Source organism: Ahaetulla prasina, chromosome 1, assembly GCF_028640845.1.
Source record: "Ahaetulla prasina isolate Xishuangbanna chromosome 1, ASM2864084v1, whole genome shotgun sequence".
NCBI classification, from domain to species: Eukaryota; Metazoa; Chordata; class Lepidosauria; order Squamata; family Colubridae; genus Ahaetulla; species Ahaetulla prasina.
The window spans coordinates 73,516,358-73,633,944 of record NC_080539.1 but is presented as its reverse complement, the minus strand read 5'-3'; the positions used below and the strand labels follow the sequence as shown (position 1 = coordinate 73,633,944).

Genomic DNA, 117,587 nt, shown 5'->3' with positions numbered 1-117,587 from the left:
GCCCCAAAGGATAGGGTGCGCAACTTAGGGGTCCTCCTGGATGAGCGGCTGTCGTTTGAAGATCATCTGACGGCCGTCTCCAGGGGGGCCTTCCACCAGGTTCGCCTGGTTCGGCAGTTGCGCCCCTTCCTTGATCGGGATGCCTTGTGCACAGTCACTCATGCACTCGTTACCTCTCGCTTGGATTATTGTAATGCTCTCTACATGGGGCTCCCCTTGAGGTGCACTCGAAGGCTTCAGCTAGTCCAGAATGCAGCTGCGCGGGTGATAGAGGGAGTGTCGCGTACCTCCCATGTAACACCTCTCCTGCGCAGACTGCACTGGCTTCCTGTGGCTTTTCGGGTGCACTTTAAGGTTTTGGTTATGACCTTTAAAGCGCTCCATGGCTTAGGGCCTGGGTACTTACGGGACCGCCTACTGTTACCATATGCCTCCCACCGACCCGTACGCTCTCACAGAGAGGGACTTCTCAGGGTGCCGTCCGCCAAGCAATGTCGGCTGGCGCCCCCCGGGGGAAGGTCCTTCTCTGTGGGGGCTCCCACACTCTGGAACGAGCTTCCCCCGGGTTTACGCCAAATACCTGACCTTCGGACCTTTCGCCGCGAACTGAAGACACATCTTTTTATTCGCGCGGGGCTGGGTTAATTTTATGGATTTTATAGTTATTATTAATTTTAAACGGGGTTTTAGTTTTTTATAGATTTTTAAATTTTTAGGCAAATTATAATAAGTTTTTTAATTTTATATTTTATATATAGTGTCTTGTTTGTTTTTATTTGCCTGTACACCGCCCTGAGTCCTTCGGGAGAAGGGCGGTATAAAAATTTAATAAATGAAATAAATGAAAAAGGAGAAAAGCAGCGCGTCACCAAAAGGAGAGACCCGACAGTCTTTTAATCCGGTGTAAAATTGGAGGCTTGGGTGGAATTTTAAATCAAAGGAATGCATTGATCAAACCAATATGCAATTCGGGAAAAAAAATCCTGCTGGGCGTATTGCACGAACTGGACACATCAATCCACGCGCCTTGGTTGCACTGAAGTAAATTCCGCGCAAATCCCGAGTTAAAAGCTCGGAGGGTTAACCGCGCCTGCCGTCTAGACAGGGGAAAAAGGGAGCGCGCTCCATTTCTAAGGGTGGGTGGGAAATGAGCGGACTGCTAGGCGGCGCAAGAAGAAATCTCAGGAATACGAAATGCAAAACCCAAATCCGAGCCAAAGTCTTTCCAGGGTTTGAAAACCTGGGCAAGGCGGATTTTCTGGCTTCTGCAGAAGCGGGAACCAGGAGTCTGCCGGGGAAGGATCCGCCGAGTATCTTCCGGGTTTTCTCCAGTTTCAAAGAAACCCTCTTTCTCCCCCCCCCCGGCGCGCTTCTTCCAATCCGCAGGGCTCGAGTCGCCAGCCTGGGGGCTGATCGCCGCCTTGCTGCTCTCTTCCGGCTGCCCCACCTGCTCTCCTCTGGCAGCAACCAAGGCCCGACTCCTCCGGCCCAGAGACTGCGGGCTCTGCCTCCCTTCCCCGGCGCTTCCTCTTCTTCCTCCTCCTCTTGCTTTTACCGCACCCGCAGCTACCGCTGCAGCCCTTGACGCAGCTTGCCCCTCGCGCGGAGCGGATCCCGCCTGTCTTGCCTCCTCCTCCTTGTGTCCCGGGGAAGGAAGGATCCAGTTTGCTATGGCGCTGTGCCGGTTTCTATGGCTACCCTCGGATACTGGAGCCGCCGCCGCCGCCTCTTGCCAAGACAAACCACTCGGCGGCGCCTGCAGCCACCACTTTTCACCCTAAATCCCTCCGCGGGCTGATCCCTGCAGGAGCCATAAGTATCCCTCTCCTGTACCTCTTCCTTCTCCCGGTCTGGAGAGAAAAACAGAAGTATCCAGGTGGGCCTCGATGGGAGAATTGCAATTATCTTGAAAAGGAATAGCCGGACTAGGGGACACCCCCGAGGGGGTATCTTAATTTTTGGATAAACTTCTTTCTTGTGGATGCTTCTGGGTGGAAATTCCTGGGGAGAACACCAGACCCCCAAAGAGTGAAGCTCATACCCTGGGAGTCCGCAGGTTACTCGACAGATGCTCAGAGGTATTGGGTTTTTTCCCCCCTTTATACAGATTCTGTATAAAGTCAGCACCCACCCACCCACCCACCCACCCTCTTACAGAATGAAGTATTTTGGGGGATATTAAAAACAAATAGAAATAGAATAGAATAGAATAGAATAGAATAGAATAGAATAGAATAGAATAGAATTCTTTATTGGCCAAGTGTGATTGGACACACAAGGAGTTTGTCTTTGGTGCATACGTTCTTGGAGTACATAAAAGAAAAGGCAGGATAGAATATTTCCCCTAAAGGAGAAATGGGAAAAACATGTTAAGGGCGGCAGAAACCAGCCCAGTCTCCCCGCCCCAAGCAGAAACTGAAGAGGCCAGCTTTTAGGAATGCAGATTTGGTAATCCATTCAGAAAGACTGGGTCAGACAAACTTCAGATAAGCAACAAGCCAAAGGTTGACAAGATTAGCTCAGAAAAACACCTAGGATTTGCATTTCCCCTTTTGTCTATAGAGCCAACTATGACCCCAAAGGAATCCAGGAGGTATAAAACCCACCCACTCTCGGACTCCGTCCCAGAACTGCACACTGTGTGTGTCTTGGTTCTGTTCACCAATAAACAGAATCTTTCTTTCCTATTACTCTACATTTTATTCCCAGCTTGGAACTGGACCTGATTTTTTCTTCCAACAATTCAGCCCTTCCACCTTAGAAGGAAGAGATAGGCTTCCTTTTCCATTTACAAAATCAGAGACCATCCTCCGGAATGTGAATCGTAAGGTCAGCTTCTTAGTTGACGGAGAACCATATAGGAATTAGGATAGTGTTTTTCAAACTCGGTAACTTTAAAGTAGGTGGACTTCAGCTCCCAGAATTCCCCAGCTATCAATGGTACTCATCAAGAAAATTGAATTGCATGTTGTTATGTTACTACAAACTGAATGTGACTCAGCCATATAACATGATGCCCAGAGTTGCATTATCACAGAGATGGAAGGCATATAAATTCAATAAATAATGGCTGCGATATAAATAATGCAAATGTATTTTATCTTGCATTATCAGAAATAGGTCTTTTTTCTGCATTAATCATTCTTTACTTTCAGTACAGGGTCCAATTTTGAGTACCACAAATATGGATTGAGACCAATTTAGATACATTTGGAGAGAAGCAACAGGGATGATCGAGAGTCTAGAAACTATGTCCTATAAAAAGAGATTAAGGGAACTGGAAATGTTTAGTCTTGGGGAAAGAATTTTAAGAAACTATTAATCAGTAGTCTTTAAGCAAGGTTGTTAATAAAATTAGGCAACAACTGATTTTGATAATCATTGGTTTTGTTCTTGCTAATTTGCTCATACTAGTGCAATCATGTCTGATATATACATATGCATTTTTTTAGCCCAATCCTTGGTCCCAGATTTTGCTACCTGATACAGCTTTAAGGCACAAGAGCCTGGCGCTCTGTTTATATGCTATATAGGGGTGTTTCAATGGGGAAAGAGATGGTTGGATGCTGATGGGCTTAAATAATGGCCCTTCCCTCAGTACTCATTGTTGCCATTGACTGTGCTATCACAGATCATTTAGCAGGCCACAATTGCCTGGGGTCATGACAGCGTGTGAAGCTTAATGTTCATACTGCACATAGGAAAAACCATTTCATGACTTAGCATGATATCTAAACCAGTGTGATATCAGCAAAACGCTTGGCCACTTTCTTGGTTATCTGAGCCAAGACATACAGCCTTCATACAGGGACCTGTTAAGGACTTCAGTATGATTGTTGTATTATTAGCTTATCCTTTTACTGTCTTATGCAAAGTACTCCCTTGACATTCACACAAACCATGCACACAGGGCTGAAAAAGGCATGGTGGCAGGCCACACCAGTGCAACCACTCATGCAAAAGGTAGCACCATCTTTTTTTATTATTATTTTATTTTGTCACAACAGTATACACAAACATCGTCATAAATAAAAAAACAACACATCATGAAAGAAATATATATATATATATATATAAGTAAAAGTATGCAACAGCTATGTTAATTTGATATAATGAAGGGAACAATAGGACAGGAACGGTAGGCACTTTTGTGCTCTTATGCACGCCCCTTATAGTCCTCTTAGGAATGGGGTGAGGTCAATAGTAGACAGTTTTTGGTTGAAGATTTGGGATTTTGAGTAGAGACTATGGAGTCAGGTAATGAGTTCCAAGCATTAACAACTCTGTTGCAGAAGTCATATTTTCTGCAATCAAGTTTGAAGCGGTTGACATTAAACTTGAATCTATTTTTTGCTCTTGTAATATTGCGAAGTAGTCATTTACAGGAAGGATATTGCAATAGATGATTTTGTGTGTTAAACACAGATCATGTCGAAGTCGACGGAGTTGTTAAGTTTTCTAATCCCAGGATTTCAAGCCTGGTGGTATAAGGTATTTTGTTGTTTTCGGAGGAGCGAAGAACTCTTCTAGTAAAATATTTCTGGATGCGTTCTATTGTATTTATGTCAGAGATGTGGTATGGGCTCCAGACTGATGTAAAAAAATAGTACAATAATTAAAACTTACAATGAAAAATAGCTTTACCTAATAAAAAATTAATTTTATAAATTACTTGGCAGAGTTCAAAAATACAAAAACATTTAAAAAGTATGGTCAACATTAAAGTAGTAACAGAAGGGAAAAGAAGCGGCAGCAAAATCATAGATCACTGTTGCACCACAAACTACTACATTATTAAAAGGTATGGGAGAATAAAACTTCTTAGCCTGGCATCCAAAAGACAATGTTGGTACCAGGTGGATCTTGCTGGAGAAGACTTTACAACGGGGGATTCTGTCTAAGCCTGTGCATCAAAACAGTATTTGGAATAAGAAAAATAGACAGTAGTCAAAACTATGGTTCAAAAAAAAAATTAAAGGAAAACAATCTAGGATAAAACTTTTATCACCCCAACCTCCAGTTCATCCGTTTAATTTTTCACTGAGTTACATCATAGCTCCATCATCTCAGTATTTCATGCACTGTCTGGTATTGGCTCTTTGGGATTTTAGAGGCAGAACTGTTTTTTTCTGGTGGAGATGCTGATATTGTTTCTGAACAAAACCTGGACCCTGTAACTGAACAGATGTTGAGAAGGGGTGTAAATCTCAATGGGAATTACTTTTGGGGAATAATCAAATGGAACTCAGCTGAGCTATGCCATCTACAGTGAGTGTATTGATCCATCAGGGATAAAAGGCTTCAGAATTTGGCTAAGTACAGTTTCACACACTACTTTTTCCATTCCCGAGTGCTAATAGTGATTCATTATCACAATCTTCTACTCACCTTGCTGCAGTGAGAAGCAAAGAGTTATTACTCGGCCCTAAAAATCCTCTTGACACTTATTCTCCGTGAAAAGGGAAATGGACACCTTCCCTATTCAAGGTGAAAAGCTGTTCTGCCACTTTTCCCTTTGAAAAATCTGCAAGGACAGGGAGGCAGCAGCTTTTGCAAATGGGGACATGGGCTGCCTACGGGCTCTGCAGAGCTGCCACATTTTAAAGGATAGGATTAGCTTTATCATCGCCATTTCAGAAATGCTGCTGATGAATCAGAAATGACTGGGATTAGCTCCCCAACACTGCTGATGCCCCAGGATCACGGGCAAGCTGGAACGGTTTTCAAGTTAAGTCCTCTTGTGGAATTGCTTTGAGCTGCTGTCACCGCTGTCACCATATCGTAATACTCTATTCTTTCTTCTACTCTCATGAGCCCAGCTTTTGAATTTACATAGCTGCAACTTATTTGCTTATGACCTAGAAAGCCAGGGAGAGAACAGTTCTGGCACATAACATCAGAGGTAGGACTGGCTTATCTGAGAACTCCTTCCCCTCTTTTCCCCCCTTAGAGGACTTAAGGAATACAATTATACAAGGGTGGGCTTCAAAAATTTTAGCAAGGGGTTCTCTGCCCGGTTGGGTGGGTGTGGCCATGGTGGGCGTGGCCTAGTCGGCCTCCTGCACCATGATGGGGGGGTGTTTTTGCCCTCCCTGGACTCCGGAGGCTTTCATCGAGCCTCTGGGGTGGCAAAAATGGCCTCCCCAGGGTCCGCAGGCCTTCTGGAAGCTGGAAACAGGCCCCTTTCCAGCCTTCCTGAGCCTCTGCGCATGCCCTGCACTTACTTGTATCCAAAACAGGCCACATGGGAACTCTTGGGAGCCGTGGGGTGGGGTAGGTGGGATGGGCAGGGCGGTGCCAGCCAGAGGTGGGATTTGGGGGTTCTCCGAACTGCACAGAATCTTAGCTAGAGGTTCTCCTGAACCCTTGCGAACCCCCAGCAGCCCACCCCTGCAATTATATGTGGGCTAATAGGCAAGATAGTGGAAAATCAATTATTAGTTTCCCACAGCAGCAGGATTCCCTTCTCATAGCGATTCCGCTCATCTTGGGAAAACTATGTATACAATCGATTTATTACCCAGTCCCATTTACAATATCTTTGGTGAGAAACAGATCGGTGCCTAAGGATATATTGGAACATGAATTAAAGATCCTTTCCTCTGGCAGAACATTTGGAAAAACCTAGGAGGTTATCCTGCAACCTTAACCTGGGACACATATATTAGCCTTCATTTATAGGAACTTACATTTATTTTAGTTCTCACATTTATATAGCTGCCTATCTCACAAACGCGACTGACTGCAGTGCAATAAAAATCCACTGGCAGTGGCCATCTGTTCAGTAAAATAGTCTGTTCCCTGCAAAGTTTAGTGTCTGAGCTGATCTGGCCATGACTTCTTCGTTCATCCTCATCCTAGAAAGTAGCAGCTGGCATTAAAATAAAACTGGGAGGCACAGTTTTCATAAAGGAGCTTTGCTTACTTCAGCAATCAAACGGTGCAGTGGTTGCTTGACTGAAGCTTTATCTGATTAATTAAGTTCCAGGAATGCAAAGGAAAGGAGAATTAATTCCTGCTGTTGCTTTCTTCTTGCTCAGTGGATTATTGCAGGCTAGAGAATCATGGAGTCAAAGGAAAAAAAATGGCAAACTGAAAATAAAAAACATACTCAGCTGTCAGTTAAGGAAGAAAAAAAACCCATTTGTTTTAGATAAATATTAGATTAAATTAGGAGGAGCAGGATAATCAACTATAGTATTTCCACACAGGATTAAAGTGCAAAAGCACTTTGAATGACTATAAATAAGAAGACTTCAAGAATTTCATGCTAAAAGTGGGGAAAAAACCCCACAAGAGCTGGTTGCTCAGTTTTTCAAAATGAAGATTGACTCAATAGTTGATGCCTATTCCATGCAAATAAGCAAAGATGTTAAAGTAATAGAGTTTTAAGTTCAAAGGTTTACAAGGTTGGTGATTAACAATCAAATGTCTGTTATTTTGGAGAAAGATGAGTGACAAAATATTAAATGCAAGAGAAAATATACTGATAACACACATACTCATTACACACACAAATCCAAGACAAGATGCTTAGATTATTTTGGATTGAAGGTAGCACCAGTCTGAGTTTACTCAAGAAGTAATGGCAGCAATTTTGATGGTGGGGTATTGTGAGGATTTCCCCCCCCCCCAAGTATTGGACATACCATAGCATAGCAAATTATACACAATGCTTTGTTGTAGCACACCTCTTCCCCAACTGCTACTCTTACTCTAGGTTAAGTCCACCCTCCTAGCCTTGTAGACATATTAATATGTTTTTAATGCCCAGTTCTTAAAGCAAATAAAAGCTCAAAAACTGTAAAGTGGCATACGACTTCACAGTCTCCCACTGAAAATTCTTGCATTTGTTGGGATTAAGGGCTGCTTCAGTACGATTGCATTTTTTTTCCTGGTTGCTGCTGAGCTCCACCCTTAGGCAGGGTGGCTTTTGAGCACACCAGCTCAGCTGCAGGAAGTTATCACACCAAGATAAGCTGCTCTCCATAACTTGTGGCCCTGGTAGTTGACTGATACTGTTAGCCATCATGCCCACCTGTAATAGTTGTAAATTCTCAGAGGTTGCTGCCACTCCCTTTTCAGCTTGCAATTTTATCTTTTTTTTCCCTATACACCCACACATGTGTAGGCCAAGGGCCTGGGTGGGGTGAAGCTGCCTGTGAACATCCTGGCTCAATTAGCCAGACACCTGGAAGGCCTGTGGGGATGCTTGTGAATAAACTTTGTGAGTGGTTGAATGGAGGAAGGAACCCAACTCTTATCAAGTTTTGGGGACTGTAAAATTTATGGCCCTTTGAGAGAAAGCATGAGGGAGGTGGGAATGGGAAGTGTTTCTGCTGGGCTGCAGGTGCTTTTTCTAAGTGCAGAGAGCAAACTCAGCTCCATTCCCTCACAGATACCTTTTAAGTCAGGGGGGTCAAACTGGCGGCCCGCTGGCCAGATGTGTCATGCGCAGGCCACACCCTCCCTGGCTCCGCAAAGACAAAAAAAATCGCAATAGGTTGCAATACATCACATGATGCAACTGAGTTTGACAGCTGTGCTCTAGGTCAGGGGTCTCCGACCTTGGCAACTTTAAGACTTGTGGACTTCAACTCCCAGAATTCCTCAGCTAGCTTTGCTGGCTGAGGAACTCTGCGAGTTGAAGTCCACAAGTCTTAAAGTTGCCAAGGTCGGAGACCCTTGCTCTAGGTCATGAACTGGAAATGACTGAATAGCAAGAATAGTCAAAGCAACTTCTATTTCATTTATTGTGCATCCCACTGCAACTGGACAATTCTTGGCAGCTTACACATTTCCCTAGCGATAGATTAACAGTGTATAGGTTAACATATTCTTGCTTTCTCCATTTAAAAGACAACCCTGAAAGCCCTAGGAGAAGCCAACTCAGCTTTCTTTTGGAGCAGGGGTTACTAATTGGATCTGTTCAGTGATGTGGATTTCAGTGTGAAATTTGAAATTATTTCAAACTTTTCACCTTGTTTGTAACATACTCAATGTTTTTGCCTTCTACATTGTCTTCCATTTCCAAAAATAGGTAAATATCTCTTTCCGTATCAGAATTATGTTAAAATATTTTTGGGTACTCTCACTTTGTATGACTGTGAATTACTGTATTTTTTGAAGTATAAGACACCCCCTAAAAGGGGGTGAAAATTTGGGTGCATCTTATACACCAAATGTAGCACCGCCCACCCACTGGCCCCCACCCTATGGCATCTGCCTCCCAGCAATTTACCTCCTTGCAGCAAGCAGCAACAGCCCATTTCAGCTTCAGCACAGCCTAATCAGCACAAGTTGATTGTGGTTGGATTGGCCTCCTGACTCTCAGATGTTTCAGGCTGCAGGGATTGCCATTGCCTTTTGCTGTGCAGGCCTCTGTTGCTTGCTGCAAGGAGGTTAAATTGCTGGGAGCAGATTTCTTTTTCCTGTTTTCCTCACCAAAAAAAGGTAGGTGCATCTTATAGAAGCAGAGCGTCTTATACTCCAAAAAATATGGTAGTTGAGATACTTTGCTATTGACAAAATAAAAATTGGGAACCTCTTCCCCAGCCTTCTTTACACCTTGTGCTCAGCTGTTTGTACTTAGTAAAAACAAATATTTGTTTAAAAACTGGTTTGCTATCCTAAAATAAATCACCTTATTTATTATTGGTGGATAGAACAATATTGGGAAAGGGACTCTAGGGGTTTGGTCAGGGCCATTCTTTGGTCAGGGCGTTCTTTATTATTTACTGAAAGAAATCTACATAAAATATATATTTTATTTTTTCCCGATTCTGACTATCTAAGGTAGGGGTGTCGAATTGGATTTCTTTGAGGGCCGTATCAGCGTTGTTGTTCTCCTCTGCAGGCTGGCCGAAGGGGGAGAGACAGGATGGATGACTCTTGTAGCATCCTGCTGGCCAAAATGGGGCACAGTGGGGGGGGGTGTGCGGTCCCCCCCCATGGCCCATTTTTGACCTGGGCGGCCTCCCGCACTTTGCTGGCCAAAATGGGGTTCAGCGTAGGCCCCCCATGCCCCATTTTGGCTGCCAGAGGCACTGTACAATAGACCTTTGCTATTTCCAGGCCAGCCCCACAGGCCAGATTTAAGCAACCTGTCGTCCGAATTGGCCCACGGGCCTTGAGTTTGACACCCCTGATCTAAGGGCTAGTAAACATTTTTGGCTGTTTAAAAAGTTTATCCATTTACTCTTTAGTAGGGAGAGAACAAAAGCAAGGAACTTATTGCTGATGAAATAGAAACTAAAGATGACTCTGTAATTAGAAACATAAATTGTTTCCATCTCCTCTCCTTTCTTCCATCCTCTGGCTACAGACCACTGTTCAAATTGCAATCTCAGAAGTTCCATAGTGGTCAGCATGTTTCCTAGAGAAATACAACAGTTAACAGCATGTTCCTTTTTTAGGATATTAAATGTTGGTTGACAATTGAAAATGGGCCTCTGGTGACTCAACAGGCTAATGCAGCCTGTTATTAACAGCAACTGCTTGCAATATTGCAGGTTCAAGTCCCACCAGGCCCAAGGTTAACTCAGCCTTCCATCCTTTATAAGGTAGGTAAAATGAGGACCCAGATTGTTGGGGGGCAATAAGTTGACTTTGTATATAATATACAAATGAATGAAGACTATTGCCTGACATAGTGTAAGCCGCCCCGAGTCTTCGGAGAAGGGCAGGATATAAATGCAAATTAAAAAGAAAATCTTAACAGAATTTGTAAATTTGCTTGTAATCTATTGTATTTCTACAAGTGGGTGTCCTAACTAATTCAGATATTTAATCTTATGAATTAGATCTGATCAGCAAGTTTATGATGTAATAAAGTTGGCTAGTCTTAAATATCAACAAATTCTTGTCTCTTTGGAAAAGAAATGTAACTATACATTACTTGCCTTTGGTGTAACAAAGTATATTTTTCAAGTCAAACTACAGGTATAGGTAATCCTCAGCAACTGGGACTGGAAATTTTGTTGCTAAGCAAGGTGGTCATTAAGGGAGGCATACTAATTTTATGACCCATTTTGCCACAATGATTAAACAGACCACTGAAGATAGGCATTAATCATTAATTGTTGTTGGGAGAACAAGAGGATGGTTTATTGAATGTTTGCCACCTTGAGTTATTTGTAAAAATAATAAAGGCAGGCTACAAATAAATATACCCTATGTTTTTGGATTAGAAGACACACTTTTTTGTCTCTCAAAAGGGGGTGAAAATGTGTCTTATAGACTGAATATTGCTGAAGCCCCACTGTTTTTTTGCCTCCACACACCCTGTTTTCGGGCCTTTTCAAGGTCTGTTTTTGAGGCGTATTTTGCCCCGTTTTTCCAGGAAAAACAGGCCCAAAAAGCCTCAAAAACGGCCCAAAAATATGGCCTGAAAATGGCCTGAAAAAAGCTCTGAAAACAGGCCAAAAATAGGGTGTGTAGAAGCCAAACTTTTTTTTGCTGTTTTCCTCTTCTAAATTTAGGTGCGTCTTATAGTCGGAAAAATATGGTAAATAAATTAAATGAATCAGGCTTCTCCCATTGACTTTTCTTGTCAGAAGCCGGATTAGAAGATTCCAAACCTTGGGACACTGCAACCATTGTAAACACTTACTGCTTGCCAAGTGCCCAAATTTTGATCATGTGACCATGGAGACTGCAGTGGTCAGCAGTATAAGGACCAGACTTTTCTCAATGCTGGTGTAACTTTGAACAGTTGCTAAACGAAGGGTTACAAATCGAGGACTACTTGGGATAAAGGTAGAAATGCAAGGCTGATGCTAAGTAGTCCCTCATCCAGCATTACAGATTCTATACACTTTATCGTATTTGTGATCACTGCTATAGGCTTGCAACTCTCCGCAATGCAATCATGCAAACTATTAGCTATCGGTGGGAAAATACAGGCCATAACTGAGATGATATTTCATCTTGCATTTGTGATATTATTCTGGAGCTCTACTTTCCCTTTAATCACTTGAAGTAGCGTGATTTTGTAACACAGATGGCTACCTTGCCACTATTTGTAAATAAGTTACAAAGCGCCAACACCAATATAGATCCTTGCAAAGGGAGGGAATCCATTTAAGCTTAAAAGGCAGAATCACCCCTTCCACCCTTGGTTGGTACCATGTCCATCCAATCCAGATACTGTATGGTCTTATGAGCTGCAGTAATTCTTCCAAAAGTTTGGAAAAACAAAAATGAAAGCAAATAGCAGAATGAAGTGATAGGAACTATATAACATAACATAACATCAGAGTTGGAAGGGACCTTGGAGGCCTTCTAGTCCAACCCCCTGCCCAGGCAGGAAACCCTGCACCATCTCAGTCAGATGGTTATCCAACATTTTCTTAAAAATTTCCAGTGTTGGAACATGTATGTATGTTGCATGTATTATTTTAAAAAGCAGATGTCAAAAGTCAGTGTCATTTTTCCAATGCTTTTGATTAAATAGTAGACAAGGAATGCATGTTGCCTTCAGAGAAATACCCAACAGGGAAATTGTGAAAATATACACACTGTATATTAGGGAGACATCTAAAAGCATAAATAATTGCTGACAATCAGCTAAAGCTTAAACTTGCTTTGAAATGATATAACATAATGGAGACTTAACAGGGTGAGCTAAAACCTGTTATAAATACAGATGCATGATTTTAATCAATTACTCAACTAAGAATGTTTCACTATTCTAAATGAGCCCTTCATTAAATGTTAAGAGTATCATACACTAAGAAATTATTAGGCTAACCAAAGAATACCAGTCTTGACATACACGACTTTGTAGGCAAGATGCAGTTAATTGTCGGTTTCAGAAAATGACTGTGGGCACTTAGTGATGTACCTGATCTCAATTTATGATGAAGGTCCAATGGAAGAAACTGCTGAGAACCAATATCCATTTAATTTAATTCTTCCCTTGACAAAGAAGATACACATAGTCTAAAAAGACAAAAGCAAGCACAAAGAATATACGGAGGAAAAGAGTGACTTATGCAATCCCAGTTAAATATAGAGGGCCCATTAGGAAGGTTCTATCCAATCCACTTTGGCCAAAGTTGGACAGAGGCAGCTCTTCTGAAATGTCTTTGGAGTCTTCTTCCAAAAGCAAATCTGCGATAAGCCAATTACTTCTGCTGTTATTTTGTCCATTTATTGTGGTAACAGCAGCCAATGAAAAACAGGGTGAGCACACCAGTCTGTAAGGCTAGGTCTATGCAGCAACTGCTTTGTTTGTTATATTCATTACAGCAGAAGAAATGGCTGGAATGTCTCTGGCAACTCTCTGAAAGGGAGGAATGTTGGGTCTTTCCAATGTGTCCAGAATGCCTACAAGTGAGAAAATCAACATTCAATAGTAAATACTAGGCTGTATTGTACCAACACTCATCATAGTTAATTTCCTATTACCTTACTTTTTTTGGTTTCAGTCTAACCTCTAAGTGCACACAGGCAGTTGGCTTACAATTGCAATTGGGAGCACAATTGCTATCAACTAAACTACACAGTTGTCACCTAGCAATGACAATTCCAGCAGTCCTGCTTGCCATCGTTAACCAAGTGGTAACAACTTCTGATTTCCTGCTGGTTACCACATTGACTTTGCTTGTGGGAGGCCAGGAGGGAACAAGGGAAACCATGGTAACAGCTTGCTGAGATGTCATAATTGCGAACATTACGAAGATGGGATTTATTCCTTTTCACAATATCAGCAGTGCAAGAAACTGAAAGCTTAGATACAAAGCAAGGCAAAGCTGGTTCCTTTCCAATCAAGTTTTGTGCTAATACAGGTAGCCCTCAACTTACGACCATAATTGAATCCAAACTTTATGTTGCTAAGTGAGACAATTGAGTTTTGCCCCATCTCACAACCTTTCTTGCCACATTTGTTAAGTGAATCATTGCAGTTGTTTAGTAATATTGTTAAATTAATATGGCTTCCCCATTGACTTTGCTTGTCAGAAGATTGCAAAAGGTGATTACATGACCAGGGACACTGCAACCGTCATAAATACGAGTCAGTTGCCAGGCACCTGAATTTCGATAAACTGACCATGGGGATGTTGCAATGGTCATTAAATGTTAAAAGCGGTCATAAGTCACTTTTTCCAATGCCATTGTAACTTTGAATGGTCAGTAAATGAATTGTAAGAGTCTAGGATCTGAACTGCTTCTTCTTAAGTCAAAATCTGCTTCACTTGAATGAATGTATACATACTCTGAAACTAAGGGCTGCACTGTCAGAGGACTGTTAGAAGAGTCCAATTAGGCCACAACTTCTACAGACAGTGAACAGTTCTTCCAAACCCAAACACTTTAATTTCTTTTCTTACCTTCCACGACCTTATGATAAGCAAAGTGCAGGTAAAGAAGGAAGAGCATGTGCAGGGTAGCAAGTGCTCCACACAAGATGAGTCGCTGGGTATGTCCCACTGTGCGTGATACCAACACAGCAACCTAGGAAAAAGAGAAATCAGATCTCATGTTCACAATCTGAACAGCACGGGGACAACAAAAATATCAATTTCAATGATTCATTTATGTATATTTCCTATTTCTGAACCACACAGCTCCCAATTTTTCTTCAAAAGAAAGCTATTTTAGATTCCAAATACTTTATCTAATTTTATACAGCTTCTTAGCCTTACAAATATCCCTTTAGAGATATGGTGACCAGAACTAAACACAGCATTCTAAACTTTACAGAGGGTCCTTTTTATGGCTGCTTATTCACCTTTGGTTCTCACTTGTAGTTCCAAGTAGCTGTAGTAACATGGGCAGGAGCCACAATGGCCTTTGGGCCAAATCAGGTAAGGTTAGCCAATAGGTCTTGGACTCTCAGAGAGCTAGAGGATTTATCAGTCCCAGCCTGTAAAACCTGGCCTTCACAGACTGAGTGCTGGAAACTGATCAATGGTCCAATAGTAAAAAAATGCAGGCCACCAAAAAATTGTGGGCGACCAAGAACACAAAACATTTAGATATGTTTCATCATATCTAAGCATCTACCACAGCAGGAGAGATCTCCACACCACTTTATTAAGGTCATTTCTGCCAAAAGAGTGGAACTTTCCCCATGCAATAACTATTCCACTTAAAACTCTTATCATAGCCATTTTTTGATGTGCAGTTAGTCATCATCTACAGCTCATGTGCAAATCATTTCAATCCAATCCTGATTTGTTGAACCCCGTACTGATAAGGAAGTTTCAAAGCAACACGTGGAAATGATCATTGGCAGGGTGATCCTTGGGCCAGTGGTCTTTCGTCTCAGTACCCAGGGCAGCAGGAGAGGTTCTGGCAACATCTAGGGGACTGGGCATCCCTCTCTAGGATAGCACTGCCCAACTTCGCACGAGGCAGGGGCCCAGAAAACATTGGCTGCCCCAGAACACTTCTATGCCTTGCGCAGAGCCTCCCAATGACTCCTATTACTCACCATTCGTAGTGTGGAGAGACCACCAATTCCCAGCCAGAAAATGTAAAAAAGGGAGTGAAGATGGATATTGTAGGTGACAAATAGGGTGATACAGTGCCCAAAAAGTCCATAGCCCTAAAATGAAGGAAGAAAGCATAGCTAATAAGAGCATGAAGGCAGGGAAAAGTCTCAGACAAAAGTAACACCACTATGTACATTCTGTTCCTCCTCCTGATACAGTGAAAAAACCAGTAACTGATTATCAGTGATCTGCAGATCACTAAAATAATGTTTGGCTATTACAGCCAACTCAGTATTATCCATGCAGACTAATGAAAATAAATTGTTTAGAAATTGATCAAAATTATTGAACTTTTAACATCATTTGCCTCCATTGTCCGATTTACAGTAATGAAAGTTTGTGAACCCATGAGAACCAATTTTAATTCTGCAACACCGTGATCAAAGCATTAACAAATACATTTGCTTAAACAAACAATATCCCAAACAATCTACTACATAATATCTTTATTGAACACACTGTGCCAATATTGACTGCCTTGTTTGGAAAAAATATACGAATAAACTCTCTAAAGGGGATAAGTTGAGTCAGATGTTCCAATCAATGATATGACAATCAAATGTATGTAGGAAAGATCTCCCCTGTAAAAAGCATACACATATGGGTTGCCACCACTGGAATGAACTCTTCACAGCACGGACATAATAAAATTACATGCCCATATTGAAACAGAACCCAGTGGACTTCATAACAAAGACTGTTGTTGCTCATGAGAAGGGCTACAGAGCCACTGCTAAAATGTATCTCAATCAATCCAAGGACAGGAGGTAATTTAAAAATGGAATTACAGTACCACCATTTAACTATTTGCAGAAATGGTCCAAAAGTCTAGGAATTCACAAAGAATTCCAAGGTAATGGCAAAAGATGTGCAGGTTATTCTTGCATTGTCTTGTAGCAGTGTTCATGACTGCACCAGAGGAACAAGACTGAGCAGATACCAAGGATAAAACCACTGATCTCAGACAACATACTGCTGCCTGTTTCAAGCTTGTCAAAGACCACCTGGATGATCCAGCAAGCAATTAGAAAAATGTCCTATTGACAGATGAGACAAAAATGAATCTATTGACATTAACAAGAAAACTGTATTAATAGAAAAACAAAACATTCCACAAAAAAAAGACAGTATTATGGTTTGAGGCTCTCTTTAAGGTTTCAGAACTTAGATGAATCTCATAATCATTGTGAGAATGATGGATTAGATTGTATCTGCCAATTCAGTGTTTCTTTTTGTGAGTTGAAGTTTGAAACAAATGTAATGTAAATACAGAGAGAACACTATAGCAGAATTTCTGGGGGAAAAAGCTGCTATTTTCTAATGCCTGAATCTAACAAGAACAGTGAATATTATAAATTCCATGTCACAATACCTTGCTTTGGTTTGGTTAAGCTCAAATCACTTTGTAAATCACAGTATTGCAGGATTATGAATCATTCTAGGGACTCACAAACTTTCTTTCAATTCCAAGTAATATTAATTTATTTTACATGATTATAGACTGTCCTAATAAAAAGACTTGGGCAGGATACAAAAAAGTGGTTATAAAAGCAATAAGAAACCAGTCCAAGATGGATACCATGAACATTCAATTTGTGCTGTAGGCTCTGGGAATATAAAGACTGCGCTATTGGCTCTAGGATTAACAAAAAAAAATTCATCTATACTTGATGTGGATATAAAAATATCAGTTTACTTAAAATGGAAGTATACAGCGGTACCATTAAAGATACCATTATCTTTAGTTCAACATTTGCTAGATATGGTGGACTGTCTTAACTATGTTGCTTTGAGATGACTCTAGATTGGGAAAACTTGATCTAGACTCCAATAGACCAGTCCTTGGTAGAAAACTGACTTTTACTTACCAGGAGTGACAACATTTGGACCATGGTGATCTGAGCATTGCATAGGTATGCCAAGAAATATATGAAGGAGGAAACACCTATCCAGTAACCAAAGCAGGTGCCAATTGCTGTGCCCATCAATGTACCTTCCCTCTGCAGAAAGAGCAAGTGAATATCAGAAAGCCATTCTGGGAAAAACGCAAATGGGCCTATCAAGTAATACTTCCCATAAATATTCCATTTAGTGAAGTCTGCAGGAAGCATTAATTGTATTCCAAACAAATCTTTCTCCATCAATAATGTATATGTGACTGCAACATCAAGGAAGTTCAAAAGATACATAGAACTGATCACTTATCAGACAGGAAAGCAATTTCCCTCTACTTACAATGATAGTATCTGATGTCTTCATTCCATGCAACAAAATAGCCACCAGCGTAAAGACTAGCATGAGAGGACCATAAAGCTCACCAGCTATCTTCTGGAAAATAATATATGGTAGCCATTTATCAACATTCAAAGAAAGTTATTATGTCAGCTGGTTAAAATATATTCAAAATCTCATTCATATTTTCTTAAACATTTGCAAAACTAACAGAACTATTAGGGAAGAATTATAATAATATTTTTATAAACTGCAAGTTATACTATGTAATTGTTTGGGAAATGATTATGATAGTGTTCAAATGACTTGATATAATATGAAAACCCATGTTATATAGTTCTAGATGAAATCAATTTCATAGTTTGAGTTTATTGAACTTGAAATTCAATTTCTACGATTAATTATGATGCCCTAAGCATTTGTCTGTCGGGACAATTACGTTTGAATGGTCTGACAAGTTTGGCTGCCCACTGACCTGAAGGGCTATTCACTAAATATAAACTAAGAGATGTGACAATATAGTATTGAATGAAGCAATGTAAGCACTGCTCCACTACATTTTGAATATGGCTATATTTAGCATTCATTGTTTATTCTCTTCTATTTGAGCAGTTTATCAACTAGAAAACAGACCCTGATGAAACATAAGATAGATACCACTCTATCACACTAGCTTTATAGCTGAAAAAAATGAAGTAATATAATGATGATTTTTATTTTTATGATCACCCATCTCATCCAAGTGACTTTGGGCAGCTCACATTAGCAATAAGCTCACCTGGGGGAAATTGATCATCTTGACAGGTATCATGGATTCCAGCAATCTAAATTAAAACAGAGTGTACAGATCAATAGCTAGAAAGAAAGCACCTGATTACTTAGACAGCCATCTCATTTAAACATCTGTTGGTTCTCTTAGCAAATAAAGTAGGTTATGAAAAAAATGCCTGAACTGAAACAACAGAAGCAGAATTATCTCTCCATACATAATCTTTACATAGCCATGCTCATATCAACACTAAGCCTTAGGATGAAGCAAGGAAAAGAAGAGAAAGGTATAACTATTGCATAAAGTTGCATTTCTTGTTGTTTTCCTGTGATCTAGACAATGGTCACAGAAGCTATGGGACTCAGAAATGAAGTTTCTTTTAATTGTTAGTAAAGAAGGGACAGATTAACAGAACTTTGAATCAACATTTACTGGATAAAAGTACTAAATCAAATACATATGATAAAATATTCTATAGTTTTGCATGTCATTCTTTCATCTTCTGCTTTTTAAAAATTCTCTTTGAAAAAGGAAAACAGAGCTAAGAATATCTTCAATACCACTTGTGAAAAAAAAGGCTTGAAAAAGACTTCCAATAGAAAACAAAAGCAAAACCATTTCTAAGCCTGAACAATATTTATGGAATCGAATGGCCTTTTTTTCATTAGCAGAAAACAATATCATGGTGGATAACTGATTTCAATCACAATGATAGCGCTGTAATTAACAAATTAAACTATTAATTGAACTTTTAATAAGCAGCACCTCTATGAATGGCACTGATAGATAAGGCAGCTCTTATTCTTACAGGCTTGCTTACCTGTTCCGAACTTGGTTTGGCTCAACGTCAAAATAGGGCCTGAGGATATCAATATTAGCATAGAGATTGAAGGCTTTTGAGGCTTGTCTCTTCCCAGCCTGCCACATCTTAAAAAACAGAAAATATTAATTAAAAACTCTCTCCTTTCTCGTTCTGAAGAATTAGAGAACTTAAAAAACAAACAAACTGCAGATCAAGGGCATTTCTAGGGTACCACATCAAAGCAGAATTACTTAGTATAGGATTATAATGTACAGAAAAATACTATAGGTCTAGACATTTTCCTCCCTTAATTCCATGAACAAGATTTAGTTTATTTCGGAGATGATAAGTAAAACCAATTTTTCATAAATAAGTAGTAAGTATTCACTATGCAATTTTGTTAATACACTATGCTAAACCATGTTTTGATTAAACATAATTAATCAAACAATTGCCTGAATTGAATGGTTAAGTCAAATGATGCCCTAACTTATAAATCACAATGATATCATTTGTACAGTATCACAAATATGGTATGAGTCTTATTAAATTCCCGAGACTTTGGGTGGTAAAGATGTCCCATATATCTTTTCTGTAAACCACATATTGCTGATCTAAAAAAGACAGGCATACATTTAAGATCAATACTGTATTATGAAAGAAGGATCAGAACATTGTTCCCTTGAGGAATAGAATCAGAAGCATATTGGATACAGGAGTCTACCAAGCTCAAACGTCAAAATAGGGCCTGAGGATATCAATATTAGCATAGAGATTGAAGGCTTTTGAGGCTTGTCTCTTCCCAGCCTGCCACATCTTAAAAAACAGAAAATATTAATTAAAAACTCTCTCCTTTCTCGTTCTGAAGAATTAGAGAACTTAAAAAACAAACAAACTGCAGATCAAGGGCATTTCTAGGGTACCACATCAAAGCAGAATTACTTAGTATAGGATTATAATGTACAGAAAAATACTATAGGTCTAGACATTTTCCTCCCTTAATTCCATGAACAAGATTTAGTTTATTTCGGAGATGATAAGTAAAACCAATTTTTCATAAATAAGTAGTAAGTATTCACTATGCAATTTTGTTAATACACTATGCTAAACCATGTTTTGATTAAACATAATTAATCAAACAATTGCCTGAATTGAATGGTTAAGTCAAATGATGCCCTAACTTATAAATCACAATGATATCATTTGTACAGTATCACAAATATGGTATGAGTCTTATTAAATTCCCGAGACTTTGGGTGGTAAAGATGTCCCATATATCTTTTCTGTAAACCACATATTGCTGATCTAAAAAAGACAGGCATACATTTAAGATCAATACTGTATTATGAAAGAAGGATCAGAACATTGTTCCCTTGAGGAATAGAATCAGAAGCATATTGGATACAGGAGTCTACCAAGCTCAAACGTCATCAAATCGGAGGAACACTAGTAAACCAATAAGAGCTCCATTTACCTGATCAGCTACCTGCCGACTCAACTGCCCCTTGAAACCTTTCATTCCTAGGAACTCTCCATCTTCTTCATCTGCAGCAGCTGCTTCTGCATCTACTTCCTCCTCTTCCTTCATGCGTTGGTGCATTTCTCCCATGTCTTCAAAACTAGAGCCAGAGGTATCATCCATGTTTTCCATATCAATTACAGCAGAGCCTCCACCCTGTGTAATGCAAAAATAAAGCAGCAGCTCAAGACAGGTACACAATCCTCCTCTCTTAACAAGAACTATGTATTATCATTTCCCCCCTCCCCGCAAAAAACAAAACCCTCAAAGAAGGTTACAAGCATGTCCACCAGGAAAAGGCACAGACTGTTACAAACATTAGAATAAGAATTACTCTCAATTTGGAATTTCATATTAATTTATGCAGCTAATGAAGACTACTCAAAGAGCAGGAAAACCCCTATTTGTCACTATTTGCTACATTCTTCCAAATATACAGAGTAAACTTAATATCAGGAAATAATTAGAGATTATTATTGGAATTTTTAAAGAAAAGCTCTATGTATAGGTTCAAGAGTAAGTATTGGTAAAAATGCTGTTTCCAACATCACTAAGTAACCTTTGAAACTATTTCAATATAAAAATGTAACAGCCTGAAGAAAAGTTCAAGGTAAGAGACAACATTGTAACCCAGCTCATGAAACCCCTGAATCAGACCACAAAGTAGCTTACAAGTGGTCTGGCTTAGAAACTGCAGGCGGTGTGAAACACAGCTGTGAGGCCACTGCCCGCTGGAGATAGGATCCTAGCAATCATATCATTCCTATAATATCATTGTTGTAGCGTTTTCTTAGGTCAGGTCTGGTCTGTTTCTGAGCTTAACTCAAAGTAGTATGCTTATTTTTAAGTCTCTATGATTGCCTGGGCAGTAGATATTGAAGAAATTCCGAGTTGTATCTACCTAAAAGGGAATACAGATAAACTGTTATCTGGATAGACTCTGCCAGGACCTAGCAAAAAACCTTTTACAGATATTCCACACATTTGGGATCTTTTGCCTGAGTTCCACTTTTGATACTTTTTAAAAGATTAAACAAACTCTATTTCTGTTTTCTTAGGCCTTGGAACCTTCATTTTTTTGTATGTTAAAAATATCCTAACTGCTTCTTTCTCAGCTGGGCCCGGTAAGCCCAGCAAATAAGGCTCTGCTGTCCTGCAATGTTTGCCTTTATATATTTAGTCTTTTCCTGTTTTTATGTTTGATTAAACTGAAATCATGCAAAGAAATATGTCCTGCGAATGAAATGTAAAATTACACAACAGAAAAATAGAGCTGTTACTGAAAAGAAAAAATAACAAAAGAGGTAGTTGATAGAGTTATCATCTCGACTGCATAAATCCAGACAATTACCAAAGGCCATTAAGGAGATAGAGAACATGTTAACTTTTTGCTATAGTTTCCTCAGCCCAAAACTAAATGTTGAACATGTATCTTTAGACATTGTATTTACCTTAAACTGAAAGAAAACAGCTAAACTGGTTTAGGGATAAATTGCTCCATTTGCAAAATCAACAGTAAAATGACAAATGCTACTACTTGGAATACTGCATCCAATTTTGGTTGCCACAATGTAAAAAAGATGTTGAAACCCTTGAAAGAGTGCAGAGAAGAGTAACAAAGATTATTAGGGGACTGGAGGATAAAACACATAAAGGAGTTACTGGAACTGGATATGTCTAATCTTATGAAAAGAAGGACTAGGGATAACGTGATAGCAATATCTCAGGGTTTTTGTTTTTTTTTTGTTTACATTTATACCCCGCCCTTCTCCGAAGACTCAGGGCGGCTTACAGTGTATAAGGCAATAGTCTCATTCTATTTGTATATTTTTACAAAGTCAACTTATTGCCCCCCCAACAATCTGGAGTTCTGGTCACCATAATACAAAGATGCTGAGACCCCAGAAAGAATGCAGAGAAGAGCAACAAAGATGATTAGGGGGCTGGAGGCTAAAACATGAAGAACGGTTGCAGGAACTCGGTATGTCTAGTTTAATGAAAAGAAAGGGAGACATGATAGCAGTGTTCCAATATCTCAGGGGTTCCCACAAAGAAGAGGGAGTCAAATGATTCTCCAAAGCACCTGAAGGTAGAACAAGAAGCAATGGGTGGAAACTGATCAAGGAGAGAAGCAACTTAGAACAAGGAGAATTTTCCTGACAATTAAAACAATTAATCTGTGAACCAACTTGCCTCCAGTTGTTGTAAATGCTCCAACACTGGAAGTTTTAAGAGATTAGATAACCATTTGTCTGAAGTGGGTGTAGGGCTTCCTGCCTAAGAAGGGTGTTGGACTAGAAGATCTCCAAGGTCCCTTCCAACTCTGTTATTCTATTTTATACTATTGTTCTACTCAGAAATTTATTTGTATCTTCCCTTTTAAATACATGTAGTGCTTTTCTTTTGATAATACGGTACAATGGCAGTATACTATGTGTATATATTTTGATCTAGTGCAGTTATGGCAAACTTTTTAGGCACCGAGAGCCCAAACTGCACGTGCGCATGCCCAAACTGAAAGGTGAGCGTACGCACATGAATGTGTGGACATGTGTGGACATGCACATATGCATCCACAGTCACGCGTGGACATGTGCGGACATGCGCAGCAAAGACCTGAAGATCAGCTGGCCGGCGGGAGGCAGGGTATCCCAACACCGACAGCGCAGCAAGAGATAAGATCTTTTTCTTTCATGAGCTTCTGTTTCATCGTTTGCAGGGAAACAGAAGCTCACGAAAGAAACGCCAAGGAGAGTTGACCTGGGGTGATGGCATACGTGCCAGCAGATAGGACTCTGCGTGCCACCTCTGGCATGCGTGCCATAGGTTCATCATCACGGATCTAGTGGTTAAAGCACAATATTAGAAACCAAGAGTTTCCTGTTTTAGTTTTGCCTTAGGCATTAAAGCTGGCTGGGAGACTTTGGGCCAGTCACTCTCTCTCAGCCCAACTCACCCATTAGGTTTGTTGTTGTAGGGAAAACAGGAGGAGGAAAGAGTATCAGGTATGTTCACTACCTTGAATTATTTATAAAAAGTAACATGATGGCTGGATAAAAAAAATCTTTTAAAAAAGTGCTCAAATTTTGATTACATGACTGCAAGGGTGCTACAATGACTGCAACTTTAACGACCAGTTCTAACTACCACGCTTTTAGTGCTGTCATAACTTTGAGTGATTGTTGAATGAATGTTTATAAAGCAAGGACCATATTTTTTTTTTTTACATTTATACCCCGCCCTTCTCCGAAGACTCAGGGCGGCTTACAGTGTATAAGGCAATAGTCTCATTCTATTTGTATATTTTTACAAAATCAACTTATTGCCCCCCCAACAATCTGGAGTTCTGGTCACCATAATACAAAGATGCTGAGACCCCAGAAAGAATGCGGAGAAGAGCAACAAAGATGATTAGGGGGCTGAATGCTAAAACGTGAAGAACGATAGCAGGAACTCGGTATGTCTAGTTTAATGAAAAGAAAGGGAGACATGATAGCAATGTTCCGATATCTCAGGGGTTGCCACAAAGAAGAGGGAGTCAAATGATTCTCCAAAGCACCTGAAGGTAGAACAAGAAGCAATGGGTGGAAACTGATCAAGGAGAGAAGCAACTTAGAACAAGGAGAATTTTCCTGACAATTAAAACAATTAATCTGTGAACCAACTTGCCTCCAGTTGTTGTAAATGCTCCAACACTGGAAGTTTTAAGAGATTAGATAACCATTTGTCTGAAGTGGATGTAGGGCTTCCTGCCTAAGAAGGGTGTTGGACTAGAAGATCTCCAAGGTCCCTTCCAACTCTGTTATTCTATTTTATACTATTGTTCTACTCAGAAATTTATTTGTATCTTCCCTTTTAAATACATGTAGTGCTTTTCTTTTGATAATACGGTACAATGGCAGTATACTATGTGTATATATTTTGATCTAGTGCAGTTATGGCAAACTTTTTAGGCACTGAGAGCCCAAACTGCACGTGCGCATGCCCAAACTGAAAGGTGAGCGTACGCACATGAATGTGTGGACATGTGTGGACATGCACATATGCATCCACAGTCACGCGTGGACATGTGCGGACATGCGCAGCAAAGACCTGAAGACCAGCTGGCCGGCGGGAGGCAGGGTATCCCAACACCGACAGCGCAGCAAGAGATAAGATCTTTTTCTTTCATGAGCTTCTGTTTCATCGTTTGCAGGGAAACAGAAGCTCACGAAAGAAACGCCAAGGAGAGTTGACCTGGGGTGATGGCATACGTGCCAGCAGATAGGACTCTGCGTGCCACCTCTGGCATGCGTGCCATAGGTTCATCATCACGGATCTAGTGGTTAAAGCACAATATTAGAAACCAAGAGTTTCCTGTTTTAGTTTTGCCTTAGGCATTAAAGCTGGCTGGGAGACTTTGGGCCACTCACTCTCTCTCAGCCCAACTCACCCATTAGGTTTGTTGTTGTAGGGAAAACAGAAGGAGGAAAGAGTATCAGGTATGTTCACTACCTTGAATTATTTATAAAAAGTAACATGATGGCTGGATAAAAAAAATCTTTTAAAAAAGTGCTCAAATTTTGATTACATGACTGCAAGGGTGCTACAATGACTGCAACTTTAACGACCAGTTCTAACTACCATGCTTTTAGTGCTGTCATAACTTTGAGTGATTGTTGAATGAATGTTTATAAAGCAAGGACCATATTTTTTTTTTTTACATTTATACCCCGCCCTTCTCCGAAGACTCAGGGCGGCTTACAGTGTATAAGGCATTGTATTGTATTGTATCATGAACTGCCCTGTCTTAAAGATACTGCTCTACTCTCCATGTCTCTATCACAACATTGAGGCAAGTTACTACACTGTTAGCAAAGAATGCTGGGCAGGACACTTTACTACTAAATTAAAATAGAACACAGAATAAACATTAATATTTATTGCTTTGGGGAACTATAATTAAAGCTGCTGCTTTATATAGTCTGATGGACAATCTGTTAAATAAACATCTAGTGATAGTTACCCACTGAATATTAAATGCTTTTTATAACAACGCACATGATAGGGAGCAGTTGAATACTGTAAATAAGCAATTTATTCAAAATCCAGGAAAAGAGAAAGAAATAATCAAAGATTTAAGGGGCAAGGTAAGAAAAAAACAACAATCAAAATTTAGTTTACATCAATGCCATTTACTGTTTTACCACTTCATACTTTTTTATCCTTGTAAACTTTTTTCTTTTATCCATATCCCCCTGTGTGCTCTTCTCATTTTTTTCAAAATTATGGAGGACCTCAAAAGAACTTTTGTCAGTATGGGTTATATGTATCAATATTTACTCATTAAAAAATAAAGCTGATCCATTTGTACAACGGTTGGGTATTGAATCATATACAAATTACAATATTAAACTCATTTATTTTTTTCATGATAAAAACTTTTTTAACAAACAAAAAATTAAAACAAGAGTGATCTTGTTTTAATTATTTGCAAATATCTTCAAGATCTGCAAATAATTTTAATTTTGCAGATCGCTCAGAGGGTCCTGGAGTCACACTTTAAGAAACACTGCTCTAATGCATTCAACATTATGGATAAACATTTGAACCTTGTGTAACTGTGAGTATAGCAAAGGCAACAGAAATGGACGACAGAACTGTTTTCAGAGCTTGGCTGGATTGGCAGAAAGGCCGACAACAAGCTGGTTATTTATTTATTTATTTATTTATTATTTAAATTTATATACCGCCCTATCTCCCAAAAGGACTCAGGGCGGTTTACAGGCATATAAAACATCAGTATACAAAATTAAAATAATCTTTAAAAAACTTATTCCAGTGCCCTATCATTTAAAATAGAAATATAAATATTAAAATCAGTTTAAAACCCCTATAAAATTTAAAATCTAAGCCAGTCCTGCACAGATGAATAAATGTGTCTTGAGCTTGAGAAGAGGTTGGGCTCTTCCCTGTGAAAACTGCCAAATGTTCAGTAAGTTTGGCAAACAAACAGCCTGCAAAGAACAACAATGGAATGCAGATAGCCATCTTTTATTAATTTAATAACCAATCCAAGCACAAGCTTAAGCTTAATGTTGTGAATATCTTTTCAGCTGCATAGCTATCCAAGTCTACCTGGAAATGAGGAACTAACTTACGCAAGGTGCTTGCAAAAAAAAAAAAAGCTACGGAGCAACTTGGCAGATCGGATATCTGTGTCTGGAATCCAACCTCTTCCTCACACGTTCTGGCTTTGGGACCTTTCCCTTGTATTTATTTTGCTGTGACACCATTCACATTTTTTTGCTCATTTGTACAACACACAAGGACTCTCTTTATGGACTGCCTGAGTTCGAAAGGACATGCCAGGAGTGTCAACCGCTTCTCCTCTGTCCCACAGAGGCATTTCCAGCCTTGTTGGTGTTTTCAATTTATTTTTATTTTAAATTTCTTTATCTGCCCATCTCCCTAGAAGAAGGGCTCTGGGTGGTGTACGACATAGTACAGGTAGTCCTCGACTTACAGCAGTTCATTTAATGACAGTTCAAAGTTATGGCAGTGAAAAAAGTAACTTACAACCAATTTTTCAGTTACGACCTTCTCAGCAATTCCCTCATGGTCAAAATTCGGGTGCTTGGCAACTGACTCGCATTTACAACGGTTGCAGCGTCCTGGGGGGGGCGGTGTCATGTGAACCCCTTTGGCGGACCACCCGGCAAACAAAATCAATGGGGGAAGCCAGATTCACTTAACAACCGCGTCGCTAACTTAGCAACTGCGGCGATTCACTCAGCAACTGGGGCAATAAAGGTCGCAAAACGGGGCAAAAGCGACGTAAGAAACGTTTCACTTAACGTCATAAACCCTGAGCTCGACTGTGGTCGTATGTCGAGGACTACCTGTGTAGGCGATCTCAAAGCCAGGCCAGGAACGGGGCGACGGCGGCTGCGGGGAAGGGAACCCAATCCGAATGGAGGGGATGGATCCCAAGAAACGGGAAAGGCGGGACCCCCATTCCCTTTACCTGCATGTTGTCTTCGAAGGCTCCCCACTCCGCAGTCGCCGTCGCCGTCGCCGTCGCGCTCCTCGCTCCTCCGGCGGCCGCGGCTGCCCCAGGGCCGGACATTTCCCCAGCAGCGGCTGCGGAGGCACCGACGCCCCCGGCCGCGCTCTCGCTAACGGAAGAGCCGGGGGGGGGGCGGGCGGAGATCCGACCGAAGCCAAGCGGAAAAAGCCCGGATGGAGCAAAGCCAAAGCAACCCGCGCTCGGGGGGTTAAGGAGCCGCACGGGGGGACGTGGAGACTCAGGCGTTCTCGCGAGATTTCTCAGGAGCCGGTCAGACTACGGTGCCATCTTGGTTGTTCCAGACGAAACAGGCGCTTCACGCGAAGGGACGGACGACGACGGGACAAACAGAAAAGCGGGGAAAAACACCCAGACGTCTTCTACGCGCGCTCAAAACGTCCTCTTGACACGTGACTCTAAAGCACGCTGCCACGCTTAAAAAAAACAACGTTCATTTTAGACAGCGCCACACACAACATGGCGGCACACCGCCACCCACTTCCGTTCGGTGGGAACAGCCGCTCGACCGGAATTCGAATGTCACGTGAGAAGAGGGGACGCTCTCCTGCTCGATGGTAAAACTTTGGCGCTTGCGCACCGGGCTTGGCTGGACCGTACAACGCGTTTGCGTGAAGGATGGCAGCGCCCGGGAGCGTGGAAGAGATGCGGACCCGCGTGGTTCTGGGCGAATTCGGTGTTCGCAATGTAAGCGGAAGAAAGCAGCGGGACAGGTGGAGGGAGAGTGTTGTCTGGCCACGAAGCGGGTCTTGACAATGATTTGAGTGGCTGTTTCCTGGACAGAAGCCTGACTTATATGAAAGAAATATAAATTTAATGCAGCCGAATGAATGAATGAAGCGCTCCTTCGAACACTGTCCTGATACAGAGGAAGGGAAATTTAACTGCGATTTGAGTTTCTCCATGTAAAAGCAGGTTGCTGCTTGAATATGCACAGGTGTATGTATGAACTCCACCAGTTGTCCGGATAATTCTGTAAAGCGATTTTTTTTTTGGTAATTATCCTGGTTTTGAATTTGGAAACTATTGAATTAAGTCGTTGCAGGTAGTCCTCGAATTACAACAGTTCGTTTAGTGACCATTTGAAGTTACAAGAGCGCTGTAAAAAGTGACCTGTGATCGTTTTTTACACTTAGGACCGTTGCGGCATCCCCCTGGTCACGTAATCAAAATTTGAATGCTTGGCAACTGACTTGTATTTATGATAGTTGCAGTGTCCCAGGTTACATGATGACCTTTCGTGGCCCTCCGACGAGCCAGGTTAATGGAGAAGCCAGATTCACTTAACAACCATGTTACTAACTTAATAACTGTAGTGATTACACTTAAACTGTGGCAAGAAATATCATAAAATAGAACAAAATTCAGTTAACAACTTTTAACAATAAATTATGGGCTCAATTGTGGTCATATGTCAAGGACTACCTGTAGTTTATTGAACACATACCCATATAGAGAACACAGGTTGGCAGCTGTTCAGGATTTCAGCTCTATTCAGAGATTGAACCTGGCATAAGCTGCATTTTCTATCTAAGAGTTACCAAGTGTTTCCTCTCCAGGTCCACACAACAGATTTTCCTGGGAATTATTCAGGATACAATGATGCTTGGGATAAGCAAAGATTTGAAAAGGTGAGAAAGAAGTGATTCTTTCTGTTAAGCAGTTTAAAGTCAAAAGTTGCCTATTTTCTTGGAACGGTCGTGTTTCTAACTTTACTTGATAACAACAAATCAGTGCAAAACACTATTTTTGAATCTTACTAGCTTGTGTGTAGTTTGGTTTAAGCTATAGTATATTTTCAAACGTAGATATTGCTTGTATGGTGGAGAAGTTAGTTCATTTTCTTGTTTATGAAAGATGTGCACAAACCATTTTCTGTGCTCATCTGACTGGAAAAATTAGGAAGAATGTGAATTGAATAAATGAACATTTATAGAATATTGTAAAATACCGGAATATTCAGCATTGATAATGACAGACATTTAATTGTATGGTAAGACTTCTTCCTCAACCAAAGTTTTTAACCAAAAGAGGATGCCTATAGATGCCTATTTTCAAACTTTGTTTCCACAGAATTTCAGAATAGATATGATCCATATGGATGAAAGTACTTTGGAATTTGACATGGTGGGGATTGATGCAGCCATTGCTAATGCTTTCCGACGGATCTTGCTTGCTGAGGTATTAATTTTTTCCCCCACAGAAATAAAAAATGCCAGCATAGTCATATTGGTATTTTAATGCATAGGCGTATCCTTAAAAATATCAGAACAGAAGGATTGTCAAAGACATTGTTGTGAAAGACAAATTGTAATACAAAGTCTTCAGAACAGTTTTTTAAATGAGGCAGTTTTATTAGACAGTAAACATTGTAGAAGTTTAAAATACTTTTGTGTTGTAGAGAAAGAGCAAGTATTATTATAGATAAGGTCATTGAAATTTAGAAAGTTGTTGTCCAAAATGGCAAGCTCACTGCTATCTCTCTCTCTCGCTCATCTATCTCCCACCTTTATTATTTATTTAAATAATTCAAGGTGGCAAACATACTTAATACACCTCCCTCCTCCTATTTTCCCCACAATAACAACCATGTGAGGTGAGTTGGGCTGAGAGAGAGTGATTGGCCCAAAGTAATCCAGCTGGCTTTCATGCTTAAGGCAGGACTAGAACTCACAGTCTCCTGATTTCTAACCTAGTACCTTAACCATTAGGCCAAACTGGTAATATTATATTACATGTGCATAGTAGGTATAAGCATGTGGAGCAAGTATCTCTGAGATCTCATTTGTTAAAAAATTACTTCCTGTTCCTCTTATTGGAGCTTAAAGAAACTTTTCAGAAATAAAGATGTAACTACAGGATAGTGAATAAGTAATACAACAACATTGGGGAGTCTACAAAACCTTTTTTTAAAAATTTCCATCTTAAGACTTGATGTTTAGACCAGTATGTTAGACCACTAGAATTCAGAAATTCATAAGATACTGAGAACCAGTGCTTTGATTAATTGTTGCCTAGGTGCCAACCATGGCTGTGGAGAAGGTCTTTGTATACAACAACACCTCCATTGTACAGGATGAAATCCTAGCTCACCGTTTAGGACTGATTCCTATTTGTGCAGATCCTCGTCTCTTTGAGTACAAGAGTGAAGGTAAGATGACTTCCGGTTTTGGCTCCGCTTCGTGCAGAAGCAGCTATGATTTAGCTGCTAACTCCCTAGTCTGTAAAGCTGTCAGGACATCATAAATCTGGGTCCGACAGCTTGGAATTCTTTCCTTCGGGCAAAGAAGGAAAGATGAGCAATTAGGTTGAGGTTGAGATGCCCTAATAAGCTTTTAAAGCTTGCGGGAAGTTCTCCTTCTATAACCTGATAAGCTCCTGGCTGGGTGAGGCATTTGCCTTTATGGCAAACAAACGAAGCGGCCAATTTCCACGGCAGGAATTGATTTATGATGGATTGTAACGTGGACGGAGCAGAAACTGGAGTTCTAGCACTTGTTTGTAAGAAGACTGTAAGCCCCTGAGGATTTATTTGCTGCGAAGATAGGAGAGAAGAAAGCAAATGGCGGTTTTGTGGAATGTGTGTTCTGAAAACGAAAGTAGAAATGCTTACTAACGGCTAGTGTTGAAATAGAAGAAAGAAGATACATAGAAGCATACTGACTAAACGGAAGACATGAGAATTTTATGATTTATATCTTTTCTTTTTCTTTGGGATTATAGTGATTTAGAAGAAAAGTTTTTTGAATATTTTTTTTCTAAATATTTTTTCTTTTCTCTTGGTCTGTTATTAAGTTATATATTTTTTTAAAAAAATGGCTTTTAAGCAAATAGTGCCAAAAGTGTGTCGAAATAGAAGATATATAGGAAGATACTGACTAAATGGAAGAAATAAAAATCTTATGATTTATATTTTTTCTTCTTCTTTGGGATTATAGTGATTTAGAAGATAAGTTTTTTGAAACTTTCTTTTCTAATTTTTTTTTTCTTTCTTTTTCTTGGACTATTATTAAGCTATCCTTTTTTTTAAAATGGCTTTTAAGCAAATAGTGCCAAAAGTCATTAAAAACTTTGAAATTTCTTCAGCTCAGATTCAAAAATTAAAAGAAGAAATCAAAAAGGAAGTAAGAAATTCTTTACAGGAGTTTTTGGAGAGTCACTTTTTAGAAATAGATCAAAAATTTGATGAAATAGAGAAAGAGATGTTGGATTTCAAGGAAGTGGTGGAAGAGCAGAAGAGGGAAATGAAAATGGTAAAGGATGCAATTGCGCAAATATTAAGCTCTTGTATTCAGATGCAGGATGATCTTGCAGAATTTAATAAAGCTAATTTAGAGTTGCAAAGGAAAATAGAAGAAATTCAAAAAAATCAAAACAATTGGAACTTAGATAATAAGATGGAAGATATAAAGGCAAAGGTAGATAGGGCAGATGAAGAAAGAGTAATATTACAATATAGATTAATGGAATATGCTATAAGGGTGAGGGGGTTGAAACAAAATAGGAAGGAAAATTTAAAGGAGATTTTTACGCAAGCCTTTGCTCAGATAAAGGGTGTGGAGCCAGAAGATTTTGAGACTAATATTGAAAGAATTTATCGTGTTAATTCTTGGTGGGCAAGACAAAATAGAGTACCTAGGGATGTGGTTATTTATTTTACAACTAAAAAGGTTAGGTATGAAATTTTGCAAGCCTTTTATAAAAATAAATTTCAGATATAAAAAGATATAAAAGATATAAAAATGATGAAGGAAATTCCTCCTAAAATGTTAAGAAACAGAAGAGAATTTGCTTTTTTGGTGGATGAGTTTAAGAAATATCAGATATATTTTAGATGGGAAGTCCCAATGGGTTTGTCAGTGAATTTTAGAGGTAGAAAGTATTTTCTTAATTCAGTTATGAAAGTGAGACATTTTTATATTAATGTTTTAAAGAGTGGGAATCCTTTGTTGTTAGATGCTAAGTTAACTGGTTTGGAAATGATGGAAAATAGAATGGGAGAGGGGAGGAATGTTTAAGATGTGAATAGGATGATTATGGTTAATTTTTGGAATTGATTTGTTTAAATTATAGGATTTTTGTTATTTGCTATTTGTATGGTATAAATCTATGGGATGATATTACTCAATTGTGAAGGATGGAAAGTGAAATTTATGAATTTAGATAATGTGGATGTAATGATTTTAAATGTTTACTGTTATATTGTGGATGTAGTCTAAATGATTATTTGCTTGATATTTGATTGATGGAGTAGTATTGGAAGACTGAATATTAAATCTTATGACAATTGAAGAAATATATAAGTGATGAAAATTTGAATTTGAGAAGCTGGATTGTAATTTAAGAAATGGACTTATGAAATTTGAAGGAATATACAAGTGGGCGGGAAAAAAAATTGAACTTTAGAAGATGGACTAATTTTTAAAATGGACTGTAAGAAGAATGGACATTAAATGTTATGGCAATTGAAGAAATATATAAGTGATAAAAATTTGAGTTCGAGAAGATGGACTGTAATTTGAGAAATGGACTTATGAAATTTGAAGAAATATACAAGTGGAAAAAAAATTGAATTTGAGAAGATGGATTAATTTTAAAAATGGACTGTAAGAAGAAGTAATATGTGAAGTTGGTATTGTTTCTTTACTTTTTTTTTATTATTATTATTCTTTCCTATCTTTTTATTTTTATTGTGAGGGGATCTATAGTTTTAAATTTTTTTTAAGGTGGGAGGTTAAGTATATTTTGTATACTTTAGCTTGTGATTGTTGGTTATAATACCCGGTATTTGCTCTGGGAAGTCTGGGGGGTGGGGGAAGGGGGAGGAGGGGAAGGGAAATGAATCAACAAGTGATACATGGACTGATTATTAATGTACAGTAATTTTTGAAGATATGAAATTAAAAAATTTAAAATGATATTGGGGATGCTCGACTGCCATTTCAGGAAGAAAAGGAGAGAGGAGTAGAAGGAGGGAAGAAAGTAGGTAGGAAAGTGTAGAGAAGGAGGAGGGAATAAGAGGTTAGATAGGGTGGAAGAAGGGAGGAGTGGAGAAGGAGGAGAGGAAGTAGTAAAGTGAAGGGGATGAAGGATGGGAAAGTAGTAGAGGGTAGAGAGGGAGGTTGTGTAGTAAGGAAGTGGCAGTCGGGCAGGCCTGAATCAGTAATAAATAAAAATTAATGACTAATGGATAATAGTTTGTACATAAATATGATGTTGAAAAATGGAAATAAAAAATTATTTAAAAAAAAAAAGAGTGAAGGTAAGATAATGTTGGAAGTGTTTGTCAGGGGCTGAAGCTGGCTATTACTGAGTAGAACTTAAAACAATGTGTGTGCATCTTGCTTTACTTTGTTCTTCCTTGCTTTTTTCAGAAGATGAATGTGATGAAATTAACACACTGCAGTTTCGGTTGAAAATAAAATGCAGCAAGAATCTTCAGGCGGCTAGAGAATCATCTGATCCTAATGAGCTCTATATCAACCATAAAGGTAAAAGTCTTGCTTTCAAGTCATCAGTGACTATTATTGTTTCTAATGCAAATATTCTTTTGACATGATCTCATATTCAAGCCTTCTCAGTCTACCAAATTTTTCTCCTTCTTTAAATTGGAATAAAGAACTCAGGGCTTGCAAAATTGATTTTGTGTGTGTGCGTGCCTTCCCCTATCTTCACTTTGAATATAATTGCTAATTATTCCCTTTTGATTAAGAAGATGCCCTGCTGGATTGGAGCAGCACATAAGGCCTTGCAAATAATTGAATAATGCCATAGTTTTCTGTGTAGTTGTAAGTAGAACTCTTTTTAAAAATAGTTTTCTTATAGTTTACAGCAAACACATGGAGTGGGTACCACTAGGATCTCAGGCTGACAACATGAATGCAAATTTCCGACCTGTCCACGATGATATCCTCATTGCACAGTTGCGTCCTGGCCAAGAGATCGATGTACTTATGCACTGTGTAAAAGGCATTGGTGAGACAGCTAAAGTTCTGATATAAATTTGGCAATTTCATTTTTTTTGGGGGGGATGGGGGGAATACTCATTTTGTACATGTGGCTGATATTTTCTCAATAGATCTAGATCTCAGTGATGGGGTCCCTTTTAGAGAGGGTAAGGCATGGTTGATTCACAGCTTTTTTTTTTTTAATTTACATTTATATCCCGCCCTTCTCCGAAGACTCAGGGCGGCTTACAGTGTATAAGGCAATAGTCTCATTCTATTTGTATATTTACAAAGTCAACTTATTGCCCCCCCAACAATCTGGGTCCTCATTTTACCTGCCTTATAAAGGATGGAAGGCTGAGTCATTCATGAGCTTGAATTACTCTGGCTTGTTTAATAAGTCGGTGTTTTTTTGTTTTGTTTATGGGATAGCATAACTGCTCCACAGTACTTTGTAATTCTTGTCTTTGTATTGTAAAGAGTGTGTTTGAGTTTTGGGTTAGATAAAGTCAATAATGTGAAATATAGCATCCCTGTTGCTATTTGTATTATTGTATTAACGCTTGTGTGCTTCAGTGAATCTGTTTCAGTTGACAATTCATTTTTGTGAAGCAGCAGTTGGTAGTAGTAGTAGTAGGGCTGAGGCAAGGGCTGAGGTGACCAGGGTACTGATAAGCTAATTGGCAATGAATTAGTGGGAAGACTCATGTGGAATGCTGGCTATCTACAGACGAATAGTTTGAGAATCTCTGCCGTGTGTTCTCTGCCTATTCTCAGCTTCTTTGGGATATCAGCATTACTGTCAAATGTTATGAAAGATTAATGGCCTATTTAGAAGAGTGCAACTGATTTTTATTATTTAGAGGGTTGGACAGATGTGCAGAACAAATCCTGTTTGCAGCCGCTTTCTCTCTGTGCCTCCAGTTCATCCCACTGATGCCTGATTGCATTCATTTGCTTTTTAACAGTCACTCTTTTTCTTTAGGCAAAGACCATGCCAAATTTTCTCCAGTTGCCACAGCCAGTTACCGTTTGTTGCCAGAAATCACTTTATTGCAGCCTGTTGAAGGGGAAGCAGCTGAGCGGCTGAAAAAGTGTTTTTCTTCTGGAGTTATTGAGATTGAGGAAATCAGAGGTAATTTCATTCCTTAAATCAGGGGTTGGCAACCTTAAACCCTCAAAGAGCCACAAAGATCCTAACTGGAAGCCCCTGTTTAATTCTGGAGTCAACTGGAAGTCCAGTTCCCACATCATAGTCTCCTCCTAGCGTCCTTTTTCCTCTGCTGACCAGAAGTCGGTTCCCACACCATAGAGTTGTCTCCTAGCACGGCATCTTTTTTCCTCTACCTATCCTAATTGAAAGCCCTATCAATTGTGGAGCCGACCAGCAACAAAGAGTCACAGCAGAGGGATGAAAGGACCACATGCGTCTCCAGAGCCCCTGTCTTAAATGGTACAAAATCACAAATCATGTTTTATTGACTAATTTCTCCCCTTCTCCCCCCACCCCACACACAATGACAGAACTTTATATACTTTATATACAAACAGATATACTTCTGTTTGATGAAGTGTATGTTTGCCTTCCTTATGGCCTAATTTTTGATCTTCCAATCAACTCAATGGGTATTACAAAAAATGGCAACATAGCCACAACAAAAATGGATCTTTGGTTGGATACCTTCCTGCATTTTGTTGTTCTATTTGCTATGCGGAGACTAAGGCTATTTTTGACTATTGAAAAATCGAGTGAATGCTTGATGTTGGGTTCTGAAAAGTGAAGACTGATTACAAACCTTAAGACAGGGATTTCAACTTCCGCTTGGCGCCACCTTTCTCGCTGGGTGCTAATTTATGGCACTCCGCACTGGATATGGTAAAAGCCGGTGAAAACAGCAACGAACAGCTGTTCCCGGCTTCAATTTCCCTCTCTGGTTGAAAGAGAGAGAAAGAGCAGGGGGGAGAGTGGTAGATTCCCCTAGGGGCTTTGTTTTTGTTATGCAAAGTCCCGAAAGGTCGAATCCCATTGAATCCTCCTTTAATCTCCAGTATTCAGCGCGCTCCTGCAAAAGCAGGAAAAGAGGAAGGTGTCCACTTCTGCTAACAATTGATTTCTTTTTGTGGATTTCTATAAGCAGGCGGAAGAAGCATGAGTGAACAATTATTGGTTTGCAAGTATTTTTGATTTCCTGACTTCCACCTTCTTTAAAAAGAGAATTTCCCCCCCCCTTCCTTTAACTGTTTAAAATGGCGTTTGAGAGCAACTGAAAGTAGAGCGTTAAAGGAAAGGGAAAGGAAAGGAGCCTTGCTGCGAAATCGAAACTGAATGGAGATTTTATCTTATTGTGTTGGACTGTGTATTGTTGGATTATATTACGTTGTTTAAGTATTTCATAAGGGGATTTTCAGCAAGAACTTTGCCATGAAGGTTCTTTCAGAAGAATGGATTCGTGACTTTATACAGGATTACACAGAAAGAATGTATTTAATTATTCAAAAATACGAATTGATAAAAAATAGGGACGTTTTGGATGAGCGCTTGGATGAAATTAACCAGTGTAATCAGGACTTGGAAAATGGAATGGAGGAGATACAAACAAAAGTGGATAAATATGAAGATATGATCGTGAATAAACAAGTTGATGTAAAGAAGTTTCCTTTAAATAGTTTGGATGAAATGCCTGAATTTGTGCTACTGGAGGCTGTCTCCCGAACCGAAAAAACTCACAGGGTTAATGCTTTCCAAGAGTTCTCTTTTTGGACTGATGGAATATACGGCAGTAATTTGTGGATTCTTGGACATAAAGAACTACTAGGAAATATTGTGACTGACTTTTCAAAAGGAGTAATGAAGGAAAGACAGAGATTAATGCATCAAAAAAAATGGCAAGAGACAAAAGTATTATCCTTGAAACAAGGTTGTTTTGAAATCTTAACAGACAAAAGTATTAGTGTCCCTGAAAGACAATATGTGAGGAAGATCTGGAAGAAATGGGTTGATTATATGTTTTATATCTATCATAAATGACTAGGTATTTGGATTTATACTGGATTTTGACGAGGAAGGACTAAAGTTGAATAGATATTGTAATTTTCTGTATTGAAATTTTATAATGTGTTGTACTGAATTTTAAATAGAATATTCTTGAAAGATCTTATGTAAGAAAGACCTGGGGGAAAAATTATATGGTTATAGAAGCTATAAGGGAGATATTCTCTGAATTGGATTGGATTTTTATGCTTTAGCTGGTTTTAAATACTTTAGGATTAATTTGTTCTATTGATTTATATATTTTATTACTGTTAATTGTTAATTTTTTTTTTTGAAGGATTTTGGTTATGTTAGGAGGAAGTCAGAGTTAGAGAGGGAAAATTGGTATAATAGTTTTGGGGAAAAATTTTCTTAGCGTATGTTTGTTTTATTTTTAACTATACCTTGTACTTGTTCCGGGAAGTCAGGGGGAAGGGGGGAGGGGATTAGTGAAGGGAGGAGGGTTGGGGGGAAAGGGGGGGGTTTGTAAAACTTTTTGAATAAAAAAAAAACAAAAAAAATCCAGGGATCCTCAAACTCCGGCCCGCAGGCCAGATACGACCCACTGAAGCCATTTATCCAGCCTGCGCAGAACCACCAGGCTGCCCCACCCACATTGCCCCGCTTACCCCCCCAGCCCCCACCTGCCTTTTGGAGGCCGTGGAGGCCAAAAACAGGATGTGTGGAGGCCTCAGGAGGCCAAAAACAGAACCTTTTTTCAACAGCAGAATGCTACTGGAGGCCGGGGAGGCCAAAAATGGGATGCATAGAGGCCTCGGGAGGCCTAAAACGGGCCTGTTTTTTGGCAATAGAGAGGTACTGGAAGCCAAAAATGGGACGCGCAGAGGCCTCAGAAGGCCAAAATGGGGCCCATCTTTGGCCTCCACAGCACCAGAGATAGGGAGGGACACACACACAAACAGCAGTCCCTCATACACATCCCAAGGCAGCTTCACTAAATTGCTTTCCACCCCCAGAAGCATAACAAAGTGTAATTTGTGTGTATTGTTGGGACTGCTAAATTGGCCATGCTCACCCAGTCGCATGATCACCTAAAGCCACACCCACCCAGCCAGTCCGGCCCCCCAACAGTCTGAGGGACCATGAATTGGCCTCCTATTTAAAAAGTTTGAGGACCCCTGCCTTATGAGAAAAGCTCAATTAAATTCATTGAGGGGTATTTGGAAAAGTCTACATAGAATCAGACTGCCGGGTTTGGCGGGAGGGGTTGTCCAGGTTTAACCAGGAATTTAGATGGGCAAGATGTTATTTCGAATTGTTTTGTAGTTGGGTTGAAGCAGAGATGAACCAACATAATCTAACAGTATGTAGAGAAGGTTCATTGACGATATATTAATATTTTTTAAAATTTAGGTATTGGTTCATTTTTCTTTTCCCCTAGGAAAGAAAGTAGCAAGAGTAGCTAATGCTCGATTGGACACATTCAGTAGAGAAATTTTTCGTCATGACGACTTAAAAAACCTTGTACGTTTGGCTCGGGTGCGAGATCATTACATCTGTGAGTAATCTAAGTGTTCTTTTGTTATTGATCTTTATGGATTGTAAAATGGATACACAGTTTTCCTTGGATCAGGAGCGATATTCCTTTTCCTGGAGGCAATAACTAGCAGGAGGTTTTTGACATCCTGCTAGTTTGAGTGAATGTTTCACCATAGTTTTTTTTTGAGGGGTGAAGGATTGGAGTCCTAGTCCTCTGAAAATCAAAGGGGTCTCATTTCCAGTATTTTTTTTTAACGCTTTACTTATCAAATTTGATGGGTATGATTTAGGACCATTTTGAAGGCTGAAATAATAGAATAGAAATAATAGAGTTGCGGGTGTGGCTCAGCCTTATTAATTTTTAGATTTTAAAAAAAATTGTACCACCGAAAGCCAGCCTTTTAATAGGACTGTGTTGGAGGATACCTGCACTTATGGGTTGTCTAATATTGTTGCGTAGTAGCTAACCACTAGCTTGGAAATGTCAAATGACAAAGCACCTTGTGTAATTTCCTTGCTTTTTATTCTACAGTTCTGTTTTATTTTATAGTCTTAGTTTTTGCATCAAAATGGTATAGAACTAAATAATATCAGTAGTCATTTTAATGGAATTATATAATTCTGTCTTTAGATCATTTTGAGCCAGTCCTTCATTCAGTGCTTAGAAATCTGAAAACATTTATGCAAGTGAGGTCTTAATGCTCATTTTGGGAACATGATATATTTGAAAAGCACAAAAAGTAGATTATTCTCTTGGTTCTGTTGAAGGTCATAACTTATATTCATGTATCAGTGAATTGTGATGTATTGAACAAACCAGAGTTGTCATAGTTTATTAAAAATAATCTGATTTATATACTTATCTCCAAGGCTGCTTGCTCCAAAGTGAAGTTGCCCTATAAGATACGGGAAATAAGCCTTTCTTGAGGTCCCATCACCAAAGTAACCTCTGTGGCTGGGAATTTCTGGGAGTTGAAAAACACAAGTTTTACACATGTCCAGATTAAGAAACACTAAACTACAGAAAACAGATTGTATTTTAGGTCATATTTATGCAGAAATATTGCAAAGGGTTCACAGACTTTTAAGCACAGCTGTATTTTGGTGCCTAGTAATGAATCCTACTGTTCAACAGTAAGTTATCTGCTACTTAACAGTTTAATATGGTATCTTGTGTTTATGCTTGCAAACTGAGACCCCTTTTCCCCCTTCAGTCTCTGTAGAATCCACAGGCATCTTGCCTCCAGATGTGCTGGTAAGTGAAGCAATCAAAGTACTAATGGGAAAATGCCAACGCTTCTTAGAGGAGCTAAAAGCCATCCAGAAGAAATAAATTTGGGAAGACAAGAGACTCTTGTGGGGAAATACCGCTATCAAAATCCTTCCTGATTTGAAGAGGAACAAGATTGCATCAGTCTGTAAGATAATGACCCTTCTGAGATGTCAAAGAACAGTGGTTGCTGAACCATTACTATTGTCATTTACACAACATGGACACAACTGAAATTCAGGATAACAAAGTGCCCTGTGTACTATTTGTGGTCCGGCAATGGTGGATGCCATTCTTTGATAAGGCTTTGCAATCATGTGTACACGGAGACTCCTAGAGTGAACTGTACAATTTCCTGTGTTAGCCTTAGTTTCCATTACAATAGTGGGGTAGAAATCTTACCTGTGTAAGCTGTGTTTGCTGATCTGGTACTATATACTACGACAGTGTTTCACGATTTAGCACCTATCTACTTGATGTATATAGTTCCTATAGTCAACAAAAAAAATCCCCAAGTCAGTTGATCTGTGCCTGAGCTGTAGTTTTCTGCTTCAATGTCCATGAAAATACTTGATTCTTTCAAGAATTTAAATCCTGTTAACTGTCGTTATTTACATTTATGTATATTTGTACATTGTACATTATGTACATTTATGTATATCGGTATTATATGCTGGTCTAAAATATTTATTCCTAATGTTCTCTCACTACATTTACCGTGTTTTCCCGAAAATAAGACCCTTATATTTTTTGAACCCTGAAATACGCGCTTGGCCTTATTGCCATGCACTCAAAAGCTCGATTGGGCTTATTATCAGGGGATGTCTTATTTTGGGGGACACGGTATTTTAAAAGATTATTTTTAGTTACTGGGACACATGTCTCAGTAACTAAAGTAGGGAAAGACCTCCTTGAATATTCCTCCCACCCTTAAGTATGGATTCCAATTGTTTTCAAAGTTAAGGAAGTACATTTCAACTATTTTCTGACAAAACCCGAATATCCTTCCAGTTTAATCCATTATTCATTGATAGAAAAATTCTAATTGAAACAGGAGAGAAAATGCCTATTGATAAAATAGTTGAAATAGAAAATTAAGCTGCAAGAAATCATCTCAACAGGAATATTGTTGTGTATAAGTCTTTGAAGTATGTGAGCCAAATATATAACCTTTGGTGGCACATAAAATTATGAAGAGTAGAAGGCCCAGAACATGAATTGCTCTGGTTCCTTATGCTACTTTGTCATCAAAAATGTTATTTTTAATTTATTAAACAATCCTATTAGCCTCAAAAACTAGCGTTGCCCAACTTTGATAAGAATGTCTAATTTTTAGCCCAAACATAAAATAATGTATTTGAGTATATTCAATAAAGCAAGACAAAGCATTCACACAAAAGCTTGAAGCATTTTAAAGCATCTGCATTTGTACCCTATGCTTATTTACTGTATGTGTAAAGATTGCTAAAGGTTTCTGTGAAAATACATGTGCATGCACAACCAGGTACATCTTTTGCAGTAGTTGACCGGGCCTTCCAAAGGATGCAGCTGATTTAATGTGTTGAACAGGAGTACTTCAGTCAGGGCAGCGTGTTTGTATTAAGTAAGGGCCTCTGGTGGCTCTGGAAGGGCCTCTGGTGGCTCAACAGACTAATGCAGTCTGTTATTAACAGTAGCTGCTTGCAATTACTGCAGATTCCAGTCCCACCAGGCCCAAGGTTGACTCAGCCTTCCATCCTTTATAAGGTAGGTAAAATGAGGACCCAGATTGTTGGGGGCAATAAATTGACTTTGTATATAATATACAAATGGATGAAGACTATTGCTTGACATAGTGTAAGCCGCCCTGAGTCTTCAGAGAAGGGCGGGATATAAATGCAAATAAATAAATAAATAAAAAAGTATGCAATTCTCATAATTGCAGTGTTTGACCCAGCCGTGGTGATGATGTTCAAAAAAGGTCTGAAAAGAGTTAATGCAAAGGAAGAGCAATGTTTGTATAAAATGAAGAGACTTTTATTGACATTGATTTGGAGACATCTTCAGATACACCATCTCTACAAAAAAAAAATCCTTAATTGTTTTAAATGCTTCTATTACGGGCACAGTAAATTAAAATGTAATTAAGACACAATAAATACAGTTAGGCTAGATTCCAAAGCTATTTAACAGGGGAATTTGGTTTACATAAATGTTACACTGAGATCAGGATTATAAGCAAGTCAGAGTGGAGTCTGGCTACTAGTGAGGATCCAAATATCAATCTTAAGACCTGTTTTCTTTCATGTAACCAGATGTGTACACTACTAAGCCGCTTAATTGAAAAACACCACTCCTGTAGTCAAGCTATTACAGCAGCCACTAAAGAAAGTCCTTCTATTTGATACTAATTCTTCAGACTGAAAATTAAAATCTGGCAAATTTATGCCCACATTCTATCGCTCTCTCGGATAAACAAAAACACTTAAGACCTGGTCTAGAGGCATTTTGTAGCATCAAACACTGAACAAAATTATCCAGAACTGTACTGCATTCTACATTCAGGGGGAGCGTTTCAGCATAAGTTATTTTAGACCAGTATAAAATAGTTCTGAATTCTTTGTGTTTAGAAAATTCTTACTTTTGATAGCTGAAGACTGATTGCAGCTATAATACCTATTGCAACAATGTTTCTAGGTCAAAGAAGAGGATGTTTAATCTGAGGCTTCCTGAGGCTTGGTTGAATTAAAAAAAATATTTTCACTCCCAGTTTCTCAATGGTGCTTGGTTTGGTGGAACATATGGCCAAGTACTGCTTCTCAAAAGTAATAAAAGTAGTACAACTTTTGAGTTAGCGTAACTTAGTGATTCATCAGCGCCCAATATGCACATTGCATTTATTCATCCAAGGTATCTTTTTCCAGCAGGGAAGCAGGAGTCTCCTATTAGTGTCATGTTGAGGCAGCAACAATACAGGTGTCCTGAAGGAGAAGTAGCAGAGAGAATGAGAGACTGCAGAACCTTCTCCCTTCCCCGGTCAAGTACTGTATGCATGTATGAAGGGTTGTTTGTAAAGAACTGACCAAATGACAGTTGGACTGGAATGCCTGAGCAACCGCCATCCAACAGCTGCAAGTGAAGCTAGAAAATCCTCCCCTCCCCCCCAAAAAGGAGAATGAGGCCAGTGAGAATTGTATCAGGGCTCAGGAAAGGAGTAAACAAAGGAAATATGGCTACTGTGAAACAACACAGAGTATAAAGGAGGAAAAAGTGGGATTGTCTTCAGCTTATGGCTCAAAAAGGGCAATGAGGATTTCCTCTTCATTGTTCTCAAAAACGTCTGTTCCTAGGGGTGCTTTCACCTTCTTGAAAAGAGATGGAAGGTTTCTGATGTGGACTTCTTTCCTGAATTGTTCTCCTAGGGGCTTCTGTAAGGAAACAAAAATTAATAGGCAAATGATGCATAGAAATATTCCAAAAAGAATTGCCTAGGCTAAAATTGTAGAATTTCCTCCCCCCTCACTCCATGGTGTTATGACTTGTTCCTGGGTGGTTCAGTATGGGCTGAATTTAACAGGGATCAACTTCAAGTCAGTCAAAGCCAGAAACAAAGTATCAAATGCTATATATTCTGTAGCAGTTAAGCAGGGAGTAGGTAATGCCATAGATGGCCTGGGAAAGATAAGTTCTGGAGAATATTTTGAATCATACAGAATAGTAAAGGCTACATGGTTAGATCTCCACAAGTACCCAATATTTCTACCATCACAGTTTAGGATTTGTCTAACATGAGTCACAACTAATGGGCTGAACAGGTAAGCGCTGACATTGGTTAAAGTCCCACAGAGGGGAAGAAAAAAACCTGCTTATCAGAAATCAAATGAGATTTGTCTGTTGCTTGATATCATGTCTTACCCCTATGCATCCGGCAATTAGGCGTTTGAAATGGTCCTTCCGCCGTTTGTCTGCCACCTTCTGAAGCGTTACGTTGAGTAGTTTGGAATCAAACTGCTCCAGGGAATCTTTCTGGATTTCTGGGACTTGTTCCATCACTGTTTTCAACTCAGCATAGCGTGGACGCTTTAAATAACAAAGAGAAGAATCAGAAGGGACCTTTGCCAGAAAAGAAATGGCTATTTCCAAAGAGGGAATTAACCACTAATGATAAGTTCAGAACTTTGCATCCCACCAAAATGAGCCTTGGATTTGGAGTGGCACTAAACCGCAAAAATAGCGGCGGATATGGGAATGGGTTTTCTCCCCCATGCCTTACCAAAGCTTCGTAGATCTGGAAAGCCAAGTGGACAAGTGCTGCCATACAGCCGTCATGTTGTCCGTGAACTTGTAACCCTTTCAGTACGCTTGTGAAAAACCAGGTCACTGCTTCAGGGATCATCATATTCTTTGTAAGCACCTATGGCAGAGAGATTGCAGTGAAGCAAGATGGGGAGAAGGGGCTGTTTTCCAAAATTCTGATATTCACCCCTATTTTATTTAATGCAATACCCTTTTATCACATTCACCACTTTGTATCCTTCTAAACTCAGTATCGAGGTACCTGTTTGAGCAATGGCCAGCAGAGTTGCGTGGTGGTTCTTTGACAGGATAAGGTATCCTTCCAGGAAAGGGATGTGAAGGCTGTAATTAGCAGAGCAGTACAGACATTCTTGGGGAAAAATAAAAAGAAAGTTAGACCAATTACCGACTTACAGGATTTTTCTGTCTTATGGGTCAAGGCACTCTTCGTTATGGGGCAGAATTAAATGGTACGTAAGAACTCTAGATGTTTCATGAAGCACAGAAATATATTTCTTTGTCAGATTAATCAAGTAGAAAAAGATGAATCACCCTATTTCCGCACAGAACTAGCATTGGCCACAATATTTCCATATTCTTGTAAAAAGACATTATTCATGATGTAAGTTTTTCACAAAAGCAATAGCTTTTATGCGTGTACTTGCTTGTTTAAAAAGCAGATTTGTACTGAATATTCTGTGTGTAATTTCTAAATTTACGGACATTTTCCCCTCCTACAAGGCCCCCAATCTAGGGCTGCTGGAATATAACTGGTAATGTAATGAGGTTACAGGAGAAAGAGTGCTTTTTCTTTTCTTCAAAAACAGAAGAAAGGCCTTGCTGAATCAGGAAGAGAGTCTACAGATAGTCCTCAAATTATACTCATTAATTCAGGAACTTCAAAGTTATGATGGCACTGACAAAAAAGGATTTATGACCGATCCTCAAAGTTCTAGCCATTGCATTGCCTGCAGTCATGTGGGCCTACCTGCATTCAGGACTGCCATGCCATCACCACCAGTTTATTTTCATTATCTTCTTTGTTTAGGAAGAGGCTGGATTCCCAGGCAAGCAGCCAGTGGTTGACAGCTATGGGTAGGGTGGCTAAAATTCTGTGGGTGGGTGCTAGGGAACATGGGGCTTGAACAGAGGTGGGTTTCAGCAGGTTCTGACCGGTTCTGGAGAACGGGTAGCAGAAATTTTGAGTAGTTCGGAGAACAGGTAGTAAAAATTCTGACTGGCTCCGCCCTCATCTATTCTCTGTCTCCTGAGTCCCAGCTGATCGGGAGAAAATGAGGATCTTGCAGTATCCATCCCCTGGATTGGGGAGGGAATGGAGATTTTACAGTATCCTTCCCCTACCATGCCCACCAAGCCACACTCACAGAACCGGTAATAAAAAAATTTGAAACCCACCACTGGGCTTGAGGCTGGCAGCTGCTGAAGAGTAGCGTGGGCCAAGACTATTGAAGGCCACTGCCAAGGAGTGCTGCTAGCAAGCCCCATGATCCCTAGCTCCCACAGCAATCCCTTGACCTGTAGCTCTCATCCATTAGTCTGCTTGCTTGAGACTCCTGACTGTTCTTTCAATGGAGTCATGTGAAATCCTCACTTAATGGATTCCATGATCGTGGGGTTATGATGGCAACTGGGACTGCTGTGATTTCCACTGCTAAGGGATATAATCATACAATATGACAGTTTATGACTGTATTTATATTTATTATCTATCTATCTTTTATCATCATCTATTTTGAACAAAGATCTTCAGAACTGCTCATCTCCTGAATTTATTCTAAAAAAAAAAGGGGGGGGGAAAATAAAAGAACGGATTCCCTCAAATAATGAGTAGCAGGAAGAAGTTATTATCAGACTTTATATTTTCAAGAGTTAAAGTGAATCCTTCAATGCTCACAAATAATATAAAGACAATATTGAACCAGAGTTTCCTTACCTCTTGTTTCATTAAGCATTTGCCCAATTCAGTGAGCTCAGAGCTGGTTGATGGAGTCACCTCTGTGGACATCATCTCCTCATCTATCAGGGAAAATAATGTGAATAAAATTCATTACTAATCATATCTCGATCAGATATCTGTTCCTTGAACAAGGCACAGATGTATCAAAAATGCTGGCCGGACACACAGAGAAATGTATTCCTTCACAGTTCCATTTATCTTAAAGTCACAGTACCAGAAAGTGTCAAGAGCAGGCAGATGACCTACAGAACAGCAAGCCAAAATATGAATCTCGGGGGATAATCAATCAGAGAAAAAAACTGCAGTGAAGAAATACTGTTCTTGGAGCCATTGATCATTAGGATTCTTACATCCATTTTTGGGATATTGTGGCACTGATTCCTGAAGTGTGGCTTTGATTCCTTGCTAACAATTAAACTACTAAAGTGGTTAGTAATTCCAAAGGTATTTATATAACAAGAAGAATAACCTTATTTTTAAAAGTAAGTTAGCCACAAAATGTTTATACATGTAGGACCAATTCAATTCAAATCTAAAGGGCAGCAGAATGAACAAGACTTTTACCTACCGTCTCCATCTGTAATAACTGTATTATTCTGCTCAGCACCTTTTTTTGACACACAGCAAACAGCTAGAAATACAGCAAAAGAAGATAAATATCAGAGTCAATGAGACACGATGCCTTCCTTTCAAGAATTCCTTTCAATATCATTTAATTTTTACTCTGCAAAACTTTGAAATGTATCTTACATTGAAAAATCTCAGTTCATTAAAAAAAAAAGGAATGCAAACTTTTTTTATATTAAGTGAATAAAATAAAATGTGATTTGAAGCATTATTTCCTCTAAGCCGCTTCTGATATCACCAAGAATAAGGAATCCCAAGTGTTCAAGTGATTTGGACATAATAGTCAAATGATAAAAGCCAAAGAGGAAGGAATAAGGCCAGACTCTACATGAATGTGTATTCTGAGAAATTCCTTATTAAATTATCACACACTACAAGACATATTTTCAAACAATTTTGATCTAGTATTTAGCAGCTGAGAATATGCTGTAGAAAATGGCTGATGCTCTTTTCTTGCTGCTTATTTGTCATTATCTATCTTTTCATACTGAAGATCAACATCCAAGAACAATGACTGAAGATAATTAGGCTTATCTTATTAACCTACCGCTGATAAAGGAACATCTTGATGATCATAAGATGAACAAGAGCATTTTCGAAAATAAAAGAAAAATAGAGAATACTTAGGTAATCGGGTTGCTGTCAAATATTGTAATAGCTAAATTCCTGTAAAAACTACTAATAGCATTCCTCCTGCTTAGGGAGATGTGTGTCCATATATATTGTCATTTCACCCACCAATTAGATCCATAACTTCTCGGGTGAGCAGCCTAACCAGCTGCTCTTCCAACATCTCTTGAGATTCTGGATTGTCATCTACTGTATCTTCATCATTGCTGAATAATAAAGGAAACAGATTTTAGGATGGCAACAGAAACCTGAGGGGCACAACAGATGCTGACTATTATCATATTACCAATACTAAAATATTAATGAAAGATAGTTCACCTGATCCATATAGTGATGCCCAGCCTGTTCTAAATGAGACTGCAATAGGATCAGGATCATAGCTTTAGGATATAATATCGGCAGCATCTGTGGCATAAAATATTTTTATATTTTTTAAAAAAATTCAACTTGTCCAAATTTAACTGACAGGTAGGTTGTCTAGGAGTAGCCACCAAGGGGAACAATCCTTTCCATTTTTAAAAAATGCTGGTCTGTTTTTAAATCAATTCAGCGGGCTGGTTCAAACCTTTAAAAGCTAAATAGTTTGGAAATGAGGTAACCAAACATTCCAAATGAACCATTCAGGTAAGTCAGTGTGTTGATTAAATCTTCTGGGGTTCCACAATCAGAGATTAGACAGAAGATAATTAGGGAAAAGCTTCTGCATTATCCCACCTTAGTTCTGTGTACTTCATGCAAGAACATCTGTCCAGTGCCAAAAATAAATAGATTTTTAATTTGTTTATCTACTTATTCTGACATTATTCTTGTCTTAGGAAACCTTACTGCTTTATGACCATAGGTGTCCCTTTCAGAAAAGGCTACTTCAGGCACAAAATGCAAAAAAGAATACAAAAAGAATAAAATGTAAGTTTCAAAGAGCAGTCCTCTCCTCTTGTTTAAGCATTAGACTTACCAAATCAAACTCCGCTGATAGATAACTTGCCATTTCTGAGTCAGCCTCTGGCAAAAAAAAGCAACATGACGTAAAGCAGGGGTGAAATGCTTCTGGTTCGGACCGGATCACCTGATCCGGTAGCGATGGCGGCGGGTAGTTCGGAGAACCGGTAGCAAAAATCCCTGCCCCCCCCCGCATGCCCAGCTGAGCCGCGCAATCATCAGAGGTTTTTTTACTTTTAAAAGCATTTTTTCTTCAGCTGAAAAATGCTTTTAAAAGTAAAAAAAAAAAGCCTCTGAAGATCGCGTGGCTCAGCTGGGATTGTCAGAATCCTTTCAAAGCATTTTTTCTACCAGCTCTTCAGCCAAAGAGGCTGTAAAAAAAAAAGCTTTTAAAGGGTTCTGGCGATCAGGCAACTCACTTGGGATTGTCAGAATCCTTTCAAAGCATTTTTTCTACCAGCTCTTCAGCCAAAGAGGCTGAAAAAAAAAAAGCTTTTAAAGGGTTCTGGCGATCAGGCAACTCACTTGGGATCGTCAGAATCCTTTCAAAGCATTTTTTCTACAAGCTCTTCGGCCGAAGAGGCTGTAAAAAAAAAAGCTTTTAAAGGGTTCTGGCGATCAGGCAACTCACCTGGAATTGTCAGAACTCTTTCAAAGCATTTTTTCTACAAGCTCTTCAGCCAAAGAGGTTGTAGAAGAAATGCTTTTAAAAGTAAAAAAAAAAAAAAGTTGGCCACGCCCACCCAGTCACATTACCCCCATCCCCATCCAGCCACGCCCACAGAACCGGTAATAACAAATTTTACATTTCACCCCTGACGTAAAGGATTTCAATGATATACTGTAAACTCAGAGTTTTGTGTGTTCTACATGAAGCCACTTCAAACTCAGTGACAGATAAAATTGAATTCAGTGAATTCAGTTCACGCTATGCACGTCACCAAAGTTACCTAATTTATTCTCCTTTGGTTATGCTCTACTCTTTACAAGAGTTATAAAAAGCACTGAAACGTTTGCAAAACATCTCGCTCAGCTGCATTTTTCAGAGTTTTAAGTATTTTGGAGGTTAGTTTTATATACTTATGAATTTCACTGGGTATTTCAGTGACTGACACTTCTCAATTTATTCTGCTTTAAGGGCATAAAGATGATATCACATTACACGTAAAACTTATCCAGAAGTTTAATGCCAGAGAGAGAAAACCACATGATATTACTGATATCTCTAGTACTTGTTATGAAACAACAATACAACACTCTCTTCGATATGTTTCTGGGTTGTCAAAAACTCTCAAGTATACTATAAGGAGGTAACAATAGCTAAAATATTATAAATCAATAAGGAATGCATCCCAAATTAAGTTTGGGATCATTTTAAATCCTTACCAAGATCTGCTTCTGTAAGCTAAAACTTTGAGCAATAGTAACTAGTATCTATTAACACGAGAGAAAGACGTGGGAAGTATGCTGTCAGACCTGGAAGCCATATTTCTACTTTTGCGCCTTCAGGCTTCAGGCCTGCCACAAATTCTACTGTGAGAAAATGGGAGGGGGGATTGTGTAGAGAGAAGAAGATATGTAGTCAAAATAGAATTCTTTTAGAAAGTCAAGGCCATTGTGCCCTGTAGCTGTGCTGAGAAGAATGAGGAGGCATCTTCTGTCCCAGACGGTACTTGATTGATTTGTATGATGGACATGTGGGTGAGAGGCAAGGACTTGAACTTTCTCTTGGGTGAGGAAAACCCAGCAACTTTCAGATTTAGGTTTTCCCATATGTGCCAATATTACATCTCTAATAAAAGTTAGCTTTGAGAAACTTCAAGCCTCAGAGTTTGATTTTGTTGGGGCTGTTACTTGGACCCCTGAAATATGCATTTTGTGACTGGGTTTGGGTCATTCCTAATCATATGCAAAAATATCTCTAGGAATTTTGCCACAACATCACACCTAGCAAAATCCTTTGCTTAAGTGAAGGATGCTTTCAAGCATATTAGCTCCATGATAAATACAAGGAAACTGAAAACAAATGTGATCTTGGTTTTTTTAATCCAGTATTTTCAAAATTTCACCACAAAAAACTCACTCTCTCTTTCAGTATTCTCAGACACAGTATTTTGTTCTTACCATATGTAGGTAGGTGAACAGTGGTCCAAGTATAGGGCAGATCAAAGATTCGTAGTGTTCAGGTGGGCAGGAGACAACCAAAGGTTTCACAAAAACACCTTACATGAAACTAGTTAAAGAAGTGGAGCAGCACAAATACACATCTATATTTCTCCCATAGAAAACCATTAGATTCATCTAGTCATGGCAATTTCTGTTCTTGAACTGATAATTTTGCTCCCAGATACCTCAGAACAGGCAGATGCATTCTTCTCTGAATTTTTCATAAATCTGATTTTTTCCAACACCCCTACCCCAAAAGGCATTCTATTCTCAAGGAAAGAATGAGAGAAATCTCATTTAGAAATCTAAACCAGGATTTTACAATGCACTGATATGGCCATAGTCCACTAGAGGCATTATGTAACAAAATTCAGTACATTATTTTAAGTATAGGATGAAACCGCTAATAAGACTATGCTTGCCTTAGTCTTAGTAGTCTTAGTAGACTACAAGTCTAATCTAATTGGGATCTCTCTTTCCTTTTGGACAATGAAAAACATTGGATCAACGGATGTAGATGTTCAGTAGGATCATATACCCCCTGAACATCTGCATCTGTTGAAATCATAGAATCGAACTGCATTGTGTTAGAATCATAGACATGTCTGCCTTTATTCTGAGCTATTCAAACTTTTTAAAAACCTTGAGAGGCATATACCTTTATGCTCTATTCTGATACAAGTAGTCCTCGACTTGTAACGGTTCATTCAGTGACTGTTCAAGGTTACAACAGCACTGAAAAAAGTGACATGACTATTTTTCATTTACAACCGTTGCGGCATCCCCATGGTCATGCGATCAAAATTTGGACGCCTGGCAACTGACTCATATTTGTGACAGTTGCAGTGTCCTGGGGTCATGTGATCCCCTTTCACAACTTTCTAACAAGCAAAGTCAATGGGGAAGCCAGATTCACTTTACAACTGTGTGACTAACTTAACAACTGCAGTGATTCACTTAACAACTGTGGCAAGAAAGGTCATAAAATGGGGCAAAATTCACTTAAGAACCATCTCACTTAGCAAAAGAAATTTTGGGCTCAATTGCAGTCGTAAATTGAGGACTATCTGTACTATTTATTGCTTTTAGATTTATTTATTTTTTTACTAATTAGATCTACTGGTACAATCTAGAATGGATCTGGTCAGTTGCAGGAGAAAGGGTCCTAATTAAGAACAAGACTCAAGCTGGGACATTGTATGGAAATCAGAACAAATTTGGAAGGAGAACTATAAATAAAAAGCAAAGAAAGGATACGAAGCATAGGGCGGAGTCTGTAGTCAGGAATATTGTCCAGATTGATGAAGGCTGAGTTGAGGAGCTCAGCTGCTAGACCCTCAACAACATAGAAATCTTGCTGCATCGATGAGCCAGCACTACCCAGAATGTGGAAACTGCAATTCAAAAAGCACAATCTAGAAGAGCCAAAAGGTACTCTGCTTTGAAAAGCTTCCTTGTACTTTATCTGCACAAAATAAAATTGGCATTTTGGATCAGGCCAATTTCCATTTAGCCCATCTATATTCCATTCTTCTTTTTATAGCCTTTATAATAATCAGTTACAAGAACATACACAGCCAGCTATACTGGAAAAGTAGTAGAAAGCCCACATGTGAAGTAACATAGCATTATGGAAAATCTGTGAATTTCTTACCAGTTATCATATAGTGTACAGAAGAACCCCTGCATCCTTTCCAAGACTGTTTTGTAAACAGGAGAATCATAAAGTTCCAGTAAAGGCTGGGGGAGACCTAACAAAAGAGGAAATACTATCAGTGGAGAGATTCATCTCTGCAGGCAGTGACCTGAGCAGTTCTGGCTACCAAAAGCACAAATTTACTTGTGGATGTCTGGAATAGGTCAATTTGGAGCATAAATGCTTTTAATTTAAAAGTTGAGAGAAACGGCAGTAAAAATGTGATGCTTTCAGAGAGCAGTTATAAACAAAGCAATATTTTTCATGTGGTTTTTTTTTTTTTACAAAATAACTAATTATAATCATGCTTGTGCAGACTTCTACCTGCTTGAAAACAAATGTAATTCATGATGCACTGAAATCCAAATAAATTTAGAGCAGAAGTATCTTCCAGACATAATATTTGTGTAATGTAAATAAATCTTTCCAGGCTTATCCACATTATAAACTTTATATAATAAAAATTATTTGCAAAACAGAAGTAGCTTCAGATCCTTATCCCATATACAATTAACTTGTTTAATAGAATGTGATGGATATACCATAAATATTTTGAAAAAACACTTTTGTGTGTTGATCAAGTCAAGTTATTTAGCAATTTGCAATTTAGCAATAAAACAGATGGGGAGCTGGGACTGAATGAATACAATTTTAAAAATACTTTGACTAGGGATAAGCAAGTTGTAAACCAGTCACATGCTGATAGTGTTCATTTCTTTGCTGCAGGCAGTTTATGTGACCTTGGTGCAAGTGGACTTCAGCAGTTTTCTCTGTAAAATTATTTTGCCAGTAGGCAAAGATAAATAGAAACATTCCTGAGAAAACCAGGCAGAGCTGTAAATATAAGAGGGGAGCTTGGCTTTGGTTCAAAAGGAAAGAACATCCCTCCAAAGTTCTTGGGGTGGAGATCTTTAAAGGCAAAAGTGAGGCAGACATGACTACTAGCTAATTTAATCTGTCAGTGTCCTAACTGCAAGGAGACCCTGCAGAAAATGAGTAGACATTGTTGTCCTTGCAAAGATTAATTGTAGGCATTGTTGTCCATGCAAAGATGGATCAAAGACTCACCATTTTGCTAGACCAGTTTCTCCAGTTTTGATAACCAGTATAAATTTGCTAAATCTTTTCCTGTATAAATCCACATACAATACAAAACGGCAAGCAAGAATTTGAATGAGATATTTTCGCTAAATTATATTTAGTTCTTTTGCATAAATTTGTCATCCAAAATGATGTATTTTGCACTGGTTATAAGCTGACATCACAAATGATTTACTTTCAGTTTCTATGATGTCCCCTTTCCCCAAAAGGCCCATTAAAAAGAAAATCAGAGGCTCTGGGTTTTAGTTTGACTGGACCATAATTTACTCCAATTTGGCCCAGCTTAATACAGATAGTTCTCCACTTACAGCCAATCATTTAGTGACTGTTCAAAGTTACAACAGCACTGAAACATCTGATTTATGATGGTTTTTCACACTTACGATTGTTCAACGTCTCCATGGTAACGTGATCAAAATTCACCCGCTTGGCCCGACTCATATTTGTGATAGTGGCAATGTCCAGGGTTCATGTGATCATATTTTATGACCTTCTGACAAGCAGAGTCAACTGGGAAGTCAGATTCAATTAAATGTACCACTTAACTGTGCTATTAATTTAACAACTGCAGCGATTCATTTAGAATAGAATAGAATAGAATAGAATAGAATAGAATTTTATTGGCCAAGTGTGATTGGACACACAAGGAATTTGTCTTGGTGCATATGCTCTCAGTGTACATAAAAGAAAAGATACGTTCATCAAGGTACAACATTTACAACACAATTGATGATCAATATATCAATATAAATCATAAGGATTGCCAGCAACAAGTTATAGTCATACAGTCATAAGTGGAAAGAGATTGGTGATGGGAACTATCTAACTATTTAACAACTATCTCAAGAAAGGGAATAAAATGGGGTGAAGCTCATCTAACTGTCTCAGCAATTTAGGGCTGAATTATGACTGTAAGTCGAGGAATACCTGTGCCAAGTGACTTTTCCGCTCTGGGCTTCCCTGTAAAAGGCAGCTACTTACCAAGGATGGCATTCTTCTCCACTTCCAGCATATCAAAGGCCTTTGCAAAGGTATCTCCCAATTTAGCCACCATCTCTGGCATATACAAATTGTTGTGGGTCCTGGAAGAAAATGTGATATTTTACAATCACAAGTTGAATCTATCAGTTACCCTGACAGTGGAAGTCCGGCTTCAGCTTGTAAACAGCTCCTGTATCTGGTGAGGAGGAAGGTGAGACCAAGCACTTGTGCATGGGATCCCCCTTCCTTACCAATAAAAAACATCCCTGCCTTGGGCATATGGAGAAATCCCCAGTTTGTGTGGAGGATTCATGTTACTCCAGACATTTTGCTCCAATTTGCCTGGCCTTGGCCCTCTGAAGCGCTGGCTGCAAGGACCCATGCAGGACACACTGCCTCCCTAAGGATGGGTCACGGTGCCTAGAATGGCAGGTGGCTCTGACAGAATGCAGCAGCTTATGAATATGCTCACATGCTACAAGCATCGTTGTGGCAGAAAGATGCCCCCCCTGAAAGGCAGGACAACTCTGCGTTAACCACACCATGCTGCCAGGGAAGAACCTCCATTCAGCCTAGGGTGACTTCTTTCTTGCCATCCAGGCTAAAGAGGGACCCTCAGCAGCCGGATGGACCATCTGAGTAGGGAGGAAGGGTCTCTGTCTCACCTACCTCTCTCCTTTTGAGACCTCAGACCTCCACTCAGGGCTTCGGTAACTGCACACAGCACAAATTCTGCAGCCAAGGGGCCCAACAGCCTTCGTCAAAACTGCCTCTGTGCCTGCTGCTAGAGGCGATCAAGGGTAACTCAGACTGTTTCCCCTAGAGCAGCAATCCCCCAAAGTAAGAGGGTGCAGGGAAAGAAAGGACTAGGTCGTTGGGTGGCAGGGGCAGGCCTCTCAATTGCTCTCCAGAGTCTCAGCTGTCATTTTTAGAAGTCTCTAAAAGAAGTCTCTAGACTTGTGAAGAAACGGGACCAAAATGAAACCAACTGCAGCGATGTCTGCCTGAGCTTGCAGAGGGCCTGGAACAATAGTTCTGAGGTGTGAACTGCCCATTCATTTCAAAGGGTGCTAACAGAGGCTGCAAGAAAGGAGAAGCATCACATTATGAAGAGAGAGTGACTATTTCTTTTGGTTAAGCCTTTAAGCACCAGAGCAGGGGCTTAAAATCATATTGCAATAGATAAAATGGCTTTTAAGCCAAAACTTTTTTTTAAAAAAAAAAGATAGAATATGTCTATGGAGATTCTCAGTCATCAGGTCATGGTTGTCCCAAAGGTGCTTTTTTCAAGAGGTAACTGGACTTTCTGGTTTTTCTTTGAAAACATTTCACTTCTCATCCAAGAAGCTTCTTCAGCTCTGGAGAAGCTTCTTGGATGAGAAGCGAAATGTCTTCAAAGAAAAACCAGAAAGTCCAGTTACCTCTTGAAAAAAAAGCAACTTTGGATAAAGATAGAATAGAATTTCCAAACTCGTGGAACTAACCAACATTAGACTGGGCAGCACTGTAGTGAGTAACACTGCCTGCATTGGCATAAAACAATACATCCTGCTCAAAGACTACTGGAAAAGCTATCCTCAGAAGAGTATTGCTCTAGGGAAAATTGGAGGAGGGAGGGGTGTGAAGAGAATGCTCTTATCCTTAGATATTTTTGGAAAGCCATTAACAACTTCCAGATTGGTGATAAGGGACACTTCTCTGGTATGGATATAGATGTGGTAGCTGTTCCTTGGACTGCTGTTGCTTTGTTAGGTTTGTGGTACCATTTATTTTAATTTTATATGGTATTGCTTTTGGGCTGTAAACTGCTTTGAGCTTCACTGGATTGAAGCAGCATGTACTGTTGCAAATAAATATGTAAATCATCTGAAATTCCTAGAGGATAGGAGGGAAGTAAACTTGGTAAATAAACCAGTAAGATACAGGAGTTTATCATATGCCAAGTTAAATGTGTTAGGGACAATTATGCTCACATTAATCTCTGTTACTTCTGGAGTTGAAGAATGCCAAAGAGCTAAAAATGTACTTTTAATGTTCTGTCAACGTGACTGACCACAACTTGTTTCAGTATATTTCCAAACATATACTGGAATCAAAATGGCATGAGATTGTGTGTGTGTGTGTGTGTGTCTGTCTAATATTTTAAATATGAAAAATTGACACTGAAAAAGATTTGATATTTGAAATAACAGTGAAAGTTGATCCATTAGCTCCAGGGGAAAGCAAAACTCAAGAACAGACTGAAAGACATCTTTCAGTGACTTGCAAATTCTTTCCCCATACTAGACATCACTCAATGGAATATCAATTAAATTTGTAGCATAGCAGTGAACTTTTTGGCAATGCCATCAATTTCCTTGATGTGTTTACATGTCGCCAAATTGTGTAGGAAGTGATTATACTACTACTTTGGATGTTTATCAATTATCATACAATGCCCTTTTAAAATGTGTAATTTTGCTGGGAAGGCATTTCCTTATCCTTTTCATAGTAGCCTGACCCAGATGCACAACTTTGCTGACCCTTTAAAATACCCTCTCCTGTTCCTCATCCAGTCTCCTCCGTTGCCCTCTTCCCTTTTGTTCCTGCATCTTCATAATATCAGAATGGTGGCTGCAGGAAGGAAAATCAGGGTAAAAGAGTTAGATTGCCTCTGCAGGTTACTTAAAGAATAATTTGCATGGTGACCACAGAACAATTCTGCATCTGCATGCATGTGATTTGATTTTCTGGTAAGCTATAAAAGTCAGGCCTAGGGGGAGATGGTTGCCATACAAGATTCTATGAGCTCTGTGTAACAGGTCCAAGTAACAGTTAATTTGGCCAAGAAAGTTCTAACTAAAAAGTAGGGCACTCAAATCTGAAGCAGATATGCTTTGGATCTGCCATGAATATCTTTGCTATACAGGTAGTCCTCACTTAATGACTTGTTCAGCAATCACTCAAACTTATGAAAGAACTGAATGACGGGTCTTATGACAGGTCCTCAAAACTGCAGTCATCACAGCATCATGTGAGCACTATTTGCAACCTTCATTGCTGGTTTCCATCAAGCAAAATCAATGGGGGAACTGGCAGGAAGTCACAAGCTGTGATCATGGGACATCACACTTAATGACCGTGCTTGATTCCTTTAATGGCTGCAACCGGAACTGTGATTGTGAGTCATTGTAGTCACACATCTTTTCAATTTACAACCACCTTGCTTAGTGATGGAATTCTGTTCCCAACTGTTGTCATTAAGTGAGGAGTACCTGTGCCTCTTGGTAGCCTATAAATGAGAGGCAGCCTTTCCTTGGCTCACCCATAGCTTTGTAAGCTCACAGATATGCGCGCATCAGAAACAGAAATCAATCATGTGTTAATTACTTAATTCAGCTGAGCATTTTGTTGAGCCTGGGTACTACATACAAACCCAAGAAAAGGTGTGGCCCCTTTATGAGCTGTTAACACGTATAGTGAAGGTTCCGTTATGGAACAGAAGCATCTCTACTTGCTTCACGTCCAAATGCTGCATTAGCTCTCATTCTAGCAAAATAAAGCATGCAATAAGACAACAATAACAAAACTACAAGGTATATTAGAAATAATGAATTACTAATTATATGTTTTCTTCAGACAACAGAAAAGGAGAAGACCCAACAAGATGTGAATAAGCAGCCAACACATCAGTTCAACTAAAAGCAACGTTTACTGCACCGCACTAGATTCCCTAAATAAAAAAGCCTTCACTGGATGCAGTTTTGTGACACGTATACAGTTACACTGTTCTCACCCAATGACACAACTGTGGAAGTTTTATACTCATAATTTGCTTTTTTGCAAATCGTTAGCTGTATTCAGAGTTTCATTTGTCACACAGAACACAAATTTCCATGTGAGAAACCCAAAGAAGAGCCGTTTACTTAACTCTGTCATTCAAGATGGAGCGATTCACGCTGGGTACAAATTGTGGACAAACACAGTTTACCTGCACAAAAGCCACCAAGACACAGATATGGGCCATTTAAATGAAAGAGGATATATGCCTCTATAACTGAATTACGACAACAACAACAAAAATATTAGCTGACATAATGAGACTGCAATGCTTCTAAATAGGGATAAAAACAAATTCTGAAAGAAGAGGAAGGCTCTAGCGCTCAAACTGTTCCCTTTTGCATTAGTTCTGTACTTATAAGGGGCTTTCTTTATAAAGGAATATATTATCAGGACATAAAATGATACAATATTTGTAGCATGAAAGGTCTATTCTATCATCTTTCAAGTTTCCCAACTTAACACATCTAAGACACAATTTTTTTTACAAACATACCGGCACCCATTTTGCTTGTTTCCTGCAAACTGAGACAGTCATAAATACTGAATTTTGCTTGTATTTTCTATCCTATTGTTACTGTGAATGATTATACATCCTATTTCGTGGGATGTAGGCAGCAGTATGCTGATTAATCAGATAAACCCTGGATTAGTTATTCTAGCTTGCTTAGAAAAGTATAAATATGTTTGGAACAAAAACTAGCTTTGACTGTGCTTATGAGTGTGTCGTACCTAACCACTACTTCATTCTTACAGTTAACAGAAAATGCTGTTTGTGCCATGGGTCCAACTAAGAATGATAATCTAATGTATACTTGCTTTATCTTACGAAAATTTATTACAGCAGAGCTACTAGGGACAGCAACACCCAATGTTCTAGCTCACATCTATTGACTGTAGAGGTAGATGATTACAACTTGGATTGTATAAGATATTCATGGGAGAGGATGTCAATGAATACATGTTAAGGGAAAAAATGGTACATATCATTTTTGTGAACCAAGGCAAGGTTTAAATTTAATTATGAATAAAAGAACTAAGGTGTATATAAAATCTAGGTGATACTAGATTGTTTGTTATGTATGAAAATAGGAATTCATTGATTAGTGAAAATGCATATTATGTTTTAAAACAGAAGTGTCAAACTCAAGGCCTGAGGGCCGGATTCGGCCCATGTGGTCCTTAGATCTGGGCTGCAGGGCTCCCCTGGAAATAGCGAATGACTGACCCGTGGTGCTTCTGCCAGTAAAAACAGAACTCAGGAGGGCTGTGGGCAGCCCTCCCGAGCTCCATTTTCTCTGGCAGAGGATTGCAGGAGGCTAGCAGAGGAGCAGCTGAAAACAGAGCTCAGGAGCTCATTTTCTGTGGCAGAGTGCTCGAGCCACCACATGCGTCGAAACAAGTGACATCGACCTGGCCACCCCCCATGGCCACCCCCATTTCACCCCTCACCCAGGTCAAATACAACCCTAATGCAGCCCTCAACTGGACTAGTTTTTTAAATTTTCTAAATTTTAAATTTTAAATTTTATAGGGGTTTTAATTGGTTTTAATATCTATATTATTTTAATAATCAGGCTTTTTGAATATGTTTTCTTAATGGTTTTCTTAATTTGTATATATATGTTGTTTTATTTGCCTGTGAACCGCCCTGAGTCCTTCGGGAGATAGGGCGGTATATAAATTTGAATAAATAAATAAATAAATAAATAATCAATGAAATTGAGTTTGACACCCCTGCTGCAGAAGAGCCAGGGCATAGTTTTAAGGAAAATTGTGCATGATTTTGAATGGAAGCTAACCAAATAATATCTAACCCCCCAAATTGTTCTGCTACAATGAATGAATGGGAACAAGTATTGAAAATATGATTAGATATTTGGAGAACCAATAAAGAATAGTAAGGGTGATTATTTGGTATCTGTTTAGAAAAAAATCTGTTTCAAATATGCAGTTTATACTTAAGTCTATTCTTATGTGCACATGACAAAGGAATGTATAAAGCATTTTATTTTACTATTTATAAGGAAAGATTAAAATAATTGGTAATTATAGGCCCTGAAAGAGGACTAGATCCTTCAGTTATATCTTTTCAGATGCCATCATGCTGAATTCAGTAAGGCTTGAGTCTGAGAAAGAGTATACAGCAGGCTGAGTTTTGATTCTCAAGCTGTGATAGGTACATATGCAAGACCCACAATTTCAAGATCAGTTCTCAAAGACTATTTATCCTTCACTTTAAAACGGCTGTGCCTGACACAGCAGCTCCCGTTTCACTCCAATGCTGGCAAAAAAGGAAGTAGATAAGCTATGAGAAGTGCAGGAACACTGTTCTCTTTGGGTCTGGTCACTCTATCAAACTGCATACAAATATTGTTCCTCTGAATTAGGTTGGAATGATACTCTCCACTCCAAAGTTCTGCAAGATAAAGCTATTTAATACGGGATTGTACTATTAGATCAATACTGACGTTTCATTTGATAAGTCCTCTCTCCCTCAAGGTAAACAAACAAAAAATATTCCTAACCGAGAAGCTGCTCAGATACAGACAGCCACAAGACATTTACCAATAGTGTCACTGACAAGTTCCCTACTCCCTCAAGATAAACTTACAGGTTTAATACAGAAAATCCTTCAACAACAGATATATGAGAAGCAAAAAGACTGAAGATGTGACTTGACTGACAGGGTTCAAAAGATACAAAGACTATTATTAAGAAAAGCTGGTCTTAATTTTATGTTATGGGAAATTGGAAGACTCCCACAAAACATACAATCCAATTGGTAGGATAAAGCCAAGGGTTCCTTTTTCTCCTCTATTCTTTAATGCTTTACTATAAAATATTTCAACAGATGCCACCATTCGCTTTAAGAGGAAGCATGAAGCACATTCTATGAAATGAGGATCATGTCATATTGACCCACCTTATCAGAGCAAGCAAGTTGTCAAAAAGTTTCAGGATCTGCACTGAGCAAGGGTTACGGTAGATTGGATTGCCATTAGGTGTATATCCCACCACAAATCCTCCAGCTTTTGCCTCTTCCAAGGAAGTGGGCCAACGAGCTCGTTTTATAACTCCCAGAATTGTGTATACACAAAAGCTTATCTATATGGAAAGTAAAAGACACAGAAATTACTTGAAAAGTCAGTCTAAGAACTCTGAAGATTTAAAATGTCTCAAGAAAATTGTTTTAGATATAACTACGTCTCTCAATTGCAATAGACATTCTTTATATATACATCATCACATGTGATGAATGAACATACATATTACTTCATGCATCTTTGACATGAATGGAACTGTGAATGATTTTTTAAAAATATGTATAAAACTATTATTGTGTATAAATTATCCATAAATTCACTTTTCCCTTATTCTAGAGCTTTCTCTAGTCATCTCTCTTATATTTATCATTACATTCCAGGGTCTTTTAGACTCTTCTCAAGACATAGCTGTGTATAAATTGGTCATTTAAAACCCAAATTAATTGAGAAAGCCTGAGCACATTTAATTGATACAAAATCAATTAAAGCTCATATCTCAACTCTGAAAAGATCTTGTGGAACAACAAACTGGCTGATGCAATTTTTATAGTCTATGCCAAATAGTGTGACAAAAAGGAAGTAGCAAATCTAAGAGTTTTAGATTAATGAGCTGAGATCTATTATGACCCATCTTGAAAGAAGCCAACTATTACTGTGTAATTGGAAACATTTTAGTAGTTTAGGATAATCCCCTTCCAACTAGCACCTAGATAATAGGCAAATAACTTTAAACTTACTTGGGCCCACTTAAAATTATGCAAACAGAAAGACAAAACAACAACAACCCCTACTGTGATTTCTTCTAGCCCATAAACATGTGTAGATCTCAGCATATCTGTGTTCAGATCACACATCATATACTTACTGTACTGTTATTTCCAAAGAGTATCCACTACTCATTAAGGAGAAATTTTCAGTGATATGGGCAAATCTCTTTTTCTGAATTCCATATTTTCTGACAACCTAATACTCACTCTGGAACGATTCAAACCACAGGGATCTTCCATGATGGGATCTACAATCCTATTATCAGCACCAACATACCGGATAAAATCTTCAGGATTCATCAGAACTCTGTGTGTGATAGCAGAAAACAAGAGCCACAAACATATTTTATTTCAAGAAACCAATTCAATCTAATGAGTTATGGAAGCTAGTTGTCATGAAACACTATTATTAAGTTAGATCCATGAATACTTGTGGTATTAAATCTACACTGACAGATTACAGCAAACCAAGATAAAAAGATATATAAGTTGAAATCCAAACAAGCACCTCATTAAACTCAATAGGATGGATTTCTGAATATGTATGCATAAGATGTTATTAGATATTACCATGTCTACAATCTGATCTCAATCTGGGTTATAAATGACTTCGCTACAGTATCTCACTTAGTGGACTATTCTACATGCCTTTCTTGCAATTTTCTGTGAAGATGATTTTAAAGTTGAAAAAGGTGATCCCTACTGCTCTTTGCATAGAAGTCTTTGCATAGTTTTTTTTTTTTGCATTTGCATGCCTCTTAATTTTACTTTCTCACAGTAAAAGATTAAAGATATCCATTTTTAATCACAATAGGTTAACCATTTATTCTCTTAACCTAAGTCCCATTTTAACCATGAAACCAGCTGGGTGACTTTGGGCCAGTCACTCTCTCTTAGCCCAACTCACCTCACAGAGTTGTTATTGTGAGGAAAATAGATGGACAAAGGTATGTTGGGTATATTTGCTGCCTTGAGTTATCCATAAAAATAATAAAGGGAGGATATAAATAAAAATAAATTTAGACCATATCACATTGTCAGTGGAAAAAGCCCATCTACTATTTTTATCAACATCATCCATCAATATTAAGCACATTTTCTCTTCTTTTAACTTGCAAAGATCTTTGATGCAGTTCACACCCATGAAACTCATATATTGTATAAATGGTGTAAAGTTGCCAGAAATTCTCATTTCCTGCAATAATATTCCATCAAAGATATAAAATGACTTCCATGGAGCTCTGCTGTTCTAAACTCTCCTGAAAACTGGAAATAAATGGTAATCAGAATAGTTGAATTGATTGGCTTCATTTCTGCACATGCTAATTAAGTCAACTCTACTGTGTGGTGAGTTTTCCAGAAATGACACTGCCATGGAAAAGGAGCTGGAAGTTGTGAACTCAATGGAAGGAGCATCAGCTACTGTCTTTATATTAATAGCTTATACTGAAGACCTGTATCTCTGTCCTCTCTTGTACTCCACTTTATTCTGGAAGCAACCTAAATATTTAGATTAGAAAAATTTCTAATGGTAAAAGAAAAAACATTTAGCAAATGCCATATTCAAATGCCATACTGCACAAGGAATTGTTCCCTCAAAACAAGAAATGCTTTAATAAATGCCTGCACAAAAGCATTTCTTATGCAGAACCACAATGAATTTGCGTGCATATCTTCTGCACATGCACTGTTCATGCGTGCGCACTCTGCGCGGGTGCCAGGCCTCAAAAATGTGGTTAAATAGGACAACATAGAGCCAGTGCAGGTAGGCAGGCCCACCCGCGTTTTCTGCTACCGGCCTAAACCGGTCCAAACTGACTGAATATCACCACCACTGCATACGTGCTTACTGCAAAGCTCAGCACAGATCTGTAGGGTTTTTTAAAAAAATATTGGAGTCTATCAGGGGATTTGATTAAACTTTTCATACCTTTTCATCTCATCAGATAACCAAAGTGTAGCAACAGGTGCCATGAGCTCTTCCAAGAAAGCTTTTTGCCGCTGATAATCCTTAAATTGGTTGCTAATTAGGACCAAGGCTTCCATGAGAGCACACTTCTCCATCTGAGTCAGGAGCTGCTCATTTGATAGCAGCTGCTTCACATGATTATACAGCATGTCAAAGTTAGGCTATAATCAACAGATTCAAGCAACGGATGGTTAAGTGAAACACCACACAAGATGAACTGCCAGGATACAATTTGTACTACAAGACGTAATATTGCAAGATAAGGGTCACCTCCAGTTCAGTTCTGACATGTTTTGGAGAGGGTGAAGAGTTTATTTATGCTGGCTGTGATAAAGATTGAAAATCAATTCTTTACATTTTTTTTCTTTATTATATTCTTATTGTTCTCTTTTTCTTTTTTCTTGCACTTCTTACTCCTAATTTCTTTCAGTTTGTAAATATTCTTAATAAAAATTATGCACACACACACAAAGAAGAATTAAAGCCCCCTATCACTATTACCTTATATTTCGTTGAAAGGCCTTACAATCAAAGACCTTACAATCATAGGGTTAGATGAGAACCTTTGAGAACAATCTCCTGCTCAACGCAGGGATCCAAATTGAGGTATATGTAACAGATGGCAGACCAACCTCTGGTTGAATAAATCCAGTGAAATGGAGAATATGGGTATAACTGGTTCCAGTAAGAACAGGATCAGTTCTTATTAGAAACTTTTCGCCCTAATTTTTTAAATTTAGTTTTTAGGATCTGCCTTCTTCTAAGAACATTTTGTGTCTGGAATGACAAACTGGATTTGATCTTTTTTGGTCTGATAACCTCTTGTATATTTAAAGATTATTGCCACGTTGTTCATAGGATAAAATATGTCTAGGAAATTTATTATGGATTCTAGCAACTAATTTCTAGTTTCTAGCGACTCTAGCCATCCACCCATTACCATTCACATTGCCTTTCTCTAAATCGGAATTTCTTTGAATTTCTCTTAGTTTGGCTTTTATAAAGCTCCATGCACATTTTCATAGATAGACTGTACACACACTGCAATCTAAGATAATTCATAACTATGTACTTGCTATGAAAACAACCAAACTATTCTTGGAAACACAAGCTGGCCTCTGTTTCTCACTTCTGACACCAATGAAAATCAAAAACCAATCACGATTATCTTTTTCTATTAAAACATACAAAGATCTATTATTTAAATTTGCTTTGCCATAGACTGCAAATAAAGTGCTCGTCTTAGTGAGCTCTAAACCATCGACTAAAAATGTGCACTCCTACCCCCAAAATAGCTTATGTTAGAAAAACTGTTTCAAACAGAACAAAATGCAATTGAATACCAGAACAAGTTGAGGGTAATCCCGACACATCTTGATGATGGAGGAGCAAGCGTGTCTTCTCACATTCTTTACTGCACGGGTTCTTGGTGTCTGGATAGACAAATAAAATTTAAAAATTGCATTGTGTTCTACCTGCTTTAGCAAACAAAGCTTCTTTAAGTATTTGATACATTTTTCAAGAGATTAAGTAGAATAATTGAAAACAGCTTTAAAACAAAGCAATTTTCTAAAACTTCTGTAGAACTCTAGCACAAGTGTCCTGTTTGGAGAACTAAGACAGCTTGATTTCTATCTAAACTCTAATCAAAGAATTTTTAACATGATGCCCTACACTTACCACTGATCATGACAGGGGGAGCTATTGGGGAATTTTTTTTACAATGAATTCTGTTATTCTCTTAACATGAAGAGACAGAGAATTGCAAGGCTCTTAAAACTATTACCTGACAATTCACCCCCAGAAACCATGCGTGTGTCTGAGATTTTAAAACTACCTACACAGCTCCTTGTTATGGTTTCTTTCATGTGAAGGTTGATATTCCCAAGATGCTTAATTGTATATTGAATATAAAATTATCTGTTGTATAAAACTTGCTTTTCAGTGGAAATTCTATGAATGGCTACTCAGTTTTTTGTTTTTACACCATGCCTTTATTTATTTAGTTACTAAATTTCTATACCACCCATTATATGTACATGCCTCTGGGTGGTTTGCAAATAAAAACTTTATAGTTTGAAGTGTCTCAATCCTATTTTCCCTGGCTACAGTAGTCCATGTAGAGCTTGGCCATTGAAGTACCCTTCTCATTTCACAGTCTCAACAGTGTCTAAGACAGGGGACAATTCAAATTGTCATGGTGGCATCATGTAACATATCGGGACTTTTTTCTCCTTTGCTAAACTGGGCATGAGTGTAACCAGTGCATGGCACATCTGGCCAGTGGGCCGGAAGTTTGACAGCCTTGGTCTAAGTCTAAGAGATTTATATAATCAAAATGACCTTGCTCTGCAGTTTCATCAGGAAACATCATCTTCACATTTATGGAGTGAACTTACCTTGCTTTCTTCTACAACTTCAAAGGTGACAGAGGCAAATAGCTAAGAGAATAAGAGCAAAAAGTTACTAATCATTTTGTGGGAACATATTTTCTCTTCATGTGAGTTACTTGTAAAATACTGCCCCCTAAAATTATTTACCAATTAAATTATTTCTGTTTTTATGTTAGCTAAGATGGTGTGTTACAAAATAATGTGAATGTTTTTCTTCCTCCCCCTCAAGCAGATTCATAGAAATAATGAACAATACTTCAGTGAATCTTTTCTAGCACTGCTTCACAGTTCCAAGGCTATACTGAAAAAGTTCTTTGCCTAAGTAGGCAACTTTGACCAGGAAGGGGGGGAGGCAGTCTCTGCAGATATTTTATTTATTTAGCATATGGCAGTGTTAGCCAGGGATCACCAACGTGGCTGGCTGCCTCTGTGAAAGGAAATTTTTTTGGGTGGTGTTATCTTACCAGTGGGATGCCTGAATCCCAGTAGGTAATCGGGGGAGACTCTTTTCCTGTCCCTACAAGGTTTATTTACTCACGGGAATCGAGCCACCGAGCTGCCAATCTCAGCGAAGTACTGGCTCACGTCTTATCATGTGAGGCACTACAGCCTCCTCATCCCCTTGAGTGTAGCAGAATTAATATCTGCAGGTATTAATTCTGCTGCACTCAAAGACTGTGATTCCAGCATCTCTTGTTGCAGTCATTCAACAATTTCATACGTCATTAAGAATACTAAGTCCCTTTCTGTGCCTGTGGTGGGACATAGGAACACATTGAGAAAATCAGTCATGTACTGCAAATCAAATGATATGAACGCTACACCATTTAAAAACCAGCACCTGGACTTGAGCCTCAGATAAGATAATCAGTCAATTAAACATTGGCTACAGGAATTCTTTCCTCTTCAATTCTCCAGTATATATTCAAAAACCCCTTTCCCTATCCTAGAATGCTGAAAAACATGAACGTGTCATATGGAGCATGGTCTAACTCTAGAATTAAAATAGCTACTTCTTTAGTACCCAAAACATTGTATATTTAAAGTTCTCCACACACACATGAAATTGAGTCCCATATTATAAGTTAATGTTACATTCCTCTCCACTCTCCATGCAATTTGAGCCCTGCTTCTTTTAAAACCTTCCTTGGGCATTTGGATGAGGGCACAGTTTGCTGGGTTTGTTTTAGTTATGTGTCCTGTGACTGACTTGCATCTTTCAGTTAACACCTGGAAGAGTGTTAGCTAAGCTAACTCTTCCTATTTCCTCTTTACAACCTGCGAGTTAAATTTTCAGCTCTAACTTCAATGTTATACAATAGTCCTTGTTTAATGACCACAACTAGAACTATGGCCTTGGTTGTTGAGTGAAGCAACTGCGAAGTAAGATGCCCAAGTGATTACTTCACTCAATGACAATGATCTCAGCACTCACTGTTATGGCTAACAAACAATGTTCTTTCTGCGCCAACTCAGTAAGCTCAAACTGCCCAAGGAGCTGCTGATCCAGTTCTACAAGGGAATTATTGAGTTTGTCATTTGCACCTCTATAACTGTCTGGTTTGGTTCTGCAACCCAACAAGAAAGACACAGACTTCAGAGGATAATCAGAACTGCAGAAAAAATAATTGCTACCAACCTGCCTTCCATTGAGGACCTGTATACTGCACGAATCAAGAAGAGGGCCGTGAAAATATTTGCAGATCCCTCGCATCCTGGACATAAACTGTTTCAACTCCTACCCTCAAAACGACGCTATAGAGCACTGCACACCAGAACAACTAGACACAAGAACAGTTTTTCCCCGAAGGCCATCACTCTGCTAAACAAATAATTCCCTCAACACTGTCAGACTATTTACTGAATCTGCACTACTATTAATCGTTTCATAGTTCCCATCACCAATCTCTTTCCACTTATGACTGTATGACTATAACTTGTTGCTGGCAATCCTTATGATTTATATTGATATATTGACCATCAATTGTGTTGTAAATGTTGTACCTTGATGAATGTATCTTTTCTTTATGTACACTGAGAGCATATGCACCAAGACAAATTCCTTGTGTGTCCAATCACACTTGGCCAATAAAATTCTATTCTATTCTATTCTATTCTATTCTATTCTATTCTATTCTATTCTATTCTATTCTATTCCATTCCATTCCATTCCATTCCATTCCATTCCATTCTATTAATCTTCTCATCGTTCCCATCACCAATCTCTTTCCACTTATGACTGTAACTTTGTTGCTGGCAATCCTTATGATTTATATTGATATATTGACCATCATTTGTGTTGTAAGTGTTGTACCTTGATGAAGGTATCTTTTCTTTTATGTACACTGAGAGCATATGCACCAAGAAAAATTCCTTGTGTGTCCAATCACACTTGGCCAATAAAAAAAAATCTATTCTATTCTATTCTATTCAATGATCTCACAGTAAACAATCCCTCTCTGTGCCTGTGGGGTGTGTGTGTGGATTTTAGACTGTGAATGCTTGGATTTCAGCTACTGAGATTGAAGCAAGCATGGAGTTCTTTTCTCCCTGCTTCTGCGGGACTTTCCACAGAGAGAGGGGGAGAGACTCCACACATGCTTCAATTTCTGTTGCCAAGGTTCAAGCAGGCACAGAGCTGGGTGTCTTTCTCTCATGTCTCTGCACAGCAGTGAAATAGATTCCAGAAACCCAATGTTTATAGATTGTAATAGAAAACATTTACCTTGGCAATAACTTCTGGCAGGTATTCTGGTCTGTACGTAACAAATGGAAAGAGCGCTGAGACATTAGAAAGGATGCAGGACAGAATCAGGGGGTCTTTTGTTTCAAAGGCAAGGACACGTTGCAACAGTTCTATGCCTTGAGAAACTGGGATTTTCTGAAATAGGAGGAAAATGGACAGTGATCATGTAACTTTTTGCTTCATACAATATCAGTATTTATTTATCAGAAAAAACTCACAGGTCTGACTAATTGTTAACTGGACAATTTTAACAGAAAGTAGAGGGGGTTCCTTTTGCAGCTATTAAGGTTTAAACCTTAAATTTCAAGGCACCCAGAATTCTTCAAAACACACAAAAGTTCATTTTTGGGTATATTTATGTAATGAGGCTCTGGGAGGCACAAAAAAGATGCCACACATGGTCCTTGAATTGCACTATTGTTATGCTCACCTTGTAGCAACTGAAATATTACAGGAAATAATTTTCGGAAAACTTGAAAATAATTTTAGGAATACAAAAATATATGTTCGTCTTTGTAAGTCCCAAATGTGCTTTTTCAAGAGGCAACTGGACTTTCTTGTTTTTTTCTTTGAAGACATTTCACTTCTCATCCAAGAAGCTTCTTCAGCTCTGATTGGATAGTGGGGATTTCCCCACCATCTTCAAAAGAAAAACAAGAAAGTCCAGTTGCCTCTTGGAAAAGTACCTTAGGAACAACCATGACCTGGATGACTGAGAATCTCCATAGACACCCATCTTTGTAAGCTGCATCCCATGTTTTCATCCATAAGTAATCTTCAGTTGGTAATTGGGATTGGAATTTCTAACCAACGTGGATGTAAAATGCAAGTATCATGTGATTGCATCACTTAGCAACAGTAATCCCCGTTGCTATGGTTAAGCAAGACTTGAAAGTCATAAGCAAGGACTTCCTTGCAAATTTCCCGTTGACTTCCAACAATCCAAATTACTGGGGAAGCCAGCAGGAAGTTGCAAGTCCCAGGCAGCTTGCAGGCAGATAAGGGGAGGATAGAGAGGGGTATGTGTGGTATGATAAGAGAGCAGAAAAGATTTGGGAGGCTGCTGTGGAACAGGGGAGAGGATGAAAGGATCCAGTGTGGTGCAACGCTTTGGGTGGGGGCTGAGGAAGGTTTGCAAGGGTATGTGAAGGTCTGGTGTAGTGCATTGTTTTTCTGGTGTTAAATCTTTGTTTACCTGGGATTAACTCTGTTATTGGTTTATCTCTATATGTCTGAGCCATCAAAAGATACCTACAGGTCATCACATGACTAAGTCATCAACAGACACATAGAGATAAACCACATTTACACACCATTCAATAAAAAGGGTAAGATGGAAATGAAAAAAACACTTCTTCTCCAGCAACCAACACCCAGATAAGCAGGGATTAATCTCAGAAAAACAATTAAGCAGAAAACAATGGCTTAATTAAGGAATTACCAAGGAGGGGAAAAAGCCCACATCCCCAGCCACACTGGCAAAGCAAACTTCTGTATATAAATAGGGAACAAAGCCAGTATCCCTGATGATGTCTGCAATCAACAACCAAGCTCAGAGAGACCAAGGACTCCACAATATCATTAACACAATAAGCTTGAAATATTTTAAAATTAAAATTTCTCCAAGGAAACATGTTATAAATAATATAATCAAAATATAATCTAAAGGCTTGTATTCCCCAGAATGTTTCTCAAGAGGCAACATAGTCACACTGTGTCAAGGATAACCAAAACAAGACAAAAATTTGGGCACGTACTTCTTTATCCAGGGTTCGGAACATTGGGCTAACGATGCTTTCTAAGAAAAAGGTCATAGCATCCCAATGCACAAAGGAAGGAGAAAAAATGGAGTAGGGTCTTTTATTTCTTTTAGCTATCAAGGAAGACAAAATTAAGAAAACTTTAGAACATTCACAGTATCAGACTCTGCTTTTAATAAGAATTTATTGCCATTAAAAAAATGACACAATGAATGCAGTTACAAGAAAAATATGTTTTGCTGGAAAGCTGCTTTCACTATAAAAAAGCAGTAATTATGATGTTATGATTAATTGGAGGAATGTATGGATTTTAATCAAACTCTGATCATCATGTTTCAAGTATCCCCATCTTAAATGGAAAGTCTAACTTGGAAAAATTAAGAGAAACTGCTAGAGCGTGCCGGAAGCGGTCCACAGAACCATCCCGCGCAGGATGTGCACCCTCACTGGCTCCTCTTCCATGTTCCTGTGCACACACGCGTGCCGGTCAGCTGGCCTTCGCGCAGGTGTGAGTGCTGAAACCTGGAAGAGCAGTATTCCATTGTGCAGTCCAAGTGGGATGGTTTTGCATGCCATTTCTGGCATGCAGATTGGCATGCAGTGATATAAAAGGTTCGCCATCACTGTGCTAGAGGAAAGCAAACAAAACCATGTTGTGCATCACTGTTGAATACCGAGCATTTTGCCCTCCTGTTAAAGAAACTTACAATTCCCAGTTCCAGTATCCAGAGGAAGGGACAATTGGTATTTCAGCCATTCCCCAGCCATCTGGAAGCCAGTGTGAGGATCTAGCCGACATGCCATTCTTATCACGTCTCCCTGTTGTGCACGGAAAGCTGGCAAGGAAAAACAATAATAAAAGTCTGACTTGCAGCTACCATAACTGAGAATTACTCATGTAAGCAACTTGGATGTAAAATCTGAAGTTTGAAGTGTTCATCCTACAAAAGGAAACTGTTTGAATGGCTTTGTAGATTGCTTCCAGTTTCTGGCGAATTCCATGCTGCTGGTGAATTCCAAAGCACGCAGGTAATATAAAATTGGATAGGCTAGAGGAACACCCATTCTTTCTTCAAACACTTTTTTAGACATACTTGAAAATACCTACTTTCTAAGGAAAATTTAAATAGAAAGCAAAACAGAACTTTGCAATAGCTTTCTCCTCTGAAAGAATGAGATTCTGTTAATGCTGTTCAAATCAAAATATATTGAAAATCTTTTAGTAGATTTTCTATTAAAGTTGTTTCTGGAACAACTTACAATTGAAGAAGCAATTGAAGTCTTCGTCACTGTCAAAATCAAAACGAGAATATTCACAACTAGGACATTCTTTCTTTGAAGGAAACCCCAACTATAAAAAGAGAAGGACAAGATGAAAGGTAAAAACATTATGCATATATATTGTCAAATAAGACTCTGGAGAATGATCTTAAAACAGATTAATGGAGATGGAACATATTTTACTGACTGGAAAGGATTCTGCTGTCATCCAGTCATATTAGAGGTAGCTTGGTAGGAAAGAGGTTCAGAAAATAGGTGACTCAGTTTGAAAACTTATTCTTTTTCAAACATTCATATTTACATCTTATTACACTCTTTAACATACCTTCACTAGATTAGTCATGCATGCCCTCAGATAATTTGGGATAATAGCCAATAACACAGGATCACGTGACAGGACTTCGTGCCGAAAAAGAGCACCCCATGTGATCTGGGTAGAAGAACGTAAGAACTAGGAAAATAAAAAGTTAAAGAATCTATTAGATAGAGATTACTATAATAAAACTAGAACAGCTATGTAATCTACATTATTTCTTTTACATCTGCCAAAACAAATACCAATAATATTATTTAAAATACATAGTCACTTTCAATCACAAGGTAGATACTAGTAGTGCAAGGCACCAGACAATCACATACTGCAACATTTTCTAGAGTTTCAGAAAAGAAAGGGCAAAAGCCCAACGAAGCTGTCGAAGTGCTGTCCCGGTGTCTGGAAGCTGTACGGGTCTGGATGGGGAGAAACAGACTCAAGCTCAATCCCTCCAAGACGGAGTGGCTGTGGATGCCGGCACCCCGGTACAGTCAGCTGCAGCCGCAGCTGGCTGTGGGGGGCGAGTTATTGGCCCCAACGGAGAGGGTGTGCAACTTGGGTGTCCTCTTGGATGGGCGACTGTCGTTGGACGATCATTTGGCGGCCGTCTCCAAGAGGGCCTTCCACCAAGTGCGCTTGGTGCGCCAGTTGCGCCCCTTTCTTGACCGGGATGCCTTATGCACGGTCACTCATGCCCTTGTCACTTCCCGCTTGGACTATTGCAATGCTCTCTACATGGGGCTGCCCTTGAAGTGCACCCGGAGGCTGCAGCTAGTCCAGAATGCAGCTGCGTGGGTAATAGTGGGGGCAACTCGTTGCTCCCATGTAACACCAATCCTGCGCAGCTTGCACTGGCTTCCTGTGGTCTTTCGGGTGCGCTTCAAGATTTTGGTTACCACCTTTAAAGCGCTCCATGGCTTAGGACCCGGGTACTTATGGGACCGCCTGCTGTTACCTTGTGCCTCCCACCGACCCGTACGCTCACACAGAGAGGGCCTTCTCAGGGTGCCGTCTGCCAAGCAATGTCGGCTGGCGGCCCCCAGGGGAAGGGCCTTCTCTGTTTGAGCTCCTACGCTCTGGAATGAACTTCCCCCCGATTTACGTCAATCGCCTGATCTTCGGACCTTTCGGCGTGAGCTGAAAACGCACCTATTTATTCAAGCGGGACTGGATTGAAATTTTATTGGGGTATTTATGTTTTAAGATTTTAAATGGTTTTAAAATTTCGGCCACATTATATTTCTTTTTAACTTCTTTTTAATGTTTATATATTGAATTTTTACTTGGTTGTACACCGCCCTGAGTCCTCCGGGAGAAGGGCGGTATAAAAATCGAAATAAATAAATAAATAAATAAATAAATTATAATTTGAATAAACATACTAATGCATAAATTTGAGCTTGGTGGCTTTGGTTTAAGAAGCCTTTCTTCATCTCAGAAAGCAATAATGAATCCATTTTAAAATATCTGTAATCCGTAAAGTCATCACAAATACATACCACATGTGACTAATTTTTACACCTAACTACTGGAAAATATTTCACTTCAACCCTATCTATTTACCTGACTGGGATGGGTTGTGAAAGCTAGAAATGACTCAAGGTATTTTCCCAAGTTGACGGGTATTTCTACATCAGAATCAGGGCCCTGTTAAGAGAAGAAAAGCAATGTGAATTTAGACCCTAACATGTTTTAGATGACAAGGATGTTACCCGTAGAAGAGCTTCCTGCCGGCATGAAACTTTCTGTGGACAGGAGACTCGTGTCTGGAACATTCAACCATATGATTAACAGCAGCATTTCCCTTTTTTGCTCACTTCCTTTATATTTAAAGCAGAGAGAACAAACCTTTAGTACAAGGGAAGATGCAAGACCTGATGCCTCCAGATGCATTAAAATTGGAATTCCCAGAGGTGCTGGGATTGTCACATACTTAGGAGGCTGAGAATATGCAATAAATGTTTGGCAGTTAACAAGTGGCCGCCAATTGTCCACACCAGGGGTCTGCAACATTAAACACTCAAAGAGCCATTTGGACCAGTTTCCCATAGAAAAGAAAATACCAAGTCACAAAACCTGGGTGGGCGTGGCCAACTCGACGTCACTCACTCCCACCCAGTCACTTGACCACCTAGCCACACCTACCCAGCCAGTCATTAGGGCAGAGAACCAGTTGTTAAAAAACACTGGGAGCCACAAAACCCTTTTGACATCTGAAATTATGTCAAATGATGTCCCCCCCTCCCCCCTCCCTTTCTCTATTTCTCTCTCCTTCTTCTCTCTGTATCTCTCTCTCACCCCCTCTCTTTTTCTCCAATTCTGATTCTCCAGGGTCTCATCCAAGGGTATCGCTGCCCAACAGACTGAAGCAGGAAACGGCGAGAGGCTTCTTCCAGCCTTTCTTGGTGCTGGGAGTGCCTCGGACACTCGGGGAGACACACTAAATTTCACCGTGCTGCGTAAGGCACTGCGAGAGCAGCTGGCAGGCCATGAGGTGTCGGGCGGATCATGAAGTGCTCTCGCAGCGCCTTGTGCAGCACAGCAAAATTCAGCGTGCTTCACAATGGGGGAGATGGGTCCCCTCCTCCCAGGACCCATTACAACGTGGAGCCACAATGTGACCCTGCCCCACTTGCCCCTAGCAACAAGACGACTGTGGCGCCTCTTCTCTTCTCAGGTCAGGCAAGTAATGACTGGGAGAGGAAGGGCGACAGGCAGGGCCAGCCAGTGATGAGGTCAGCTGGAACTGCTGAAAAACATAACTACCGGCGGTGCGACAGGGAGCCGCAGGAAAGGGGCGAAAGAGCTGGTAGTCCACACCATTCCCAAACTGGGCAAAAAAGCAATTATCTTTTGAAAACCAGGCTGATTGTTAAGAAGAAGCAAAAGGAGATAATTCTTGTTATTATTACTCACCACTAATGCACACAGCTGGCTGCCCAAAGAACATAATACTTGGCAAAGTCTCTTTAAGAAAACATATTGCTTTTCTACCAAACCTTCACCATCTGCAGTCCTGAAAAGTAAAGAAAAAAGTAGGAGTTATGTAGGTTCTACTACAAAATTAAGAACCATTTACACATGATAATACTGTTTAATAAAAAAATATGTAAAATTTCAAGCTGACACCTCATGATTTCATTGATACATTCATACAATTTTCTTGACAACAGTGAATTGCCATTATATTGTTCTATGTTTTTGACTTCCCAATCTGTTCTATTCTTCTGATATTCCCTTCCAATAATAATCAGACCGAACCCTGCTTATTTTTTATGCCTACCCTCCCCCCCAATTGATTGGGACCTGTTGACAAAATGGATTTTACTGGTGTGTAATTTGATATCGTCCGTCCACTATTGTTTGAAGACTTAAAACCCCAAGTTAGCGACAGATCTTCATTGAGAAAATCACTATGATTCAACAATTACTTGATAGCACATAATCACTCATGCATTTATTACAGCAGAGAATAGTACTTACTGGGCAGCAGAGAGAATATAGTGCATGGCAACATCCCCAAACAAAACCATTAAGGGTTTGCGGTCTTCCAGTTTTCCCTAAAATACATAAAATTTTCATTACATTATTCAGAAACAATATTATTCACTGGAAGTATATTAGCTAGCATTATTACAATGAATGTTTTCTTCTCACAGTGATTGTTCAAAGCAGAACATGTAATATTCCCCCTTTTCTTCATTTAAAATGTTAGTAACAGTTCCATCAATAAGTAACAGCAAATTAAATTGAAGTAGTAAGAGTCATCCAGCACTCAAAGGTTGGAAACAGGACATTGGTAATCATTTTGGAGAAATTCTCTTCAATAACTAGCTTCTACCCTAGCTGCCAGAGGGATAGTCCAAAATACCAAATAGAAGGACATTCATAATAGATAAAAAAGGACTTTTACGGCCTTTCACTTGACAATCTTGTAGTGCAGTGTATGCCTAAAACATGCTTGTGAAGAAGACAGAAAAGAAAAACTGACCTTTCTGCTGACCACAATCAAGAGGCATTCTGCTGCTCCTATTTGAAGCTCTGGCTCATTCAAAAGCAAGCAGAGCATCTCCAGTAGCTTGCAGTTATCTGCTGTGATATGATTCATTGCCACCCAGTCAATATAACCAGCCAGAGTATTGAGTGCTGCAATTCCTACTCGACAATTTGCTTGTGCCTAGAGGGAAAAAAATAGCAACTGAGAGTCTACAGAACCACCCATCTATTAACATGTCATCTTAATTTAACAGTCTTAATCCTACTGTGAAATCACAGTGAAAATATTAAATGCATTTCCCTTATGCCAACATTTACTGTTTTTGCTCCTGTGAAAGTAGTACTCAGCCAGCCAATCTGAAATATTATTTCTTTTAGATGCTGGAAATCAGGCTGGCCAACCCACAGACCCTGACCTTTCTTTCTGTTGCTTCTGGAACCCACCTCTGATTGATAAGAAATGTACTTATGGTTTTCTGCCTTTCTGAGGTGGGGAATACAGAAAACATTACTCTAAATCCTAAAATAGGCAAATTACGATAAAAAAACACACACCAGGCAAATCACCATTAAAATGATCTTCTTATATTCTATCACATCCACATGTATAGTGCATTACTCTCTTTGCAACCTTCGGTATCTCTCCAAAGTGTTAATTGTGGCCCATGGCTACCAAAAATAGCCTATTCTGATCTATATGGGGAAATGCAGTGGGAGCAGTACCCAAGCAAAGTTATAAACTCTGATGAACACTGTCCCTTATATTCTATCATATGTAATAGGAATTTATCAAGAGGAGATTTAATCAACAAAACAATGAAAAAAGAACATTAGCATTAATGGTAACAGATGTTTGAAAAAGAATGACCATATCCTAAGCCTTATGACCATGAGAAATGTTTGTATTTCTTAATCCTGGTTTCACTTACTTTTGATTCTTGAGCTGCATCAATTTTCTGAAAAAGAAAAAAAGTGAATGATTTACTGAAACATAGTTTGGTTTCTCAATATTACAGTACCTCCTAATTCGTTATCAATGATGTTGTCATATTTTTGCCATTCCTGAAATTTGAGACTATGTAGTTCTTACTAACCAATGGTAGGCTCTTACCGCACATCTGTATTTATTAACATTTTGTTGTAGTGTATTTAACAGGAAACTAAAAATTTTCTCCATATTTTGGGAAAGAGTTTGCTGGATATCCCGTCGTCTTTGAGCTGGCAATGTCTGGAAAGTAACCACGTCCTCTGCCAGGCGCAGAAGTATGAACATCACTAACTCTGTCTGGGTTTCCTAGAGTGAAAAGCAAAACAAACAAAGGAAACAATTCCCATTGTCATGGGAATAACATTTAATTTTCAGAAGGTCACTATGGATTATGCTAAAGGATTGTGCACATAATCAGATGCAATAAACTCAAGTAAAATTATCTCCTAGAGCAGGATTGAAGCCTCCATACCATTCCCAACACTCCCAACCTATAGTACTGACCATCATTATTAAAGGATAACAAAAATTAATATTAGAAATGGGATATAAATTTTATAAGGTCGATGTTCTCATGTGAAATCTATATTTTTCATTATATTTTTGCTTTTACAAATTTGACATGACCTCGCCAAAAATTATAAAATTATACTTATGCCCTGTAAGTGTGGTCAATCTGTCCTACAAAAACAAGTCCAAAAAGGATATAGTAATATCACTGTAAGATGTCCTACCCCTTCTTCAGACAGTGTGTCCAGTTCCTTCAGCATATCAGGCCAGTGCTGTGGCCATTCACGTTTAATCATCTCTACCACAATGCGAGAGAGAACATCCTTAATATGACTTTCTTCTTCTAAAATATTCTGGGTACCCTGTTAATCAAAAACTGAAAGATTACAAAATGGAAGATAGGACTATTCAATACTCACAGACCTATCTTTAGAAATAAAGTATAAATTTTTAAAGAACCCTTTAAATTAAATCAAGTAAGAACAGAATCCTACACTATTAGAGTTTGGAATACTTTATAAAGTAGGACAACTATAAAAACAATATTTTGATCATTTCTGTATTAAATGCAACAATTTATATCCAGAAAAATGTAAAAGTCCAATCTCATACTATATATATTGTCTGCTTTACTAAATATCTCAACAACATTGTACAGACAAGCTTTATTCCTTGCTTTTAAATATTGCACTACAAACAATTTGCAGTCCCTTTTATAGCTGACTAGTGTAGCTTTTCACAACAATAGATATATACTTTTGTCCGGAAAATAAATTACAAAGTCTATAACTAAAGAATGATTTAAACACTAACACCTTATTTTTGTGAAAAATATTATATCATTAGAATAAAATTTCACAGCTTGAGTTCAAGAAGAAGCTAGACTTACATTGGATATTAGTGCCATGACATTATTCTTCAAAAAGACTTTCTCAAATCGACCCATAGTATTCCATCGAAATCTAACCACCAAAAACACAGACATTAAATCTATGTTATTATGGTTAATAAGAAAACTTTCATATCATAAAAAGATAAGAGAGATATTATAAGATAAGATATTATAAGATATTAAAAGATAAGAGAGCTCAACTTTCCCGTACCAAAGCAAAAGCAGTATAGATAGCCTTTAAAAGAATTAAAGGCAGTTCTCATTTAACAATTGGGTCTTGGTGAGCAACGCAATCATAAACTGCTACAGTATATGTGACCACATTGCTTGGTAATGGCAATCCTAGCAGTCTCTATTGCTGTTGTTCAGCAAGGATCTCATGTAATCATGATTTCCTGCTGCCTTCCCACAAGCAAAGTCAATGGGAAAGCCAGCTGGAAGTCACAAATCCTGGGGGTAGGGTAGTGGGGCAAAAAGCAGTCTGTAGGGTGGGTGAGTACTACAGAGAGAGGTGGGAATTGTGCCCTATGATAAGTGCGTGCAAGCTATTTCATTAAACCAAAATACTGAATATCAATTCCTTCTATGAATTGTCACCAAGTCATCTTTGTTATAAACTACACACGTACTGTTACTATTATAATATAATTGCATCTATCACTATATTATAATAATACTGATGCAAGTCTAATTTCTTAATTAAATCAATCTAAAAACCTCTCGGAAATTGCAATATTACATCACTTGGTGGAACTAAAAATTCTTACTTCACCACATGCTCCAAGATCTGAAGACCAAAATGCCTGACAATAGCAGTCTGGGATTTTTCTGCTAATTTCAATCCACAAGGAACACAAGCTGGACTTTTTTCTTTAAATTCTTCACAAAACTGAAAAGGAATAAGAATTTATTTTAAGCGCTTAAGTGTATAATTTGTCCACCAAGGTAATTATGAAAAGGCCAACCAAATTCTGAGATAAAGTATTATTTTAAATCATTCCCACTATAATGTTTTGAAAATATGGGGAACAGCCTACTTATGTAATTTAGGGTATGGGGCACTATATAGTACACTAACTAAAAGTGATGTATATCACTTTCAGGATACTAATAGCAAAACTAGTTTGCTTTTCAATTTGTGAGTCCAAATGGATTACTTTTCCCCTCTTAATTATTGTACTATTTCCCTGATGATTTCTAAGTTACATAGGTACTATTACACCACAAACTATATTATTGTATTGCTCATTGCTAACCTCTTCTGGTTTTCTATTTTTTTAATGTCCATTTACAATGCTTACAATATTTAAACTAAAATTAATTAGTCCCAAACTTCTTTCTATATATAATTATGGATGATTTCTTCTATCATGTTCAAGTTTCTATATCAGATATTTTGAAGGTTCTACTGTCTTCATAACAACTAAAAATGTAGCCTAACACATGCTTTGATATCACCCACGCCTTCCTGAGTTTTAAATCTACCTGCTTGATGAAAACTCCTTGCAAACACAAACACCTATTTCATCAATTTTCAGCGAGACGATTAAAAATATTGCTTCCATGTGGAATGTTGATTTCCCCCCACATGGCTGACATAGTACTATTTTTGCTAGTCCTTTCTTGAAAACTTTCATATTTGCTACATATTGTCTTGATGCTTTCACAGCCAGCAGATCAACTCCGGAAGCTGAGAAAAACAGTACAGAACATAGTATTTTTATTCCTGGAATACCACTATAAGCAGGCAGCAATCTGGTCTGTTCAATCTTACATGAGTAGGCTGTTTCCCATGTTTTCAAAACAATACACAGGTAGTCCTCGATTTACAATAGTTCATTTAGTGACCATTCAAAGTTACAGTGGCATTGAAAAAAGATTTATGACCCTTTTTTCACACTTACGACTTCTGCAGCATCCCAATGATGTGATCAAAATTCAGATACTTGGCAACTGGTTCACATTTATGACCATTGCTATATCCCAAGACCATGTGATCCTCTTTTGCAACCTTCTGACAAGCAAAGTCAACGGGGAAGCCAGATTCACTTAACAACTGGTTTACTAAGTTATCGACTTCAGTGATTCATTTAACAACTGTAGCAAGAAAGGTCAAAACTCACTTAACAAATGTCTTGCTTAACAACAGACATTTTGGGCTCAATTGTGATCGTTAAATCAAGGACTACCTGTGGTAGGAATGATTTAAAATAACACAGGTAGTCCTCAACTTACAACAGTTCATTTAGTGACCGTTCAAAGTTACAACGTCCCTGAAAAAAGGGACATTACCATTTTTCACACTTACAACCCTTGCAGCAGCCCCATGATTACATGATCAAAATTCAGCTGCTCGACAACGAACTCATATTTATGACGGTTGCAGTGTCCAGAAGTCACGTGATCCCCCCTTTGCGACCTTCTGACCAGCAAAGTCAATGGGGAAGCTGGATTCGCTTAACATCCGGGATTACTCATTTAACCACGGCAGGGATTCGCTTAACAACCGGGGCAAGAAAAAAAACCCCACAAAATGGAGCCAGACTCCCTTAATAAACATTTCACTTAGCAACATAAATTTTGAGCTCCGTTCTGGTCGTAGGTTGAGGACTACACCTGTACTTCAATCTCAGAATAAGCGGCCCCATGAAGAACGGATCGTGGGGGAGGGGGAGAATGTGTTGCCCAAGGGCCGTCGAAGCCCCAAAGGCATCAATAAAACCCGAAGAGGCGAGCGAGTTCTCAGGTTCTCCACCCCGAACAAACTGCTCCGAAGGATGGCCAGCCAACTTAACAGTCAACGGCAACGGGGAAAGGCCCGCGGCGGCCATGCGTTTCCGTCCCAGTTTACTTCAGGCCGCTGGTTTGCGTGCATGCTTCGAAGGGGCGTTCCCGCCCGTAAGCGCTGCCGCCACGATACCTTGAGGGCCTCCAGACGGTAGCGCTGCGTGGAGGCCGGGTCCATCATCGCCGTCACCGCCTTCACCAGCTCCTCACAGAGCGTGTTCACGGGGTCCCACGACATTGTGCCTGGAAGCAAGAACGTCCAGGATGGGGTGGGGGAGACGGGAGGGGAGAAAGGTGCCGTTGCCCAGGGCAACCAAGCACCGGGGGGGGGGAAAGCCAAGAAGCAACGGCGTGCCGGTTCCAACGGAGAGAAAAGTCACAACGCGCAGGCGCAGGAGGTCGGCTGATCTCTTCCGAACGGCAGCAGGACCACGCTGAGTCTCTATGAAACTCTATGGTACGCGTATAGAGCTAGAAATGTAGAATGCATCGTTTTCCTTTTTTTTTTTTATTCAAAAAGTTTTACAGAAAATTTCCCCTTTCCCCTCCTCCCTCCCCTCCTTCACAACCCCTCCCCCCACGACTTCCCGGAACGAGCACAAGGTATAGTTAAAAATAAAACAAACATATGCTAAAAAAATTTCGTCCCAACTTAATTATACCCCTACAATCATCAATTCCTAACTTCCCCCGAAAACAATCAAAAATAATACATCATAATCATTCAAAAACAGTCTGATAACTCTTAGTCTGATATCTACTTTGAATATAGTCAATCCATTTTTTCCATTCCTTTAAGTATCTTTCTTGCGTATTGTCTTTCAAAAAGGCTGATATCTTCGCCATCTCAGCCAAATTGGCAACTTTCAATATCCATTCTTCTATTGTAGGTACTTCTTTTTTCTTCCAGTATTGTCCTATTAGTAATCTTGCTGCTGTTATTAGATTTAAAATCAATGCATCGTTTTCCTTTGAGGGACTTCGGTTCTGTCGGGTTTCCTCTATCTTCTCCCTCTCCCCCCCCCCCAAACGTTCGATTTTCTCTTTCTTCAGAAAAAGTCATTCCACAAAGGCCAACCTGCAACAGGGAAAATAGAATAGAATAGAATAGAATAGATTTTTTATTGGCCAAGTGTGATTGGACACACAAGGAATTTGTCTTGGTGCATATGCTCTCAGTGTACATACAAGAAAAGATACCTTCATCAAGGTACAACACTTACAACACTTAATGATAGTCATAGGGTACAAATTTAACACTTAATGATACAACACTTAATGATAGTCATAGGTTACAAATAAGCAATCAGGAAACAATATCAGTATAAATATACATATTCAGAAATATATTCATATTGGTGAAACGACTCTCAGTTTTTTAAAAAAATGAACCTAAGCTTGACAGGGTTGTGTGTCAGTTTTTAGTTCCATGGGTGAACGGGAAGGGGGGCGGCTGCCTGGACAATGCATTATTACTCCACCAGGAGTCATAATAGTCAAGTTTGTTAAGTGTCTTAGGTTAGTGGGGCAAGAAATCCGAAGGAGTCGTACCCTTTCTGACTAAATCATTTTATGAAATGGTATTAGCTTTTGGTTAGGGTTGTGCTTCAGAGTTTAGTGACTCTAGACTAGACAATGGTCTTTTTTCTGACAACTGTGATTGACAACTGATGTTTTTCTGACAACTGTGATTGGCATCTTCAGGGGAAAGCAATCTGCTTAGGCAGACCCAGGCAAATGACCAGGGATTCACTGGACTGTGATCTTTATAGCCAGGTATCTTGACTTCTGGCTGGCAGAAGCTTTTGTGATCCCTTCATCAGCAACCTTTTCACCAGCCTGTTTTCCCCACTCTTGCCTTACCCCAGTTTAAATCCTACAGTCTTCAATCCTTCAGAGTTCGGTAAAATGAGGACCCAGATCGTTGGGGGCAACATGCTAACTATGTAAACCGCTTAGAGAGGGCTGGAACGCACTGTGAAGTGGTATATAAGTCTAAGTGCTATTGCTTATGCTGATGAACAGAGCTGCAGATCACAAAAGCTTATGTTTTTTAATTAAATGGGTTGATCAGAAAATATGTTAGCAGGCTCTTCCATATTTTTTTTTTGCCAACATAGACCAGCATGGCTTTTCTCCTATATAGGCTTTGTGGGAATCCCAAAAGTTCTTTTTTAAAAGGCAACTGAACTTTTTTTTCCTAGAAGACGTTTCCTTTCTCATCCAGGAAGCTTCTTTAGGGAAAAAAAAAAATCCAGCTGCCTTTTGAAAAAGCATTTTTGGGACAACCCATGACCTGGAAGTTTGAGAATCTCCATAGGCATTTAGCTAGCTAGTGTGGGAAATTGAAAAAAAGAAAAACTCCAGAGAAGACAAAGGCAAATCGTTTTCATACTCGGAAAAATATGGGTCTATATCCATAAAAAACATGAGGAGTTGAGCTATATCCAAAGGTATGACTGTAACTTCATTGCTTGTATCCTTATGATTTATATTGATATTGTTTCCTGATTGCTTATTTGTACCCTATGACTATCATTAAGTGTTGTACCTTAGAATTCTTGATGAACGTATCTTTTTTTTTCTTTTATGTACACTGAGTGCATATGCACCAAGACAAATTCCTTGTGTGTCCAGCCACACTTGGCCAATAAAAAAAATGTATTCTAAAAAAAAAAACTTTTATGGTATGTTTCTTTTTAAAACTACGTTTCCCAAGGTGCCTTGAGTTTTGGGCGGAAATTAGAAACCCTAGAGGGAGGAGTTGTTTCCCCTCCACCCCACTTTAATCCTTCCTGATGGCGGGAACGTAACTCAGGCGGGGGAGCCTATCCCGGATTCTTCTGCTTCCCCTTCTAATTTTGGCTTCGGTTTAATACTTTTCGGCGGCCGTCAGCGGATCGCGATGGTTCGGGGGCAGGAGCGAGTGGTGGCTTTGGCGGATATGGACTGTTTCTATATACAGGTGGAGCAGCGGCTGGATCCCCGTCTGCATGGAAAGCCGTGTGTCGTGGTGCAGTATAAGACGTGGAAAGGTGGCGGGTAGGAAGCTCCTCTCCTTATAGACTGGGAACAAAATGAAGTGTTAGATAATCGAGGCGAAGGAATGACTCGCTTCAGAAAACAAACGAGCCGTGTCTTCTTCCGGCATTGTTAAAAAAAACAAGAAACTGTAATCTATCTATCTCTTTCTTTCTTTCTTTCTTTCTTTCTTTCTTTCTTTCTTTCTTTCTTTCTTTCTTTCTTTCTTTCTTTCTTTCTTTCTTTCTTTCTTTCTTTCTTCCTTCCTTCCTTCCTTCCTTCCTTCCTTCCTTCCTTCTTTTCTAAAACGGAGACACGTTTTAACTTAATTCTACTTTTCTTTGAGCCAGTTTGGTGTGATGAGGATACAAGCCGACTGGGTGACCTTGCGCCTGCCCCTCTCTCTCAGTCCTAGGGAAGGAGGGCAGAATTTGTGAAATATAGCCAAGAAAACTGCAGGGATTAGTCCAGTCAGTCGGTTGGTCGCCAGGAGTCAAAAAGCCATTTCAAGGACACAGACAAAAAATGTCTTTCTTCTGTTAACAAGCGTATTATTTACAATAAAGGAAAAAAAAGCCGAATGTCTTCAGTATTTTGCTTTGCATACATATCTAGATTAAATAATGCATTCGTAAAAGGTAACCGGAGAAAATGAATGTTTCATGTACACATGTTATTTCTGGGCCAGCTTCTGTTGTGTCCTCATTTTAAATATCAGGTCTCTCTCTAATTGCTTCTGTAAAATTTTTCTGGTCCTTTACTTTTGTGTTTTATGTATAGAACTCTAGAATTCTTGAATAGGATAATTTTTGCTCAACTTTGCCCAAAATATGTATTTTCATCCTGTGTGGGTGAGGGAACCCTAGCACTGTGGTGCCTGTGATTAAGTAGCTGTCAATTACCACAGGTTTATAGCCTCTGAATATCTTCTAAAAATCTTTAGGAATAAATGTTTCCTCCAAATGACTAAATATTCTATGGTTGAAGAAGAAAATCTTGAGAAGTATTCAATGTGTAGGTGATACTGTAAAACCTGTGAAAGTTCTGTCTAATGCTAAGCTGGGGGAAATGATCATTTTGTCCTTCATGTAATGTCTAATATATTTCCCCTTCATGGTATTCAGGATAATTGCTGTGAGCTATGAAGCACGTGCTTTTGGAGTTAAAAGAAACATGTGGGCTGCTGATGCCAAGAAGTTGTGCCCAGATCTTGAGTTGGCTAGAGTGCCAGAGGCCCGTGGCAAAGCAGATCTCACCAGGTAAACCTGGGATTGGTAGCTTTTTACAATTTCTCTTGTCCCCCACCCCCTTGGGTGATTGTGAAACCATCTGAAACAAACAAACAAAAATGTCTCAGTATGGTTCTTAATCACAGCTGCTTTTTGGTGAATTTTCTGCTTTTGGAACTTATGTTTGTTTTCCAAACAGTTTAAAGAAATATGCTGCCTCTTAAAAACTGGATGCAGTATTTTCAGTCTATTCTTCTTTAAAAAATATAATAATACGGTAACAGTATTCAAGACTGTGATGTAATAGTAGAATTAGGAATGAATTAAATGAATTTCTACATGTATGTCTATGGGGAATCGGACAGGGTTTTACCTCATTTTTTAAAGTATTTAAAGCCCGAAGCTTTGCATATGTCATTTTCTATTCATTTTACTACTACTTACTGAAAATAGTAGAACTACGATCACCATAAATAGTTTGTTGCTGAATTTTGATGTATAATTTCAGAGTTTCTGAAGCTATAAAAAAACAAACAAAAAAGGTGTTGAAGGGGTTTTCATGTAAGTTGTCAAATTCTACATTATGGAAAAAATAATGCTACTTTGATGGCCAGATTTTTATTAGATTCCTGAGATGGAAAGGAGAGGATAAACAGAAATATCAACATTTATTTGATGTCTTCATGTAGATATAGAGAAGCCAGCATAGAGGTGATGGAAGTCATGTCACGGTTTGCTGTGATTGAACGTGCCAGTATCGATGAAGCTTATCTGGACTTAACACAAGCTATACATGAAAAGCTGAAGAAGATGAAGGGTCAACCTATTTCAGTAGAGCAATTGGGAACTACGTATATTCAAGGATTCCCAAATAGCCTTGAAGAAGAAGAAAATACGGACAACAAAGGTAGTGTGGAGGGAGGAGGGGGGGAGAGAGACTCCATTTCAGGCCAGTTATGTTTTCAGGGGAATTGAATAGCATTTGCAAGCAGATTGGATTCTCTTACCCAACTGCATTCACTTGATTTTCTGTGAATTTTGCTGTTAGGGATGTGTTGAGATTGTCACATTGAAGCTGGAAAAACTTTCAGTGCTACTTATTCTTTTTACCTAAACTAAAATATAGGGACCCAAAGACTGGTTTCCAACATTTCTTTACTTTTTGAACTAAAAGAATCATTCATGCATGCTTTTCTCACTTAAAAGTTTAGTTTACTGTTTGAATTCTAGAAAAATTAAGATAGAATACCAACACGAAATGCTCATTCTGTGTGGTGACTCTCTAGGACTGTGGTCTCTTTTATATATGTATACATTCCAGCAAGGCTTGTTTAGTCCGATTTAGGGACTTATCTATTTTTTAAAGAACCATGCTCTGATGTATATTCTTCAAACTTTATAATGATATTTTTTTTTACATGTTGGGTAAACTGAAATCTTCCTGAGCAAACCTTTATGCCATTTGGAATGCTTTGAATGGGTCTCACATGCTCCAGTCACACAAATGCATTGTGTAAGGTTATATATTATTACTGTACCATGGCATTATATAATGAGTGACATTAAAATGCTAAAAACAGTTTATTAGTATATTGGTATGTGGTTCATTAATGAATATGGTTATAAATGGCTAACAGTCTAGCAAGATGGTTACTTTGTGTCTTACTTTGTGTTCTTTTTTAGAGGAGATAAGGCAACGTGGCGTATGCCAGTGGCTCAAGTCATTGCCTTTTGGAGATCCCAGCAATCCAGAATTGCAGCTGACAGTAGGAGCTGCGATCATGGAAGAAATGAGGGCTGCTGTGGAATCTGTCACTGGATTTCAATGTTCTGTTGGAATTTCTCACAATAAGGTATTGCTGCTTGTTTTCTAATGTTGAACTCACTACTACTCAACACATACAACTCTTGATTGGTCTATGTCAAAATCTGTATCCAATGAATGCAGGAAATATAAAAGAGAGAAAGGAAAGGAAAGACCTTGAAGCACTTGGGACAGTTCTGTTGGATAATATTGAGGTTATGCTGTTTCAATCAATTGGAATAGAGCTGGAAGGGACCTTAGAGGTTTTCTAGTCCAACCCCCTGCTCAAGCAGGAGACTCTATATCATTTCAGTCAAATGATTGTCCAGTCTCTTCTTAAAACCTCCACTGATGAAGCACCCACAACTTCTGATGGCAAGCTGTTCCATTGGTTAATTGATCTCACTGTTAGGAAGTTTCTCCTCAATTCCAGGTTGCTTCTCTCCGTATTAGTTTCCATTCATTGTTTCTTGTCCTGCCCTCTGGTGCTTTGGAAAATAAGTTGATGCCCTCTTCTTTGTGGATACCTCTAAAATACTGGAATACTGCTATCATGTCCGCTCCCCACTCCCCAGTCCTTATTTTCTCTAGACTAGCCAAACCCAAATCCTGCAACTGTTTTTGATATGTTTTAGTCTCCAGGCCTTTAATTATCTTAGTTGCTCTTCTTTGCATTTTTTCCAAAATCTCAACATCTTTTTTGTAATGTGACCAAAACTGGATGCAGTATTCCAGGTGTGGCCTTACCAAGGCTTTATGAAACAGTACTAATATTTCACGTGATTTTGATTCTACGCCTCTCTATGGGGTAAAGAATTATTTTTGGGTTCTTATGCCCTAAAATATGCTTATGAATAGAATAGAATTCTCTTCTCTTCTCTTCTCTTCTCTTCTCTTCTCTTCTTCTCTTCCTTCCTTCCTTCCTTCCTTCCTTCCTTCCTTCCTTCCCTTCCATTCCTTTCCGGAATAGAAGAGAAGAGAAAAGAGAAAAGAACACAACTCAACTCAACTCAATTCTGTATTGGCCATGTGATTGTCTCCAGTGCATAAGCTCACATTGTATATACAAGCAACAAGTGATAAATCATATAATCATAAAATATATTCATCATAAATTATAAGATACAACACTTAGTGATAGTCATAGGATACTAAATAAGCAATCATCATAAATCATAAGATATAAGTAACATAGTTATAATCATAAGATAAGGAAATAGGAAAGATGAGAAGGATAATAGTAACACAGCCCTATTAGATAGTTTGACAGTGTTGTGGGAACTAGTTGTTTATCAGAGCTGATGGCATGGGGACGTCCTTGTGTCTAGTTGTTTTTGTGTGCAATGCAGGGGTGAAATGTAAAATTTGTTACTACCAGTTCTATGGGTGTGGCTTGGTGGAGGGGGTAATATCACTGGGTGGGTGTGGCCAACTTTTTTCTTCTTCTTACTTTTCAAAGCATTTTTTCTACAACCTCTTTGGCTTTTAAAAGGTTCTGGCGATCAGGCAACTCAGCTGGGATTGCCAGAGGAGCCTTTTAAAAGCTTTTTCTTCAGCTGAAGAGGTTGTAGAAGAAATGCTTTTAAAGGGTTCTTACAATCCCAGCTGACCTGCGCGATCATCAGAGGCTTTTTTTTTACTTTTAAAAGCATTTTTTTGGCCAAAGAAAAAATGCTTTTAAAAGTGAAAAAAAAAACACAACTTCTGATGATCACGCAGCTCAGCTGGGGCCAGGGGCGGGGGTAGGGATTTTTGCTACCGGTTCTCCGAACCACCCGCCGCCATCGCTATCGGATTGGGTGATCTGGTCCAAACTGGGAGCATTTCACCCTTATAGCGTTGAATAGAACTGAGGAAAGAAGTTGGAACAGTTTATGTCCAGGATGTGAAGGATCTATAGATATTTTCACAGCCCTCTTTCTGGCTCATGCAATATACAGGTTCTCAGTGGAATGCAGACTGGTAGCAATTATTTTTTTTCCTGCAGTTTTAACTATCCATTGAAGTCTGTGTCTGTCTTGTTTGGTTGCAGTGCCAAACCATACAGTTAGAGAGGTGCAAATGACAGACTCAATAATTCCTTCGTAAACTGTATCAGCAGCTCCTTGAGCAGTCTGAGCTTTCTGAGTTGGTGTAGGAAGAACATTCTTTCTTGTGCTCTTTTCATTACATTTTTGAGGTTAGAGGTCCATTTTAAGTCTTGAGATATTATAGAACCTAGAAACTTGAAGGTCTCTGCTGCTGATACCGTATTGTTTAGAATTGTAAGAGGTGGTGGAATAAGAGAGCTTCTCCTAAAATCGACTATCATTTCTACAGTTTTGAGTGTGTCCAGTTCAAGATGAGTCATCATCTGATTTCCCTAACTGCTCCTCACTGAGATATGTGCCACATAGCAGAGTGGGCTGGGTGCTGTTCTCCCACCTCTGGGAAGAGAAATAGTTCCTGCAAGCCTAAGATGAGAGAGAGAGAAAGACCTAGGGCTCAGTTATACTCCAGGTCAACCTCCTCATCCATGGTCACATCAAGGGGGAGGGAGATCTTATTTATTAACTTGGCATTTAGCTACAACACCTGCAGGCCAAAAGGTAAGCTAATATGATTTTACCACAGTCCACCTTCGTAACAAAGGAGGAGGCAACTGACACAAGTTATCTCGTCTCTTTTCTTCATAACCTGACCTGTTATTTCCCCCAAAAGACACTTCCATCTGCCTATCTAACTGAAACCACCTCATCCTTTCCCTTATATAATTCCAGGAATCTCCTAAACTCTTAGAAAGTAATAAAAGTTAGTCAAGTCTGAAGTGGCTTCCCCTATGAGGTGAACATTCTAAGTCTGCTACCCACTCAGGGTTAATTTTACTCCACTTAACCCATCAAAGGCTTTTGGGACAAACTGGAATAAGCAGCCACAAAATGGAACAATTCTATTCTGGATCAAAAAAGCAAGTAGTCAAGTTGAAGCAAATGAAGTATTCTCCAGGATTCTACGCTGCTGTGAACATATCATTCTATCCAAGTTTGCTTTACAAGTTTTGTAATTTTATACATCCTGGTATTAAGAATGAATACAATTCTGTTGGGTGTTTTGGCCCCAGGATGAACTAAATGTAAATAACAGATGAAAATAAAAATGAGGGAAAACATATGAGAATTTATATTTTTGGACCAGATATAATTTCTTTTCGGTTAAGTAAGTTAAATGTGTCATTGTATCCTTGAAATTCCACAATATAGTGATTATATACTTTTGAGTAGTTGTGTTTGCACTATGTCCTATATTTTGATTTCTTTTGTTCTAAAATTTGAATGTAGGAAATTGAAAAGCCACTGTTGCTAAACTAGCCGTTTGGTTCATTTCAGGTGTTAGCAAAACTGGCCTGTGGCCTCAACAAACCAAATCGACAGACTCTGGTATCCCAGGGGGCTGTTCTTCAGCTCTTTAGCAAGATGCCAATCGGCAACATGTACGTAAAACTGAGGATATAGCCATGAATTTCAAAGTTATCCTTTTCTCCTGCATGTTACTACTTGGGCATATTTGTGCTTGATTCCTACTTGTATAGGCAGAAGCTACTTATTCATTATTGTTTCTGTTAACATGCTTTAGCCATTTGTCAAATAGCGCAAATCCTGCAGTCCTTCCCCCTTTGGGTGATAACCTGAATACTTTTGGTGATTGGTATCCAGATCTAGTATATTTTCTTTCTCCATCCAATTGGTTTCTTTTTCTCCTGTAGTCGCAACCTTGGAGGGAAACTAGGTGCTTCTATTACTGAATGTCTCGGAGTGCAATATATGGGAGAGCTGATCCAGTTCAGTGAATCACAGCTTCAGACACATTTTGGAGAGAAAACTGGGCAAGTCACTTTTTTGAAATTTTGGATTCTATGTGTTTTCTTTTTGTGTTTATACAGTAGTATAGACTGTTCAGTACTTAACTTGGAATGGAATGTGTAGAAAGTAGGCTAGTTCTGCTGAGAATCTGAATCAGTATGATCTGATGTTTTCTTTACTTATTCACTTATTCCGAGGGAAAAATAGACATTTTGGGAAACAATGAGAAAGAAATGCAGAATTACATGAAATAGGTTCTATTTTGAAATGAAGGGTTTTCAGTTAAAAAAAAATCAGCCAAATGTGATAACAAATAAATCAAAAGACTAGTTGATACAGTGCAAGGCTATTCTAATCCCTTGGAATGCTGTTTGGATTGACAAATGGGATATTCAATGAATGAGTGCCAAATAAAATCTTTCTCTAATAGCTTTCCAGCTAATAAAGCAATATATTGAATTATATTCCCAGCTTCCCTTCAGCCGCAAGTATTGATCTCTTGCAGTCATCTTTTTATGCTTTTTACATGATATCTAATTTGGTCTTGTTTTTACTTTACTGAGCTCAGTGTATATAAATGGTACTTAATGTTCGTTAAATTATCCATTTTGGAATCCTTTATTTTAAATTGATGCAACTTCCAAATATTTTGGATAATTAAACAAATAGCAACATAAATCAACGATTAGTTGCAAACTTAGAAGTATTATTTACTTGGGGTTCTATGTATGATTTACAGATCCTGGTTATATGAACTGTGCAGAGGAATTGACTTTGAGCCTGTGAAAGCTAGACAATTGCCAAAGTCCATTGGTTGCAGTAAGAATTTCCCTGGAAAAACAGCATTGGCTACTCAGAAGCAGGTAAAAAAGTTGCAAAGAGAATAGCCTGTGGTTTGGACTTGCAAGTGTTGAGCCAATTGGAATCCATTTTGCCAAATGTATAGGCTTATTAATTCAGAAATCCAAAATGACTGCCCCTTTAATTATACTCCTTAATTCTAGAGCAAACTATATAGAAATATTCAAAGCCAACCAACTGCCTTCTCATTAACTGGAGCATAACCTATTATCCTCCCATTTTAGGGTGGCTGCATATTCAGATTAGTACTAAAGAGGCAGAGACACAGAATGTCAACTTAGAATAGCAAATAGCTCTTCTACTACTGTAGTGCATGGGTAAATATAATTTGCTGTTTGAGGAAGGGGCATAAAACTTGCACCCTTGGAATCATTACACTTAGATCTTCAGCAATCAGTAAAGAGACTGTTGGAAAACCTCCTCTGACAGTTCAATTAGTGGGAATACCCTATTGTTCTTATAATGTATTGAAATAATTTGGATTATAGATTTCTTGGACCATAAGCAGAAAGTTATTCTGCTCTGTATTTCGGTACTTTTCCAGCTGCATAGATTATGTGATATTGATTTTGTATTGCTGTTATGAATCTATTTATACATAGATTCTGATTCTAATTTTGAAGAGATGGGAATCTGATAGTTCAGAAAAGGAAGATTTTCTTTTTATTTGATTTAAATTAGCAGCATACTAACGGTAGTCCTAAGATTATAACTGTATTGTAATGTTGTCTGAAGGTGCAGTATTGGCTCTTGCAGTTGGCCTTGGAGCTGGAAGAGAGATTGAATAAAGATAGAGACCAGGTAGGCATAATGTTATCTAACCAATATATATGCATATAGAACGGAAACATATATGGGAGTACAGCTTTTGCTATTTGATGGGATTTGAACTGTTTAATTCAGGGCTTTCTCATAAGTATTTTGCTGCAAAATTGACTACCATGATTTTGAGTATAATTTCTGATGATAAATAAATGGATGTCTGCTCTGAAGAGAGAAAATGGTGAAAAAAATTCAGTGGGATGGGCAAGGAGGAAGCAAAAGATTGGGGGGAAAAAAAGAAAGACGATCATTTTAAAAGCCTGCTGAGGCCATTTTTTCTAACCCTTTGCACTAGCTCAGGGTTTCCTGTTTCTAATTCATTCTCTATTTCTTAATTCAATTAATCCATTCATTCAATGCATTCTATTGCCTCTTGGCCCAGATGGAAGAAAGGAAAATAGAACTAAGACTGAGTTGGGAAGGGGCTACAGTCACAAACTGTTGAAGTCTTAGGCCTGCTTTTCTACTGGGATAAAGTTCTAATCCTTTTCTGTTGACTACCTCTTCAGTGGTGAAAAAATTCAGTGGCTTCATATCTTAAGTTGTTACGGACTTTTATGGATCTACTTCTATCATTTATTTAATATATTTATTTTTCCACAGAACAACCGGGTAGCTAAACAATTGAGTGTTGGGATCCATATGCAGGGTGGTAAACATACCAATCTAACGCGCTGCTGTGCCTTGTCCCAGTATGATGCTCAAAAAATTAGCAGAGATGCCTTTGCACTAATCCAGAACTGTAACACAGCAGCTGGCCAGCAAGCGACATGGTAAGAATTTTACTTTTCGAATTTAAAAATAAGCTACTGTAGAGGGGAAAAAATGGTTCCTATCCTTCTGCTTAAATTTTGTCATAAGAGTTAGGAGATGGATTATACTAATAGAATGAGATCAGTAGAAACTTTTTTTGTTTGAAAAATAAGGGTTACCAAACATGTACTGGCTCTTCAACCAAAGCACGTTAGAAGATTCTGTGCAAGATGTTGTCAAAGAAGCTAGTGATATAGTGTGAGAAGGAAAATTTGCATTAAAAAATGGGACAGAGCAAAATTGGGAGTGCTAGTTATCAATTAAAAGTCAGCGGTGTATCTTTCTTGGCTAGTTATTTTTGAACTAAAGAAAGAAAAATTCTGAAAGAAAGTACTAACTAGAAGAAAGAGTAAACAGAAAGCATAATCTTGGGACAGATTCTTCCATGCTTAGAGGAGTCAAATTACTGGAAAAATTATAGTCCAGTTTAGTTTTGAGAGTGTTTTTCTTTTAAAATATTTGATAATTTGCTTCTATCATTAGGTCTCCTCCGGTTACACTTCTGCAGCTCTGTGTAAGCAAGTTTTCTGAGTCCTCTACAGTATCGTCTGTGGACATTACTTCCTTCCTGACTAATCATAGCCAGTGTACTCAACACACCACCGCCATTAAAGAAAGCATGAATGCAAAGTTCCTTGAAAGTCCCAAAAAGGAGACCAGCAAGAGGGCAGTTAATGCTATTGAAATGCTCTTTCAAAGGGCAGCAAAAAGAAAACAAGCCCAGGCTATCGCTGAGTGTTTTGTTCCTGGTGTAAGTGATATGATAGTACCAACAGCTACTCAGACCAAGGGTTCTCACAACAGCAGCCAAGTTTCAGAAGGCTTAACAGAAACAAGCAACCCAGACGTGATGCAGAAACAGCAGCAAGATGCCACTTTGACTGGTGAAGGCTATGTATCGTCTTCAGAAATGAAAATTCTTCCTGATTCATTTAAAGAAGAAAAGATGCAAACTGCTGCTGGATTTTTGCAGGAGGGAGCTATGAGTTTGGCTGATCCCTCCTCAATGGATGACTGCTTGCTATGTGAGAAATGTAACCAAAAAGTGGCAGTGTGGGAGTACAGTGAACACTTAGATTACCATTTTGCTGTAGAACTGCAGAATTCTTTCTCGGGGTCTGACTCCTTCAGATCAGTTGAATCTCTTGCCAGTCCAAAGAAGGAGAAAAATAAATCAAGGGAACAGAGAATCACCAGTGCCAAACGACCAAAGCAAGATGGAACTAGGACTTTAGATTTCTTTTTTAAACCATTGCCACCATAATTGCTCACTTGATTGAGTACCTGGTGATTTAGAAAATGTACTTTCCCTAATAAACTAATCCTAATAAATTATTCCTTAAAACATGATCTTTCTGGGAGGTAGTGAATGGGGATAAAAATCTGTAATCAAAGGTATGCTATCTGCAGGGCCTTTTGTTAATTTATTGACAAGATGACAATGGACAATGTGACGATGAGCTTGTGTTCTGTAGTTGCCCCACGACTAGTTTTAAAATGGAGCTCTGTAAGTAAGAATTTGTCTACCATCTTTCAATCATGTAAAAGATTTGCTTATTTCAGAAGTCTTGCATTCATGTCGAGGTTCTAAGAGCCAGATTACAGTCACAATTACAGCGAGTGAAAAATCGTAAGAAACCTTGATATTAGACAGCACAGAATTTTGGATTTGATTTTAAAACAGAAAAATCTAGACTTCCCACAGATGGTGGATTACAACTGATAGCACTGAGGAGTCCACAACCTTTGAAAAGCAACAGTTCAATTCTCCCTCTCTTGTTTTTTTTTTAATTTCTTAAGAACCTTTCCATATGATTGAATGCTTCTTTTTCTAAACTTGTGTAAAAAAGCCTGTAATATACTTTTCTATTTTGATTTGTTTGATTCTAGGCATTTCTCAGTTAACAATATTATCTCTTCTGGGAGTAAAATTCTGTGTTGTTTAGGTCAAGCATTCTTTTTAGTAAATGAAACTCTCGTATGCTAAGACATAGGCCTTATGGTTCCAAATTGCTAAACCATAATGTAAATAGAATTTTTTGTGTGCAACATGATGCACCATCTCATCTTATTTATTTATTTGAATTTATTAATTGCCCAACTCCAATGGCCTTTATTTTTGCAATAAACTGTTCTTCAAAGCCAAACAGTAAACAACAGCCCAACGAAGGAGGCACCAAGACCACTCCCACCAACACTGACAGGGTAAACTACTAGTGTATAAAATCAGAGCAAATCCACTCCCTACTAGTACTGATGTTACCTAATTTGGCAATGAAACATCTGCAAGAAAACAACCAAGTTCAGAGAGCACCAGATTCCACAGTTCAACCCCCAGCTACAAATATTCTCTTCTATAATTTGTTCTTTTTATCTATGACAAAATTGCACGATAGGATAATCTTAATTTAATTAAAAACAATTTACTATTGGATAAATCAGGGCTGTCAAGTCATACCCTGGCCACGTCCAAGCCCAGTTTAGTGAAGGGGAAAAAAGTCTCAATATGTCATGTGATGATGTGAGTTTGACACCCCTGGGATAAATAGTCTCTCATTATTTTGGATCCACTCATTTGGAAGAAGCCATTTATAGCTTTTGCAGTATTTATTTTGATATATCTTAGAATAGGGATCTCCAATCTTAGTAACTTTAAGGTTTGTGGACTTCAACTCCCAGAGTTCCTCAGCCAGCTTTGCTCTTCAAGCCTTGAAGTTACTAAGGTTGGAGACCCCTACCTTAGAAAACCTCTTGGCATTATAATATATGCAATTTAATTACCGTATTTGTTATTTATTTGAATCTGGATCCGTTAATATTACAGTTGTCAGAAGAGCTGGAAGAATCATCTGTAAACCAGTAATGCTTTGTAAGAAGTTGAAGGAAATTGGTGAAATTGATACTATTTACATGATCTTTGGAATGCATGCTTAAATATCCTGACCTATAAACCAATGGAGAGTGGTATTAAATGTAAAATTAATTTCCTATAATCTTAAATGAATGTAGTGCATTTAAAATTTGCTTTGTTTTACGAGATGCCCCAAATCAAATTTAGCAAGGATTGGTTAGTGTTCCTGCTGATGGAGATATAATTTAAGGGTTGGAGCATTTTCCCGTATGATTTGCTCTTATCCTATTATTGTTCTAACAACAATTTTGGATTAATCATGTTAAATACACATATATGCTTCTTTGGCATATTCCAGTATTTAGAATCTAGCAAAAATTATGAATATTTTGGCCATGGAACTTGGTTAAATGAATTTAGATTAAGGAGAAATCCATACAGGCCTTGCAAAAATGGATTGCTATATTTGAATTAATATTTTTTTAAAAGGGGGCAAGGAATATTGTCAAGCAGTATTATCAAAATTATTTGAGTTCTGTTTGACATAATTTTCTGATCTTGTGTATTTCTGTCTTGCTTTATTATTCATTACTATGCTTATGAATTTTAAAATATATTGCTTTTTTAATGCTTGAGTATGCATTTTTTTTGTTGATTAGTTTAGAAAAATAAAACTTATTGCTTCCAGATACAATTCAGATTTCTATTATTTATGAAGTTTACATAGCATAAAGCCTGGTTACTGGAGGACTACCCAACTCCCATAGAATCTATCCAGTGTCAGTTTTGGAAGACAATTTTTTTTTTGGTTCTTAACTGCAACATATTTTAGCTGGGGAAGTTGGGAGGAGGTTGCTGGAGCGATAGAAAGTTAGTCATAACAACATTCTGTATTCAAGGACTTTTCCCTACGTCTGATGGAGACTGCCTGAAGATTGTATCCAGTTGAGTGTGAAGAGTTGATTGGACAATGTGATGAACTTGTGAGTGTGGGGCAGGGCTGTTACCTGGGTGTGGAAAACCTGGAACCTGGAATCAGATTCAGGTTTTCCCAGATGTGCCAACGTGACATCTCTAATAAATTGGAACTTTGAGGAACCTCAAGCCTCAGAGCTTTATTTCGTTCGGGGTGTTCCTTGGAACCCTGACATCCAGCTGATTTGAAACTACAGCAATGGCACACTGCAATTCCTTTTGACTAATAGTCTCCATTGGGATCCCAGAAACACACCTCCTCTGCAGCAGTACGTTTTCTGGAATGAGATCTCTTCCACCTTGAGATCCATGCTGTTGTTTAAAAGGACTAGAAGTCCTGGCTCTTTGCTCAGGACTTTGGCCAGAGAGAGTGAAAACATTTGTCTGATTTAAATTTATTTTTTTTACTGGTTATTGTACTTTTCTTTAGTTACTGTGAGCCACCCAGAGTAGTGTGTGTGCGTGCGCATGTGTAAGCCTGAAGTTTTTTAATAGGAATTATCGATTTCTTTGTAATAATGCTTCATTCTATTGCAGTTCAGAATAACAGGAACTAATAGAGTGTAGCTGATGTTACTTAACCACCATTGCAGCACCAACCAATGGGTTAAATAAAAATTCCTCTCACAATTAGGAGTGTCAGTTATTAGAATAAATGAATAAGATATATGATATATCAGTTTATTTATAAACTGATCTTGAACTTTATTAGTCAAAGGATTTTTGCTTTTGTAAGTGACCTCAAGTATCATTAAGTAAAGTGTATTTATTCAAGGCACTGAATCTATATCCCAAACTCTCACTATGAAATGCTTAGCACATGCTGTATTTGGTAATGTCAGATAAGCGTATACCAGCTTGGAAACATGACTGTACAAATATCTGAAACTAACGAAGTCAGGACAGGATAAGAACACTTTTTCATAGCCAAAACTATTAAGGGATAGAGAAAATTACACAGTTCAGTTTAGAGCAAACCACAGCTTTGTTTTCTCAATAAAGCATCTTTATTTTGTGCATTATACAGAAAGATGAAAACATCCCTCTCCTTTTAAGAAATCACAAACAGTGAATATGAAAGGCTTGGCACTGAGAACACACACATCATAAAAGGCAAGGGAAGGAGGTGACCAGGAAACGCCTGGACTTGAGGGTAAAAAAAGCACCTTGAATGTTTACATTTGCAATGGGTCAACTTAACCATCACTGTAAACTGCAGAGAAAGCATATATTCCTACCACAGGATAAAATCTCTCGGAAGGTATCTAGAAAGCCAGTTTTTCAAAATGCTTGTGTGTAATTAAGGGGAACTTCAAAAGAACTGTCAACAAATAGCATGATACTTAGCAACTGTTTATTGGACTATTGGAAGGATTTTCTTTAATCCAGGGAGGTGAGTAAAGGCTTTTCTTAAAAGGCTATATTAAATAAAAATCTTTCTATAGACCCAGACTTAATAATAACATGTTATATCCCAGGAGCAGTTGCTCTGAATAATCTAATCTCTGTACAACAGAGATGAAACAGCAGAATGGGGAATCGAATGGAAGGATAAAAAGTCATGTGTTTTACTGGCCATGTTAGCTCGTTTAATCGAGCCCTTGATGCAACAGTGGTTAAAACATATAGTAAAAATAACATCACAAACTTTACAACTCTTAATAAAAAATGAAGGTATCTTTCAGTGCCTGAGACCATTCTATTTGATGGCCAATTCAGAAATTCCGCTGTACTTTCAATAAGTCATAGATTTAATCTTAGGTATAAAGGTGATTTTCTGCAAAAGATACTAGTAATGCAAATGATAGCAGATGGCAAAGCTGCATGAGAGAATTAGAACTGCAGGAGCATTCCCAATATTGCAACAGCTAGAACAGCCTTTACTGGAATGACCATTGGAAATAAAGACTCTTGCCCCAAGAAATAGGTTGGACCTGGATATCCATCTCTCAGAAAAGTTAAGAACATCAAAAGATACAGCAATCAAAATTGCTAGCCACCACTCACTTCAAGAAACAAGCAACATATGGTCTGAGGGATGGTATACTGGGGCAGTGCTCTAAGAAGTTGCTTAGGTAGGGCACTTGCTGAGGAACAAATGGCTTACAAAGTGGCAGGGAAATCCGACAGTATCAAGAACTGAGCTGAAGAACTGTGGTTGCCATCAGATCAGGGCTATTTTAGAGCAGAGGATGGGCAGCCTATATCCCACACGTAGCTTTCCATTGCATCCCAAGCTCATGCTGGTGAAATTTGGTAGAACCACCGATTTTCAGTGGCACTTTTTTTTTTAATTTTGTGATGAGTATAGCTGCATAAGGCCTCAGAGAAATTATATGTATCCATTTACATAAAAGCCTCCACCCTCCTCTCCAGTTTAGGCAGAACATGTCAACCCATCTACCCTGGCAATGTCACTGCATCACCAACTATGGATTCTGCAGGTATAGGAGTGGCCATTAAAAAAACACCACACACATTTCATGGCTCTGGTCATGAAATTGTTACCAATCCCTGCATTAGAGGGATTTCTTCCTCCCATATCTTCCCCCTTCTTTTTTTTAAGCTGGTAAGGATTTCCACACAAGGGTGGAGGGAGAAGAGAGACTCTTCATTACTGGCTTAATGTGAAACCAACAATAATTTAAAATGATTAGAAACATCCTGAGCCGTACTGTGGGCAGTACAGAATGTTAAGCTCTAGTTCTTAATAATAATAATAATTTATCTGCCATAGAAAGCCTGCAAAACCAGGCACTAGGACAACACTAATACCCTTCTGAACACAACTGAGTCCACCATTGTTGTCTCCCAGGCAGCAGCACCCCAAAATTACAGTCCAACTCACTATGGATATGCCCTTCTCTGGAAATAACTTCTCCCACAATGGTCAACAAAAGCAGGACGTCCAACCTAGTCAAAGATGCAGCTGTTTGCTTGTCTATTCCAGGAAAAGCAGGAATATGGAAGTAGCAGGTGATGCACAAACAACAAGCGTAACTTGCTCCAGGAAGGGCACTCAGTCCAACAGGTAACTCTGGCTTCTGCAGTGCAGACAAGATGTGCCTATGTAAATTGATTGGCCAACAATGGCTCTGCACAATGGCACGAGATCTTTTCCTTATTTGGAACACTGAGAAATGCTGGTGTGAGTCAGAAGCTGACTGGATCAGGACATAGATTGTGTTCCAGGCCACTTTCTCCAGTGGTGATAGCCTGGATGGATGTGACATGTCCAATACCTTTGGTAACTCCTTCACGAAACAATAGTTTGGCTCCTATCTTCAAATATTCAGGATGTTTAATGAATCTGAAACGAACCACTGCCTTTTCTCCTGTTCGCAATTTATCCTGAACAAAAGGGAAAAGTATGTTAGAATTTTAAAAATTCAATTGCTTATTTTAGGGATCCCAGAAAACCATGGAAAGCAACTTAGCATACACTTGAGTTTCTGAAATTTGCAGTGGGTTTATCTGTGAAAACATCCCTTTGGATAATAACGAAAAGAAGAATCCCCCTTTATTTTGTAATACTCAAGGTTGAATATGTAGTGCTCCCAACTTGTATTTTCCGCAAAACAGCCATTCCATGGGTGGGTTGGATTGAGACAGTGACTGATCCAAAGTCAGTTTCTATATCTAACAAAGGGTTAGAACTCAGGATTTTCTGGTTTCTAGTTCAGCAAGGGGCATCTCAAGGGTAAGGCTTAAAGTCATTGTGACACAAGTGAGAAGACAATCAAGCAAATTTCTATTTAGCGAGAAAAGGGAAACTTACTTTCCCATGGATTTTTTCCACAACTGCTGTTTGCCGTACATTTCCAACATGTGCTGTTACTTGGAATCCTTTCCGGAAAGTTGTGGCATGGAACAGTAGAACTATTTCAGCTTCAAATACTGAACAAATAGTTGGGTTCATCTCTGGGCTGACCATCACCATGCCCTAAATGATAGCAAGATTGGGTAATTGAATTTTCTTGACAATGGTACTCAACTCTTCCAAACTGAAGCACTACAGAGTACAATCTTTCCAGAAATAAATCCTCATTTATTGCCCCAAAAGCCAAAGAAAGAAGGAGAGATAAGAATGTGGATGGTGTTGGAAACATCTAACAGCTGACTAATCCTGCTTAAGAGTTCAATCTAATTATTTCTTTTGTTCTTTTGAAACTCAAGGCAATCACCTTAATGCTATAGTTCCCAGTTTTCCCATCCCTTGAACTTACACCATAAACTGCGAAGAATTTATTTTCTATCGCATTTTGGAATGTCTTCAAAAGCAGACGGTCCAAAGGAACCCAGCAAGCTATTGTAAGGACCTGCCTCAGCTACTTTCCCAAGAAAGTAAAACTCTTGAAACATTTTACATTTCAAAAGGAACTTTTACTGAGAGATTTACTGAGAGATAATGATTACTGAGAAGGCAGGCAGAGTCTGAATTCATGTTAAGCTCAATTTTATGTTATATAATAATAATAATAATAATAATAATAATAATAATAATAATAATAATAATAATAATAATAATAATAATAATAATAATAATTTAATTTGTATACCGCCTTTCTCCTGAAGGACTCAGGGTGGTGCATTTAATGTTAGGCTCAATTTTCCCTTAAATCCCCCACCCCCAATGCCCTGTGTCCATCTGTGCCCTGTGCCCTGTAACCAATAAGCTGCTGCAAAGGTGTTGTGAGAATCTGAGGCTGGATGGTGAGAAGAGGTCCCTTGGGGCACCACGACATTGAAAATCCGGCTAGAACCGGGAGAGAGGGAGTCAGTGCAGATGGTCACTTCTCCCACCTCAATTCCCAAGCAGTTACAGCCAAGGGAAAGCATGCAAACCATTCCACCCACAGTGCCTCCCTGCCTGCTCCAGAATAGCAGCGTTCCGATAGGGAGCTATATTTCCCAATCTCCGTAAGGCAGGATTCTTTCTTTTCAGAAAAGGTACAGAGGAGAAGGTTTGTACAACGGAAGACTCCAGAGAGGGATTAAGGGAGAGCTTACTTTGCGCAGCAGTGAGCGATCAAAGAGTCCCAGAGCTAGAGTGGCAGCCTGCCCAGCTCGAAGAACGCGACACGCTGAACGATTTCGTTGGATACTGCACACTTTCAGTTGAAGGAACTTGCCATCATCTGTTGGACCAACAACCAAATTCTCTCCCTCTTTGCATATCCCACTAGCAAGGGCATAAAATGGAAAAGACCGCACTTAGCCGTCAGGAGGCAAGACAAGCCTTCTTTTGTGTCTAATTGAGGTAATTATCTTGATGCAGGTTCTTTACTCTTAAAATATGAAAAATACCAAAGAGAACATTTGGATCTGATATTCCAGAGAATAAATATTTATGCTTTGTGCACAAAGAACATAGGACTCCTTTAAGGAATACTTTTTTTTTTTTTTATTGGAGTGCAGTTTTATGTTCCTTGACTCATTCAGTAAGATATACACTTTTACCTACATTTACTTATAACAAGAACAGGAGAATAAATGCTACTTCCTGGTCCTTCTTCTGGATCTAAGAAGTCTTTGAAACCATTCCCTACCCATCCCGGCTTTTCCTTATAGATTCCATATGTACCAACCTTGATAATGTTCCTCCAACAACTGTGCCTACCTCTGGCACAGTGTAAATTTCATCCACCTGTAGCAGAGAAAGAATGGAAGTTTCAGATATTTTGCGCTGGACTATAGTATTTCAAAGCAAGCATTAACAATTTGACCTTTTTATTGTCAGACATAACAATACAAGTTCTTGTATAGGAATTCTAAGCCTATCCTTTAATGTTGTCTTCCTTATACCAGTTATAAGCCTCAAGCATCCCAGTTCTCAATGAACCAATTATATTCTGGAAACATTTCCTGGATGCAACTCATAAAAGAAATAACCTGGGAGTCAATTCAGTGATTGGTAGGACATTAACAATGAGATTAAATGAAGAATGATAAAGACAAATAAAGGAGGAGGAAGAACTACGGTGGAACAGTGGTTAGAATGCAGTATTGCAGGCTGACTCTGCTCACTGCCAGGAGTTCGATCCTTACCAGCTGATGGTTAACTTGGCCTTCCATCCTTCCGAGGTAGGTAAAATGAGGACTCTTGGCGACAATATGCTGACATTGTAAAGCATTTCAAGAGTGCTGTAAATAAGCCTAAGCACTATTGCTAAATAATAATAGCGTTAATTTATCTCTAAATCAGAAAGTAATTACAATTGCTTGGTTTTATCATCCTCCCAACTCTAAATCCATGGAGCAGAGAATAAATACCCTGCCTTCGCATACTACAGCTGGAGACTCTCAACTGAGAAGAGACTATTGTGTACCTGGAATTCAGTGAGCTGTTGCATCAGCTCTTCCTGTTCTTTGCTGTTTGTCAGAGGAGGAAGGATATTGAGAAATACTCTCAGGAGATCCAGGTTCTCTCCAGAAACACTGGACAAGGTGAAGATGGGAGTGATACTGCAAACAAATGAGTGAAAGAAGCTGGTGATCCATGACGTTGTGCATCTCTATTAGTACTGAATACAATAGGAATGAGATTGGCTTCCACATGTCTAAGTGGAATGTGTAAATAATTAAGGAACAACAATTTCTGTAACCTATAGTTTTTACAGAATCAAAACTTGGTACAGGATAGTCCTTGACTTATAACTGGTCACGTAATGACCAGTTAAGGTGGACTTCAAAAAGGTTGATTGCTATCTGTCCTCGAAGTTACAACAGCTGCACCACCAGTGTTTGCATTTCAGGTGTTTGGCAACGGGCTTGCATTTTTGACTGACTGCAGGATCTTGCTTTTTTACAGTCTTTTACAATTTTCCAGCAAACCTACTCATTGGATAAGCTGGATTCAGACTTACGACCATGTAACTCACTTAACAGCCATCATAGAAATGGTCATAAAATTGAATCCAGTCAGGTGGTGACTCAACTTATGACCGCAATGACTTAAAATTCCAGGCTCAGTTGTGATCATTAAGTCAAGGACTACCTGTAGGCCAAAATTGTTCCAATCTTAAGTATGCAGTGTAGCTGCAGATCTGCTGATGATCAAAGGCATTTGAAGCATCCAATGTTTTCTCAAAACAATGAAGCAAGTCTTGAGACAGTGTGACAGAAGCTCATTTTCTTTCATACTTGTGTGTAATATCACAATATAAAGGGAGTGGAGCTTGCATCACAATGACAGAACACTTGTTTCATCACCTGTTCTCCTCCAGTTCCATAAGTCACTTCTGCAGACTATCCGTTTATTATGTGTAAGCTATCCTGCAATATAAAAATCATCACCAAGAGTAAATACTATACAATCAAAACAGCCCAACGCAGAGAGTGAAGACATAAAACCAAAGAATATAATCACTTGAACTTTGCTTATTGTTCTTTGATATAAACCACTACCACCAGCTCCACAAATCTGACTCATTCACACCTTTCTTGCTAAATGCGTCATTTTGAAAGTGTGTTAATTTTAAACTGCCTACTCGCTAATCGTTTTCCTTCCCTCCCATTCAAACGGCCCGTGATTCATACTTGGGGGATTGTGCAAATTGCTGCGCTGCTGTAACTGCATCATCATCAGATGTTACGAGCAATGGAAGTTTGTTGCAGCCAGGCTGCTTCAGAATCCGCTCCAGCTGTTTCACTGTTCGCTCCACAGTGGCTTTTGAGCACAAGTCCACTTTGCTAATGACAATGAAGAAAGGCACCTTAAGGGCCATCGCCAAGCCGAGATGCTCCCGTGTCGTACCAGCTGTAAGAAATAGAAGATAGAGAAAATCAAATGAAAAAAGTAGGACTTCAGTGCAGCTAAAACACACAACTCAATGCCATTTGTTTGAAACTAATGTTACTGTGGATGAGTCTTGTTTTAAACTACTGCAGGGCTATAAAACTCCTGGCCCGCAGGCCAGATACATCATGTGCTGGTCACACCATGCCCGTTTTAGCGAAGGGGAAAAAAGCCCCAATACGTCACCTGACGCTGCCATGATGACGTGAGTTTGACACCCCTGAACTACTGCTACCCACTGGTTAACTAAAGGCATTATGTCACCCTACTGAAACTCCAAGGAGAAATTCGACTATCCACTTACCAATTCCAGTATTGGCACTCACCACCAGCATTGCAAAATCTGGACAATAACTCGTAAGCCCAAAAATGGTGGTTTTTAAATATTTGTGATGGCCAGCTAAATCAATGAAGGTAATCATTTTGGAAGAACTCTCACAGATTTCTTCAGCTGTCCGTGAATCACTATAGTTCACCACCTAAAAGGCAGAAAATGCAGGTAACTGAGCTCTTATATAAGGCCAAATAAAAATTCATACCCAGAGCTATAAAATGATAAACTCGGCGTACAAATACTCGTACCTCTCCCTTACTGTTGAAACCAAGAATTTCAAAGCTAATACTAGATGTTCTTCCTGACTGGATTTCATGCAAGTGCCGGAAAAGATTGAGTCGAGCTCGGCCTCGCCCATTATCCAGTTCTCCTTGCGTCAAGACGCCTAATAAGGTTGATTTGCCTGAATCCACATTTCCAAGCACAGCCACCCGCAGATCTAGAAACTTAAAAAGAAAATTGAGGAGTTATGTTAAATTGTTCAAAAGATGAACTGATAAGTGCAAGTGAGGCTTGACTACCTTGCAGATTAATGCATTAAGATACCAAAATTCACAGTTTGTATAATTCTGAGGTATTTACAATAATTAACTCCCAAGCATTTGGAATTTGTTACTTTGCATTATAAAATATGCACAAGAAACTGGGTTTCAAAGTTTAACGTTTTCTATCAAGTCATTCCTATCCATTATAGCTCTTCAAAGTCTCAGCAACTGTAGCAATCTAGAATGAAATATCTTGAGTTTTTCTCTCGTGAAGTTTAAATCAGGTTGATTTTTACCTGTTGATTATCTGGGACCTTTCGGACAAGAACTTCTGTTATCTTCCTGGGAATGTCACTGTCATAATCCACTTCTCTTTCTCGAAGCACAGTGATGTCAGCTCCCACTCTGCAAAGGGCAAAACAGAACACTGTTGGGGGTTAGTGAATCATCTGCAATCCTCAGTAGGACAAATATCTGGTTATCTTATAATGCTGCTCAGAAAAGCCTCTCACAATTAAGCAATACTGAGGAAAATGTATTTTCCAAATGATCTGATTTCTATCCACATGAATGTGCATCTTTGCCAGTTTTGGAAGGTGCCATTCCCCTGAAATATATTTGCACAGATGTCAAACTGTTTCCTCATTTTAAGGTCTGTAATAATTTGAGTTTATCTAGATCACCAGAAATGACAAATGTTCTTCTAATAACATGTTGCCCATACCAGGACAGGGAGAGATAAAACTTTACCTAAATGAGGCTGAAGGGGGGCGGGGGGTGGGTGGAGGGAATTACAGCTATAGTAAAGCTACATAACTGTCATTAATACTAATCTAATTAAGGCAAGTGCTAATTGTATTTCTGTGTTCACTAGAATGGAATGGATCTCTTTCCAACATGAGAAGCACCCACTCCCAAATAAATGAATGGGCACCCTCCAGCCCTAACCCTCCTCTTTTGACACTCAGAACACCCATGGTCATGATTATTGATAACATAACTTCCTGCCATCTGGCAGGAGAAACTCATGAAAACTACAGAGACGATTGCCTACAATTGACAATCTTTGTCAAAAAATTGCCAAACCTTCCTGCCAAACTCTGCCCTATCTATATATCTATAGTGACCCCATTCATTTACACTTCTCCCCCCCCCTCAAATATGAAATATGGCCTTTGCCCATCCAAAGGTTGCCCAATCCAGTGGTGGGATTCAATTTTTTTTTACTACCGGTTCTGTGCGTGTGGCTTGGTGGGCATGGCTTGGTGGGCGTGGCAGGAGAAGAATACTGTAAAATCACCATTGTCACTCCACTCCAGGGGAAGGATACTGTAAAATCTCCATTCCCTCCTGAACAGCAGGGACTCAGGAGGCAGAGAATAGATGGGGGCGGGGCCAGTCAGAGGTGGTATTTACCGGTTCTCTGAACTACTCCAACCGGTTCTCCAGAACTGGTCAGAACCTGCTGAATACCACCTCTGGCCCAATTCCACTTCAATGTAATGGCCCTCAATAAAATATGCATAGCCACAAACAAACTTTTTACAACTGAAACAATTAGTAGGTACTGTACCCACGTGACGGTACTCTGAGAAAAATTTCTTGCTGAAACATCTCCTCTGTTGGCTATTAGCTCAATTTCCAATATTAAGACTACCTAAGACAGCAAAATAACAGAGCACACCATTGGCTAACTCTGGCCAAGAAGCAGGACAGATGCACATACTTCTCGGCCATCCGCCGTAGTGTTTTAAGAGAGGCGTGCATTTCTTCTTCAGACAGTCCAACAAGCAGCCCGTTGTCCTCTACACCAATCTGGTACACAGCCTCACCACGGCCTTCTTGTAGTCGCCACTTCATTTGCGTTACTAGATGTTCAAAGCGGTACTGAGATGGATTAACTAACTTCAGCTGTCCAAAGAAAGAAGTAATTATAATCAGCATCTAAAGAGGTCTGATGGGGCTGAACATTTTTTTCAGTATTTTCTGCACAATACTCTTAACATTTGTTAAGCCCCATGAAATTAAGCAAAGAAAGTTCAGTGGGCAAGAAGACTAACAATTATTCAAAGGCACTCTGAGATAATTGAATAAAAAGTTTTTTTTTAATAAATTTAATAATACCTAAGTTCAGTATTCAAGTGTGAAATAGCCAACACATCTATAAATAATGTTTTATCAAAAATCATTTTTATTTTTCTGTTATTTATCTCTCTCTCTTCCTAGACATGGAACTTACAGAACCACTTGGCTTAGAACTCTTAAATGGCTTGCATGAGAGACTCACCTTGTATTCTATGTTCCCATCTTCTGCCTATACATAAAAAGAAGAGCTCTTAAATTAATGGATAATGTGGTGTTCAACAATTTTATATGCAAAATCTGACATCTCTTTTGACAACTAAATATACAGTAGTTGCTAGACAGCAATGACAGGTTAGTTTAAATTATAGTAGTTAAATCAAGTCACTTAACATTATGGTTCTTTCATCTTTATATATAAGATCAAGTTGCATTGATTTTATTTATTCAGTTCAAACATAATTAACAAGACAATATTTAATCTTTAAAAAAACAAAAATACAAAATACAAACTAAGAAAGAAAAGAAAAATGTAAGAAAATTTATAAGAAGATATTCATATTTTGTACTTATTCATTGTGACTGGTGAATGAGTTCATTACTACCTGACCAATGCAAAATATTGTTCAAAGACCTCACAAACTCTCTGCCATAGTATTACAGTGTTACATTCTTTGATTATTATTCTTTGATTATTAAAAAAATACTTTTTCCAAAACAGATTAAATAATACATTACCAAAAACCATTCTTTGATATTTCTCAATATAATTCCCTTAGCCACTCCCAGGCATGAAAATTATTATGTATCACACAGCACAGTTCAAAGTACCATTTGATTTACCTGCATCTAAAGTAGATGTAAGTACCATTTGATTTACCTGCATCTTGTGCATTTATGCCACAAGAATTCAATAAGGATTTTAATAAAATGTTTCTATCAACTGTAAAAAGTCAAATCATGCAGAAAGTTTCAGAAATCATTATCTCATAAATGATAGATAAGTTTTAAATTGACTCCTGACTCTCACTCTGTTTTCATGAATCTCTTTAAAATACCTTTTGGCTTCCTGTTCTGGTATCATTCACTAGACATTGTCTTTAGCAATAAAGTAAAAGGCGGTGGTACAGTAGCTACTTCTGCTGACTGCCGGCTGCCAGCAATTTGGCAGTTTGAATCTCACCAGGCTCAAGGTTGATTCAACTTTCATCCTTCCGAGGCTGGTAAAATGAGGACCCAGATTGTTGGGGGCAATATGCTGACTCTGTAAACCTTAAACTGTAAATTGCTTATAGAGGGCTGTAAAGCACTGTGAAGCAGGTATATATGTCTAAGTGCTATTGCTAAATACCGTAATTGACATGTTTGTACATTGGTTTTGTTGAATATTGGTTTTTACATCTTGTCTATGGGTTATGTTCTTTGGTTTTTTTTATATATATATATTTTCTGCGATTGCAGAAAATACGATGATTGCAGAAAATACGACTTCAGCAACCGAGTGGTCAACGCCTAGAATGCTCTACCCGACACCGTTGTTACATCCTCAAACCCTCACAGCTTCAACCTTAAACTGTCTACCGTGGACCTCACCCCATTCCTAAGAGTTCCATAAAGTGGGCATGCATAAGCGTACCAGCGTGCCTACCGTCCTTGTCCTACTGTCCCTATTTTTTGTATTCATTTCTTTCGTTCATATCCATGTTTATATTTATACCTGATATCTTGTACATGTTTGACAAACTAATAAATAAAATGAAAATATTGCTTTATGATTTTTTTAATATGTTTTAGTACTATATTTTGCTTTTTGTATTGCTTTTAATTGTTGTAAACTGCTCAGAATTCATGCATTTCTGATGGGCAACTAAATAAATAAAAAACCTAATCTGTTTCGGGCTTTAAACTCACATTAACAATTGTACTAAAAAGTCTGGATTAGTAATTGATAAATGTTTTATTAAATATTACTGAAGAACATCATAAATAGGAAAATTGGAGAACTGATGAGAGATGAACAATTCTACACTTTGTTCATCACTAATCACATTTTTGCACTAACATACTTTATTTGGGCCCTGTCTCAAAGGTGTTCTGCTATACATTGTCAAACAACTCTAGCAAATAACTAATGTTCCTCATGACCTGAGTTAAGTGAGAAAGTAATAGTGTGCCCTATGTCATGGCAGATCTAAGGAACAATAGTTCTTCTAAACTTCCTTAATAAGTTATACTGATATTTTTCCAGAAGATATTTCTATCTGGTTGTAATAGTGAACACATAAGATTATTCATAAAACTCATAGGAAGAAAGTCTATAATCTTTCTCTAAAAACAGGTATGTGACATTGATTCATATCCTGCAGGTCTTGAATCAGGAGAGGAATTCAAAGCAAAGCATTATAAATCAGGTTAACAATAACATAAAATGTATCTACTCAAGTTTAATTTCTTCCTTAAAATAATTAACCATTTTAGATCCAAGATCATCTTCTCTTTAGCAAGCTTTCCTTCCTATATCTAAAGTTACTTATAGTAGTCTACTGTTTTCAAGCTCAAGGCCTAACCATGGTGTAAAAGGGCTGGTGACAGGAAATACTGTATTTAGCAAAGAATATCCTGCAATTAGACATCCCCACTTTGTAGATTAGACTAAATACATAATTTATTTAAACAGCACAGGTTTATTAATAGGGCATTATTCTGCAATGTATATAAACACACATATCCAAATTCGTGGAAGTTAAGAAATTATGCCTACAATACAAATTAGCAATGTTGAAGGAGCACTAATTATCCACTGGGTTGCTGTGGAAGTGAGGAAGGAGAAACAGGTTCGGGCATGCCCAGCAATACTTCATGCTGTTAACTGAGGACAGAAAAATATTACTGTAACACTGGAAACTCAGGGATAGTGAAAGAATAATCCTTATCTTGGTACTTGGAAGAATTCAGTGTTGTAAAACATGAGGCAAAAAATTGAATAAAAGCATTTTCTTGTTTTAGATCACATAGAAAGTATAATGCTGGTGTAATTGCAGGCAAATCACCAAGAGAAATAGGAATAAAAAATGAAATCACTGCTATAAAAGAATTCACACTAAACATTCATATCCACCTAAACTGTATATAAATATCAAAAAGCAGGCTTAGCAGAATGGGCCTGGGATTATATTGGATTTGTGATTATATGAACTTTATTCAGCCTTTCATTAAATTCCATTTTCTACTTTCATATACTAATGCATAGTTTGCTAATCTGACTTTTTATATGGTTGAAGCCAAATGTCTGCAGTAAAATATTTTTTAAAAGACTACTTAAATTTAAAAATTAAAAGCATCCTCATTTAAGACCCTGTTCAAAATATGTGGGGTTAAAGATCTTTAAAACCTGGGAAAGAGCCATCTGTTTGATTTGATAGCCCCAATTTGCCACCAAGGAGTCAAGGAAAACCATAGGTAAAGAATTGCAAATTAACTCAATGAAAGAAGTAATACCAGCACTTTTTATCTCAGTCAGAAACATATTCTGAGATCTTAAATTTGTCTGTATATCATAGAATCTTAGACTGCAGGGAAACACACACCTTATAACTTTTCTAGACATTCATATGCACACATGCCCAAATCTTATATAAAGAAATTCATAAAATCTTCTCCACACTGATTACTATAATTTATTATAGTCTGCAGATGTAGAGAGATGTCCGTGCATTGTTTTCTAGTGAATCAGTCTATTGAACCATGTAGTTTGATATCAGCTACACCTGTCTTTACCATTAACAGAGGGCTGGTTTTGAGGGTGAGAGTGGACTAGAAAATTAGGATAAGGAATCCCACTAACTCAGTGGTCACCAACCAGTGGTCCATGGACCACTGGTGATCCACGAGAAAATTTTGGTGGTCCGTAGAAAAATTATTTGCATTTTTATATTGCACTAAATACTATTCATCTTTTTAAAAAAATCATATTAGTGGTCCACGGTATTTAAAATTATGAATTTAGTGGTCCCTGAGGTCCGAAAGGTTGGTGACCCCTGCACTAACTAATGAAGTTCAGAGCCAAAGATTTACAAATATATACGCTAGTAATCTTAACTGAAATAATCTTAGAACTTCAATTTCGAAGGTTCTTAATTCCTTAGGCATATCAAGAAACAAGCACCAATGTGATTTAAATGCAATTTCAGTGAATCGGCATCAGCAAAAGGAGAAAGGAAGAAGTCCCTTTCGGGGAAACAAAACCTGGAATCAACTTTTTGCTTTCCCTATATTGAAAAAAAATCACGGTCCCCAAACTTATCCTTCTCCCTCAAAAGCGAAGCCAAGCTCCAAGTGCCTGCGCTATGGAGCGAAGTCGGCGGCGGAGCCGTCAAGAGGGAAGAGTTCTAATCCACGTCAGTCAAAGGACCACCGAAGAGGGGGCAGCGAAAAGACAAAACACAAAACTCGGCGGTGCGTTAACCACAACAGCACTACACCCCCACCCCCACCCACCCCCAAGAGGCTGTCTTCTTGGGATACGTCGTTTCTTCCTCTAAAACAGCTCTTTATTTTGCTAGCTTTGCTGGCTGGGGGATTCTGGGAGTTGAAGTCCGCCAGGCTTAAAGTGACCAAGGTTGGAGACCCCTGCTTTAAAACCCAAACCAGCTCTTTATTTTGCTACCAACCCCCTTTAGCGCTGGCAGCTGCGGTCCCATTGACTTCCAACGATCAGCATCGGAAGCCTGGCGCCCTCCGCTTGGCGCTTCAAAAAAAGCTCCTTGCCCACCCAACCTCGGCAGGGTGCCTCGCTCACCTCCGGAGGCAGGTAGGGCGGGTTGTTGGCCTTGCCACCTCGGTATCTCCCGTTCTTCTTCCTCCCCTTGGAAGAACCGCCGCCGCCGCCGCCTCCGCCGCGGCCTCGCAGGGCGCCCCCATTGCTGCCGCCGCCCCCGACGGGCCGGCAGCAACCCCCGAACAGCTCGGACACCCGCGAGTCCATCCTGGGACCAGCCGGCAGGACCGCCGCCGCGGATGCCTCTCAGCCCGGGACTGGGCTTTTGACGGCTTACCCTCCACTCTGGCGCTTGGCGTCAGAAAGAAGCGCAGGGTACCACGGGAAACAGGGCCGCAAGCGGCAACACAATCGGACTACAACTTCCAGCGTCCTCTTTCCCGTGGAAGGCAGGCGCTTTTCGGACAATTGCGGAGGCGAATAGTTTTACTGGTGCCAGAGCCTTCTCGGATCGTTTTGCACAAAAGAGAGCAGAGCTCGTTTGCGCGATAGCCAAGCCTGGTAGCGTTGCAAATTGCATTAAAAGGCATAAGCTTTCGTGCCACTAGGCTATTCTATTGTTGTTTTGCTTCCAATTATTTCAGTTCTGTGAACAGAACGCAGGACTTGCAACATCCAGCAATCTCCGGGGCTATTAAATTTAGGATTTTATTTTTTTTGTAGCGCCTCGAATAAAAAAACATCCCACTAAAATAACTTCTGTCTGCTTCAGCTTTATTGCTGTATGCTTTACAGCAGGAGCAGCATCCTAAGATATGCTTCAACTCTAAGAAATGTGTGATTTATTATACTAATAAAGCCATTTTCCAGACAGAATTAGGTCACAATTTCAGTTAAAACTGTTTTGTGTTGTATCCTAAAAATGCAATATTTGTTTCCTTAATTTTAATCCTGAATTCGTTTTTTTAAAAAAATACTAATTCTCACGAGAAAGATAGAAGAAAATGTTATGTTTTAAATTGCAGGCATATTCATACTCACCTGTAAATTCACAACTTACATCAACTATATATGTTGAATTATTAGAGTGGGTCAGTTATCACACATTTCAAATGACTAGTTTTATGAATCATTTTGTTTGACTGATTCTTATTAATGTATCTTCAACCATCACAAAAGCAGTGTCTTTCAACAAATATGTAATTTCACAGAATTTAAATAGTGGTGGGGGGGGGAACCATTAATTTTTCCAATATAATTTCCAGAGGAATAATGTTTTTCATTGTATATTCTTTGTTTTGTATTTTACCTCTATGTTCCTTTTTACTGAAATATGTGACTGGCACTATTCATCATTCATATGATGAATAAATATGTTTCAATTTTCTTGATAGCTAGCAGTAATACATTATAAACAGTAGAACAGCATATTTTTACATTTGTGTACAGTAATATCATTTCAGTTTTTTCTTTTATGTACACTGAGAGCATATGCACCAAGACAAATTCCTTGTGTGTCCAATCACACTTAGCCAATAAAAAATTCTATTCTATTCAATTCTACTCTAAACTAATAATATCCATAAAGTTCAGATTTAATTCCCCAGTTTAAACAAAAAAAAGCACATATGTTTTAGCCTAGGAGCAGTTTAGTCACAAAAGTAGTTGAATTATAGATTCTTTCATGTGGTCAGAACAGATGCTTCTCCCATTTCACAGTTAATGCCTCATGTAACACCCTCAATATGAGATTGTTGTTACTGGTAGGTATTGGCAACATGTTGCATCAGTTGGAATGAATTGCCCCTTGTAGGAAATACATTGCATCAGATTCAGCTGACTATATACAAAACACTGCATGATTAATGTAATGTGAAAACAATGTAGAAATACTGAAAGCATTACTCATAGATTGCCAGTGCAACTCAAGTTCAACTGCTACCTGGGTTTTCAGTGGCAATCACACCATCTTTTTAAAAATACACAATGCTTTATAAAATTTATCTTTTTTTCTCAGAACTTGTTGAAGTAAGTTTGTCATCATAATTGAAGGGAACATATATACTAAAATACTAGAATTAGTAGGAAACTTGCTAATGATATTTGATGTCTTGGTCTCTTGTTTGTATAACTGCACATGGTAAATATCTGTTTTCCATAACACTGACATATATATATATTGTGCCCTTTTGTGGTTAGAACATAAATATGCCATCATGGATGGTTATTGAGGTCACACTGACTAAATTCCTGAATTGTTACTGATACCTCATCCCACCAATGACAGTCTCTGGAAATTGTCAGAGTCCATCATTTGATCTCTCCCCACCCCACTCTGGCTGAGAACGTGTATGTCATCCTCCAGGAAATCAAGTGGTAATTAAGAAGACAAATGGAAAAGATAACACCACAGAAAGAAGTCAGATTACATACACTGACCCTTACTATTGTGTGACCTGATGTAAATCCAGAAGTTAGTTTACATTCACTGACTTATACTATGGGAACATGCAAACCAGATTCCAGAATACGCAGATGCCAGAGTTGAGGATTTATGACTTTTTGGGTATAAGAGGACATCGCTTTCTGTCATAAGTTCGTAGTTCTTCCTTGCATGTATGTATGCACCATTATGTGTTTGGAACAGCTAACCATTTAAGCTTGATCAAGATTAAATGCTATTTTACTCAAGCCTCTGTTTAAGTCTCTTGATTGGCAGGTATGAGCTTAGACATATTAATAAATGGACTTTACATCATAATGAAGCGATGGGAAGAATGTTCCAAGATTCTCCTGACCTCCCATTTATATTTTAAAGTAACACCTCTCAAAATATTTATCGGATACAATGGTCTCAAGTAGTGTTAAAGAGTTAATCCAGCAGATCCTGCGTATATCTACGATTATTAACTTTCATTTGGGCAAAACCATCCCATTTTATCTTTTAAAACGGGGAAATGTAAGTTAAGTGGGGACATACAACGGAGGCAAATGCGCTTTTTATACTTTCCTGGAAACGAGGGAAATCAGGTCATCTTACTTTCGGCAAATATTTGAAGATCTAAACTTAGCAACGAAAGAAAATATGTTTCCTCGACTAAGTTCCGCTTTTGAGCCACCGCCAAAGTTTAAGAGTTTGTTTGGGGGCGGGGATAATGAAAACAGTTCTAAGGATCATCATGTAAATAGCTGCCCTTAGACCCGTGTTGGATTCCCCGCGTAGCATCTATATTTTAATTATATTATAAAGTCAGACATCAAGAGGAGGACGACAAATGAGACTGGCCAGCTTGATCATTTCATAAAAAGCCGCGGAAACATACAATCTAGGCCGGGGTGGTCGGGTCTCTAATTTTGGCAATTTTAACCTTGATGAAGGTATCTTTTCTTTTATGTACACTGAGAGCGTATGCACCAGACAAATTCCTTGTGTATCCAATCACACTTGGCCAATAAATAAATTCTATTCTATTCTATTCTATTCTATTCTATTCTATTCGTCTAAGACTTGTGGACTGCAACTCCCAGAATTCCTCAGCCAGCTTTGCTGAAGCTGGGCGTGCATAAGAGCACAAAAGTGCCTACCGTTCCTATCCTATTCCCTTCATTATATCAAATTAATATAGCTGATGCATTTTTTTTACTTATATATATATATA

At 38.8% G+C, this 117,587-nt stretch overlaps 5 protein-coding genes across 8 annotated transcripts; 2 read left to right on the top strand and 3 right to left on the bottom strand.

The window, feature by feature from the left end:
• Positions 1 to 12,892: 12,892 nt before the first annotated feature.
• YIPF3 (Yip1 domain family member 3) lies at positions 12,893 to 28,116 on the bottom strand. 3 transcript variants are annotated; one of them, XM_058163225.1, is made up of 9 exons: positions 27,829 to 28,116; positions 20,778 to 20,978; positions 19,322 to 19,428; positions 18,511 to 18,556; positions 17,736 to 17,828; positions 17,369 to 17,500; positions 15,440 to 15,553; positions 14,334 to 14,457; positions 12,893 to 13,329 (listed from the first exon to the last, which is right to left on the bottom strand). In XM_058163225.1, exons 1-9 carry the CDS (start codon positions 27,928 to 27,930, stop codon positions 13,214 to 13,216), a joined length of 1,035 nt encoding a protein of 344 aa, XP_058019208.1. In that variant the 5' UTR covers positions 27,931 to 28,116; the 3' UTR covers positions 12,893 to 13,213. The 3 variants fall into 3 exon arrangements, with proteins under 3 accessions (XP_058019208.1, XP_058019218.1, XP_058019224.1); XM_058163235.1 differs by having other exon boundaries at positions 17,736 to 17,825; XM_058163241.1 differs by lacking the exon at positions 17,736 to 17,828.
• A 249-nt stretch (positions 28,117 to 28,365) lies between these two features.
• On the top strand, positions 28,366 to 41,924 carry POLR1C (RNA polymerase I and III subunit C). Its single transcript, XM_058163253.1, has 9 exons — positions 28,366 to 28,575; positions 29,448 to 29,519; positions 29,962 to 30,069; positions 30,907 to 31,039; positions 34,263 to 34,379; positions 34,714 to 34,863; positions 35,821 to 35,970; positions 39,269 to 39,385; positions 40,581 to 41,924. The coding sequence occupies exons 1-9, from the start codon at positions 28,507 to 28,509 to the stop codon at positions 40,697 to 40,699; spliced, it is 1,035 nt and encodes a 344-aa protein (XP_058019236.1). The 5' UTR covers positions 28,366 to 28,506; the 3' UTR covers positions 40,700 to 41,924.
• Positions 41,925 to 42,630: 706 nt separating this feature from the next.
• XPO5 (exportin 5) lies at positions 42,631 to 82,647 on the bottom strand. The gene is made up of 32 exons (XM_058163212.1): positions 82,431 to 82,647; positions 80,278 to 80,399; positions 79,508 to 79,580; positions 78,843 to 78,980; positions 78,232 to 78,414; positions 78,050 to 78,076; positions 77,116 to 77,301; positions 76,608 to 76,684; positions 76,041 to 76,140; positions 74,688 to 74,771; positions 73,137 to 73,262; positions 72,791 to 72,881; positions 72,238 to 72,366; positions 71,528 to 71,643; positions 69,750 to 69,905; positions 67,031 to 67,072; positions 65,975 to 66,064; positions 64,593 to 64,792; positions 62,870 to 62,969; positions 61,775 to 61,956; positions 55,030 to 55,130; positions 52,906 to 53,002; positions 52,509 to 52,645; positions 51,210 to 51,307; positions 49,102 to 49,148; positions 48,255 to 48,352; positions 47,458 to 47,520; positions 46,866 to 46,948; positions 45,174 to 45,281; positions 44,889 to 45,029; positions 44,531 to 44,695; positions 42,631 to 44,043 (listed from the first exon to the last, which is right to left on the bottom strand). Exons 1-32 carry the CDS (start codon positions 82,533 to 82,535, stop codon positions 43,903 to 43,905), a joined length of 3,606 nt encoding a protein of 1,201 aa, XP_058019195.1. The 5' UTR covers positions 82,536 to 82,647; the 3' UTR covers positions 42,631 to 43,902.
• A 2,423-nt stretch (positions 82,648 to 85,070) lies between these two features.
• Positions 85,071 to 96,036, top strand: POLH (DNA polymerase eta). Of its 2 annotated transcripts, none has more exons than XM_058163031.1 (10): positions 85,071 to 85,339; positions 86,443 to 86,577; positions 87,237 to 87,454; positions 88,231 to 88,400; positions 91,717 to 91,820; positions 92,094 to 92,213; positions 92,930 to 93,053; positions 93,787 to 93,852; positions 94,477 to 94,646; positions 95,170 to 96,036. In XM_058163031.1, exons 1-10 carry the CDS (start codon positions 85,203 to 85,205, stop codon positions 95,948 to 95,950), a joined length of 2,025 nt encoding a protein of 674 aa, XP_058019014.1. In that variant the 5' UTR covers positions 85,071 to 85,202; the 3' UTR covers positions 95,951 to 96,036. The 2 variants fall into 2 exon arrangements, with proteins under 2 accessions (XP_058019014.1, XP_058019023.1); XM_058163040.1 differs by having other exon boundaries at positions 85,131 to 85,262.
• A 3,447-nt stretch (positions 96,037 to 99,483) lies between these two features.
• Positions 99,484 to 114,562, bottom strand: GTPBP2 (GTP binding protein 2). The gene is made up of 12 exons (XM_058162918.1): positions 114,010 to 114,562; positions 109,417 to 109,443; positions 108,856 to 109,040; positions 107,426 to 107,534; positions 106,893 to 107,090; positions 106,615 to 106,789; positions 106,052 to 106,271; positions 104,842 to 104,977; positions 104,101 to 104,159; positions 103,523 to 103,694; positions 102,291 to 102,455; positions 99,484 to 101,863 (listed from the first exon to the last, which is right to left on the bottom strand). The coding sequence occupies exons 1-12, from the start codon at positions 114,193 to 114,195 to the stop codon at positions 101,666 to 101,668; spliced, it is 1,830 nt and encodes a 609-aa protein (XP_058018901.1). The 5' UTR covers positions 114,196 to 114,562; the 3' UTR covers positions 99,484 to 101,665.
• Between the last annotated feature and the right edge of the window lie 3,025 nt (positions 114,563 to 117,587).

Excerpts from the sequence above, each read along its gene's own strand:
- XPO5 (XM_058163212.1), bottom strand. The coding sequence starts at position 82,535 with ATGTCGTGGGACCCCGTGAACACGCTCTGTGAGGAGCTGGTGAAGGCG. Across the intron at positions 73,263-74,687 it reads TCACAACCCATCCCAGTCAG|TTCTTACGTTCTTCTACCCA; the intron begins GTAAATAGATAG and ends TTATTTTCCTAG. Across the intron at positions 53,003-55,029 it reads GGAGAAGAATGCCATCCTTG|GTCTCCCCCAGCCTTTACTG; the intron begins GTAAGTAGCTGC and ends CTCTTTTGTTAG.
- POLR1C (XM_058163253.1), top strand. The coding sequence starts at position 28,507 with ATGGCAGCGCCCGGGAGCGTGGAAGAGATGCGGACCCGCGTGGTTCTG. Across the intron at positions 34,864-35,820 it reads GCACTGTGTAAAAGGCATTG|GCAAAGACCATGCCAAATTT; the intron begins GTGAGACAGCTA and ends CTTTTTCTTTAG. Across the intron at positions 39,386-40,580 it reads GGTGCGAGATCATTACATCT|TCTCTGTAGAATCCACAGGC; the intron begins GTGAGTAATCTA and ends TTCCCCCTTCAG.
- GTPBP2 (XM_058162918.1), bottom strand. The coding sequence starts at position 114,195 with ATGGACTCGCGGGTGTCCGAGCTGTTCGGGGGTTGCTGCCGGCCCGTC. Across the intron at positions 107,535-108,855 it reads CTACGGCGGATGGCCGAGAA|AGTGGGAGCTGACATCACTG; the intron begins GTATGTGCATCT and ends TGCCCTTTGCAG. Across the intron at positions 106,272-106,614 it reads GAGTGCCAATACTGGAATTG|CTGGTACGACACGGGAGCAT; the intron begins GTAAGTGGATAG and ends TATTTCTTACAG.
- POLH (XM_058163031.1), top strand. The coding sequence starts at position 85,203 with ATGGTTCGGGGGCAGGAGCGAGTGGTGGCTTTGGCGGATATGGACTGT. Across the intron at positions 92,214-92,929 it reads CATTTTGGAGAGAAAACTGG|ATCCTGGTTATATGAACTGT; the intron begins GCAAGTCACTTT and ends TATGATTTACAG. Across the intron at positions 93,853-94,476 it reads TGAATAAAGATAGAGACCAG|AACAACCGGGTAGCTAAACA; the intron begins GTAGGCATAATG and ends ATTTTTCCACAG.
- YIPF3 (XM_058163225.1), bottom strand. The coding sequence starts at position 27,930 with ATGTCCGGCCCTGGGGCAGCCGCGGCCGCCGGAGGAGCGAGGAGCGCG. Across the intron at positions 19,429-20,777 it reads GTCGGCAGGTAGCTGATCAG|ATGTGGCAGGCTGGGAAGAG; the intron begins GTAAATGGAGCT and ends CTGTTTTTTAAG. Across the intron at positions 14,458-15,439 it reads GTCTCTCCACACTACGAATG|GTTGCTGTGTTGGTATCACG; the intron begins GTGAGTAATAGG and ends TCTTTTTCCTAG.